Source organism: Dipodomys merriami, unplaced genomic scaffold (genome assembly GCF_024711535.1).
Source record: "Dipodomys merriami isolate MVZ:Mamm:240054 unplaced genomic scaffold, mDipMer1.0.p SCAF_13, whole genome shotgun sequence".
In the NCBI taxonomy this organism is placed as follows: Eukaryota; Metazoa; Chordata; class Mammalia; order Rodentia; family Heteromyidae; genus Dipodomys; species Dipodomys merriami.
In genome coordinates, this window is record NW_027202604.1 from 39,557,913 (window position 1) to 39,698,309 (window position 140,397).

Sequence of the window (140,397 nt, forward strand, 5' to 3'; positions counted from 1 at the left end):
AGTGGAGACCTCTTCCGCTGACACTGCTAGGCCTTCTCCTCTGGCACCCCGTCTGTCTCTGTACTTGGCGCATGGTTATGTCTGGATGAAATGGGTTAAGTTAAACTCGTAGAAAAGCGCTCGGTAGGGGCAAGTCACTGTTATTTGTGCCGACACTGGGGCTTGGATCAACTCCCGCTCGGCTTTTCCTACTCAAGGCTAGTGCTGTGGTGGTGATTTGAGCAAGACCCCCCTGCTCCCGGTTCTGGTGATGAACTGGAGATCAGAGTCTCACAGACTTTTCTGTCCGGGCTGGCTTCGAACCATGATCCTCAGATCTCAGCCTCCTGAGAAGCTAGGACGACAGGCCGGAGCTTCTTAGCTGATTCTTGAGTTGGGTTACAACTGCGGTGGGGTGGGAGGCGTCACAACATTTGCTCATCCTGTTGGCTAGTCTCGGGGAGCCGTGGGTCTCAGTTTCTCCGGCGCCGTCACAGGCTCAGCTAGGCCTTCCGTCCTGACAGCGCCTGCGCAAAAGTCGCCCCCAGCCCCGCGCGGATCCAGTGAGTCCCCGCCTCTTCCGGTCCCTCGAGGACTCGGCGCTCGGCCGGCGTCTGTCAGCCAAACGCCCTATTTCCGGGCCGCCGCAGGGCGCCCTGCCGAGCGCCGAGCAGCAGATAGGGGCTGGCTGCCGTGGCTCTGTGAGGAAAGGCGGAGGCCCGGAGCTGGGGCCGAGGACGAGCCAGGCCCGCGGGCCTGGGAGAGCGCGGCCCGGTACTGAGGGGTGCGCCGTCGGGAGGGCAGGGGTCGCGCCGGAGTGCGCGGGGCGGCGTGACGTCTGCGGGGGACGGGGCGTGGGGCGCGGGGTTCTGTGGTAGCGAGAGGTCGAGGCCGCGTTTTGTGTGGCAGAATCTCCGGTCGGTCGTCTCCCGTGCGTGGGGATGCGGCGTGTGCGGGGCGGCGGGGTCCCGGGCCGAGGGGGGCGCGGGCGCGGGGTCCGGGGCGGCGGGGGTCCCGGGCCGAGGGGGGCGCGGGGGTCCCAGGCCGAGGGGGGCGCGGGCGCGGGGGGCGCGGGCGCGGGGTCCGGGGCGGCGGGGGTCCCGGGCCGAGGGGGGCGCGGGCGCGGGGTCCGGGGCGGCGGGGGGCGCGGGCGCGGGGGTCCCGGGCCGAGGGGGGCGCGGGGTCCGGGGCGGCGGGGGTCCCCGCCCTGATCCCCCCCGCGCAGGGCGCGCACTGACTGAGGCAGGACGTGAAAGTTTCGTGCAGTGCGCGGCGGCCGTGGGTGGCCGTCAGTGTCCTCCGCGGTGGAAGCTTCGCTGGAGCGCGTCCGCGGCCCCTCGGTTCCCTCACCTCCGGAGCTTCGTGGGTGCCGCGAGGGAGGAGCCGCCGCGCGCGCTGGCGGGGCTCGGGGTCCCTCCCCGCTGCAGACGCTTGCGAGGGCAGGGCGAGCTGCCCCGGGGCGCGGGAGAAGCGCGGGTCCCGGGAGGAGGCTCCGGTGGGACCCGTGGCTGTTGGAGGCGAGTGCCTGGGAAGGATCTGAGCTGATCTCTCAGTAATGGCCGGGACGAGGGCTGCAGGGCCTGGTGTCTCCTGTGCTTCTAAGCTGCTAGGTTCTGCCCCCCCGGCCCCCCTCCCCCGTCAGTCAGCTTGGAGGACCAGAGGTCCCCTCCTCAGTGGCCCCCCATCGTCCATCCAACGCTGAGTCCACTCCCTCCCTCCCTCCGTAGTGTGGTTTGTGGTCCAGGTTCTTGGTGAGAAATTTCTCTGCTTTTGTGAAATAGTTTTATCAGAATTGTTTGTGTGGCTGGCAGTCTTTCTGAGGTGGCATTGAAAATGACTTTGCCATAGTTCAATAAGACAGAAAATGTAACTTACTAAAGAAAAGCCTGAAAGACAAACTCCAAGTCCTTTTATGTTTGAAGCAGTGAGTACATTAGGCTTGCTGCCCAACTCTCGCTGGCTTATTATACAATCTAGTCAGTTCATTGTAGGCAAAAGTGCTTCACAAATAGAAACATAAATAGCTGTGTGTTGAGTGTGTGAGAGAGACCACTTGAGACACATCTTCAGCCCAGCATTTTGCTAGTTAATTGAAGATGGACTTTCACAAGACTTTTCTATCCCTAGCTAGCTTTGAACTTCGAGTCTCAAATCTCAGCCTCCTGAATAACTATAGGATTACAATCGTGAGCCACCAGTGATTAGTTGCTCTTTTTCTTTTGGACTTACTAACTTACTTTTCTTTCTTTCTTTTTTATAATTTACTTTTCTTATGAAAGGGTCTTACTATGTTGCCCAGGCTGGCCTCAAACTCTTGGGCTCAAGGGATCCTCTTGCTTCAGCTCTGGGGTGATTTTGCTTTCTACCACTAAGCTTCTAATGTTTCTCTTTAACCTGAAGTTAAGATTAAAAAAAACAAACAAACAAGCACACAAAACAGACACTGTCCTATTTTATACAGTATATGTGGCTTATAAAAGCTACTGCTTGCTAAGAAACACCATTTCCTCAATGGCTAAAGTGCATCGAAATGGTAAAGCTGGGCCAGTTGGAATGAACTGTATTGGCATCGCATTTTCTTATCTGAGGAATCTGCTTCCCACCTTAATAAGTTGCTAGTGTTTCGTGATATTCTCATATCTTGGGTTATGTGTCTAAGGATTTGAGAAACAATTTGTTTTTGAAGATTCCTACTGAACAAAAAAGTGCCTTTTTTTCAACTATGAAAAGAACAAAGAAAGTTTTGGTTGCTGGTAATTTGCCTGAATTAGCTTTTTTTTCCTTCTTCTTTTCTTACAGCTCCTCCTTTGCCAGAGAAGAAACCTCCTCCAGGGCCACGATGCCACTTCCCCATCACCCGAGGGCTGCTTGCTTCAGTTAGTGCTGTGGGAGGCCTGCTCCCTTGGGAGGAATCCAGCCGACTCTTGAGGTTGAGAGGGGCCCAGCCATGGCAACTTTGGATGACCCAGGGGAAGTGAGGGAGGGCTTCCTCTGCCCTCTGTGCCTGAAGGACTTGCAGTCTTTCTACCAGCTTCAGTCTCATTATGAGGAAGAACACTCTGGGGAAGACCGTGATGTCAAAGGACAAATTAAAAGTAAGAGGCGGGTTCTTTCTACTCCATTCAGTTGAATTTGTGGGATAGTTTCATAGATTTCCATGTCACTGTCTAGATCTGATGATGATAATAGTGAACAGATAGATACCTAGTGCTTGCTGTGTGCCTGACTTGTTCAGTTCACAGCAGCTGTCCATGAGCCCATTTTGCTGGTGAGACTACCAGGCACAGGGAGATTAGGTAACTTGCCTAAAGCCACATAGTGAAGATTTATTTGAAGCTACTAAAAGTCATCACTGTGGTCTGCTGTCTCGCTAGATTATTTGAAGGATTCAAGCCCTAGCCTGAGATAGTTTGGACAGGAATGCCTTTCCCCTGCTGTGAAAGTTAGACATACTGGGCCTGTGAGTCAGCCAGGACTACAGTGAGAGCACAGGTTGAGTTGATTATTTTTAATTTTTGGTGGTACTGAGGTCTAAACAGGGTTTCAAGCTTACTCAGCTTACACTGTGCCACACCTTCAGCTCGAGTTCATTATTTTGATACACATTTCTTTGGCATAAAATGGTAGTTATGGTAACTAGAAGATCACTAATTATATCTATCACAATTTTCAGGAGAGATAGGTTTTAGTATTTGGGCAAGAAGCTAAAATAAATAACACAGCGTGACATTTGCATTTAGGTTCTAAAGTAAGTAACTGTAGAGAAATCTATGCAATATATAATTTTTCCTGGTTAGTTTTCATTTGGGGACAGGAATTCTTAAATTCCCCAAAGCAGTTTATTCATCAATTGAAAGTCCAACAAACAGAATGGGAAACTAGCTGTGGTGGTAGAAAAGAAAAGCTTTCTCAATTTTAGAGAGAATAATTAAAAATATTGGAATGGCTAAGTTTACTTGATGCAGTTAACAAACATTAATTTTAACATTTATTCACTCACCCTCCCCCTGTCCTGGGGCTTGAATTCAGAGCATGGATGCTGTCCCTGAACTTCTTTGTGGTCAAGGCTAGTGCTCTACCATTTGAATTACACAGTGCAATTCCCGCTTTTTCTGAGTAGTTTATTGGAGATAAGAGTCTAACAAACTTTTCTGCTTGGGCTGGTTTTGAACAGTTATCCTCAGATCTCAGCCTCCTGAGTAGCTAGGATTATAGGCATGAGCCACTGGCACCCAGCTTAATATTGCTATCGCATCTGAAATAAGTTTACATGATGTTCTGGCTAAAAATCCTGTTGGATTTAAGACTTCCTCCCATCCCTTCTTCCCGTACTAGGCATTACCTCTTGCAGCCTGGTGAAAGAAAGGTCATAGCTGAAAAACAAAGAGAAATAACCCAGAATGTTAAACTGTGATTTTGAGCTTCCAGGATTTCAGGTCCTGAAGAACTGAAGAAAGAACATTTCTGACCACACATCATGTTTATTGTATTTCTGGAATTTCTGGTTCTAACCCCCAAGTAAATTGTTGCCCCTCTGGACTCAGTTTCCTAGTTATTCGGCCACCTTGCTTCTCACCCCCCGGCAGCATTTCTGGAGGCCGAGAGTTAAGCAGTCCAGCTGTTGTTTTTATAACCAGCTCAGTGGTGCTCCTCAGTGGATTTTTCCCTCCCCATGTGTGAATCATGCACCTTGAGGTCGTGTTGCTTACTCAAGTTCCACTCCACATTTCACATTCAGGAGAAGAAAGGAGTTACAGAAAACATGGTTAGTGATGTCCTCCATCCAGAAACACGATGAGACCAAGCGTTTTTAAAATCCTGAGGACTATGATTGTCAGAGTAACGTCTGGCCATGAAAGCTGGAGCACAGAACCATAGCTGATAGAAAGATGGGGAAGAGGACTGCTTTATGGCTTTCTGTTATTTCCTTTGACTCTCCTAACAATCCTACAGGAAGGCCGATTGGTCACATTTTACAGATAATAACTATGGTTCAGAGATGTCCAGTAACTTATCCAAGGTCATGCAGGAATGGCCAGCCCCAGTTCTGGAACACAGACCTGCCACCTTCTAAGTCCACTGCTCTTTCTGCATTACTGATGGTGACGTGCCCTACATTCTGTTCACAACATGCGTGGCGGCTTCCTGAGGGCAGTGGGGACAGGAACAAAGCATTTTGAAACCTGACTATGGGTTTGCCCTGGACAGTTGAAGGGCACCTAGCTTTTTAATAGCTCCGTCTTAGCATCTGCTTGCCATGCTATTTCTAAGACTGGTGAGGACAAGGACAACTTGTGGAGAGGTTAGAGAAGGTGACCTCTGTTTAAGATGAATACAGATGAGTTCCTAGAAGTACGGGGCTGGGCAGCCCAGTGGCAGAGTGCTTGCCTACCATGGGCGAGACTCTTGGTTCCACCCCCAGCAGCAAACAAAATATAATTACACAATCCTTTTTGTTTTTGTTTTTCTCCCATTTCTACCTCAAAAGCACTAAGAGATTTAGTTAAGCATTCCTTTACATGAATGTGATAGAATTTTTACGAAGTTCTCAAGCAGTTTTCTTTTATAGAATCAGGAAGGCAAAGTGTTAAAGATTGACATCACAGTTGCTTGAAATGTCCTTCCAAAAGCAGATCACCTCTCTGTTTGGTCTTTGCCAGTTCTGAGGCTTGAACTCAGGGCCTGGATACTGTCCCTGAGCTTTTTTCTTCAAGGCTAGTGCTCTACCACTGAGCTAGAGCTCTGCTTTGGGCTTTTTTTATTGGATAGGGTAGTAGATAATTGGAGGTTAAAGTCTCATGGATTTTCTTGCCGGGTTTGGCTTCAAACCATGATCCTCAGACCTCAGTCTCCTGAGTAACTAGGATTGCAGGTATGAGGTACCACCACCCAGTTCTGTCTGGTTTTTCTATCCTCCAAAATTTTAAGGTATTTGTATTCTTAAGCCAGTAAAAAGTAAATGGTACTGGGCGCCTGCTAGCTCTCCTGTCTCTGGACTTACCTATATTTTGCAGAGCCTTACGGATTGTTTTTAGTGTTACTCAAGTGAGAACTCCATGAACTATCGATCTATTGACTATCAAAGAAGTGATATAGTTTTGTTTTAGATAGAGTCTAGACAGGGATAATAGTCACCCAAGAGTTGGAATTATGAATGTGAGACCACCAGTTAACTTCTCTCCAGTTCTAACTGGTGGTGCTCGTACCTCAGCAGGGGCATAGTTCATGAACTGCCATTGGTCATTGGCAGACGAAGCATTTACTTGAGCTCACTGCCTGTGCTCTATGATACTGAGTGAAGCAAGTTTTACCCTCCAGTGTGACATCATTCTGTCAGTAGGCCTGCCGCCCTCCTGACAGTGTGAGGTAAGCGTGAACTGGCATCATGTGCTCTCAAGCACTTTGTGTCATGCCTGGGGCATGCGAGGACCCAATTCAGAAAAGGTGCCTTTGCTCTTCTCTTTTTCTTTTCTTTCGTTCTTTTTTTTTTTTTTGGCCAGTCCTGGGGCTTAAACTCTGGGTCTGGGTGCTGTCCTGGGCTCCTTTTGCTCGTGGCTAGCACTCTACCACATGAGCCATAGCACCGCTTCTGGATTTTTCTGAGATTAATTGTAGATAAGAGTCTCACAGTCTTTCCTGCCTAAGCTGGCTTCAAACTATGATCCTCAGATGTCAGCCTCCTGAGTAGTTAGGATTACAGGTGTGAACCATTAACACCCAGACACCCATTATTTCCATTTCTATTTAGTTGAGCTCTTACATTTAACAGTAAACAGTGACTTAGGTTATATATTGGCTATATAAAGCAGTGTACTCCTAATGTTGACTTGGGCTCTGTGGTATTTATAATGACAGTGTTTTTGTGCTTATTGCTCATTTTGTAGATCTTTTATACATTTTTAAACAAGAGTGATAATTTCATCAAGTTTGGTTTTTGAGATTCCCTGGACTCCTTTTTTTTTGTTGTTGTTGTTGTTGGTCATGGGGCTTGAACTCTGGGCGCTGTCCCTCAGCTCTTCAGCTCAATGCTAGCAGTCTACCACTTGAGCCACAGTGACACTTCCAGTTTTCTAGTGGTTTATTGGAGATAAGAGTCTCACGGACTTTCCTACCTGGCTTTGAACGTGATCCTCAGATCTCAGCATGAGCCACCGGCGCCTGGCTTCCTGGACTGTTTACTGGTGGTCTTCATAGGTTCATTTGTGGTGTTCCCTTTTTCTAGGTCTTGTGCAGAAGGCAAAGAAAGCAAAGAACAAGTTGTTGAAACGAGAGGGGGATGATCGAACAGAAGCGGGGGCTCACGGATATGAGTCTTTCAGCTACGGAGGGGTTGATCCTTACATGTGGGAGCCCCAGGAGCTTGGTAAGGAAATGCTGGCATGCATGTATACATTCACTCATTCAGCAGATGGTTGTTAGGCATCTAGGATAGTCGAGGCAATATTATGAATATTGGTTGAGGTGGAGTCAATTCTGTTTCTCAGGGACCTCATGCCCTCGTATGAGTCAGTGAGTGGAAATTCACCTGTGTGTCAGGCACCACAGTGCTTTGCATGTGTGGTCTGGTTAATCCTCACTGCACCCTGTGGGAACCTGCCCATGGTCGAGTAGCTGGTGAACTGCAGAAGTGGTCTGTGATGTCAGCCCTGGCACAGATCGCATTGGCAGGTCTGTCTTCACTCAAATAGGGCGTTGCCTGCCAAGTGAGAGGCACCTGATTGTTAAGAACATAATTATAGCACTGTCTGCTATGTCAGACCTAAGGGTCTTTTTATGTGTTTGTTGGTCCTGGGGCTTGAACTCAGGGCCTGGGCATTGTACCTGAGCTTTAGTGCTCAATGCTAGTGTTCTATCACTTTGAGCCATAGCTCTACTTCAAGGATTTTTTGGTGGTTATTTGGAGATAAGAGACTTAGGGCCATTCCTGTCTTGATTGGCTTTGAACTGCGATCCTCATATCTCAGCCTCCAAAGTGGTTAGGATTATAGGTATGAGCCACCAGTACCTGCTATAATTGTCTTTTTGGGGTGATGAAAAATTTCAGAATTTCATGTGATGGTTATTCAATCTTGTGTATATATCAAGCAGTTGAATTTGTGTGAGTTTTATGTATGTGAATTATATCTCAGTGCAGCTCTTACCATAAAAATGTCCTGCCCTCCTTACTGTGTTGAGCTATCTAATCTTACATGTACTTTAACTGTGGGATAGTAATCATTAGTAATATTTTTAGGGAGTGCTTAGGACCTCATGTATGCTAATTAAGTATTTTGTGTCTATGACAGGGATAAATGAGGTAAAAAGTATTATGGATGAGCACAAATGAATAAAAAGCACTATGATTCCTTCATAGTGCTTTACTTTCCCAAAAGCCTTCAGAAATAGGGTGACCCTGATGCTCATTTCCATTCGTACATGAGGAAATGGAGGCTATAAGCAGGAAGGGATATTCACCCACAGTGTTCTGTATCCCAGTATCCTGTAGTGCCATTGTAGAAGGTGGTTTTGTATTTTTTGTTTTTTCGGAGGGGAGGACAGTACCAGGGTTTGAACTCAGGTCACTCATTTGTTTGGTCCGCCTGCTTTCAGCTGGCCCTCGGACACCTGAGCCCCTCTGGCCTGGCTTTTTGCTGGTTATTTTGGAGACAGTCTCATGTACTTTTCTGCCTGGGCTGGCTTGAACTCTGTAGATCTCAACCTCCTGAGTAGCTAGAATTACAAGTGTGAGCCCCTGGCACCTGACAGAGGTGACCTGATGAAGGAAATTTCAGAAATGAGCTCTTCATATGTACACTGTTGAAATAAACTGAAATAAGTCATTTTCTTAACCATATACTAGCTATATTTCAACTGTCCAGTTTCCACCCTACTGGAGAGTGGGAACATTCTATTCTCCTCATTGTAGGAGAAAATTGTTCTAACAATTATTCTTTATATATGAAAACCAATTAGAAACTGAAGAAGTACAAATTCCAGACATATGAATTCTACCTAGCTCTGTGATAACTTTCCTCATGATTCCTAGAGTCATATCACCAGGCTGGTTTTCTGCTTAACTTGCCTGTTTCAGCAATTGAAGGAAATCATGTTGAACACCAAAAAAGGGCACATTTCAGGGCACATCTTTGTAGTTACCCCTAAGAATTCTAAACTAAAATTTAGTTCGATCGATGTTGGAGTATGGCTAGGGAGGGAAAGGCACAAGTAAGAACATCACGTGGATATAAGTGGATCTAAGACTTTTCAGGGCTGGGATGTAGTTCAGTGGCACACTTGGCTAGCAAGTGCAGTGTCCCGGGTTCATTCCCCAGTACCAAAAAAGAAAAGACAAAAAAAAGAAAGACTACAGATAGGAAGACTGAGTTCAAGGTACCCATGGTATAACACTAAGTTTAACTAATATGTTTGTTTAACTAATATTTTTGTATTCTATTCCTCAAATTTTCTGAGAGAATAGATTTTAAATGTTCTCACTACAAAATGTAAATGAGATAATGCATGTGTTTATTAGCTTGGTGTAGCCCTTCCATGTTGAAATATTGCAGCAGATCTAATGCATGATAAAATATATAAAAGTTTTTGTTAAAAAAAAAATGATGAAAGCCCAGCATGTGACAGTGACCAGTCAGGATACAGCGTGTGAGTGAAGAGGGTGGTGCAGGGTGCTGGGGGGCCATGGGTTTGCTGTAAGAGATGAGATCTGTCAGGAGATAATTCAGAAAAAGAAAGGAAGGGGAGCTGTGACTCAAAGTGGAAGTGTGCTAGCCCTGAACAAAAGAGTTCAGAGACAGTGCCCAGGCCCTGAGTGCAAGCCTGATTCCTGACCCCCTCCCACCCACCCCACCCCCCCAAAAAAAAAAGAAGAAAGAAAGGAAAGAAGGAGATAGCTTGGATATGCTGTGGCAATGTGCTGGTTGGTCCCATCTGTGCTGGGAACCTGTCTCCTGGATCTGGGGTGCTGGACTGAGGATGATACTGATTTAACTAGCTACTAAGGGCATCTACTGTCACTTGAAGCTTTTGGGCCATTTTGATCAAAAGTTATATTGTATCAACTCCAGAAAGTACTACATGTTCAGTATTTACCACTTAACATGCCTGGTAAGTGTTCTAAGGACTTTATAAGTTTTATTTATTTAGTTTTTAGAACACTGAACTAGTAATTTTGTTACCTTCATTTTGTAAGTGTGGCTTCTCAGTTCCAGAGAGGTTAAGTAACTTGTCCAAGGTCACCCAGTGTGTGGTAGAATTGAAACTTCTAGTCTAAGCTCCAATCTGAGGCCTCTCAGGGCCATGTGAGCATTTTCACAAATTCCACTTGCGTTCTAGTTTTGAAATTTTTAGTAAGACTAAAACCCTAGGCATTTTACTGGCTTTGAAAATCCGTTGAGAATAAGCAAGGGTAGGAAGGAGTGTTCAGAAAGATTACAAGCCATTTATCTTGCCATGTTCCCTCCTAGGTGCCGTGAGAAGCCATCTCTCTGACTTCAAAAAACATCGGGCTGCAAGAATTGACCATTATGTTGTTGAAGTCAATAAATTAATAATCAGGTTAGAGAAGGTAAATTTTTAGTTTTAAAACACTTTTTCCTGAAAGTACGAACCTCCCCCCATTTCTGCAGGATGTACTAAGTGCGCCCTGTGGATGTGGTGGTGGCAGAGGGTGCAGTGGGCCCCGAGGACGTGTGCTGTGGAGGGAATAGCCCAGACGAACAGACTTGCCCAGCTTCCTTCCACCCATGAGGCCCTCTTAGTTACTGGAAACGCTTTTCTTTTTGGGGTGTCTCAGGCATAACCCTTCAGTGGGTGTGATGCCACCTGGTGGTACACAGAAATGCAGTGACCAGGTCTGCGAGGAGTGCTCAGCTAGGCCAGTATGCAGGGGAGGACCTCTTGACTGGCTTCTTGTCCTGTGGTCCTGGAGAGTGTCTGCAGTGCAGAATCGTGCTGTGCAGTGCCCCTTGCCCTGGGTGCAGGGGACAGCCCTAGGGACCTCTCTACTTCCTGTGTGGGGATGAGAACCCAGGGCTTCATGCATGCTCTACTGCTGAGCTAGTCTGTGTGTGTGTGTGTGTGTGTGTGTGCGCGCGCGTGTGTGCGTGTGTGTGTGTGTGTGTGTGTATAACTAGAGATTGACCCTAGAGTCTGGTACCCTTTGAGCCTCCTGCTTCTCCTTCCCAGGAAGGTAGGATCAGGTGTGTACCACCAGGCCTGGCCAGGCACACTGTGTTTGACAATACTAGGGACTTGTGCTAGTGCTCTTTCCACGTGATAACAAAACCACGACTGCCACCACCACGCTCACTCCTTCCTTTTTTTTTTTTTATTGTGAAAATACTGTACAGAGGGGTTACAATTACATGGGGAAGATAATGAGTACATTTCTTATCAAGCATTGTAGCCTCCTTTGTTTCCCCTTCCCATCCCTTCCCATCCTCCCCCTGTCCCCTCACCCAATCCTCCCCCCCCATACCAAAGTTGTAAAGTTCGTTTTCGACATATCGACTTGTACATCTCATTGTTGCAATGGGTCCACCCCTTCATTCTTTATGTGGTCCTTTTAGGCAGAAGTATGTGACCAGTTTTACTGTGCACGAAAACTGGAAAATCAGTAGCTCCTATTGCTTTCAGTACTGTCCCGCCCCCATCCTCACCTACACCTGGCTACCTGGAAATAGGTGCCAACAGGGAAGAGATTGGAGGCAGATCATAGAAAGAGGTGCCTTCTAGATCTGAAACGACAGCTCTGGTCTGTGTGAAATTGCACTCCTGGCAGCACAGTTAGGGATGACGAGGCACGTGAGAAATGCAAGGTGTGCATTCCTGCTTGAGTGAGTAGCAGGGAATGTCCCCTGATTAACTCCATTTGGTACTGTTTTCTCCTGCTCAGCTCACTGCATTTGACAGAGCAAATACAGAGTCTGCAAAGATTCGAGGTAACTAGAACTTTGCTCATATTCATTCTATTTTTGTTTTCCTGGCCAAAAACTTAAAAAAAATTTTTTTGTTTGTTTTCTGTTTTGTTTTTCCCAAAGCAATAGAAAAATCTGTGGTGCCTTGGGTCAATGACCAGGATGTCCCTTTCTGTCCAGACTGTGGGAATAAGTTCAGCATTCGAAACCGCCGCCACCACTGCCGCCTGTGTGGGTCAATCATGTGCAAGAAGTGCATGGAGCTCATCGGCCTGCCCTGGGCAAGTAGGTGATCTAGCTAACACCACTGGCTCAGGGGCCTCGCTGTCTACTTCGTGGCTCGTGGGGTCTTCATTGATCCACTTACAACTTGGTGGCGCTCACTACAGCCACTACTACCACCACTATAGCCACTGCTACTGCCACCGCTGCGCTGGGGCAGGGATACGGTGGTCTGTGTCGGGCTGGTAAGCCTTTTTTTGTAAGGGGTCAGACGGTGTTAGGCATTGTGGGCCACCTGTGGTCCCTGTGTTGTACTTCTTCCTTTTTTTGGGGGGGGTCTTTTTAACAATCATACATGACTATTAGCCAGGCACTGGTGGTTCATGCCTGTAATCCTAACTACTCAGAAGGCTAAGATTTGAGAATCATAGTTTGGAGCCAGCCCAAGCAGACAAATCTCTTATCTCCAACTAACTAGCAAAAACTGGAAGTGGAGGCATGACTCAAGTGGTAGAGTGCCAGTCGTGGGTAGAAAAAGCCAATCAAGAGCACAAAGCCCCAAGTTCAAGCCCCTATACTGGCCTCGCATGTGCAAGGTCCTGAGTTCCATCTTTAGCACTTAGAGGAAAAAACAGTACAAAGTATACTTAATTTAAGGGCTGTACAAAGCGGCTGCAGTCTGGACTCACAGGTCTTTGTACATGTCTGGTCTGTAAGGCATCATCGCTTGTTCTCACAAGGAGCTCAGCATCTAGCAAATACAGACTCAGGACTAAAGGACTGTGACACAGTTGTATCTCGCACTCTGAGAGGCTCAGCAACAGTTTCATTAGCTCAGCTTTGCGAGACTTTGGGAAGAATTGAAAACAGAGCAGTGGGCTCATCCCTCCCTGTTATATAGAAAGGACTAAGGTCACATAGGAGCTACTGAGTGCTTTCGGGGCCTGGAGGCTTCACCTGCATGGCAGCAGCATTACTTTCTCATCGGATCCCCACCCCAGGAGGCAGAAGGGCAGGTCCTTGCCCATAGGTAGCACCTGATCTTACTTCCCAGGTCAGCCTCCTGTAGACTGGCAGCCCACTGTCATGAGCGGCAGGATAATGCATGCCGTGGAGGTCATGGCTGCCTGTCTGTTGTTTACAGATAAGCTTACCAGTGCCAGCAAGGACTCCCTGAGCACCCACACCAGCCCCAGCCAGTCACCCAATAGTGTCCATGGCTCCCGCCGGGGCAGCATCAGCAGCATGAGCAGTGTCAGCTCGGTTCTAGATGAGAAGGACGATGACCGGATCCGCTGCTGTGCACACTGCAAGGACACGCTGCTCAAGAGAGAGCAGCAGATCAACGAGAAGGAGCACACGCCCGACATCGTGAAGCTCTACGAGGTGATGTGCCATCCGCCCTCGGGTCTGCTTTGCCTCTTAGCTGCGTACATGCTTCCAGAATCCAGAGAATGCTTTGGGAAGTGGTTCCTGCTCAAGGGCTGGGCTATGCTGTTCCAACCTGGGTCTCAGTGAGCCACAGAATCCTCCTGGGGGTCTTCTCACTATACATTTCTCCAACTTCCATTGCCCACTTGAAAGTGGGAAGGTGGGGACTTTGGGCAAGGGAGGAAAAGCAGCTGCTGTGGTATGGATGGGTTCTGGGGGGAAGGCAGAAGCTGGAGGTGTAACAGTAGACTGGAAGAATTGCCTGGGAAGGCTGTTCTTCGTTGGATTGAAAGGTGTTATACATTTCCTGGCTTTCCATTCTGACTGCCTGTGGGCTGAGAGCCCCATTTAAGTCCCAGATGCCTTAGTTCTTAGTACCCCACCGGTGACCCCAGAATGCCATGTACAGGCATGTTCTGAGCATGCCTTATATGAGGCTGGCTTGCCTTCTGATGGCCGGGTGAGGCCCGAAACCTGGGTGGGGAGTCAGGGGTGGAAGAAGCTGCTTGTGCAAAACTCTGAACTGAGTAACAGTTTAGGCTTTTGTTTTGTTTTTCTGGGGAGTTTGTTTTTTGGTTTATTTATGCTGGTTCTAGGACTTGAACTCAGGGCCTGGGTGCATTCCTTAGCTCTTTTGCCAGCACTCTCCCACAGCCACAGACCCACTTCCAGCATTTTCATGGTTCAGTGGCGATAAGAGTCAAACAGCCTCTCCTGCCCAGGCTAGCTTTGAACCTTGACCCTCAGATCTAGCCTCCTGAATAGCTAGGATTATAGGCTCGAGGAGCCACTGTTCCCTGGCTAGGAACAGTGTTTTTGTCCAATGACCACTGAAAGGTCACTGCAGATCATGATGTCAGGTAAATACTGAAGTTTCCAGAAACAGTGTGAGTTAAACTGGCACTGAGCTGCTGATGTTGCCTGGAGTTCATGACCTGCTATCACCTTTGTGAGTGGCCACTGTGCTTTGTGCCTCATTCTGTTGGGAAAGAAGCTCTGGCCGTGCTGGTCTCTCAAAACTCTGGCTCCAAGGCTCTACCCTCATTTTCTTTTCTTCCTGTAAGCTTTTCTGCCTAGAATGTAGGTGTGCATAAGTTAGGGGAAAAAGTCCTCGGCTTGAAATACTAGCATTTTCCATATGTCTTTGTTGTGTGGCCAGGCTTCTGTGTCAGTGTATTTTGAGACCACCACTCACCTCTTCTTTTTTTGTTTCTAGAAGTTGAGACTTTGCATGGAGAAGGTTGACCAGAAGGCCCCTGAGTACATCAGCATGGCAGCGTCACTAAAGTAAACTGCTGTTCTGTTCTCTAATTCACCGGTCACTTTTCTGCCACTTTAGGTCAGATCTGCAGTGGCTGAAAGTGCTAGTCATCTCTTCTCTTTTTTTCCTTTCCTCTGGTGGTGGGTATAGAACCCAAAGCCTTGTATATGCTGAGCACATGCTCTGCCACTAAGCCTTACCCCACTGGGCGTCTTACCTCTTAGCCATGCTTTTTTTCTGTGGCTAGCTGACAAGACTCCATGTCTATATTTCAGTGAGGCATGAACTTAGTAAAAATATGTAGTCTTGTTTAGGTGACGGGGCCGTTCTGACTGCAGGTTTGGGAAGTGCCTGGAAGGAGTAGCCTCTTTCCTGCCCGTGCCTGATGCGCACTGGCAGTAGGGTGTCGGAGCTTATAGCTACCATTTCCTTTTGGACAGTAGTTGGCAGACTTCAGTCTGTTGGTTAAATCTAGTCTGCCATCTGTTTATTTTTGCAAGTAAGATGTGGCTCACACACTTTGTCAGTTGTGGGGCTTGAACTTGGGGCCTGGGTGCTGTCTCTGAGCTCAACTTCTGTTTTTTTGAGTAGTTAATTGGAGATAAGAGTCTCATGGGGATTTTATTGGCTTCAAATCGCTAGGATTAGAGGTATGAGCCAACGGTGCCCAGCTCACACACCTTTTTTACATGTACAGTTAGTTAAATGATTTCTATGATATCACAAAGTTTGCAGCCGTCACCACTGTCTTAATTCCAAAGGTTTTTGTTAACTAATTAAGTAACTTCTTGCCCCTTAGCAGTCATCTCACTTCCTGTCAACTACTGGTTTGCCTCTTTTCTCATCAGTTTGTCTCTTTTTTACATTTCATATAAATGGAACCATAATTATGTGACCCTTTGTGCATGGCCTTTTACACAGGGCAGTGTTTTCAAGATTCATCCATTGGGCATGCATTAGTACTTGATTCCTTTGAATGCATGTGTTAGATTTATCCATCAGTCAAAAATAAGATTTCCATTCTCTTTTTTTTTGGGGGGGGAGTGGTGATGTATTGTACTAGGGTTTGAACTTAGGGCCTTATGAACCATGCCTCCAGCTCTGCTTTTTGCTGGTGATTTCGGAGATGGAATCTTGAGATTTTTTTGCCCAGATCTGTTGGGGATTCCTTGATCAGCTTTTTATTCCCCTTCTCTTGGGCAGAGTGAAAAAAATCTAATGGTTGGATGCTCTAAGGTACTGTGACTAAGTCATTCAGTAAATCACTATGTAGTTCTATAAGATGCAGTGTGATTGTACAGGAAAAGTGAGCCAGAGTGGATTCAGCTGCATTTATTTTGTCTGTGAGCATCTAGTGGTCTTCGGAGCCAGACCACAAGTATGTCCCCGAGGTGTCTGCACCTTGAGAAGTGGCTTCTGGTGGATTAGTGCATCCCAAGAAAGGAATAGTCCATTGTTGAATGTGAAATGCCCCCTTGAGAGCTGCCCTTGCCTCTGTGAGGCCTTAAACCCCAAGAGTCTTCCTGTACCACAAACTGCACTCAGCATGGTGAAACTCAGATCCAGTGTTGTGTGGTTTTCCTTAGTGCCGGGGAGACGACCTACAGTCTGGAACATGCCAATGACCTCCGACTGGAAGTGCAGAAAGTGTATGAGCTAATAGATGCACTAAGGTAAGGTCCGCCCACACAGGTCTGCTGCCGACTGAGGGGAGAAGGTGATGTTTTGATTGAATAGTGGCGGCAGAGTAGTCCTGGTGGCAGCCGGGTTGTGTGAAGAGCTGTCCTGTGCCTAGGTGCTCCGGCACTTAGCTCATCTCACAAGTTTCTGGCTAAGGATTTCATATTAAACACATAGGAGTGAGATGCGGACACCAGCTGTGTGCCTGTCACTGCCCTGTTCTCAGGGAGCAGCTCATTGGCTCCACTCGAGTTCCCTGTGAGGGGACCATCAGCGTCCTGAGGAGGCACGGGAGGGAAAGCACACCACAGCCAGCACGGAGGAAGAGCTGGGGGAGGAGCCAGGTTCTTTGTTCACATCTAAGCTGCCTAGACTGTGGACCGGCTGTTGAGGTTCTCAGCCCTTTGAGGACTAACGGCTCGGGGGGATAATTGAGATGAGGACCCACTGTCTACCTGGACATAGAGGACATCTCCAATTTAAACATGATCAAGCATTTGAAGACAGTGACAGCAGGACATTAAACGAAGTCTGGATCCTTTGAAGTGCCAGACCCGGGGCTGGGAAGGTGGCTCAGTGGTAGAGTGCTTGCCTTGCATGCCTGAGGCCCTGGGTTCGATTCCTCAGCACCACATAAGCAAAAAAGCCGGAAGTGGCGCTGTGGCTCAAGTGGTAGAGCACTAGCCTTGAGCTGAAGAGCTGAGGGACAGCGCCCAGGCCCAGAGTTCAGGCCCCACAACTGGACCCCCCCCCAAAAAAAATAAATAAAAATAAAATAAAACTTGAAGTGCCAGACCCTGCGCAGTTGCAAGGGCCTTTCCTGTGCAGCCAGGTCTTCCTGTGCGGTCAGGGCCTTGGTACCTGCACCCTTGTCATATGTCCCTACTGTGTTAGGAGCCTGGGGTACAGCCAAAGGGTAAGAAATATTTCACCTTAAAGGACACACTAGAGTCCTTACTCATCTTCATGGCAGGAACGTAGCTCCAGGGACTTCTCATACTTGTTTCTTTTTTTTGGGGGGGGGTCCGGTCATGGGGCCTGAACTCTGGGCCTGGGTGCTGTCCCTCAGCTCTTCAGCTCAAGACTAGCACTCTACCACTTGAGCCACAGTTCCACTTCCGGCTTTTTTCTTTTTGCTTATGTGGTGCTGGGGAATCGAACCCAGGGCCTCAAGCATGCAAGGCAAGCACTCTACCACTGAGCCACCTTCCCAGCCCCTCATCCTTGTTTCAGAGACTGGCAGTACCCATCACATCTATGTGTTTGTTCCAATTTAGTAAGAAGATCCTAACCTTAGGGTTGAACCAGGACCCGCCACCACATCCTAACACTTTGCGGCTGCAGAGGATGATCAGATACTCGGCTACACTTTTTGTGCAGGTAAAGCTGTCCTGCGTGGCGTAAGTGTTGCCCTTAGCCTGTGCTGCTCTTCAGCCTCTTGGTAGGCAGATTGGGGTCAATGGCTCATTTCATTATTTATAAAGGTTATAATATAAATCTATTGTAAATGACATCTATAGAAAAAGCTAGTTTTCAGATAAAAGTAAAACTACTTTTAATCTTGTTTTCCTAACATAATCATCACTTTCTATTTGCATAGATATATACATATATATGTATATATATGGTAGTTGTAGTTAGGACATATGCTTGAATTTTATATCAGGCACTTTTTTTTTTTTTTTGGTCGGTCGTGGGGCTTGAACTCTGGGCCTGGGCGCTGTCCCTCAGTTCTTCAGCTCAAGGCGAGCGCTCTACCACTTGAGCTACAGCGCCACTTCCGGTTTTCTGGTGGTTTATTGGAGATAGGAGTCTCACGGTTTCTCCTGCCCGGGCTGGCTTTGAACCGCGATCCTCAGATCTCAGCCTCCTGAGTAGCTAGGATTACAGGCGTGAGCCACCAGCGCCCGGCCATTATCAGGCACTTTTTTACACAGTGCTCACATAACTTGTTTCAGTGGCAAGAACACTGCTTCCAGTGTGTCCGCCATCCTTTATTGGGTATTTGATGGCATTGTATTTTTGCTGATTGCTACTGTGCTGTGTGGCCTCTCTTCTGTAGGCTGTGCTTCTTGGGGGCTCTTCCGGGGTTTACGCTAATGAGTCAAGGGCAGATTGAGCATGGGTAGATAGGTCTGAGCTGGCTCTCACAGCTCACCACTTGGGGCTCCCTCACAAAGAGAACCAGTGGGCAGGATTGCCCTGGCTGGTCCCTGCAGGGCAGAAACTCAGCCTTTCTCCTTTAATTAGTGACTTTTCAACAACCCAGTGTTCTGAGTGCTGGGTGTCAGTTAATTTAGAAGGACACCCGTTCCCGTTCTCACAGAGGAGGACAGATGACAGGGTAGAATGAGTGCTACTTAAGAGGTGAGAAGCACTACCGACAGGGGGCTGGGCGGAGGCGTAGGTCGGTGGATGGGAGGTCAGGGCAGAGCTCAAGGAGGGCTGGGCGGAGGCATAGGTCGGTGGATGGGAGGTCAGGGCAGAGCCTTGGAGAGACTTAAGCGGGGAGGAAAAGCAGTCCATCTGGAAGTTGGCTGAGGCCCAGTGGAAGGGCAAGTTTCTCCTCCGCTGCTGCCGGTAACTGTCACTCCAGAGTGGAATGCCAGCCTGGGCAGACGGGGCTTGCCAGTCTACTCTTCCCTCAAAAGCTTTCAGTGTAACCTTATCTGTGACTCCCTACAGGAGAAGTTACTGGGTTTGATGTCACTGCCAACCAAAGAACAGTTTGAAGAACTGAAATGGAAGAGAAAGCAGGACCTGGAGCGGAAGAGGACCGTGGAGAGGCAGGTGTGTGGACCCCCTCATCCGGCAGCTGCGGCCTCCACAGCCGCTCAGCCTGGGAGCCACGCGGCCACGGATCCTCGCGGCTCTGGGTTTGCTTTTGTCTGGCCGCACTTTCATCTCTGGGAACTTCCTTGTACAACCCACTGGCGTGCACACTGTTAGATAGAAAATGGCTGAGCATGGCGGTGCTATCCTGGCAGTCAGCTGAGGCAGGAGGATTGGGAGCTCCAGGCCACCTGGCCACATGGAGTCCCTAATAAGAAAATGAGTCAAGATACAGTCTATACATAAATGGACATGGTAAAACCCCTTTGGATGACTTAAATAAAAAAAATGAAAGGGCCAGAGTGTTACCTGTAATCCTAGCTACTTAAGAGGCTGAGCTCTGAGGATCGAGTTTGAAGCCAGCCCAAGCAGAAAAGTCTATGAGACTCTTATCTTCAATTAGCAGCAAAAACCTAGAAGTGGAGCTGTAGCTCATGTGGTAGAATGCTAGTCTTGAGCCCAAAAGCTCAGAGATAGTGCCCAGGCACCCTGAATTCAAGTCCAGTACCAACATGCAAAAAATATGGGTGTCAGGTTGTAGTTTTATGGTGGGTTTGATCACCACCACTCTCCAAAATAAGGCCAAAAAAATGTGTGTTTTACACTGAGATATGGATGCTAGACTGTGGTGATTTATGAAAAGTATAGACTGATACTAAGCAAGAATATCATGTCCCTTACATTCTGTTAGTCATTGTATTTATTTATTTTTTTTTGTCAGTCGTGGGGCTTGAACTCTGGGCCTGTGTGCTTCCTTCAGCTCAAGGCGAGCGCTCTAGCACTTGAGCCACAGTGCCACTTCCAGTTTTCTGGTGGTTCATTGGAGTTAGGATTCTCACGGACTTTTCCTACCCGGGCTGGCTTTGAACCGCAATCCTCAGATCTCAGCCTTCTGAATAGCTAGGATGACAGGCGCGAGCCACTGGCGGCCCGGCTGCATTGTATTTTTGAAGGTCAAGGCCAGCATCTCCTGATTTTAGCAGCTGGATATCTTAATCCAGAGGAGAGAAAATAGAGTGTCACTGGACGGGAGATGGTGGCTGACCTTGTGCGCTGCCTCTGGCTTAGTGTGGTGTTCTGTGGTCTTGGTGTCTTTGCAGGCATCCCTGGAGTCTCAGCGAAGACTTGAGGTGAGGCAGAGTGGCCTGTCCTCTCGTGCAGCCAATGGGGAGGTGACATCTCTCCGCAGGGGCCCTGCCCCCCTGAGAAAGGCTGAGGGCTGGCTCCCCCTGTCAGAAGGTCAAGGGCAGCGCGAGGACCCAGACCCCCTTCTCCAGCAGATCCACAACATCACGTCGTTCATCAGGCAGGCCAAGGCCGCCGGCCGAGTGGACGAGATGTGCACGCTGCAGGAGAACCTGCGGCAGCTGCAGGACGAGTATGACCAGCAGCAGACCGAGAAGGCCATTGAGCTGTCTCGGAGGCAGGCGGAGGAGGAGGACCTGCAGCGGGAACAGCTGCAGATGTTGCGGGAGCGGGAGCAGGAGCGGGAGCGGGAGCGGGAGCAGTTCCGGGTGTCTTCTTTCCATACCCGGACCCGGTCCCTGGACTTCCGAGAACTCACACCCTTCCAGCTGGAGCCCAGCCCAGGGCCTCGCACCCACCTCGCTTATGCCTTGGATCTGGACCCGTCCCCACCTCAGAGTGGCACGGCTCCTGAGACCCCTTCTCCTACTGCGGCTCGAGGCCCCGTGCAAGTGCGGTCCGCGTCCCAGGTCCCCGGCCAAGGCATGTCACAGCACAGTGACACGTCTTCCCTGAACCCGTTTGCCCAAGGCCTTTGCAGCCCCACAGCGGAGGGTGTGGCCAGCCCTGCTGCTGCAGAGGCTGCCCTCCGCCCCGCAGCTGCCACCCTCAAGGAGTACAATCCTTTTGAAGAGGAGGAGGAGGAAGGGGAGCAGGAGAAGGTGTCGGGGAATCCCTTTGGTGACCCAGACAGGCCCGGGCCCAATCCCTTTGATGAGGAAGATGACCGCCCCCTCCCAGGGCCCTCCAGCCCTCCTGCCCCTGGGAACCCCTTCGAGGAGCCCGTCCGCACCAACCCCTTCGAGGTGGACAGCGATGAGGCCGAGGAGCCCATTGAGGAGGAGCTGCTCCTTCAGCAGATCGACAACATCAAGGCCTACATCTTTGATGCTAAGCAGTGCGGCCGCCTGGATGAGGTGGAGGTGCTGACTGAGAACTTGCGGGAGCTGAAGTGCACCCTGGCCAAGCAGAAGGGGGGCCCTGACTGACCGGCAGGGCAGCAGCCCCGGGGACAGGAGAGGAATGGGCTGGAGAGCTGAAGGGAAGGAGGCAGGGAGGGCAGCTGGTTGCACAGGGATTAGCGGTGGGCATCTGCTGTATTGTGCTGTGCACTTTGGGGCATTTCTACGCACATACAACAGGAAGAATCAGCATTCATTTGCTGGCTCTCCTGCTTTTATTTTTTAAATTACAGGGGGAGGAGGCCCCCTGTCAAAGGGACATTCCATTTTGATCACTGAGATCTACTCAACGCAGCTGTTGGGCATGGCAGAAATGGCTGCCAGGCACCTCTTGGCCCATTTGCTGCTACCTCACTTTGGTCTTGGTGCATTATTACAGGGTAGCCTGTGATGGGGCCTTTCCTGTAGCCAAGACGGGCAGGTCCACTTCTCCAGCAGAAGCGAAGTCTGGGGGTCCCTTTCGCCAGGCCTCCTCTGCCCTGCTCAGAGCTGCTGCCCATGCAGTGGAAGGAGGTGATGCAAAGGGAGGAATTGGGTGCTGGAGGGCCTAGCCCCTTGGGAAGGAAGAGGAAGGGGGATGAGCCCGTGTCTGTTCTCCCCTCAGTTTAAGGAAGTTAAGCAGGGGTGTCAGTTTGAGTTTGATCATGGGGCTTTTGGAAATAAGAGTGGTAATGTTGGTGTTGTCGGGGAGAAGTTTGTACCTCAACACTGGTCCGATGGAAGGCTCATGGGGAGCCCTCCCTCAGGGCTCTGTTGGGGGGCTCTGTTGTGGTCTTGTGAAAGGATCCAGCATGCAAGTCAGTAATGGGTGATCAGGAAGCTTCTGTGAAACGTCATCAGGAGAGAGAATTGAAAATTACTTTCAAGCTCTTGGATTAGCCTTTCCTTGAGGTTCATCCTGACCTGTAGCACTGATGAGCTATTTCTTACACTTTCAGTATTAAGAAACTGCAGTGTTTGGGGAGGTTCAGGCCAGGATCACTCCCGTAGCCCTGTAGTATTTGAACTGTTCAGCGAAGGGCAGAAAGGGAAGTGGTGCATGCAGCTCTGGTGCTCTGGCTGGCGGGAGCCACGCCCACAGCACCAGCCCGCATGTTGCCACCCACGTGTGCTCAGCTCTGGGTAGAGTTTCTGCAGTTACACTCATTCGGTAATGAACAGTTACTGACCACTAGTCACTTTATGTCCTTCACCAACCCTTGGCCATGCTTCCAGCTTGCTGGTATGAGAGTTGAGACTCATTTCCCACATTCTGGGAAGGTTCCTCTTGATAATGGGAATGCCTGAACTCTGGGTATAAAGAGCTTCATTTGTGTTTACTGGTTGTGTTTGTTTAGCACCTTCAGGGGCTTTGGGCTAAAGGAAAGTCCTGCAAGAGTGTGGGTGGGGGTGTGGAGCGCCCTTTACACACAGGTTCTGTTCAAACAGGACTGGGTGTGGGTTGCCAGTGTCAGCCAGGTGCCCGCCTGGTGTCCCGGGCCAGAGACAGGGACATCTATGATGTTGCCTATGTGGGCCTCTGTCTTCCTGAGTCCCAGGTCCTGAAGGCCATTCCTGGGATTCAGGCTCGCAGGCCTGCGCCTCCCTGCTTACACTATCGCTTCCCTCTGCTTCCCAATATCATTGCTGTTCTTAGAGAACGTGTCTCTTAATATTCATTAGCATTGATTCACTGACTGAAGTCAGTACCATCTAACATTCTGTAACTAGAACCTAGAGAAACACACCAGAAACACTTTTTTTTTTTTTTTGGCTGGTCCTGGGATTTGAACTCAGGGCCCGGGCACTGTCCCTGAGATGCTTTCTGCTCAAGACTAGTCGCTCTACTACCTGAGCCACAGCACCATTTCTGGGTTTTGAGTGGTTAAGTGGAGATAAGAGTCTCATGGGGACTTTTCTGCCTGGGCTGGCTTTGAACTGTGATTCTCAGATCTCAGCCTCCTGAGTGGGTAGGATTACAGGCGTGAGCCACCAGTGCCAGGCTACAAGAAACACTTTTGAGAGCTAGTTTCAAAAACCTTAGTTTTTGAAATCCAGCTCACTGGATACACTAAAACTAAAAGCAGATTCCTTGGGTCTTACTCTCCTGTGAACATGACTGGAGAGAACTCGCCCCTCACACACACGCCTGTACCACTTCCCAGAATTCATGGGTTATAGAGGCAGGTTGATAGCTGAGAAAAACTGGCTTATGAATTGTAACCACAATTTTGTGTTTTTACCTCTTGTGAATGTACCCCCTTCCCCTCCCCACCGCCTTTCAGGCCACGCGGCTCTCCATTAGTGAGGCAACGAGTTCTTGATGTGAACACACATCATGATCTCAGATGGAGGAGACTCTGGGGATTTGGGCATGAAGCTGGCTGCTTCTTGTATACCTTGTTTATAGTTCCTGCCAAATAACTAAAGACACTAACTCACTGCACTTGCTGTCTCTGCTGACTAAAATGAGCCATGGGTAGGTTGGACATTCGTATAGTTAGGCGGAGGGACTTCACAAGTCGCTGGCTGGAGAAGTAGTTCAGGTTGTTATCTGGGGGTGGCTGTCAGCTCGGGGGTGGCTGATGTGCATGCACTACTCTGGGCCATGTATCAGAATCCTTTTTCTAAAAAAATAAAATAACAAAAATGAGTGGTTGGGTCTGTATTTGTTGCATGTGTGAGAACCACCACAAAGCAGACTTCTCTCCCTTGACACGGCTTCTGAAGACTGCCCCAACTGCTTGGTGGAGGCCTCTGGATGAAACCGGGGTCCCCTGCCTCTCCACAGAGGCTGCACCCCCGAGTTCCGGCCCTACCGCACCGTTATTCCTGCAGTGATTGAAGGATCCATTTTACACAAGCACGGTGCAATACCCTTTGCTTTCCTCTGCATTTCTCACTGGAAGAAGCTGCGGCTCAAGAAAGTGGAGGAACTTAGGACTTAGTGCAGGTGCTGCACTACATTTCACACTTTGAGCTCTGCCCCAGGCCTGGAGTATATTCATCTGACAAAGGGTCAGGTTTGAGGGATTAGCCTGGCAAGGGAGCCAGACAGTGGGGTGAGAACTGAAGCCCAGGTTTCCAATCCACTTTGCCCTGAGTAGCGAGGAGCATTTGAGCTGGCTGAGACATGGGGACACCTGTGGCCGCAGGCTCTGGTACTGGGTTAAGCACAGAGTGACAGGAGTCATGGTGGGAAGAGGTTGGGTACAATGACTGCCTGTGTCTTGGAAAAGCCCACCTCCCAGAATCTACAGATTACTGAGCGAGGAAGGGCAGCTACTGATGCTGGTCGTGGGCTGGCAGGAAGGCCTAGTGATAACAGATGACTGAATGGTCCCAGCTCCCTCGTTGACAGGTGAAGAGGGGCGGGAGTTCCACTGGGATCCAGCCCAGCTCTCTGCACATGCCAGGACACACACCCTTGCCTGCTTTGTGTGGAGACCCCAGGTTTCTAATGTACAATTCTCATGTGTGGATAACTGAAAAGTGCTTGTGATTTTTATTGAGACAGGTAGAATTTGGAAGTTGCCAAGGAAAAGCTGGATGAAGTGAAAATAACTTGGAATCATCAGACAACTGGAATCCGGAGAGTTTAACCCAGAGACACAGTCAGGATGTGAGTGGCTATGGCCGGGGCGGCTGTGTGGTAATTGTGAGGGACTGCTGCGGGCTGAGTGGGCCAGCAGGGGAGGGAGGGCTCTACGCCAGTCTGCTTTGCTTGATTCTTTGGTGAACAGCAGAGAAAGACCCTTTAAAAGCTCCAGCAGAGAGGCTTATGACAGTGGAAGGGACCACCCAGGGGAAGTGCTTTCTTCCTGTCAAGGCCTGCCTGCCACATCCGAGGAGGTGGCACTGGTGAAGGTCACAGCCAAGGACACAGCCCATCAACACCTTTTGCCTTAACCTTAAAGTCCTAGAAAGTACCGCTCCTTCATCCGTCACCATCCCAGTGGGGCTTCAAGAAAGTAAGCATGGATCATAGCTAAGACAGCTGCCAGACAGACTGAGGAAGAATGTAGAGAAGCTGAAAGCCAAAGGGAGACAGAAGCAGACACCAAAAGAATCTGGAGCCTTTGGTACAACTCCAGCTACAGCAAACATTCAACACATCTAGCCAGATTAATACAAATCATCACATGAGGTTTACTTACCCCAGTTCCTATTATTCAACACAGCAATACTGCATCACCTTCAACAAGCATGCTAAAGGGCAAGAGAACCCCTCCCCCCCAAAAAAACCCCAGCAAGACTGCAGTGATGGCAGGAAATTTAGCATGTGTAAATGGTTATAGATGTACCCCTAGTGGTAAAAAGCAAACAACATATAAGAACAGGTGGATGTTGAAGCTGATGGAAGGGAACTCTTACAAATCAAAAAGAAATACTGGGAATAATAATAAAGACTGCTATAATGAACTGAACAGTAAATGCTATGAGCCAAAGAATGTGCTTGAGGAACTCAATGTAAATCTGCCTTCTGAAATCAAAGAAGAAAATGCAAGAATTGTGATATCAAAACATGTTTTAAAAATACATGCAGTTGGCATTCCAACAAGAGAAGGAATAAAGTGGATAAGAACTTCAAGGAGCAAGCTGGGGCGCTGCTGCAGAGCCGGGCCTCTTCCTCCCCCTGCTGCCACTGCCTAGGACGCCTCAGGAGCCTCAGGTGCATACTTCCTCTGCCGGGAAGTAGAAGAGTGTGAGTAGCAATATGCCCCCCAAGTTCAAGTGCCACCCCAATGACGACCTTACTGGCTCTGTGAAAGGAAGATGATTCTGATGAAGAAGACTTTTTTCTAAGGGAACCATCAGGATTAAGATTTGGACCTAGAAATGATCAAATGAAGTGGATGAGGTTATTGATGTCACGCAAGAAAATATTGCTTAGGTAATTGGGAGGGATAGATGAACTGCAGAACAAATCAGAAGGCAAGTGCTTCTAGCAACACATCGAAAACAACTTCGAAGGCAGGTGTGGTGGCTGCATTGAAAGAAATGACCAGACGCCGGGCGCCGGTGCTCCCGCCCGTCACCCTAGCTACTCAGGGGGCTGAGATCTCAGGATCGGGGTTCAAAGCCAGCCCGGGCAGGAAAGTCTGTGAGAACCTTGTCTCCAATGAACCACCAGAAAACCGGAAGTGGCGCTGTGGCTCAAGCGGTAGAGCGCCGAGGGACCGCGCCCAGGCCCCGAGTTCAAGCCCCAGGACTGGGGAAAAACATACCTAAATGACAGCCACCGAACTCGGCACAAACACCAAAAACGGCCTCTGCATGGGCTACGAAAGAAGCCGGCCACCGAACAGGAGAGCGCGGCGGGAGCCCCGGCGCCGGGGACGGCGGGAGGACGCGGCCGCCGCGGGGCCTGCGCGCGGCGCCGGGGACCACAGGGGGCCGCCGGGATCGCCGGGACCATCGGGCACCGCCGGGGACCGCCGGGGGCCGCCGGGGGCCGCCGGGATCGCCGGGACCATCGGGGATCGCCGGGACCGCCGGGGCCGCCGGGATCGCCGGGACCATCGGGGATCGCCGGGGACCGCCGGGGGCCGCCGGGATCGCCGGGACCATCGGGGATCGCCGGGACCTTCGGGCACCGCCGGGGGCCGCCGGGATCGCCGGGACCATCGGGGATCGCCGGGACCATCGGGGATCGCCGGGCCCATCGGGGACCGCCGGGGGCCGCCGGGATCGCCGGGACCATCGGGGATCGCCGGGACCGCCGGGGACCGCAGGGGATCGCCGGGACCGCCGGGGGCCGCCGGGACCGCCGGGGACCGCAGGGGACCGCCGGGGACCGCCGGGGGCCGCCGGGACCGCCGGGGACCGAGCTTCCGCGGACCGGGGCGGTGGCTGAACGCGAGCCAAAGAGAGAAGACGCGCGGCTCCGTCTTCCTTTCGAAGCTAGGAATCTTGGGAGACAGAAGCTGATCTACTGGAGGTTGAGCCGCAAGGCTGAGCAGGCCGCTCGGCGTCCCGGCTTGCTTCCCACTGGGAAGCCGGGATCCGTGGCGTCTTCCCGCGGAGGACGCGCGCGGAAACCCGAGCCCTGCGCCGCAGCCAGTCCGGAGGGGAGCCTGCCCGCAGCCCCGCCCGCCGCCGCCCGGCCCCGCCCCCTGTCCCGCTCACCCGCGCACCGCCCCCCCCTCTGGCCAGAACTACAAATCCCTAGGTGCCCCGCGGCGCGCCGGGAGGCGTCTCCCGTGATGCCGTGCGGGTGTCGAGGCGCGCGAGGGCCGGGCCGGCGTGAGGTCCGCGGGGCTGTGGCCGCCGCGCTTCCCGCCGGAGGCCGCGGGCCGCCCCCACCGCCACCATGCCCATGAAGGGCCGCTTCCCCATCCGCCGCACCCTGCAGTACTTGGGCCAGGGGAGCGTGGTGTTCAAGGAGGCAGTGAAGGTCATGACGGTGAACTACAACACGCAGGGGGAGCGCAGCGAGGGCGCCAGGTCAGTGGGGGCCCGGGCCCCGTCGTGCGCTGCGCGCAGCGGGCCGGGGCGGACGGGCCTCCACCGGGGCGGCCGGGCCTCCCCCTCCCGCCGCCGCCGCCGCCGCGCCGCCGCCCCGCCTGCCCGGGCTGGCCTCCAACCCCAGGCCTCCGGCCTCAGCCCCCGCGCAGCCAGCATGGCCGGCGCGAGTCCCCGCGACCGGGATCCCCGCGGGGCCGGCCCCCGGCCTGGCCACGCTCACGCCTTGGTTTGGGGCTCATGGCCGCGGGTTCCGGAGCTGATCGCGGGCGTGACGATGGACCGGAGGCGCCCACGGGGACGTCGGTGGGGAAGCTCCTGAGGCCCGGGGAAGCTGAGGGCCCGAGGATCGCGGTTCGAAGCCAGCCCGGGAAGGAAGACTCTTACCTCCAAAAAACCACCAGAAAGCCGGCAGTGGCGCTGTGGCTCAAGTGTTAGCGCGCTCGCCTTGAGCACAGGGACAGCTGTCCCAGGGACAGCGCCCAGGCCCTGAGTTCAAACCCCACAACCGACCAAAAAATAATCTTCCTGGGGCAGCTTCACTTCTTCGCCAGAAGAAAAGTCTGGTTTGGAGTTAGTGCTTTGAGGCTGCTGACCAAGTTCTGGCGAGCACTGCCTTGCCACCGTCGGCTCAAAGCACCTGCCGGACCTGTTCTTCTTCCCTGGATGTCAGAATTTGACCTTTTCTCTTCAGTATGCAAATATTCCCAGTCCCTAGCCCTGTTCTCTACTGCCTTACCTATTCTTTCTTCAGCAATCTTGCCACCAGCCCTTCACTAGCTCTGTCCTGTGCTCTTTGCACGTTCAGTAGATCTGACACATTAAATAGTGGAGCTTTCTGAAGGAAGCACTTTCAGGGTTTCACACTGTTGTAGCCATCTTTTCTTTGCGTGGTTTAAGTTGTTCTTTTTCTTTAATATTGTTGCTTAAAATTCCTGTTCCGCGTTAGTGTGCAGATGCTTTTGGTGCTGTCATAAAGGCTCCATGTTTCCTCCTGTTGGGTGCTGGCTCTGTTTTGTTACTTTGTCACAAGGCCCATGCTTTGGAGGAGTTTGCAAATTCATGCTGTGTTTCTGGCCTTTTTCTCTGATAAGTTCCCTTCCTCATCACTCTTTCTGATTTTTTTAACTGTTAAGCCTTTTTCTTGGAATCAGTTGCTTTAGTAGGCATCTTGTTTACTGAGTGATTCTTAAAGCTCCCTAAGTTATGCTCACAGTAATTTGAACTGGTAGTAGGTGGCAATGGTTGTTTTTTGAGACAGAGTCTCACTCTGGAGCCCAGGTCGACCTTGAAGTTGAGATCCTTCTGTTCCTACCTTTGGAGTCCTGGCACAGCTTGGCAGATTTTTAGCTTTGCTTTTGGCAAGTTTTGCCATGCAAAGATTTTTAATATATTTAAGGTTATCTCTATTTAAAACATTTTAAGCCAGATGCCAATGGCCCACGCCTGTCATCCTAACAACTCAGGAGGCTGAGATCTGAGGATGGCAGTTCAAAGCCTGCCCGGGCAGGAAAGTCCGTGAGACTCTTACTTCCAGTTAACCACCAGAAAGCTGGAAGTGGCGCTGTGGCTCAAGTGGTAGAGCGCTTTCCTTGAGCTGAAGAACTGAGGGACAGTGTCTCCAGGCCGAGTTCAAGCCTCACAACAGACAAAAAACAAAAACCCCCAACATTTTAAGTTTAAAGGTTTTCTTCCACATCTGGGTTATGAAAATATCCCCCTTTACTGTATTGTGGGCTGAACATAGGGCCTTACAGTTGCTAGGCAGGCGCTCTGCCAATTGAACCATACCTTTAACCCTTTTGTCTATATTTTTTGAAACAGGTTCTTGGTTAACTTTGCAAGGGCTGCCCTTGAAGCACCTCCTGCCTTTGCCACTCGGGTAGCGGAAATTAGAGGTGTGCAGTAGACTGCCTCCCCTTAAATAACTGTACTCAGGGTTGAACTCGGGGCCTCATGTTTGCTATATAGGCACTCTACCAATTGAGCTATGCTTTTTTGGAAGATAAGAGTCTTTTTTGCACGGACTGGCTTCAAACCTGGATCCTCAGATCTCAGCTGCCTCAGTTGCTGGGATTACAGGCGTGAGCCACCTGTTCCTGCCTGCTCCCAGATGGCTTATTTTTGCTAAGCAGTGCACACCTGTAGGACACGCTTGTGTTCACAGACAGGTGTGGAGCCTTCTGTGGTTTCAATTTTACCTTTGTGCAGTGAGTTTCGGAGCTGTGCAGGTGGGGCACAGATTCCTTCAGGTCGGGGCCATGGTGGGAGGATTCCTGATCTCTGTTTCTCTTATTTTTCACCTCATTCTTGGGTCTTTCTGTGAATCTGATGCAAACTATGGACTTTCTTTGCAGCACGATACATGTGCACATGAAATGTTAGGGTCAAAATTCTTTCATAGGTGTCATTTCTTCCTTTTTTTGCAGGAAATTTGTGTTTTTCAACATCCCTCAGATCCAGTATAAGAACCCCTGGGTGCAGATCCTGATGTTTAAGAACATGACGCCCACGCCCTTCCTGCGGTTCTATCTAGGTGAGTGCGGTGCCCGTGTGTCAGCTGCGGGTGAGTGCAGTGCCCGTGTGTCAGCTGCGGGTGAGTGCGGTGCCCGTGTGTCAGCTGCGGGTGAGTGCGGTGCCCGTGTGTCAGCTGCGGGTGAGTGCGGTGCCCGTGTGTCAGCTGCGGGTGAGTGCGGTGCCCGTGTGTCAGCTGCGGGTGGAGGGGCTGCATCCGCCCTCCTGCTGCTCTCCACTTCTGGGCTACACGTGGCGGCTGCTGAGTCTTTTCTTCCTGCAGCCTTGTCTCCAGTTGTTCCTAGCATTTGCTCTGGCCCATTTCCCAGATTCCTGTCTGAGCCCTGTGGGGTTGCCTTTGCTCATTCAAGTCTCTGCTTAGTGATTTAAAAGATCTCAAAAGGTGTGGGGGTATAGCTCAGTGGTGATGTAGGCATTGTGCAGGAGGCTTCAGGATCACAAGAACAGAAGCGGAGGATTGGAGGCGTGGCTCAGGAGGTAGAGCACTAGCCAGTGAGCAAAAGCATCAGATACAAGTTTAAGTCTAGGTTTTGGACAAATGAAAGAAAAAAAGATCAAAGGGAAACATCCTTCAGCGTGGGATTAGTGCCATTTCTTCCAGGACGTCTTCCTGCGTCCTGGTTGAGCCTGGGCTGCCCGTGCGCCTCAGCCCCATGTGCTCCCTCCATGCTGCGCATGGCCTCACAGCTGCTGGGGCTTCTTCCAGTTCAGTTCACCCTGGTGCAGGAAATCAGTAACCCAGATGGTGACACCTCTTTTCTCTGTTCACCTGCCTTCTGGGGGTGGAGACCGTCGTTTGGGAAGCGTGCGGAGCCACACAGGCAAACACATCTGCCCTGTGCACACCGGTGCCCACAGGGGACTGCAGGCAAGACAGCCAGCCAGAGGCGGAGAAGATGAGTCCTGCGCATGTGGACCATGGCCCTGGGCGAGAGGGTGCTCATGGACGGTTGTGGGTCTTTGCTTGGACTGTGTGCATGGTGTGTGTGTGTGTGTGTGTGTGTGTGTGTGTGTGTGATGATTGGATGGAACCATGCCTGAGCATGTGACACAAGTGCTCTGCTGCTGAGCCAGGCAGCGGTGGCGAGGCGGATGAGGCGGAGCCCCCAGCCTGTGCCATTTCTTCCAGGGAGGACAAACAGGCTTCTGTGGCTCCCGGAGGTCGTTCGTGTTACCTGGGTTCAGCCCCATCCCCCTTTCCAGAGGCAGTTCACTGTGATTTCTTTCACCATAGACTTCACCATGGAATAGCACTTCACTTAAATGCGTGCTGCGCACCACCACCAGAGCCTCGGGAGAGCTGCTCTTTCAGCGTGTACAGGGCCTAGGCTCCATCCCAGCCAAAAAAAAGTTAAGCTGGGTGCTGGTGGCTCGTGTTTGAAATTCCAGTTACTCAGGAGGCTGAGGTCTGAGGATTACAGTTTGAAGTCTGTCCATGAGACTCATCTCCAATTAACCACCGCCAAAAAGCCAGAGATACTGCCCTAATACACACACACATAGTCACTCACACTAAAAGCTATTCCTTTGCTTTTGCATGTCCTTGGTTTTGTTTTTTGTTTTGTTTTTGGTGCAGGTCCTGCGGCTTCAACTCAGGGCCTGGACACTGTCCGAGTTTCGTTTTGCTCAAGGCTAGTGCTCTGACTTGAGCCACAGCACCACTTCTAGGTTTTTCTTAGTACTTTGGAGATGAGTCACAGACATGGGGTTGGGAAGGTGGCTCAGTGGTAGAGCGCTTGCCTTGCATGCAGGAGGCCCTTGGTTCCATTCCTCAACACCACATAAGCAGAAAAAGCTGGAAGTGGCGCTGTGGCTCAAGTGGTAGAGCGCTTGCCTTGAGCTGAAGAGCTGAGGGATAGTGCCCAGGCCCAGAGTTCAGGCTCATGACCAACTCCCCTCCCTCCCACCAAAAGGGGGGTCACAGACTTTCCTGCCTGGGCTGACTTCAAACTGCAATCCTCAGATGTCAGCCTCCTGAGTAGCTAGGATTACAGCGGTGAGTCACCAGTGTCCAACGTCTTCTTGAGTTCCTTTACCTACAGTATTCTAGATGTAGCTCCTTTGTCAGGGAGTGTACATGTGGTGACTTCTCTCAGTCTGTGTGGCCTTTTGTTTTTGTTTTTGTCAGTCGTGGGACTTGAACTCTGGGCCTGGGCGCTGTCCCTGTGCTATTCAGCTCAAGGCAAGCGCTCTACCGCTTGAGCCACAGTGCCACTTCCGGTTTTCTAGTGCTTTATTGGAGATAAGAGTCTCATGGATGTTCCTGCCTGGGCTGGCTTTGAATCTCGATCCTCAGATCTCAGCCTCCAGAGTAGCTAGGATTACAGGTATGAGCCACTGGCGCCTGGCATGGCTTCTTTTTTGTAGTGGTGCTAGGGACTGAGCTCTGAGCTTCCCTTGGCTTTCTTGCTCACGGCTGGAGCTGTGCCACTTGAGTCACGCATCCAGTACAGCTAATTGGAGATCAGAATTGCATGGACTTTCCTGATTGGGCTGGCTTCCATTGGCCTGGAATTCTCAATCCTGTCTTGGTCTTCTCAGTGCTGGGATTACAGGCAGGCATGCACACACCCACATCTTTCCTCTCCTCCCACCTACCACCCCCCCAACAACAACACAACCACACACCATGCTAGGCAGTCAGCAGTCCCAACCTCGAGGAAAAATGTGCTTTGGGTTCTCAGCTCCTTGGTGCTGCTTGTTTCCAGATTCTGGGGAGCAGGTCCTGGTGGACGTGGAGACCAAGAGTAACAAGGAGATCATGGAGCACATCAGGAAGATCCTGGGGAAGAGCGAGTGAGTTGATGAGGCTGGCCGGAGGGGAGCTGTGCCTGGGAGGTGCAGACAGAGCTCTTCCACCTCCGGGCAGTGATCAGAGCTGTGCCAGCAGGGTCGGTTCCGGCTCACCCGAGCTCCCGTGGTGGGCGAGGCCAGCTCTGCCCTAAGACACTGCTGGGGGAGGCGGGACGAGGACTGCAAGCTCAGCTGCTGCCAGATGCTGGCCTGCTGTCAGCAGGGAAGCCCAGCAGCCGCACTCCATCTTCCTTTCCCTGTAGGGCTGCGGGCCATGTGCAGACTGTGGTCAGAACTGCAGCAAGCTTGTGCTTCCTCTTTCCCCTTTCCCCTCAAGTGCAGAGGCCTCCCCCTGGCTCACTCCCTCGGAAGAGGCGAGAAGGCAAGAAATACAGAACTGGCTTAGGGAGATGGCCCCCAGCCCTATGCCATGTTGTTGTACCTTCCTGAGGCCTGTGTTTTTTGGCAGGGAAACGCTCAGGCAAGAAGAGCTGGAGAAGCAGCAGCGATCTCATCCGGCCAACTTTGGCCCCCCGAAGTACTGCCTGCGGAAGTGCATGTGCCAAGTGGAAGGGCAGGTGCCTTGCCCCAGCCTGGTGCCCTTACCTAAGGAGATGACAGGGAAGTACAAAGCCTCATTGAGAGCCAGTGCCCAGGATTAAAACCCCAAACTGCCAATGGGCTGGGACAGTGCATCTGCTCAGTGCAGAGGTAGAGTTGGTTACTGTGGCCCTGAAGATGCTGGCAGGCCCTTGCAGAGGCCCCTCCAGTAAAGCATACGGGAGACAGAGGTGTGGCCATCAATAAAAGGCTTCTCTTCCCAGCTCGCTGGATCTGGTCCTGTTCAGCGTTCGGCTGGGGAGGGGCCAAGGCACAGCAGCTGCCTGGCCTAGTCCTGCAACCTGCTTGTGTCTCCGCCGGCTTTGGCTTCCTCTGTCCTTTTGGGTGTTTTTAGTAATGCAAGGCAACCTCGTGCGCAGTGCCCACCTTTTCAGATGAAGCCCTGGCCCTTGATTGCTGAGGCTGTGGCCACACGTCTGAGTGGAGACCCCGCCGCAGACGAGCCGGCCCTGCCCAGCAGGTGCAGGGGGCTTGGGGCCCTGCTTGCCGCTGCTGTCTCTGCTCTTGGGCCTGTTGAAAAGTCCCGGGAAGGAGCCCAAAGGGCGAGGGGCCTTTCTCAGCTGTTGCTGCCTGTTCAGTTAGGCAGACCTGAGCCCACCTGGGTAGTGCCTGCCACAGACTGCTGGCAGCCTGGACAGGTGGGACTGAACGGGTCGGCTAGTTCTGCCCAGGCTCTTTCCTGGCCCCTCCGCACAGTACCTGCCCCAGGAAAGGCGGCCGTGGGCAGCTCTGTGCAACACTGCTCTTTAAATTGTGTGAGTGGATCTTATGTGGAATGTGTGCGGTCTGGTTTGGGGTGATGGTTACCAGACTTAGTTTAGGTGATGGCTCCTGGTGTGTTAGAGGAGACAGGCACATGTGCTCGGTGGAACTGGAATTTGGCACCTTACCCCTCTGCCCTTTGGAGGAGGGTAGGTGGACAATTCCTCAGCCCCCAACCTCTTGAGCAGGGGCGTGGCTTGGTCTTGGCTCTAGGGCTCTAGTGTCCCTCCTGGCCTTTCTTCCTTGGCTGAGAGGTTGTAACCAGGCACTAAACCAAAGCATTGAGCCAGAGGCCAGTCGGCTTGGTTTCAGACTGGTGTGAAACAGGCTTGGGGGTGCCCGCAGGACCCCGGTGTCTGTAATGAGGGTAGTGAGGCTGCAGGAGGCTGGCCAGGATTTCCACATGAGTAGACAGAGGTCGACTCGACAATCTTCTAGGTCATTGTCCCTGTTTTGCTCAGCGGTGATGAGAGGAGGAATCTAGAAGAGATTCTGCAACGTGACACACCTAAATTAACTTGTGTTTTGCCAAATGCTTTTGCCCTTGCTTCTCTAAAGGGTCCAATCTTGTTTTCATCTGAGGTGCTACCTGGCAGTGCCATTTAAAGATACTGAACCAGCTCTGTTGTGACTTCAAGAATCCCCCCTGTAAAAGGAGCAGTCACGGGGCAGTGTGCAACCCTGACCACAGATGTCCTCAGAAGAGGTGTTTGCTGTTGTGGAGGCTGAGGCTTGACCTGGGACTTGTCTCTGACTCTCTGCTCTAAGACCAGCACTCTGCCACTTGAGCCACAGGTCCACTTCCAATTTTTTTTGGGGGGGGGGGCGTGGCCATGGGGGCCTGAACTCTGGGCCCGGGTGCTGTCCCTCAGCTCTTCAGCTCTGCTTATGTGGTGCTGAGGAATGGAACCAAGGGCCTTCCCAGCCCCATTTCCAGCTTTTTTTTTGTTTTTGTTTTTGGTAGTTAGAGCTAAGAGTCTCACAGACTTTCTTACCCAGGCAGGCTTCAGTGATCCTCAGCTTTCAGCTTCCTGAGTACTTATCTGGGATTACAGGTAGACAGTGGAGGTTCAGCATCCCACTGCTCTGCTCTAGAAAGGTCTGTGTGGCACCCTTAACCTTCACACTAACTTGCTCCCTGTGGATGGACGTGGACATGGTCACTGACAAGTCCAGTGCACAGAAATCACCTTGGTGGAGAACCCGCTGGAGGGCGCATGGCGGCACGGTGGACTGTCATGAGGAAAGATGCTGGGTCACGCATTAGTCTTTAATACACTTTTAATAGTACAAACCTCATGTAGGTAGTAGTAAGCCACAACAGTAATGCCACAACAAAACAGCATTTAATAAAATGCATAAAGCTAATAATCATGCACTGCAGTACTCTATATACAAACACAACAATGCAAATTTCTCTTCAAGACTGAAGACACTGATTAGATATAAAACTCAGTTTAAAAAGAACATGCTAGTTTTTAAATGCCATCACATAACAAAGCTGATTTCACATGGGCGGAAAGCTGTGTAAAGCTACAGCTTTCGGCAGGTTTTGAACCTGGAATTAAAAGATAGATAATGGCATAAATGATAGTTCTATATTATGAAGGGCAGAAAAATCTCACACCCGGATTTTCCTTTAATAGACATTTTTTTAAAGGGCTGTTAATACAGACAGAAATCCAGACTACAGGTAAAAACTACAGTTGATGCTATGAAAAATGTACAGCTCTTCGGTTATAAAACTAGTTGAACACTGATTTACAAGGTAATTGGGAAAACGGAGAGTGTAGAAAAATATTCCAGCACTTAGTTGTAGGTGGAGCAGCATTTCGGGTCCATGCCTGCTCAGGCGCCACATTGACACTGACGGTGCTTCTCTAAGGAAAAGCTCTTTCTCTGTGAAGTCTATCACCTCCGGATGTTATCCAAACCTTAACACACAGTCAGAGTCGACTGGTAAATATCGCTGAGTATTTTTTGTATGTTGCATGTATAAAAGACACCAAGTTCACTGGCTTCCTGACTGATAGCATAGAGGGATATTTTAAAATGCCTGTCTTCCTTTGGTGCTGGGTGGGGAACATGGGCCTCAGCCTTGCTGGGCAGCTGCTGTGCTACAGGAACTACTTCCAGCTTGGTCTTTGCTTGGTTTTTAAGACTGGGTCTCAGCATTCTGCCCAGGACCATGATCTGCTATTTGAGGCTTCCCATAATTGCTGGGATGTCAGGTGTTACGCAGGGCCCAGCTTCCCTCTGTGGAGATGGAGTATCTCTGACTGGCCCAGATCCACGATCCTCCCAATCTCGGTCTCCAAAATAGCCAGGATGACAGGTGTGAGCTACCAGTGCCTAACTGCTCTGGTAACTTTTTTTATAGGCTCTTGTTTCTTTGTCTGGGTTGGACTGTGATGCTGATTTATGTTTCCTGCTATAGCTAAGGTGACAGATACACATCTAGCCAGAAATACCTGACATTTGTATCCCCCCAATTATTTTTTAAGCTTATGTCTGAATTATTCTTATGTCATTATTCAAAGACATATCTCAAAAGAAATTTAGATGCGTGAGACTGTTGATCTTGCACGTGTGTTTTAACTGGAAAGCCACTGTCAGTAGTGATTGTCACAGGCAGGGTCTGACAATCACAAGAAGGTAAGGCCAGGGGTACAGCAGAAACAAAGCTGGAGGCTGAGTGGCCCGTGCTTATTGTAGCAAGAAAAAGCAGCCTGCACATGATGTTAAGTTTTGCCGTTATGCAGGGCTCTTTTCAGCCCTGTTCCCAAGTCTCAGCCCTGTCTGAGCCTAAATCCCTGGCATGGGGATTTAGATCTGGTAGATAAGGAAATTTTGGCACCTGTAGTTTTAAGGGCATATCCACATTAAAATGCAGTTTTCATGTAAAAAATTTGCATCATAATTTACATTAGACAGTTTATCTAGTGGATTTCATTTACATACTTTCAGAAAGGAGTAACATAAGAGTTGTAGCTTTTATGCCACCAAGGTTAGCCACGGGCACTTTTCAAACTTGACTACTGGAAGGATACCTCTTTTTACTGCTGTTAGATGGGAAGTCTATGTGGTCACAAGACAGTGCAGAGTCTTGCTGACTAAGCAGAGCAAGCATGGAGACTGCTGGGAACCGACCGACCCCACTGACCTGGGCCTGTCCAGCTCCAGAGCATACAAAGAGTTCACAGAATTGGAGAAGGCAGGCAGTGCTAGCCACTAGCTTCCTTTAGTTACCCCTTAAACTGATGCATGAAAAAGATTGAGTTAGCTTTGAGTGAGGATTAACTATCTTCCAGCTTTCTGGCCCTGTGATCCAAGAGAACAGAGAAGAACTGCCCTCCTCTGAGAGTTTGCTTGTCCAGGAGTCTGACTGCCCACTGCTGGACGTGCTTGTCTCCCCTTGTCGGACCTCAGCACCCACTTCTATTAGCAATGCTACCCATAAACATCCTTAACAACGTACATGAAGTTTGGATACGTGGCTACACGGCTGTATATATAATATACACCTATGTACATACTATATACACTGTACAGAAGATATAAACACATGTACATTCATTCAGTCATCCAGCCTGGAACTCTGGACATGCGCAATGCTGCTGTAGGGACCCGGTCTGTGCACACGAAGTGCACACTGGTGGGAGGCACATAATGAGAAGGCCCAAACCTGTGTACAAGAGACCTGACCCCCCATCTCTCGCAAGCCTGTGTACAAGAGACCTGACCCCCCATCTCTCGCAAGCCTGTGTACAAGAGACCTGACCCCCCACATCTCTCTCACAAAGAGGTTGTCTTAAAAAAAAACAAAAACCGAAACATCAAATTGAAGACATTTTTGAAGCCCGTATAATCGAGACTGGAGGTGGGCAAAGGGAGGACTGCAGTGGAGCGTCCTCAGCCAAGGACAGGCGCTGCTTCCTTCCTTTCTCGAGGGAACACTGGGCTGCAGCACATGGTCTGGACTTAGGGCGTTTCAGTGCCACTCCTCCATTGCACACAAGCGTCTGCAGTGGGAAGTCAGCAAGAGCTCCACGTGCAGATACTGAGCTGCTGAAGGACCAGCGTGCAACATGGCCTACAGGAAGTGCAACACAGAAAAAGCACACTCGAGTGCACCCTGCGTCTCAGGCTACTGTGGTTCCCCAACAGCCTAAGTGAGTGAACTCTGGAAACTGCAGCTCCGCTTGAGAGCCAAAGCATCCACTCTTGCCACCCTGGCTGGTGCCCTGACAAGCTAGAAACCACTCCTAAAGCAAACAGCACCCGAGCACAACACCCAGACTTAATATTAAAACCAAAACAATAAAAGAACTGCCAGCTATGAGCAGATGGCAGAGGTTAAACAATCAATAATGCAACTCCTCCAATACACAACAAACTTTGAATCGGGGAGATGGTGGCGTCTTCAGAAACCTCCCAGGAATAGTACGACTCCTAGTGTTGTGTAAGTCATTTGGTCTTTAATACATCTCTTGCCCTCTTTACAGCCTCCACCATTTCCACACATAGCTGTCCTAACCCAACACGACTTGGGATACATCCAGAAAAGAGCACACTTGCCTAGAAAGTGAGCGTGTCTCAGCCATGTCCACACTACGAAGAGCAGCTGGGCCCCTAGGCAAAGCCGCTCGGAGTTGGGCAGGAGGGACAAGTCTCAGTTCAGGTGGAAGTTTCACAAGCTATGAGCAAGGGGAAAGGCCTATGAAGACTGAGCCCAAATAGGGTGAGCTAAGTTATTCTTGGCTTTGGCTTAAACTGCTCTGACAAGAGATGGAAAGGACCTTTGCTCAAAGCCTGGATGTGACTTACAGCAGCAAGAAGTGGGGTAATATTCACGTGATCCTTCAAGGAAAGGCCCCTGTGACGTAAGGCCAAGAAGAGCTAGGGAGCAGATCTCTCAGAGGACCCCAGAGCAGGCCGTGGCCAGCCAGGGGACTGGAGCCGGGCCAGGATGGAAATCAACTGAGCAAATGGAGCTTTCTTCCTCACCACGTCTTCAATCCAGCCTGAGTCTACACAGCCTGGTGGCACAGGATGCCAGGCCCGGCCGCAAGAATGAGGGTTGATGCGTTCATACCCCAAAATCAAACTGAAAAGCAGGCCACACCTTCTATCTACTCAAGTCCTTCATGAGCAGAGATGAAACAGGTCTGTGCTAACTGCCTGGATATGCTGCTCATCTTAATTGTGAAATTCACACCATGTTAGGGTTAGAGAAGTAAAAAATAAACTGGGAATTAAATCCTTTCCATCACGTTACGATAGTTCCTGTGCTCCAGTGTGAGCTTGGGAGGCACGGCCTGCGAGCGGAGTGGGTTAAACACAGGATCTACAGGAGGAGCTGGGCGCAGGGCGCAGCGCAGGGCGCAAGTGTCCTGACAGCTTGGGATCACCCCGCTGGATTCAGCACACACCAACAACCTCGCACCAGGTTTTCTTGATCTTGCCTAAACAGGAAGCAATATGAAGCGCCTTGCCCAGCCATGGGCACCTGTCCCACTTTTCTCACAGACAGCCTTGCTGCTGACTCCCATCTCAGTTACACGTAACTTCCTTGTAACCAAAAGTTACTATTTCGCAAAGTCTGGCAGCTGTAATCTGTGAGGGAAATACCCTGGGGATGGGTACTCCCCCTCCCCCCCACTAGTGGGGGTGGAGCCTAAGGCCTCACGTGCTAGACGAATGCTCTGCCGCTGCCTGCGCAGCACCCAGGGCTGCCCCACTCCTACTTAAGGTCTCACCAAGTTGCTCAGGCTGTCCTTGGATTTTTCAATCCTGTCTGGCTCCGGAATGTAGGGGTTATAGGCTTGTACTGCACGCCTGGCCTCAAAGTTGCTTTTGGAAGAGTGGTCATCCTGCTTCTACACCCGTTATTTAAAACACTCTGGGGTGCTTTGTTGGTGTGGCACACACCTGGAGAAGCAAAGTGCTCAGCACGCCAGGACACTCAACAGCTAGCCAGTAGAGGTGGCAAGTCTGCGGACACTGAAAACCCTAATATTTACAACCAAGAGAGAACCTGTCCTGCCGACATCTTCCATTCAGCTGCACTAGACCTGAACAGAGAGGCCCGTCCAGATGCCAGTCTGGCCAGATAGAACGCTGTCCAGGGACCGTGCGGACAGGCTGACTGCTGGGCAGCATGCAGCCACCCAGGTCGCATGGAGGAAGTGCTGGCGAGGGTTCAGAATGCTCACTTTGTACTCGGGGTCAGAAGGCTCCAGCTGCCACGAGAGGCGGAGGGGACCTGGGAGGTGCTTTCAGTCCCTGTGTCTGGCAGCTACAATCTAATTCTGTAAAACAGTCATCACAAGAGAACCCAGAGTCCACAGGAGTCCGCCGACCCCGCCACGGACCAGAGCTGGCGGGCCCGGGCTCCCTGTCAGGCAGCTCCTGACTAGGGTCACACACTAGGGCCACCGCTCCCACTCGGGGACAATGTCTGTCAGCCTCGTTCTGTTCATGGGAATTGAATGCAACACCACCAGGGGGCCTCCTCTTCCCGACACGGTGATTGTCTCCTGACCCCTAGTAATTTTCACAGAAATTATCAGCATTTCAGCAAAAGACATACAATTTTCCATTTGCCCTGCCCACAGGCAAGATGTTGCTAACAGTACAAAATCTGGTAAGAAGTGCTTAGAAAGTGCTAATATTATTATTACCCTGGTAATTAGTAGCTATTAATTCCAAGGAAAAAATTTAAATATATTTACACACATACTGTTCTCTTAGGTTCTTTTAGTTTGCTTTAATACTAGTCTCTAATATTATAAAACCTCACTTTTGTTTTTGCCCTTTGAGAATTTCTAAATACAAATTGGGTTAAAAGATTGTTCCAAAATCTGCTTCATCAAAAGGCATTAAAACATTGCTTGTGGCCGGAAAGGACCCTACTAGTCTCTTAGTCGCTATTGTCTCCGACGGACAGGTGAGGGGCAGCAAGGCAGGAAGGCGAACACCCTGGAAGTATTTGCACATACCAAGATAGGCCTACTGTACTCCCCTGTGTCTGCACAGTCCTGGCAGGGCTCTTGCCTGGGCAGCAGATGCGATGGGCACTATAGGCTGGCTCCGGTGATCTGGCCGTTATACTCTGCCGTCTCCATCTTGAGGATGTATGGGATTATGCTGTCTATTGAAACATTGCCAATGAGACCGGTAAAGAAAAGCTCTTCTGTTATGTTGGAGCTCATGAGCCTGAGTGCTGGTAGGCGGACGAGAATCCGGGCCAAGCTGGAAGAAGGAAGAGCATTAGAAAACTGGAGTGGCTGCTTCCAGCCGGGGCACACTTGGGTTCTGGGAACCCGGTCTGAACTGCACAGAATGGACACAAACAGCATCTACCCTTGTTCTTGGTTTTCTGATTTCAACAGTTCTTCCCCAACCTCGCACAAAGATGGATGTACAAATGTATTCTCCTCAGTTTGTGTACTTTCTCCATCCCATCCACACAAAAAAAAAAAATGAATAAATAAAAGGAAAAAGGGCTGGAAAGGTGGCTCAGTGGTAGAGCGCTTGCCTTGCATGCATGAAGCCCTGGTTTTGATTTCTCAGTACCACATAAGCAGAAAAAGCCAGAAGTGGTGCTGTGGCTAAAGTGATAGAGTGCTAGCTAGCCTTGAGCTGAAGAGCTGAGGGACAGCGCCCAGGCCTAGAGTTCAGGCCCATGACCAACAAAAGAAAAAAAAAAAAAAGAAAAAACTTGGAAACTCATCAACAGATGATAGGCTAAAGTATGGTGTCCTCATAGAATGGACAACTACATGCTCATTAAAAGGATAATGTCAGGTGTGGTGGTACATGCCTGTAATGCCAGCAGCTGGGAAGTTGAGGTAGGAAGATTGGGAGTTCAAACCCAGCCTGGGCTACCCTGTTGTAAAATAAATAAAAGGAAAAAGGTAAAAATCTGCACGAACTGATAAACAACAAAAATGGAAAAGAAGGCAGTGATGCTTCTGCAGGAGCAGCGGAGCATGTGGAAGGTGGGAAGCAATAAGAAAGTTTCTGCTTTATAGATGCCCTGGGGGGGGGGCGTACCTCACTCCTGCCTTGGAGAGCTGTGGATGTGACCCACAGTATCCCACACAACCTGGCTGTCCCTCACCTAGGAGCCCACCTGGGGAGAACAAAGTGCCGTGGGCCAGAGCGCTGCTGCTGTGGTGCTGGAAGCTGCAGCCCAGCTACGTCCACCCCACCTCCATGTGAGGGGTGGTGGTGTGAGAGCACGCACGCTCCTTTCAGATGAAGTGAAGGCTACAAAACCTAGCTCTTCAGATCCCGGTTACAAGTAGGTCAGCAATTTCTGGAAGTAAAATGTTGTTTCCTACAGTGCCTAGAACAGTCTTTACAAGGAGTATTTAGTCTTTTGACACTAGTACCGTCCCATTCACTCAGCCACCACGTGACCTTGGTCCAATCCTGCAGGGCATGCAAGGTGGAAAGGGTACCACCACCAACTGTGGGAGCAGAACAGGCTAAAGGGGCACAGGCGGTATGAGGGCAGACTGGGAGGACTTCCTGGAGGCTCTTGCACGGCCTCAGAGGATGTGGCAAGCTTCCCATTGGCACAGGTGCCAAGAATGGGGAGGTACAGACTGCGTTACAGGCAAAAGGACAGAGAAGGCTGGAAATGAATGTGCAAAGAGTGTGTGCTCCATTCGAGGGCCGCGGGGGGTGGGGGGTGGCACTGAGTGAGTTTGAGGCCTGTAACAAAGCTTCCTTGTTTCTTGACTCTTAATCACACATTGCTTCCATTGGAAACACGAAACATCTTCCCAAGGCGAGAGTTGCCGAGGTTAAGGAAGGGCTCTGCCCACGCGCTCGGCTGGCTGTGGCACAGGGAGAGCCCCACTCGGCAAGTCATTCTCACTTGGCGCAGTGAGGGATGGCGCTGCAAAGGGCAGGGAGAGTCAGGACTCAGCTCCCTCACTGCCCCCGACACACACCAGACAGATGGCTGGAACTGTCCTTGTCCTGCCCGAGGGACAAAAGAAGCCAGCTTGGGGCATCTGTGGGCTTTGGGCATGCAACAGAACGAGTTCTACGCATGAGATGCAGTCTGCAGAAGGCAGGGACCTGACTCTCGGGACTCTTAATTTTGCTAATTTGGGGGAGGGAGCTAGGGACACACACGGCATAGATCGCATGACAGGGCAGCAGAAACTCCTGCAGCTGCCCGTTGGATCCAGATCAGGACACACTGCTTCTGGGCAGACACGCACAACCTTCCTCTTCAAACACATACACGAATGCGGACTTACTGTTACATAAGCATCCACTGTTCTAATACTGCCAATTAATGTTCATCCAAATAAAGGGACTTAAAGAAAATCAGTGCATCTGAGGGTAAAAGCATTATCTCCCACAACTCACCCCTCCCTTCTAGGGGTCAGACTGGTTTCTGCCAGTGGGAAGGTGGCTGTGGAGAACTTTCCCGTTGCTGCTCTTCAGCGATGGGGGAGAGGACACACCTTTCTCCCTTCTGGAAGAGAGATTCTCCAGGAGCCTCATGGGCAGTGCTAGCCCCAGAGAGACCACCTGGCACACTCACCCCTAATCTAGTCAGAGGTCCCTGAGGCCTGGCCACACTCACACAGAACAGGAGCGGCCAGCAGAGTGTCCACTGGCCCAGCATTTCCACACACTAGCCCGTCCTTGCCTTACCATGTGCAAAGCCTACTGTGTAAGAGAGTAGTTTCTGCCAGGCTGAAACAGGAAGGGTGGCACAACTCCTATTTCAGCCTCCAAACCCTCGCCCCACTTTCCCCGTCCTGTCCAGGGGAGCCCCGGGCCTCACCGGTAGGTGTCTTCTGAGTAGGTCTTCTGCACGTAGTCCTGCAGCTCCATCTGTGCCTTCTCTTGGAACTTTTCAATCTGGCTTGTGCCTGTCAAACCTGGATGGTCTATAAACAGAAAAGTCCCCTAAATTCCCCTCTGCATTTAAGTCTCAACTTCAGACTTCTTAGTTATTTCTTTTTAGTTAAGCTCCTGACAAACTTCTTCAGTACAACAGAGTGGGAGGCGAGAATTCCGTCAGCACTGGCTCTGCTCTATCTCCCCCAAGGCCGAACGTTTCCAGGACAGGGCGGGCTCCCGAGCGGCCCCCTGGGTTGGTGCTACAGTTTGCTTCCTATTACACTAGCAAACAGATTTTAAAATTACCTACGATTAGAAATGATTGTTTTAATTACAGTTTCTCCCAGTTTTATTAGTTACTTTTGTTGTCTGTGGGTGGAAGGCAGGAGGAAGAGGAAGGTTGTGCTGTGCCTGACCCTTCTGCTGAGGACAGTGGACAGGTCAGTCTGAGCGAGAATCACTGCAGGGAAGGCGCTGAGCCAGGCCGGCCAGGTGCCGTTAGCGTCTCACCTACAAACCACGCTGCCGCCGCCTCTTTAACTGCCATGACTGCAGACTGCGCCTGTCAGGGTAGCCTGCTGTACTGTTGGACCCAGAGGCTGAGTAAGCCCATGATTATGCTACCAGAACCTAGCACCTGGCTAGGGATCGAGAGGGATCGAGGACCAGAGAAGGACAGAAAAGGAGTGTGGGCTTCCCATGTGGAGCATTCAGTGTGGACATCACGGGGCACCGCAGTGCTTTCTCCTTCAGGCTGCAAGGCAAAGATTTAACAGAAAGTTTGTGCTGCTTAGTTAGCAAAGCAGTCAGCCAGGCTCGCCGCACCCTGACGACGTCATGATTGTGGTTCAGTACTAGCAGCAGACACAGTGAAAAAGTGTCACAAGTACCCACCGCATATCTTACCGGGGCTAAAGAGAACTATAGCTTTAAGGTATGCGTACTCGTAGCCGTCTATATCCAGCTTTGCCATGCTGTTGCAGAATTCCTGCAGCTTCCAGATGTGCTCCATGACTTGCTTGATCCGATCCCCAGAAAGTTTATCTACAATTAAGAGCACAGAGCGCTGAGAACTGACAAGCATAGTAAATCCAACTTCACTGAGGGGGCCGCGCAGGCAAGATAGGAGACGCTTTCACTTTCTTTTTCCCTTCAGTGGTGGGTCTTGAACTCTGGGCAGGCCCAGAGGTGTCCCTCAGCTCTTCAGCTCAAGGTGAGCGCTCTACCACTTGAGCCACAGTGCCACTTCCAGTTTTCTGGTGGTTTATTGGAGATAAGAGTCTCACGGACTTTCCTGCCTGTGCTGGCTTTGAACCCTGACCCTGAGATCTCAAGCCTCAAGTTTAGCAATGTTACTCAGTTTGCATTACTATACAATTGTACCTGCAGAGCTCTGCAGTGGTTGCAAGCACTCAGAAGTGTCAGCCATTTGTGATTGTCCCCCAAGGATGCTGCCAGCTGACTGGGAATATCTACTTCCCGTTCTTCTCACCTGAGTGCTACTGATTACAGCTTTTACGGCTACACTCTACTGAACCTGAGGAGTAAGCTGAACCTCTACTTATGGCACTCTGTTAAAGTTTTGAGAACCAGACCTCAGTTGTTTGGGACTCAACCACAGTTCATCCATTACTATGGATGGCAGAGCTCAAGCCCCACACAAAATAAGAGCAGCCTGGCAGAAACTCAAATGCTCTGACTAGAAACAGTTCCCATGACTTCATCCAGCTTCTACTGGCCTGTGGGTATGGTAGGACACTGAAGTTGCCATCTGCTATGTTGGCAGCCTTGATCAACACAGGTAAAGCTTTGGTAGAGGGTTCCAGCCAGGGCTGTGCCCTGCCTGGTGGGCACAAGGCTGAACCCAGACACTCCATCCCTCGATCCCAAGCCTACCTTCCTGGATGCTGTTCTGCAGGTGGTTGACGATGGCGGCCAGGATGGTGGAGAGACTCATGACCTGGGCGCACTGGGCCAGGCCGAGGGTGAAGAGCTCGTTCCAGCAGGCTCGCACCAGGCTGGTGTTGCAGTCCTGCCTGAGGACACAAGGGTGAGGCTCAGTGTGGCGTGCGGCACTCGTGGAGGTGGCGATACCGGCACTGCTCACACAGCAGCTGGCAAGGGATGTGGGGAAGACTCTTCTCCCAAAAATGGCCAGCCTAAGTGTTTCCACTGAGGCTCCTCTGACCATAAACTATTCTTCCTCTTAAAAAAAGAAGAAGACTTGTGTGATGAGAAAACTGCAAAGGAAGGAATGGCCACATCCTGGTTTCTTACAGCATCCTAAGCCCTGAGCAGTGTGGCTTGGCTGTCCCATGAGCTAGGCGTCTGGGAAGGAGGGCCTACAGCCAAGTCACGAGAGGCTGCACGGATCAAAGGACGGGCTTGGCGTGGACTCAGGAACACCTGCCAACTCTGGTGGGCAGGGAGCAAACAGCTGGAAGTGGACTGCGGGAACTGGACGCTACTCTACCTGCAGCCGTCTCTGGGTCAACCTACTCAGGAAGCGTTAGCCTGGGGGACACAGCCATATTCTGCAAGCTGCCAGACGCAGCAGCTCTGGCTGCATCAGGCTGCCTGCCTGCTTGCCTGCCTGCAGGGAGAACTGGACGCAAGTGCTCTGCATTTTGTTAGGACCATAACCCTGACCACAACCTATAAAAGATGTATGTGCAATAGAATAAAGAGAGCTGGTTATGGAATCGTAACCCATTTGTACAATTCCTTAATAACAGCAGCCAGGCTCTAGTGGCTCATACCTATAATCTAGCTACTGAGGAGGCTCCAAGGATCATGATTCAAAGCCAGCCCAGGCAGGAAAGTTTATGAGACTCTTATCTCCAACTAAGCACCAAAAACCACCAGAAGTGGAGCTGTGGCTCAAGTGATAAGAGTGCTAGCCTTGAACAAATAAAGCTCAGGGACAGCACCTAGGCCCTGCGTTCAAGCCCCAGGACTGATACAGAAATAATAACAACAACAAAAAAAAAGCTGAAATATGCTAGCACATTTAATCCAGACTGAGCTATGAAAACCTATCCAAGATTCCAAATTGCTCTAATAGAACAAATCCACTTTCAGAGCAATGGTGCCTCGATGCTTAACCCCCCAGCCAACAGTCTCATTTCCCCAGTGATGCTGACCACTGCGGGCTGTTAACAGGAGGCCCACGTCACAGCACTGATCAGGCGGGAGAAAGTGTGGCCGCTGCTCTTAAGGGTTCATAGCAGATTTGAATTTGCAATATTTCTTTAGCAGCCACTGTCTAGTTTTCCCAGAATGCAAGCCAACTCTGTCACCTACCCTCCCTGCCCAGTCCTGGGGACTGAGGCCAGGGTCCTGGGCATGCTTGGAAACTTCCTACCATTTCAGCTGTGCCCCTAGCCCTTTTGTTTCTATTTTTCTTTGGGCTAGCCTCAGACTCACAATCCTACCTACCTTTGTCTCCCTAGTAGGTGAGCATGTCCCCCTGTAGCTGGCTTCCATTTCCCCTTTATCCGTGCTTGGAGTGTGGCGACTGCTCTACCACACAGAACATGAACCAACCATAGCATCCAGCCCGCCAGCGCCACCTACCTCTCCCGAGCACTCTCAATGCAGTACTGGTAAGAACTTTATGGACTTAACCCACTGCAAGGATTCTATGGGGAGGAAGTTGAAGGCTGTGAGAAATGAAGTGCTTGCAAACTATTCTCATGGACACACACCCAGCTCTGCCTGCCCCAAGGCGGGGCCTGGTGTCCCTCTGGTGTTTTCTGTACGCTACTGAGGGCCAACTCCCCAGTATGTCCTCTGAGTTCCAGGTGGCTGCCGTCTTCCAACCAGGCTGAGAGCCAGCATGGCAGCTTCACTGACTAGTGCTGGGACTGCGGGAGAAACATGACTGAAACATATAGTCACGTTCAACAAGCAAACGCAAAAGGATTTCCAGCCCAGAAGATGCTGGTCAACGTGCCACTGTGGTAAGGTGCTGACACAGGAATGTCAGCTGGGCTTCCATAAAGGCTTAGGTACACCACAGTTCCCAGCTTCTGGTCTACTGAGTACATTTAACAAGACACTCGGGGTTTTGAATGAGTCATAGGAACAGTCAACTACACGGACCCTCAGAGACCTCTGCACCACTCCTCTAGGCAAGGACATATGGGAGACAAAAGCCGCGTACCCGAGGGCCTGAAAGGCTGGGATGGACCGCGCCCAGTGCATGGAGAGGAAGAGCAGGCGGGATGCAGACTCACAGATGTAGTGCACGTTGAGGTACTCCGGCATCGGGCTGGGCATCGTCAGCTGGAAAAGAGACAGGACACAGGAGGTGAAGGAGGGCCAGGGGTGGCTCTGTCAACATTCATCCCAGGGACAGCCAGGGTCACTCCTGACTTTCAAGCCCACATGGGTCTATCCTCAGTGTAGGGCATGGCCAGACAGGAGGACTGGCAGCGCCGCATCATTTCTTGCTCAGTGACTCAGGGTTGGGAAGCCTGAGGGTAAGGCCAGCTTCCCCATTCCAAAAACATCTTTGCAGCTCTGTCAATATGACCCTGCCATGGCTTCTATTCCACTTCGATCCCTAGGTCTAAGTGGGAGCAGGGCACAGGATTCAACCTCACAGCTGGCAGGTGTTACTTGATCACCTGAGAGGACCATGGGAGGGTGTTGAACAGGCCTATTTGCTGGAGGACGTCCTATCGTTAGGATGCCAAGGACTCCAGTGCCTTTGAAGCTGGAATCCTACTGGTGAGCAAGCGGAGACAGGAAGACCCACTCCGGACAGGAAACCAAGAGGGTCCAGTCTCTAGGGAGACAGAGTTGACTGGAAGACCTGCTAGCCCTCTCTGGTCTGCCTTCTGCAGCTCTAGGGGGCAACGTGGTCAGCACCAGTGGCTGGCTGCCTGCTTGCCAAAGAGTTCCTGCAAGGGCTTCCACCCTGTAGGAGACCAAGATGCCATGAGCCCATGCTGAAGCCAGGCTGCACAGGAAAGGCAGAGGCGGGGCAGCCGTCCTCGGCCCTGCTGGTGAGCACTATGGCAGCCATGTTCGCAATGACAGGCCACACTGCTGGCTTGGAAGATTTCAGAATCAAATGCAGCTGTGAGCAAGAGAAGAGTGGACATACTTCACAATGAGAAGACTTTTAGCTGCCAAGAGTTTGAGAATGAGCTCACCTGTGTGCTCTAATTGCCCAGCCCCTGCCTCATGAGACTTCTTCCAGACTTCATTCAAGTACTACCACCAAGGGACAGCCGCTGCCTGCTGCCTTCACGGAAGGGCCCATATCAATGCCTTTTATCCTTAATGTCGATGCCCTTGCCAGCAGGAAGTAGCCAGAGAGACTGTGTCCTTTTTCATAATTGTGAAAAGGCTGGAATGGAAGGTCTGCCCTGGAAAGGGGGGGCAGACTCCTGCCTCCTTGGCTAAGTCTCCTTCCAGTATCTGTGTCACCTAGGTAACTGCACACCTGGAGGCAGTCACCGCCCCTGATCATGCCTCCCATTGGACCATGGGAGGGTCCCAGGCTCAGATCACATCCACATCAACCTTCCCCTACCTAGCCACACCTTCTCTCCACCTCTTCTCTCGTTCAGGCTGGGCAAAACAGCCCTCTGGCGTGTTGGACCATGTAGTCTCCGCCACGCAAGGCAGGGCAGCAGTTCGGTAATAATAAAACTTCTTCTATTCCTGCCTGAATACTGTGTGGTGTTCTTCATCAGCTACCTAATTAAACCTACTTACCTTACAACCACAAGGTCTGAATTCAGAGAGCAGAGCAGCTGTGGCAGCACATGGCCCCCAGCAGCTGGGGCAGGCAGGGTGCACTCACTCACCTTAAATGTGACATGCGTATCTGAGAGGAGGGGGCCCTCCACTTCAATGATGGGGGTGGACTGGTCTCTGCTGATGACGTGGATGCTCCCTCCTCCACTGGCATCAATGCCGTCTGCCAGGCTTGGTGGGGAGGAGCTGTCTGTGGTATTAAGTGCTTTAGCTAAAGTATCAAATGCCCTGTTGGCGAAAACAAAGCACATGAATCGCAAGTGAGAGAGGACAGCAGCTGCTGAGCTATCGTTTAGAAAAGCCACGTGCTGAGGAGAGGAGAATTCAATTCTCCCTGTGGAGGGAAGGCCGACCAGGGCAGCGTCAGTCATTATCATCTGAGGAACTGAGCATGCACATTTATCTTCACCTATGAGTTCTGGCTCCTTGCAGCCGCCCTCTAAAGATAGAGATTTTCTCCATTTATTAGTGTGAACGCTGAGGCTTTACAATTATGTCAAATAACTTTTCCAGGGCCATCTGAATAGTAAGCAGAACAAAAATTCTGCCCTATTTGAATCCTATCCTCTTTTCTCTGGACTAAGAGCTGGGTTTTGCAGGCAGACTGCAAGTGAACAGTGAAAGTGGGCACAGGAGCCCTCGGATGGTTCTCAGGTGACTGCGTTAACTGTCTTCACAGCAAGGCCCGGGGTAGCAGAAAACCACCTGATGGCCAGGCTGCACCAAAGGCAGTTCTCCGTCAACACATGTGAAGCTAGCTCTCAACTCGCCACTCAAAAAAATAGAGCAGGACACTGGTGGCTCATGTCTATCATCCTAGCTATGCAGGAAGCTGAGATCTGAGAATCGTGTTTCGAAGCCAGCCCAGACAGGAAAGTCTATGAGACTCTTATTTCCAATTAACTTACCAGAAAACCAGAAGTGGAGCTGTGGCTCCAAGTGGTAGAATGCTAGCTTCAAGCAATAAAAGCTCAGGGACAGTGCCCATATCCTGAGTTCAAGACCCATAAAAAGTAGACCTGAGAAATCAGGCTAAAACAGAAGCAAGGTCTGAATCCAAAAGGTGATGAGCTATTACTATGGAGGTGCATTAAATACTGGTCAATAAAACAGAATAAACCATCTGTCCACCAAAAGTGCGTTACTTTCCTGCAGAATGAAAAGCAAGTTTTCTGCACATTTTATATCACATAATGTGTGTGTGCGTGCATGCATGTATATACATAGAAATGTATACATATACACATTTATAGCGTGTGCGCACACATGTATTCACACACACATGTATACACATGTGTATGAATATACACACGTGCACAAACTATATACGTGTATACACACACACACACAAGTGCACACACACACAGTGTGAAGACATCCAGGTGCACAGCTAGCTGAGGACTGCCTGAGGCTGCTGTTCTCACGCTCACTGGTATCTCTCTATTGCTGGTTAAAACGGAAGGAAGACAGATGTGCAGGGTCACTGTGACAACTTTACAGTCCTTGCTTAAACACGAGATGTAGGGCTGGGGTCAGAGCTCACTTGTTTAGCACGTTAAGACCTGCGTTTAAGTTCCAGAACCAAATGAAACAAAACATATAAACCAGATCGGTGCCAAAATGTAGTGCCTGCCACTCCTCCCCCCACTTTGTAACTGTGACTGCGTATAAGGAGTCTGAGGACCTTTATATACACCCAGGCTCTTACCGAGTAATCTCACTTGCAGACTGGTCTTCTGGCTGGATTTCTGAAGTGTCACCATTATTCAAAGATTCACTTAGGTTGGCAAGGGAGGTTACCACATTTGCCAGTGTACCCAAAGCCCCTTGGCTCGTTTCAGCCTATTAATATGAAAAATAATAACATTAATGATGAATACATATACCACATGACTCACAGGTCTAAGGTATGAACACACAGAGGGCCCAGGGCAATAGGATCAGTTTTCTGTATCCTGGTTATGGCTGATGTCACATAAATCCACAGGTACTTAGACACAGAAAATGGATAAACTGGTCTTTGCTAATCAAAACTTCTATGCAGGAAGTGGCACTGTGGCTCAAATGGTAGAATGCTAGCTTTGAGCTGAAGAGCACAGGAACAGTGCCCAGGCCCAGAGTTCAAGCCCCATGACTGACCAGAAAAAAAGAAAAACAAAAACTTCTATGTACCAAAAGGTATTAAGAAAGTAGTAGCTGAGGTGCTGGTGGCTCAGCCGGTAATCCTAGCTACTCAGGAGGCTGAGAACTGAGGATCACGGTTCAAGACCAACCAAGGCAGGAAAATCTGTGAGGCTCTTATCTCCAAGTAACCACCAGAAAACTGAAAGTGGCACTGTAGGCTCAAGGTGGTAGAGCACTAGCCTTGAGCAAAAAGCTCAGGGCCGTGCCCAGACCTTGAGTTCAAGCCCCATGACCAACAAAAAAAGAAAGGAGTAATAAAAGACAACTCACAAAATGGGAGACAATGTACGGAAGTCACATATGCAATGATGACATAGTAGCCAGAATATCTAAAAAATAGCTCTTACAATTCAACAATAAAAAGAACTCCTCTGGGGGAAAAAAAAAAGAACAAAGGATATGAAAAGACATACAGGTGGCCAATAAGCACAAGAAAGAAGTTTGGTATCACTGGCAATGCAAGTCTAAACCTGTGACTAGATCTACTTCACACCCACTGGGCGGCTATAAATCCTAAAGACAGTACCAAGCACTGGCACTGAAGCGTGAAGTAAGAGCTAAGGCATTGCTGGTGAGACTAGAAACTGAAGAAGAAAAAAGAAAAGAAAAAGAACCTGGCAGGTCCTCAAAGTTTAAATGTGCAAGGTGTCATATGACCAGCAATTCCACTCCAAGTAGAAACAAGCCAAGTGCCCACAAGATGTCGAGCTGAGAGGAGAGCCATGCAATGGCATGGTGTTTGGCAAGGAAAACTAATAAACAACTAGTATGAGTGCCATCATGGGTGGACCTTAAAGATACTGAGCTCAGCGGGGCGCCGGTGGCTCACGCCTGTCATCCTAGCAATTCAGGCGGCTGAGATCTGAGAATCGTGGTTCAAAGCCAGCCCGGGCAGAAAAGTACGTGAGACTCTTATCTCCAATAAACCACTCAGAAAACCTGAGTGGCTCTGTGGCTCAAATGGTAGAGTGCTTGCCTTGAGCTGAAGAGCTGAGGAACAGCACCCAGGCCCAGAGTTCAGGCCCCACGACTGACAAAATAATAAAAATAAAAAAAATAAAAAAGATACTGAGCTCAGTGGGCCATGCACTCTATGACACGTTCAGCACTTGTGAAGCCATGGAGAAAGCTGACTGATGCTTGGCAGGGAAACCATGCTCAGTGGTGCCAGAGCTCCTTTTGAAATGAAGACATCTGGGACTTGGTGAGAGTTACAAAGTTATAGAAATATACTAAAAAACACATTCTATATTTCAGGAGTGATACTATATGTGAATTGCATTTCAATTAATAAAAAGCTGAAAGCCAGAGTAAATAAACCAAGATTAGCAAACACAAATGTCAGCAAAGTGAAAACCTAAGTCCACCAGAAAGGTCATAACCAGAGCACGGATGAACAAAGCATAGTAGAGTCAGAATACTGTGTCGCCGCTGTGCTGTGTAGTGCATGCGGAAGGAACTAGAGTCCAAGTCCGAGAATGGGGGAAAGACACACAGAGCAAACAGCACATGCTTTGTGCCCTGACTGCGACACCGCAGCCCTGGACCTCTGGTAGCCCCGTGCTTATTCCTCAGCAAATTATTTTGAATGTAACCTTTTCAAAGGAAAAAGTTTAACTGCTTCTGAAAATAGCAACCTTTAGGGGCTACGCGTGTACTTTAGTATTGGCAGCAAACTTCTGGGTGGGGATGGAGCTCCATTTCATAGAGGAGGGAAAAGCTAGGATGGGAGTCTGGTTCTGCAGCTCTTCCTTTTAAGTACTTACACACAAAATGGCTTTTCTATTCTTTCTCCTGTACCAGTGACAATAACTAGTTAACTTACAGAGTATTCAGTATGTACCAAGTACTTTAAAAACCTAACTGTTTCCTCCCAGCCCTGAAGGAATCAGAGGAGTGGAAGGAGGCTGGTGGCTGTGGGGAGCAGGGCTGGAGAGGTGCCCAGGCCCAGGGGCACGGGAGTCTTCACCTCAGTCTCAGCTTCTGCACGGATGGCTTCTGTGAATCCTTGGGACCCAGGATTGTCCTCAAGGTGATCTACCTATCTTCTCTACCCCTATCACACAGAGCCACACACCAGCAGGTCTGCTGGGGGGTAGCAGCACTCCAGATGTGACCCAGAAGCTCACACCACTCATTATCATTGCTTAAAGCCCCACCTGAGGACCAACGTGTGCAGGGTAACATTCCATGCCAGCTACAGGGCTCTCAACTTTGCCTTCCTTTTCCCTAAAGAGGATGTCATCTAATACACTTAGTTGGTGCGCGTGTGCGTGCGTGCGTGCGTGCGTGCGTGTGTGTGTGTAGGAGTGGTGTCCACACTGGGTTATGGAATTGCCCTCAAGCACCACTAGGCAGCCATGGCTGGTTGCTTCTTTCCCATTACTGATTGGTAGGAACAGAACAAGATGCAGCTTCGGCTGCAATAGGCCTAGCGAGGTGGGGCCAGCAAAAAAGAGAGGCTGCACTGTCACACAGAAGAGGAGGAGAAGCAGGAGGAAAGAACATCACCTTGGAGTCCGCGGCCAGCAGAACAGTACCATCCTCACGTATCAAAGGCTGCTGGATGTTCACAAGCATTCCTGGATCAAGAAGACCTGTTTGTCTATTTAAGACATAAAGAAACCCAGAGTAGCTTCTAACATGTACGTATAAACAGTCATGCTGTGTTTGCCTGTCCTTCCACATGTGCGCAGCTGCCTGCTAGGAGAGCAGCTCTAAGTGGACTCAGCCACACGGTAAGTGAGCAACCCTCCTTTCTGGGCAATGAGATATGCACAGGGTTGGTCTAGAGCTAAGGCAGGATGGACACACGGACGCTCCAGGGCTCCTACACTGTCTGTAACCATTCTGCCAAAAAAGTTACCTTGGTCTTCAGAAATTACCCTCAACTAGTTCTGTGACACGCTTTGGATTTCTGATTTCCCCTCTTTTTGTTCCTTTTAAAACAAGCTTAATAGATGACACTAAGAAGATACAAGTTAAATTAACCCATGGCACTGTCTGGGACCTGACTCACATCCTAGTTCCTGTCTAGACTGCAGAAAAGCCCAAATCTTGAGTCCCAGACCAGCGTTTTCCTCCTTGGTGAGTGAAGCCTAACCTGGAACAGGCTCAGCAGTGAGACTGGGCAGCTCCAGATGTGCAACGCATGCCAGAGCTGCGGTAGTGAGGGCCGAGACACACACCCATCCTCTAAGGATCCCTGCGGTCCCCCTGGGCAGCTCTGAAGATGGATCCCAGTGCAACCTGAGACAGCGGACTGACCTTGCTCCATCTTTCTCTGCCACAAACGTGGGAGTGGCTATTAGAGGACTTCTTAGATCCTTCCGGATATAGATCTTCTCAGTTGAAGCAGCACAATTGCTTGGTTTCTCTCGTTGCACATCAAAGGGTTTCCGTTCACTCTGTACAGCTGAAAAATAACAATGTACACATTCACATTGATCGAGAAGATTGAGATCAGAGCCCTTATGGTCAAGTATGGGCTCTCTGGTGCTAGAGCTGCCTGTCTGCCCTGTTACCACAGAAGAGCAGGCTTCAAAGCTAGACAAGGCACTGGCAGGTTTGAAGGTACACACAGGCACTGGGAACAGCAGGTGCTGCTTGCAAAGGGATGCCCATAAAGCGCTGGCATGAGGGACCTGTGGAAGCCTACCCACAGGGAGCCCACTGGTTGTCATTTCTTCCCCCAGCAAAACAGCCTTTGTCCAGAACAAGAAATGTCCATATTCAAGGAGGTTCATCACAGAGATACAGCATGCCACAAATGGTAGAGTACCATTCCAATTTCTAATTCCAGCTAAAGTAGCTTCAGCACACTGATAGTTGTCAATCTTTATCACATCACTGATTTCTTCCTTAAAAAAAGTGTTGTTGGGGCTGGGAAGGTGGCTCAGTGGTAGAGCGCTTGCCTCGCATGCATGAGGCCCTGGGTTCGATTCCTCAGCACCACATAAGCAAAAAGAAAAAAGCTGGAAGTGGCGCTGTGGCTCAAGTGGTAAAGCGCTAGCCTTGAGCTGAAGAGCTGAGGGATAGCGCTCATGTCCAGAGTTCAGGCCCCATGACCAGACCCCCCCCCCCAAAGAAAAAAAAAAGTTAAAAAAAAAGCGTTTTTTTTTAAAAAAGAAGAGATGAAGCTTAGAGACTAAGATTCAGATAAACTGGTAATCAAATGGAAATCTAACTGGATCTTGAGTATGAAATGCCTATGACTGCAGAAACTCCAGTCACTGCTCTGAGTAAGTATTCCCTACTAAGACAAGACAGCTTGGCACCATGGGTCTGTTCCACAGCAAGCCTGTGATGTATTTATTCATTGGAGGAAGTCCAATACGACTAGACAAAACATACAACGGCTGGGCTCTGGTGACTCACACCTGTATATACTAACTAATTAGGAGGCTGAGATCTGAGGATCACAGTTCAAAGCCAACCCAGGTAGGAAAGTCTATGAGAATCTTATCTCCAATAAACTACTCAGGAAAAGCTGGAAGAGAGGCTCAGGCCCTGAGTGCAAGCCCCAGGGCTGCAAAAAGAAAGAAAGAAAGAAAAAAACCCAGACAGAAATTAGGGTATAATCTAAATTTCTCAAAGGACACACTTCTTCTATTTGTTCTCTAAGAACTCTGCAGCTTTCCATTTTCAGAAGCGGCCCCACCAGGCTGGAGTTCATCCATTTGTCTAGGGAACCTGAACTCCTGGGCTGTCAGCCTCACCGCATGCAGGCGCCCCTGCCACGGCTTGACAGAACCACTCTCCTGCACGTCCCTTTGTTGCTAGTCTTGAGGCCAGGGCTCCATGTTTTCAGCACTAGGAAGAGGACTGACCCCGACACTATCTGGTTCCTGTGAAACAGACCTAGTTTTGATCAACTCAGCCTCAGAAATCTGGCTCTGGGAGCTGAGAGGATGGACTTCAGACCTTGCCTGCTGCCCCGTGCCCTGCTCCCCTCAGAGCCCTCGCTGCACTGAGGTTTGGCAGAGGACATGGACACCTAAGGACACCAGGTCAGAGAAACAAGGGTGGAAGTCTCTCATCTAACTCTGTGGAGCCCTATGTCAGCAAGGCACGGGGGATTTAGGGGTCACAGATGAAGAAGCCGCAGAGTTGAGATAGCCCATGTTTCCCAGAACTGCCAGCTCTTCAGGATCAGGCTGGAGTATGATACACTCCCGGCAGTGTTCACCCTGTTCCCCTACGCTGCTCCTCCCCCATCCATCGGGGGAAGCATGAGGCTTGACCAAGCCCCAAGTGTAAGCTCAGAATCTCTGGGTGACCTGGAAGGAAAACCCACATGCAGCTGCATGGGTAGTTTTCATAGTTTAAGGCTAAATACAAAATCCTTACTAGAACAAGCTCTTGCTCCCTCTTCTCTCCCTTCCTACTACCTTGTATGGTGTTAACACTGCTACTCACATTCCATTTTCATGCCCATCTCTAAGCACTTTTTCAGCCGGCAAAATTGACAGCGGTTTCGGTGGTGTTTGTTGATGATACAGTCTTGGTTGCTCCGGCAGCTGTAGGTCAAATTTTTCCTCACGCTCCTTTTAAAGAAACCTTTGCAGCCTTCACAACTGACAGCCCCATAGTGACGGCCTGCAGGGAGCAGAGTGTATGGAACAGTTCACACAAGCAGAGGAGATCTACCCCATGCCCTCTGACGACTTGTGCTCACACTGCCACAGATGGCAATCCCTTGGGGATAACAGCAGCTGAGCATTAAGCATAATGGCTGTGCTCACCACCTCATTTCTCCATCATCTCTGGAACAGTCTCCTGAAGTCATGATGGAGAAACAAGTCAACGGCATGACCTCCTGTCTCGTTGGGGGACCTGGCTGGATTTACAAGAGCCAAAAGTGGGCCACACGCCAGGTGCTGGGGGCTCATGTGATCCGAGGATCATGATTCGAAGCCAGCCTGGGCAGAAAAGTCAGTGAGACTCTTAGTTTCAACTTTAACCACAAAAGGCCAGAAGGGAAGCTGTGGCTGAGTATCAGGGCCAGCCTTGGCACTCGGAGGACCACGGGAGGCTCTGGGTTTCTAAGGCTGCTTTGCAATATGCTTGGTCCAACTGTTGTTCTCCTGAGCTGGTGTATACCTGGGCTTGAACTCAGGGCCACCTGCTCTCATCTGGCTTTTTCACTCAAGGCTTGTACTCTACCTCTTGAGCCATGCCTCTACTTCCAGCCATTTGCTGATTAACTGGAGCTAAGAATTAATGGGCTTTTCTGCCCAGGATGGCTTTGAGCCATGATCCTCAAATCTCAGCCTCCTGGGTAGCTAAGATTGTTTAAAAAAAACAAAAACCCCATATTCAGGACAACAAAATCTCCACAATTTCTGTGAATTTCTTGGCCACAGAATAAAGAAAGTCCAAGCAGCTGTGAACTCAGGCCTGTGCCAAACATCACTGGAGCTGTGCTGTTCCCTCATTGCTTTCAATAGTTCATGCATCTTCTCCCTTCTCCCTACACCAAACCCTTTTCCATGGAGGTCCATGAGCTCTATCCTAAGGCCCTGGCTCCATTGGCCAGAATGCCCTTCTCCTTCACCAGAAATCACATGCCAACCATAAGGCTCCCGCGGGGCCTGCCTCTGGAGGGCAGTCGTGTTGTAGCAGGGCACCACACCAGGTGTATGGGGAGGAATATGCAAAAGCCCACTTGCGGGATAGCGAAGTGTTGTGTCAGTATAAACTAGATTCTTTCTTAGTAGCACAGTAAACACTACTAGACATTTCACTAAGATTTACAAATCATAGAAATTTTTTTGATTTTTCATGCTAATTCTAATAATCTAACAAACTATTTATATCACTATCCCAACAAGAAAAATGAAGTTGATGTTTGAACCCTATAAACCTCCTATGGAAAATGATCTTTCTCTGTTCACTACTGCCCACCCCCAAGTCCAGTTGCTCTGCTGGTCATGACACACCCAAGCCCAGGCTGAGGCGGCATACCAGAGGCTTTGTCACCGCACACCACACAGTACTCCACCACCTGGGGCCGCTGGACGTCTGTCTTCCCCAACAAACGCTCCACAGAAGCAGAATCTGTGACGATCTAAGGGAAACCAGCAGAGTATCAATCAAAACAGAATATCAATCAAAATCTAGCTCTGCTAAAGTCAAGTTTCATTGTAAGTTTGTAGTCTTGAGTTTCTAAACAGAAAATCAGGGAAATGGAAAACCCCAGCTGACAGTTCCACTGTCAGCCACGGCCTTGCCGCTCTGCCCTTCAGTGGGGTCCTCAGCAATTCCATCTAGCTCCCCTCCCATGACTGGGACCACGTAAAGATCACACACATGCTCCGAAATGAAGACATGTAAGTTCTTCTAGCTGTCTCTCTGGTCCCAACAAACAACTATAGAATGTGCAAAGGGGCTTCTCTGTCAGAGAAATAACCAGGCTTTAGTAAATACGTCTCTAGTTGAGGCCCTTGAGTGGAAGGACCCACAATACATACCCTGCTGTTTGCCATCACCTGTACATGACTTTCTGGGTGACAAGCAGTGCTGCCCATATCAAAACGAGTGAAGAACAACTTATTTAAAAACATACTCGGAAAGTGCACTGGTTGCTCAGGCTTGTAATCCTAGCTATTCAGGAGGCTGAGATCCGAAGATCAAGGTTCAAAGCTAGTCCAGGCAGTAAACTATGCCAAACTAGTCTTTAATTCTTAACTACCCAACAGCACCCAGACCCTGAGTTCAAGCCCCAGGACGAGCAAAAGGGGGGGAAAAAGTATTTAGTTTGAGCACATGATAAGCTTTCAAAATGATTCATGCTTGTTGGACCCACATAAATAAAACACTGTGGAACATTGATATCAGCAGCCTTCATAAGCCAGGAGGGCCCTGAATGGGTAAGGCTCAGCTTATGAAGCGCAGTACGAGATATCTCAAAAATGTAGTTTTGGGTGCAGTGGTTCATGCCTGAAATCCCAGCTCAAGTGGTAGGATTCCAAGCCTAGCAAGCTCAGAGTTTAAATTAAACCCCAGTACTAGAGAGAGAGAAAAAATGTACAGTTTTGAAAGCTGAACAGGTAAAAACAAGGCATAGTCATACATGCCTGTAACCCCACCACTAAGGAGGATTGCAAGCTGGAGCCCTTCCTGGGTCACCAAGACTCTGTCTTAAAAGAAAGAGAACTAAAATGTAGTATATGGATACAATGAAGTATTATTCAACTTTTAAAAGGGAGAAAATCCTGAGACGACAACATGAATGAATCTTGTCGACACTGTTAGGTGAAATAAGCTAGTCACAAAAGACCAAACTATTTGATTCCCATTCCACAGAGACATGCAATGGCCGTTTGCCAGAGGCCAGAGGGAGGGAGATGAGAAGACTCTTTCTTCAGCTGGTAGAGAAAAGTACTTCCGAAGAGCCTTCATTGTGGAGCACTGTGTGTGCATTCTTCATAACTTGTTTAAACAAGTTACAGAGGTGAATACACTTAATGCTACCAACTCCTCTAAAACTAGTTAATATCGCAATTTTATGACACACAGTTAACCAAAAACTATAAAAAATTTAAAGCAAACAGGGACTCAACTTTGACCTGACAAAACGAGCTCCCTGGGACAGTGGTCGTAGGTCTCTGTCCTCTGGCTTTTGGGTTTAGAAATTGACTGCCTCCCCACCTCACACTGAACAGCAGCCTTGCTTTGCTTCCGCATCCTCTCTTCATGCAGATGGACCTGCCTTGCCAAAGGGAGCTGCGGGGAGACAGAAAGGCAGTTCACGGGAGCAAGTAAGACCAGAAGGAAGGGCCAGGACTAAGCCTGCAATCTGGAAAAGAGCTAGATCAACCAGCATGGGCTAAGGGCTGACACCATAGAGCTTTCATTAAGAACAATTATCCTGTGGCCTTTGTTTTTGCCTGTAGGCTGCTGTTCCTTCCTCAACTTGTAACTTTCTGAGCATCCCTGCTGATTATCTTCTGGGTCTAGCCAACTCATTAGCTAGAGTTTTACTTTAGTCAAAACAGCATCCTACCATATTTGCAGGCTCCCAAAGGACCTTCCAGGGATGGACCTGGCTACCCAGGTAGGGAGAAAAACAAGTTAGGAGTAAGTCAGGAACCCAAGTGCTGAGACAGGCACCATTTGATGGCCTTACCTGAATCCTTCCGGGAACAAGGTTGTCAGAGGTGGTGAATATGAGCTGCTTGGCACTGGACGTCTCCGGAGAAGCCAGGATCACCTTCCCAGCTCCAGCTCCATCTGGGCTGGTCAGAATGAACTGTTGTTTGGAAGACCCGGAGGCGTCCACTGCGGTTACTATCTGGATCTTCTGTCCTGTCTGCTGGTCTGTCACAATCTGTAAGACACCACACAGAGGAGTATGAGACCCTTGCACTTGTACACAGTGCTGAAGAGCCATGATTACCAAATGACATCCTTGAGCTGATGTTGGTTTCACCCGCATAAGTTGGTAAAAAAAACACAAGAGTAAACTTTTTAGGAATGAATTTTTATAATACTTGTTTTACTCTAAGTTTCTATCTTTGCTATTTTCAGTAATGCTTTCCTTTCATTCCATTTTTTCTGTTAATAGTCATATGAAATCAACCACACTAATGTATCACTTAATGAAGCAAACGTTCTATGAAATCCGTCACTAGGTGATTTCTGTGCATACACAGTCCTCGCACAAATTAAGAAAGCTACACCACTAGGCAATAATCTCAAGAGACCATTGAAGCATGTGTGGTTCACATCTGACTGAAGTACTTAACATGGTGCATGACCATAAAGCCAAGGAAAGACAAGGCTAGTCATTCCTTTGCCCACAGTCTATGAGGAGCCAAGACTTCTCCTTCATGTGAGCCCCAGTCCTTGTTGTGGTTGAGGCCCTGCAGGTAAGAATTCAAGCAGGAGCGGGAGGGAGGACAGACCAGATCTAGACACAGGCATGCAGTCTTGGCTGTACATAGCATCTCAAGGTCTAGATTATTCTTTATTCTCCAAGGACACAAGCTTATAAAATTCAACCAATCATAATTATTAGTTACTTGTATTCTCCCTTTTCCTTAGATATCCTATTTAAGGAGATTAAGATTACTTCTATAAATACACTAAAATTGAAGGCAGGAAAAGAACATCACTCCCCCTTACTAAAATCACCCTCCAGGAACCAGATGGCAAGCACTCATAGCAGACTTTTTTAATGAGGTGGGGAGGCCATGGCCAATCCCATTAAAAGTTCAGTCCCCTGGAGGTGGAAAAGAGTGACTGTAAGAACTATATCCCCTCAAGAGACTTACAAGTCTGAATGCTCCAGTTCTGTGTCTGTGACTTTATTTGGAAACAGGGCACTGGCAGATGTAACCAAGGTGGGATCACCAGATTACAGTCAGTGAGTACACCTCCCCACCAGCAGCCCCACTCCATTATACCTGATGCCTGTGGGGTTGATGGGGAGAAGTGGCTACAGACAAGTAAGGAATGCTAACAGCTGTCCATACTTATGCAAGCTAGGAACAATGTTTTTGTGAACCTAGACAGGGCCCAGCCCTGAAACACCTTGTTTTTAGACATCATTTCACCTCCACAACTATGAGAGAAAGCTCTTCTATTGTTTTAAGTTGTTAAGTCTGAGGAACTTGCTATGGCAGATGTAGGAAACACATACAAGAGGTAAGTTTGACTTTCTTGGAACAAATGTTTACCTGCTCTGAACAGGGAGAACACTTGTTGCCAAAAGTTGGCTTTGTCCCAATGTGATTGGTGAACAACTGAGCAAAATCTAAACCTTGAGATTTTTTTTTTATGTACTATTTCTTCAGTGAGGAGCTCTAGATAAAGACAGAATGGAGTCCTGAGCTTGGCTGTGAGTCAAGTTGTACCCACCTGTTGGCGTTTTAGGAACAATGTTTTGCTATAGAAATATGAAATGGTATGGCACGATGTGTGTGACTGCAAGGATAAATAAATGTGGTCTGTACACAAAATGGACTACTACACAGCCAAAACGCTGCTAAGCCAAAGAAGAAAGAAACCAAGTCACACATTGTGAGTAGGCCCAGCAAGGATGGAGCCAGGACAGCCTGTCAGAAGTCTGACCAAGGAGAGTGGTACTGTGTGGGGCTCCAGAGCCAGGAGCACTGATCAGGACTTACTGTAGTCTGTGTGGGTCTGTGGACCTGGAAGACACAGCAGAGATGTGTACCTAAGAGTGGCACTCTGACCACTGGGGCAAGGAAAAGGACAGAGTGGGGAGGCTGAAGGGTGGCTACTAGGAAGGTCAGAGCTCTGCACAGGGGAGCCTAGACTGTTGAGTCTACATTCCACCAGGCTATGCCTTTGCACTAAGAAGATGGTGAGAAGATTCCAGCAACCCTCTTACTGCTTTAAATGGCCAACTGCAGCCTAACCTACCCTTTGCTTATATGCAAAGGATGTGTGTTTCCCTGTCTCCATCCAGTAGAATGTCTGCCCTAGGAGGGCAGGGCTAACCTCTGCAGTGTCTATATGATGATATTCAATGTGCACTGGCCAAGCTGAGGGGACAGAGCTAGGCCTAGAGCCAAAACCTTCTAAGCAGGCAGTACCTTCACCAGAAGAAGCTGTCAGTCTCTGAAAAGCTCTGTGTGTGTGTGTACACACTCTAGGCCTTGCACTCTTACTTGGCTTTTTTTGTTCACAGCTAACATTCTCCTTCCATTTTTTTCACCCAAGGCTGGTGCTCTATCATTTGAGCCACACCCCTAGTTCCACTTTTTGCTGATAAATTGGAGATAAGAGTCTCTTGAGATTGTCTACCCAGGCTGGCTTTGACCCTCAATCCTCAGATTGTGGTAACTACGCTCCTACTTCTCCCTAGCTTGTCCAGTCTCCTCCTTACCTTCTGTCTCAGGACCCATCTGTCCCCACTGTCCATCTGCTTCTGCCATTCCATTCAATGGCCACACGACATAAGATATTGTGGCACAGAACACTGGCCTCTTCAGTCCTCCTGCCTACTCCCCCAAAACAAAAGTCAGATTTTTGTGTTGCCATTTATATGGAATTCCGTAAGACAAAATGGTCGTTTCTAGGGGGCCAGGGAAATGGCAATGTTTTGGAGCTAGATATAGGTTGTGGTCGTAAATTGCAAATCTACTAAATACTACATACTGTACTTCAAAATGGCTTAATTCTGTATTTCACTAAAATTAGGTGTCATTTATAGATGGGACTTAACAGTAGTTAAAAATGTATATAATAAACTACAGGGTACAGATGGAAACATTTTAAACGAAGCATATATATATTTTTTTTTGGGGGGGGGATCAGTTGTGGGGCTTATCTCTGGGCCTGAGCACTGTCCCGCAGCTCTTCAGCTCAAGCCTAGTGCTCTACCACGAGCTACAGCGCCACTTCCAGTTTTCTGGTGGTTTATTGGAGATAAGAGTTTCATGGACTTTCCTAAGCCCGTTCTGGCTTTGAATTGCAATCCTCAGATCTCAGCTTCCCGTGTAGCTAGGATTATGGACATGAGCTACCGGCACCCAGCCAAGTCAAAATGTTTCTTTTAAAACAGTTGCTAGTGGCTCACACCTGTGGCTCATGCCTGTAATCCTGGCTACTCAGGAGGCTGAGATCTGAGGATCACAGTTCAAAGCCAAGCCATGGCAGGAAAGTCCATGGGAGTCTTATTTCCTGAGTAGCCAGGATTACAGGCATAAGCCACTGGCAATTGTCTTAAAAGAAACATTTTGACTTGGCCGGGTGCCAGTGGCTCATGCCCATAATCCTAGCTACTCAGGAGGCTGAGATCTGAGGATCGTGGTTCAAAGCCAGAACAGGCAGGAAAGTCTGTAAAACTCATCTCCAATAAACCACCAGAAAACTGGAAGTGGCGCTGTAGCTCAAGTGGTAGAGCGCTAGCCTTGAGCTGAAGAGCTGAGAGACAACGCCCAAGCCCAGAGTTCAAGCCCCAGGACCAACAACAAAAAAGAAACATTTTGACTATACCACAAGACGAGATAAAGAGAATCACAAAAGTAAAAAGCTCAGTCAATACCAGAGAGAGCTGAAAGAAAAGCCTTTGATGGAAAGAGTCACAAATTGGTGATATTAATCCAAATATATCAATCACCATTTTCTTTTTTCTTAATTTTTTAGGTCTAAGACCAGAACTCGAACTCAGTACCTGATGTTTTCACTCATTGGCTAGCTCTCTACCCACCAACTGAGCCACTCCTCCAGCCCCTCAATCATCATGTTAAATGTGAAAAAGTTATGTATAGACATTAAAAGACAGAGGTTACTAGTTAGGTAACAAAAAAAAGACCTAATTTATATTGCCTAGAGAAAGCCCAGAGGTAAAAGAAGATTAAAGGGATGAAGAAAGATGAACCATGTAAACATCAATCAAAAGAAAGGTGAAAGATCAGGTACACTGGCTCCTAATGCCTGTTATCCCAGCTACCTGAGGAGCAGAATGAAGAGGATAGCTAGGCAAAAAAGGTAGCCATACCCTCTCTCAAAGAACAAACTAGGTGTGGGTTCAAGAGAAAGAGAGGTATCTCATTTACACTATATAGAACTAGTGCCAGATAGTTACTAATAGTTAATACTGTGAAGATGCATAGACTATTGATGCCTGTGTAAGAAAGTATATATGTGTATGCTTACAGACTTACAAGCAAAGCCCTTCTCTGAAATAAGCAACATAGTGATAGTGACCCCTTGTGGGATGAGGGGAGACCCGTTTCTCCACTGCCTCACTTGCTGTAAATTTTGTTACAGCATGTATATACTGCCCATTCAGTTCACACACATAAGTATCAATTCCTCTGATTCTTGGGAGACATCACAGGACTATTAAGAGAAAAGAAACATTATCAACTTGGAGACATGGAAAGAGTAAAAAACTTCTGAAACAAGCAATTCAAAGAAATTACTCAGTGACCCTTATTACACTTTTACAACTTAAACTCTGAAATTGGATCAATTTAGTAGCACATAGGCACATCCAATTTTATTCACAGGCCACAATGGAAAGGTTTTCAACTATATTTATTATACATAAAACCTACTCCAAAAGGTTATCTTTCCTTAATGTGAGAGCTTAATCCTAAGGACTTGGGTTATAAGAGCTCTGTTCAAGGGACCTCTGCACTCCAGCAGGACAGCAGTGAGTGCCGTGCATAGAACAGCCTTAGTGGATAGATAAAATGGGATAGCAGAATGGCCCCTAGGGAAACAGAATTCTTATGATACAAAGGAATGTGTATTCTCTCCGGAAATACACAGTAGAAAATCTAGTAACTAGATACCAAGAGTCTCCCATGGCAACCACTGGGTCCTTGTCTGCAATCATAACCTGCCTGTCTGGTGGCTTATGTTGTGATTCCAGCTACTTGAGAAGTAGAGATTGGAAGGATCAGGATCTAAGGTTAGTCCTGGGTAAAAGCAGAAACGGGTCGAGGCACGTCTCAAGTGGTAGAGTACCTTCCTAGCAAGCGCGAAGGCCTGAATTCAGATCCCAGTATGCGAGTAAAAAAAGTGGAGGGGAAAGGAACTAATTTTACTAATGGATAGCAAGCTCCTTTCTAAGGCTGGAAGTGTTATGTAATCAGTATCCTAACACCTACCACACGCAACCACACAGGACCTGCTTTCAACTCTTTAGCAAATAGGAACAAAGTAGGTAAAGACAGCCAAGATGGCCGAGATGGCCTGAAGTGGTGTTCCCCACGGTGTGTGTCTATGGCATATGTGCTCTGTCATCGTCTTTTCTAATCAACTTCTATCAGCTTTACTTAACAAAGAAAAAAAGAAAAAAAATAACAGCTTTATAATGATCCTCATTTGGGAGAATGTTTTCATTAATGTTTTCTCAAATTTTACACATTTAAACACATGTTATTTTTGAACTGGAGTAAAGTTAAAACAATAACAACTACATGACTTCTGCATTATGTGTGTGTGTGTGTGTGTGTGTGTGTGTGTGTGTGTGTATGTGTCTCTGTGTGTGTGTGTGTGATATGCAGGAAACAACTTTAAAAACTCGTTTCATTTTACTTATTAGAAGTCTTCTAGCTTTAGGATAGTCCAAAAAAAAGTATCAGATACTTTATTTTCTAGTAACTACATAACGGTTCACTCATACTTCATTTAGATTAACTAAATAAAGGCAATCTTGTTATTTATTCCCTGGATGCCTCTCTTCTTGGTTATATTTCATACTTGTGCTATGTAACTAATTTTCTTTTCCTGCTGTTCATCTTCGTTCATGTCTTTTGGCTTGGCCGTAGACTGAGCTTGCTCTAGTAAAAGTAAGTCTCTGAGCTTTCATCGTATTTTTCCTTTCCCTCACTGTGTAGCCCACAAGTTTAATGTACATGACATTTCTTTGTTCAAAAGGGTAGAAAAGGGCTGGGAAGATGGCTTAATGGTAGAGCGCTTGCCTTGCATGCCTGAGGCCCTGGGTTCGATTCCTCAGCACCACATAAGCAAAAAGAAAAAAGCTGGAAGTGGCGCTGTGGCTCAAGTGGTAGAGCACTAGCCTTGAGCTGAAGAGCTGAGGGACAGCGCCCAGGCCCAGAGTTCAGGCCCCATGACTGGACCCCCCCCCACCAAAATAAAATAAATAAAATAATATGTGGCCTCTCAGTTTGAAAGCAAAGTAAGGGATAAAATAGAACTTCATCCCAATAGTTTGGAGCAACAGTTACATTGCTGCTTTGAAATTGTTAGTTAAATTTTTAAAATAAGCAAGGTTGTACTAGACTTGATTCTGACAGGCGCAGCTACTTAGTGAAGCCCTTAGCACATTGTTTTTTAACAGATGGAGGGAAGGCAGGGCGTGTGGCCAGAACGCAGCAAGACTGGTGCGGGCACCTGAATGCGCTGAGGTGAGGCTACCGCAGAGTCGGTGGAGATGATCTGGATGCGTGGGGAGGGGCTGGTCATCCCTGGAGATTCCGGCCGAAGGGTCTGCGTATGTGGTACCTGTGGGTGAGATCAAAAGGGTCAGAAAGATGTCCAGTGGAGCCTGAGAACTGTCTCTTTTTGCTATGGCCTTGTACAATTCTGAGGTATTAACCCAGCATGACAAAGGATCAGTGAGATATTAACATAAGGTGGCTCCAGAAAATAGCATCTTAAAATAGCTGTTTCTAATGTAGAAAATACAAGGATAAACCAAAGGAATTTTCACTTCTGCTCTGCACAATTTAATTTTTTTTAAGTTACCAAAATAACTTCTTAGAGAGAAACTTTGAAAATTTTCACTACTTTCAAAGCCAGCTGTAAAACTCTTTTAGATGACTTTCCAGAGAAAGGCTCTCATAGCAGTGCAGGAGGGACAAACAGAACCTGCAAGACACTGAAAACTACTGGGATCACAGCATTTCATAGCATTAGGAAGCCTCAGTCCCAAAGGGATGGAGCTGGGAAAGCTCACCAGGAACATAAAGGTTTGGCTTTAGTCAATGCCTACCAAAGGCAAGGTTCAAAGTGCTGAGTTGGCACCTGGGTACTGAAGTAAGAAGATATCAACTTTCTTGATTAAAAGTATGTCATGAACTAATACCCTACATAGTTCCAAAACACAGGAGACAACATTTCCTAATTCATTCTATGAGGTCAGTATTAGCCAACACCAAAATCAAGATCCAATAAGAAAATGATAGACCAGTATCTCTTAGGAATACAATGTTAAAAATCCTCAATATGTAATCCCAGCTACTTGGAAGGTAGAGATCTGGATGACTGTGCTTAGAGGCCAGAACAGGCAAAGTTATTTAGCAAGATCTGCTTCTCAACAAACAAGCCAGACATGGTGATGCACATCTATAACCCAAGCTACTACATGAGAGATGTAGGTCCAAAGTTGGTTCTAGGCAAAGGCAAGACCTTATCTGCAAAATAAAAGCAAAAAGGCTGGGGATATGGCACATGTGGCAGAGTACCTGCCTAGAAAATGTGAGGGCCTGAGCTCAAACCCCAATACTACAAGAAAAGAAAACTTACAAAAGAGAGCAAACCATATCCAGGAACATTTAAAAGATTATACACTGGGGCTGGGAAGCTGGCTCAGTGGTAGAGTGCTTGCCTTGCATGCCTGAGGCCTTGGGTTCAATTCCTCAGCACCACATAAGCAAAAAGAAAAAAAGCTGGAAGTGGCGCTGTGGCTCAAGTAGTAGAGTGCTAGCCTTGAGCTGAAGAGCTGAGGGACAGCGCCCAGGCCCAGAGTTCAGGCCCCACGACCGGATCCAAAAAAAAAAAAAAAAGATTATACACTGTGACTAAGTGGGGTTTGTCTCAAGGCTAGCAAGATGCTAGTGGCTCACACCTGTTATCCTAGCTACTCAGGAGACTGAGATCTAAAGATCATGGTTTGAAGCCAGCCAGGCAGGAAAGTCTGTGAGATACTTATCTCCAATAAATTATTCAGAAAAGGCCAGAAGTAGTGCTGTGGCTCAAGTGGTAAAGTGCTAGCCTTGAGCAAAAGGGGCTCATAGACAGCACCAGGACCTGAGTTCAAGGGTCACGACCTACAAAAAAATAGATAAAAATGCACAGATGGTTCAACATATGTAAATCAATATAGTACATCATATTAAAAAAAGTAAAGGACAGGGACTGGGAAGGTGGCTCAGTGGTAGAGCGCTTGCCTTGCATGCCTGAGGCCCTGGGTTCGATTCCTCAGCACCACATAAGAAAAAAACCGGAAGTGGCGCTGTGGCTCAAGTGGTAGAGCGCTAGCCTTGAGCTGAAGAGCTTAGGGACAGTGCCCAGGCCCAGAGTTCAGGCCCTACGACCGGACCAAAAAAAAAAAAAAGTAAAGGACAAGAGACCACATGATCATCTCACTTGACAGAGAAAGCCTTTGAGAAAATCTAATACCCTTTCACAATCAAAACTCAACAGAGGGGGCTGGGAAGGTGGCTCAGTGGTAGAGTGCTTGCCTTGCATGCATGAGGCCCTGGGTTTGATTCCTCAGCACCACATAAGCAGAAAAAGCTGGAAGTGGTGCTGTAGCTCAAGTGGTAGAGCACTAGCCTTGAGCTGAAGAGCTGAGGGACAGCGCCCAGGCCCAGGGTTCAGGCACCATGACTGGCAAAAAACAAAAAAAAAAACAAAAAAAACCCAACTCAACAAAGTAGGAACAGAAGGAAAGTTTGCAACCTGGCAAAAGACTAAAAGATTCCCCCTGAGATGAGAAGCAAGATGAGGATGCTGGCTTTCACCACTTGCACAAAACATTGACGTAGAGGCCACAAGCAAGGTATTAGGGGGAAATAAAGAAAAGTTAGGCATGCATCCTGACTGGGAAAGAGGACCTAAAACTATATCTGTAAATTAAATAATCTTTTATATAGAAAATCAGTCCACCCTCCTCACCCCCCCCCAAAAAAAATCTACTGAGAGCTAGTAAATGAATTCCAAGGTTACAGGGTACAAGACGAATGTAGAACAGTCAACTGTAGCTGTAACATTAGCAATGAATGACTTGAAAATAAAACTAAGGAAACAATCTCAAAAAGAGCAAAATATTTAGAAAAATATAAGATAATAAATATAAGATTTGTAATGAAAACTATAAAAGATTGTTAGAATTATAAAACAGCTTAAATAAACTGTCTTGGGCTGGGCACCAGTGGCTCACGCCTGTAATACTAGCCACTCAGGAGGCTGAGATCTGAGGATCGTGGTTCAAAGCCAGCCTGGGCAGGACAGTCTGTGAGACTATCTCCAAATAACCACCAGAAAACAGGAAGTGGCGCTGTGGCTCAAAGTGGCACGGCTCAAGACACTAGTCTTGAGTGATAAAGCTCAGGGACAGTGCCCAGTCCCTGAGGCTCAAGCCCCATGACCGATCCAAAAAAATAAAAAATAAAAAAATCTGTGTGCATAGACCAGAAGATTTAAGACTGGTAAGATGGCAATCCTCCGCAAACTGACTTACAGATTCACTACAATTCCTAGAAAATTCCAGACGCTTTTCTTGTATAAACTGACCAGAAGATGCTAAAATTCACATGGAACTGCAAGCGACCCAAAGAGCCAGACCGTGAAAAGAAAAAGTTGCCTCTAGCTAATCTAGCTAATCTCTCTTCTGGGGATTCACCCAAAAGATCTGAAATCTGAAGAGATGTTCAGTATAGCATTAGCCAAGGTAGCCAAACCAACCTAAGGGTCCATCAATGGATGGAGGAAATGTAGTACATATATACAATGGCGTGCATCAATAACAAAGGTCTGCCCTTTATGACAACATGGATGGAATTGGAGAACATTTGCTAAGTGAAATATGCCATGTACAGAAACATAAATACTACATGTCCTCATTCACATGTGGAATCTAAAGCAGAGGCAGAGAAGAATGGGCCTCAGGTTCACTAGGCAAGCACTACCCACACCATAGTCCTTCTTGTTCTTTTTTTTGTTTGCCTTCCTTTTCCATCCTTTTCTATTCCCTTTCCTCCTCTTCCTTTTAGATTTTTCAAATAGGGTACTGCTCTTGCTTGGAGCTACACTTGGCTCCAATTCTCCTATCTCCAATTCCCACGTGATGGGAATTAAAGGTATGAACTACCGTGCACAGGTTTGTTGTTGGGTTTTTTTTTTTTTAGATCAATTACATAGCATGGTAAATATGGTTAATAATTGCATATTGTCATTTTCAAAGTTGCCAAGAAAGTAAGTTTCAAATTATATCACAAAAATAATATTTGAAACAATGGACACATTAAGTAACTTGACGTGTTTATTCCATTTTGTATTTGTAAATCCTAACATCACCTTGTACCTCATAAATGCAAAATGTTATAAACTGTCAGCCAGGTGCCAGTGATTCACACCTTTAATTCTACTCAGGAAGCTGAGGATCTGAGGATCATGGTTCAAAACCAGCTTGTGCAGGAAAGTTCGTAAGACTCTTATCTCCAATTAACTACCCAAAAAAAGCCAGAAGTGGAACTCTGAGTCAAGTGGTAGAGTATTAGCCTTGAGCACAAAGAGGCTCAGGGATAGCACCTAGGCCCTGAGTTCAAGCCCTTGGACTGGCACCAAAAAAAGTTTAAAAATAAACTGTCAATTTACAACAACAACCCCAGTATGGTATTGGTATAAACACAGATAAACAGACCAATGGAATTGAGAACCCAGAAATAACTCTCATATATATGTTCAAATGATTTTGCCAAGACAATCTGATTTGTTAGCCACTAAGACACTACCTGTGGTTGTGGAATTGTGAAGGAAGTGCAGGGGAGGAGCTGGACTTTAGGTGACTGTTATATACCTCAGCATGGTCTTGTTTCAAAAAAAACAAAAAAACAAAAAAAAGAAAAAAAGTCTTCAGAGAAACATACAAGAAACCAGCCCAAATCTCGAAGGCATACTGACTTGCCCTTTTCAGGGTAAACTTTGCCCATTATAATACTACAGTCTCCACTCAGGGTCATTCCTATCTAACATTGTTTTAAACAGAGTATGTATGAAGAAACATGGTGGCATGTGCTTGAAATCCCAGTGAGGTGGGAGGAATAGCATTTAGGCAAAAATTGGAAAAGTTAAGCAGGCTGAGGGCAGGGCTCGAGTAGTAGAGTGTCCTGACTATCAAATCCAAGCCCCAGAGTTCAAATGCTAGTATTGCCAAGACAACAACTGCCCAGTGAATATATTACACCTTAGGGAAGGCACAAAGTCTTTACTATATATAAGCTTTGAACCCAGGACTCTGCAGAGATCTGCTCTGAGATCTCTACTCCTGTCTGTCTGCTAACTACCCATTCTCTAGGTATAGATTAGCACTTAACACTAGCTCCCTGTGAAGTTCCCTGCAATGGAAAATTGAGCATTCTCACGCTGGGCCGGGAACACAGGAAACTTCTCCATCCCATCACAGCACTCCACTGCCTACATACAGGTGTTTACTGAAAGATGAACCTCTGGTGAGAGGATGATGCTCATATTAACAGTTAAGGTGCAAATTCTACAGTTTATTCTACTATTTATTCTTAAGTTTTGGTTTTAACAGTCCCATAGGTTATTAATTGAGCAACAGAGTTCAAACAGTGTTTAGAAAACAGCATGCGGACCTAATAAGTTACAAACCTCAACCAGGAACTTCCTACTTCTCCCTAACACTCCCTCAAGGAAAACAATGAACAATGAAAATGTCTAAGTGGGATAAGGGTTTCTGTCCGGGGATGCCTTCAGCCTGCACTGAAATGTATTACATCCTTCTTTTAAATCTATTTCAAAGAATCATTAAATCAGAAGCCTGGTGAAGAGTCACTGGGCAAAGAGTTACAAGCCCTCTTGTGCTGTCCTTTCATCAAAAGGAAGACTGTAGGTGGCTGCTGGTCTTCAGGGAGTCTACTCTTCACTTCATATAAACCACTGAGCCCTCCGAGCTGGCCCATGGGCTACAAATTCAGCGTTTTTCTGTAGTAAAGTCAATGAAGGGTGAAACCTGAACAATATAAATAAGTGCCATTTATATAAAATGGATTAGCCCATCTTTATAATTTTCCAGTGCTAGCTAATGGTAGCCCAACATCACCTACTCAGGAGCCTGGGACCTGGAGAACCAGGAATCAAAGCCAGCCCAAGCGGTAAAGTCTGAGATACTCCATTTCTATTTAACCAGCAAAAAGCCAGACTAGAGGCATGCTTCAAATGGTAAAGCACCAGTGGAGCAAATGTCAGGGTCCCAGTACTTCCAAAACAACTAAACCCCTAAATGTGATAAATGTCCCCCCACCCCCAGGTCTGCTGGGAATGGTGGGACATAAGGCTGTAAGCCCAACACTCAGGAGGCTGAAGTAGGAGGATTATGAGTTCAAGGCTAGCCAGGATTACACAGAGAGACCGAGTCTCAAAACAAAAGTGAAAATAAACAACTCTTCTAACGGACCCCTAAATTTCTTGGCACAGAAACAGAGATCCAGAATCAACAATCAGTAGCATTCAGAAGGCCAAACCCAGAGAAATGGGAGTTCCGGGCCAGCTGGGCTAACAGTGAGACCTTCAAACAAACACACTTACAGTCAAAATTTAGAGCAACCACCACCTCTCACAATTACGTAAAACAACCAGAGCAATATGATCATAAACCTGTGTTCATATGCACATTAACCTGCCAAGAAAAGAACAAGCAAGCAAGTAATCAGCTTTTGCCACATCTGAATTTATTCAGTATGGACCCTACTTCAAGGTCTTTTGAAGAAACAATTTGCTAGGAGGTTAGCCTAGCAATAGACACCAAGTTGATGTCTAAATCCTGTATAGTCGTACCAGCTGCTTTAAACAAGTGCTACTGAAACATGCCGCACTGCAGGGATTCCCCAGAAACAGAGAGCGAGCCCTGGACACTCACTTACCATGCCAACAGCTCCCTGAGGCTTCATCTACATTTTTCCCTCAGCAACCTCCAGGCCACACAGAGGCCAACCAAACTGCCCAGGATGGTGGAGGGCATGGATCTACAGGGCTGTGCTTTCAAGCCCTGCCAGCCAGTGTAGATTCCATTCACCACACAAGACAGGGCTGTTTAAAGATGCCCTCTCTGTGACCCTGCTTTGCCGAAGGTCAAGTACACTATCACTCCCTGTAACCAAGGAAGCAAAATCGACATGCTCCTGCTGGTATGCCAGCTGCTGGAACAGTTAGTCTCATAACACAATGAAGTGCTTCTAGGGAAGATGTGCATTGATTTAGGAAGGTCTCCCTTCACCTAGACTGTTGCCTTTATTAAATCTTCTTCCCCACTGCCGTTTCCCTTAAAGATTACCTTGCCTTTCCCAGAGCTCACAAGAACGTTACCATGGAGGCCAACCAACTGCAAACAGTTCTCGGGTTTTTACTCCCCAGCAAGGGGTGTGTGTGTGAGCTCAGGGTCTCACCCGAGCTGGTCAGCAGCTCCACTGGAGCCACCCCTCTGGCCCCTCAAAACAATTTTGAACCTATAAGGAATGGGGGGGATAACAGCTTCCTCCTTTTCTCCCGCAGGGCAATTCCTCTAGGCGGTTTGTCTTTTCTCACATTATGTCTAGATTTACTGTACGAACACTAATTTTATCCCAGATCCACTTATATATATATTTCCTCTACCAAATTCTTCTAATTTGATTCTAACCTTATTATCACAGCTTATTTAAATATAAACATTATTTCTGTATATATCATTATATTTTATAGGACTATCAACTTGTTATAGCCTGGCGCTGAAGGAAATGAAAACTCCCCAAAGGAACAAAATACTTTAATATAATACTATGCAACAAAATTATTGCGTAGTATTATCAGAGTAATATTATATTACTCAACAAATTGATTAACATCTGAGCTAACTAATGGTTCAGCCACTTCTTTCACATGAGGGTGTGTGACTCTCAAAAACTTTTACTACGCTGGGTGCTGGCGGCTCACACTCATAATACTAGCTACTCAAAAGGCTGTTCAGGCAGGAAAGGCTGGGAGACTCTTATCTCCAAGTGAAGGCATAAAGATTTTACAGAAATAAAAAAGGTTTGTCAGTACAGCAAACAAACTGGAAAAGTTCCTAGAAAAACCACAATCTACCAAGACTGAACCTTGAAGAAATAAGAGAATCTGAGTGTACCTGCAGATAGTAACGAGGTTTAATAAGGAATCAGAACTTTCTAAAAAGGAAAAGTGCTAGACAAAATGATTTTGCTTTGAGAGAAACAACTGAGAGGAAAATGTAAACATTTAAAGAATAATTATCATCAGTCTCTACCAAACTTGTCAAAAAAAAAAAAAAAAACTGAAGAGGAGAGAATATTCCTAACCTCATTTTGAGGCCAGCATCAGAGTAGACATCAAGACTATAGACTAGCACCGCATATGAACACGGATGCAAAGATCCTTAATACTGGCACATATCAAAAGGAATATATGCCATGATCCACAGAGGTGTGTTCTAGGATTTCTATCTAGATGGGTTAACATATGAAACTCGATGAAGAAACACAATGAAGAAAGAAACTCACTTTATCTTTTCAATTGGTGGAGAAAACAGATTTGAAAAAATTCAGTATCCCATCGGAATCTCTCTCTCTCTCTCTCTCTCTCTCTCTCACACACACACATACACACACACACACACACACACACACACACACACACACACACACACACTCAACAAAGCATGGGTAGAAGAAAATAACCTCACCATAATAAAGGCCATATATGAAAAATAACAGCTAGTAGTACCAAACCAATGATGAAAGACTGAAAATTTTTACTCTAAGATCAAGAACAAGGCAAGGATGCCTACTTGTAACACTTTTGTTCAACATTGTACTCAAAGTCCTAGCCCAGAGCAATGAGGTGAAAGAAGATGAGAAAAGAAGAAAATGTCTATGTACAGCTGACATAGGAAACCCCACAAATTACTATAAATAAACCCTCAAAAACTCATTAAACCTAATGAATTCAGCAAACTTGTAGAATATAGTATCAACACACAAAAATGATTTTCACTTCTCTATATTAACACTTCAACAAAAAAAATTAAGAAAATAATTCCACTTAAAAAGTATCAAGTATAGGGCTGGGAATGTGGCTCAGTGGTAGAGTGTTTGCCTTGCATGCATGAGGCCCTGGGTTTGATTCCTCAGTACTCCATAAGCAGAAAAAGCCAGAAGTGGCGCTGTGGCTCAAGTGGTAGAGTGCTAGCCTTGAGCTGAAGAGCTGAGGGACAGCGCCCAGACCCAGAGTTCAAGCCCAGGACCAAAAAAAAAAATATCAAGTATCAAATTTTGTGGAAAATGAACTATGTAACATGTGGGCAGGAGCAAGAGGGGAAAACTGGGGAAAGCAAGAAGAGGTAACACTGTTCAAAAAAGAAATATACTCATTACCTTATGAAACAATAACCCCTCTGTAAAAGACCTTAATAACAATAAAATTGTATTTTTAAAAATGTATCAAATTATATCAAGAAGTATTAATCAAAAGTATGAATAGCAGGGGCTGGGAAGGTGGCTCAGTAGTAGAGCGCTTGCCTTGCATGCCTGAGGCCCTGGGTTCGATTCCTCAGCACCACATAAACAAAAAGAAAAAAGCTGGAAGTGGCACTGTGGCTCAAGTGGTAGAGCGCTAGCCTTGAGCTGAAGAGCTGAGGGACAGTGCCCAGGCCCACAATTCAGACCCCACGACCGGACTCCCCCCCCAAAAAAAGTATGAATAGTATCAAAAAGAATAAAATACTGAGATATAATACTGATATATAAATTTAACCAAGAAAAAAAGACTGTACACTAAAAACCTACAGAACACTGCTAACAGAAATTAAAGAAATTCATGGAAAGATATCCACACTCATGGACTTGCATGACATTAGTTTCAAGATAGCAACACACCCAAAGCGATGTAACCATTCCATTATTACCCCTATCAAAGGTGCAATGATACTTTGTGCAGAACTAGAAATTTTCTTTCAGACGGACTCTCTAGGAATCCAAACAGCCAGTCTCTTGAAAAAGAAAAGCAAAGCTGGATTTTTCAGTTTCTGATTTAAAATTTTACTATAGGGCTCAAGTTCAATGGTAAAATCTGTGTATCATGCTTTTAGGCCTTGGGTGCTATCTCCCAGCACCTGATAAAGGAAAAAAAGATTCTTGTTGGGCACCAGTAGCTCATGCCTGTAATCCTAGATACTCAGGAGGCTTAGATCTGATGATCACAGTTCAAAGCCAGCCTGGGCAGGAAAGTCCCTGAAGTTTTTATCTACAATTAGCCATAAGAAAACTGGAAGTAGTACTGTACCTTAAGTAGTAGAGTGCTAGCCTTGAACAACAAAGCTCAGGGACAGCACCCAGGCCCCATGTTCAAGCCCCAGGACCACCACCAAAAACGAAAAAGGTGAAGCTTCAATATAACAGTGAGGTGAGCCAGTTGTAGTGTTACATGCCTACAACTGTAGCACTTCAAAGGCTTAGGTAGAAAGATTGCAAATTCAAAGCCAGTCTGGGCTACAAAGTGGGGTCATCTCAAAAATTCATGAAATACAAGCAAACAAAAAGAAAAAAAAAGTGCAGTACTATGTATGAATAGACACATATATAAACCAATAAAACAGAACACAGCCTGAACCTTAACAACATGTTAAGTAAATTAAACCAGTCACAAAATGACAAGTTCTGTATGATTCTACTTATAAGATGCATCAAAAGTAGTCAAGTTCATAGAAACTGGAATGATGATTGTCAAGGGCTATAGCAGATGAGGGTACTACCAGTTAATAAATAGTATTTCATGTTTACAAGATGAAGCTGTGAAGATCTGTTCATTACACAAAAATATAGATACAGTTAATGTTACTGAACTGTGAACCTACAAATGGTTAAGACAGTTTCATGTTATGTCATTTTTACCAACATTAGAGGAAAAAAAACAGACACAAGAAATAAATTCTTCCAGTTATGTCCATTCCAGAATGACAAGAAATTCAAAATAGGGGGGAAAGACATCTTTTTAACAAATGGCGCTGGGAAAACTCCAAGCAAAAGGAATGAAGTTGGACTGTACTTTCCACCATAAGAGGGAAAAATTAATCAAATTTAAATCCAGACACAGAAACTTGACACCTGAGCAATGACTGTGTTCTCTCCCCCTTGACGATGAGTCCTTGCCAATACTAAGGTTTATTTTGGAATGGGAAGATCTGTTTTTAAACATTCCCTTACATGGAAGCACGTAAGTGTTCTGCAGTGAAGACACAAGCCCTGATGAGAAAATGAGTAATGAGCGCCTAAGATTTTACCTTTCTCCACTCTGTAGGACCTTCCTATTCAGAGAATCCCATGGTGACACCTTTAGATAACAAGTAAGCTCTTCAAATTGCCCTCACTCAAAACATCTTACACACCTGACAAACTGTCTTTATTTAGGCAACATTACACACTATACATTTATTTGTATTGTATCTACTTTAAATTTTCAGCTACACAGCGAAATCTTCAACACTTATGAAATACTAAAGCCCGGTTAGAAAATTTCTATTTATTTACTTATTTATTATTTGTCAGTCCTGTGGCCTAAACTCTGGGTCTGGGTGCTGTCCCTCAGCTCTTCAGCTCAAGGCTAGCACTCTACCACTTGAGCCACAGCACCACTACTGGCATTTTATGCTTATGTGGTGCTGAGGGATAGAACCCAGGGCCTCATGAATGCAAGGCAAGCACTCACCACTGAGTCACCTTCCCAGCCTGAAAAATTCAATTTTTAAAGTGTGAAAGATAAAATTAATAAATTATTAGATATCTCACTGCTCTACAACCAACAAAAAAGAAAAAGAATAAAAGGTATCTCACTGCCTCAGTTACTGGCACTTGTCAAATCATTTCTTTTTTAAAAAACTAATTCTAGCTACTCAGGGGGCTGAGATCTGAGGATCACAGTTCAAAACCAACCTGGGCAGGAAAGTCCGTGAGAATTTTCTCCAATAAACCACTCAGAAAACTGGAAGTGGCGCTGTGGCTGAAGTGGTAGAGCTAAAGAGCTGAGGGACAACACCCAGGCACAGAGTTCAAGCCTCACAACCAACAAAAAAAATCAACAACAAAAACCAACCAATAGTTCTGTGGCAGAATTCTCATCTGCCATGAAGGATGCTTGGTTTTGATTCCTACATCATACAGTGCCTGGTCCCCTCTGAGGAGTGGCTATGGGAATGGGAAGGTTCTTTATAGGGCTGGGAATGTGGCTTAGTGGTAGAGTGCTTGCCCAGCATGCATGAAGCCCTGGGTTCAATTCCTCAATACCAGATACACAGAAAAAGCTAAAAATGGTGCTGTGGCTCAAGTGCTAGCCTTGAGCAAAAGCAGCTCAGGGACAATGCCATGGCCCTTAAATTGAAAAATATAAATATGAGCAATTTTTTAAAATATAAATATGAGCAATTTTAAAAAAAAATCAACATGTGTGCCACGTACGAGTGCACTGTGCCAGTAATCTTAATTACTCAAAAAGCTGAGATCTGGAGGATCTAGGTCCAAAGTCAGCCTAGGCAGAAAATTCCAAACTAACCAGCAGCAAGTAAATAGATTGGAGACATGGCTCAAGTAGTAAAGTGCCAGCTATGAACAAGCAAGCCCAGCAAGGTTGGAGGTCTGAGTTCAAGCCCTGGTATCAGCAAAAAAAAATTTTTAGGAAGTGATGCTGTGGCTCAAGTGGTAAGAGCGCTTGCCTTGAGCTGAAGAGCTGAGGGACAGCACCTAACCTCCTCAAGCTAACTAAACATGTCAACTTTGCAGTTTCTGCTTTTAAGCCCTCCCTTTCCCTTTCCCTCAGAGTTCCTTTGTTGTTGGTGATAGACAGCTCTCCTACCCATGGCTTTAGTGAGGGACCTTCACATCTCTCAGTGCTCGGTGGTGCTCCTCTGTTTCCACTCAGTACAACAGTCTACACTATATTCAGTGGTCTCTATGAATAACTAAATAAATCTGACAAATTATGCTGAACCACTCAGTTTCCATGTTTTACATTGGTTCTTGTGACTTTGCTGATCCATATAGAAAAGGGGTGACCAGGAGGTCTGAGAAATTCATTTACAGACTTGACAGTGTTGTTTTTCTCACTCATGAGGCAAAGGCATAATGGCCCTCAGCATGGTGACACCCTAGAGTTTCTGCTACTAGGAAGGCTAATGCAGAAAGATTACTGAGCCCAGGAGTTCAACTCTGGCTCAGCAATTCAGCCTGAGATAGGACATTCCATGTCAAATCACAACAAAAGTACATAATTTACAACAAACACAACCCAGAAAAAATGAAGTGCTCAATTAAAAAAGCATGACACCGTTGCATTAGTGAGGTAGTGAGTAAATTTCCTATTGAGCAGTTCCCCTCTCCTCTGTTATTCCCCTACCATCCCTCCTTTCCCACGTCCCTAACTCCTGCCTCCCCCCATCAAGTTGTAAAGTTCTTTTTCAACATAGTGCCTTGTACATCTCATTGTTACAATGGGTCAACCTGTGTCCTTGTTTCAGCATTTTGTTATTTCCCTTCCTCTCCACAAATTAGAAAAATGTATAAACAAGATGCAGGGCACCAGAATCAAATACAGTGAAAACAGGGGTTATACCATAGGGTAAAAACATACAAGAGAAACAAACAAACAAAAAAAAATCACATAGTACATTAAGAATACATTAAAAACAACAGTGACAAAGATAAAAAAAAAAAGCATGACACCAACTAAAGATCTTTAATGTTAGTTTTTCATTAAATTCTTATATATGTAGGGAGCACTTGGTACACCTGTATTCTGCAAGAGGAGGGGACAAGATCACTGACACAGCAAAGTACAGAGCACTGACTGAGCCTAAGTCTTTTCTGGTCCAGTCCTTTCCCACGCAGGCCTTTGGTGTGGCCCAGCTTAATCTCTTTGACAGAGACATCTTAAAAGGGAAGAAGCCCTTTCTTAATGCCCATCAAGAAGCCAACCCTGGCAGGAAAGTCCATGAGACTCTTATCTCCAATTAGCCATCAGAAAACTGAAAGTGGCACTGTGGCCCAAAGTTGTAAAGCACTAACCTTGAACAGAAAAGCTCAGGGACAGCACCCAGGCCCTCAGTTCAAGCCCCATGGCTGACAAAAAAAAAAAAAAGGCAGTGGTACTCAGTAGACATTATGCTAAAAATGAACTATACAACTTATGGGCAGGGATGAGAGGAAAAAACTGGGAGAGAATAAAGCAAAGGGGTAAAATTGATCAAAACAAATGTACTCATCACCTGACTTATGAAACGGTAACACCTCTGCACATCATCTTTATAATAACAATTTTAAAACTTTTAAAGTCCTTTCTTTGTTCATTTCTTGGTGAATTTGCCTCTGCTCTAGAAATATGATTCAAAAGTACAAATCTAGCCACAAGCTAGATTTGTAATCCTAGCTACTCAGGAGGCTGAGATCTGAGGATCACTGTTTAAAGACAGCCTGGGCAGGAAAGTCCATGAGACTCCTATCTTCAATGAACTACCAGAAAACCGGAAGTGGTGCTGTGACTCAAGTGGTAGAGTGCTCACCTTGAGCTGAAGAGCTGAGGGACAGCGCCCAGGCCCATAGTTCAAGCCCCACAATCAACCAATGGCCTTAGTTTCAGTATGAGCCATGGTTAGCTGAAGATACTCCAGACAATAAAAAGATGTGGGTTAGAATCTCAGGTTTGTTATAGTGTACCCTTGGTATTTGAGTATTGCTTTCAACATCTCTAAAATGAAAATATTAGCACTAACTTCAAAAGTTTATAGTGAGGATTAAGACCCTGGCATAGGGAGAGTCTGGTACAGAATGAGTATTCAAAGTTTTTCATTAGTGATGATAGATTATGCTTTTCAAGAGCTAGACCTGACTGCGTCCTTTAAACTTCAAGTTGCCTGTACATACCAGTCCATGTAATGCTTCAGCCCACTACAGAATTTCTGACTTAAACGGCTCCTTCTTCCCTCTAGAATCGGATAGAAAATTTTCCACCCTACTTGCCTGGGTCTGTGACAAATGCATACTTTTCATTCAAGACCCACCTCTGGGATCCCCTATGTCATGTAGGTGTACTTCCTAAGTTGCTTGTAATTATTCTTTAACTAGGTCTTGTGGTCACTGACACACCCGCCTTCATATTTCTCATAAGGATAATGGTAAGTATGCTGAATGCACAGAACAATCGGCCTCTGATTCTACAGTATTAGTAAAATATCAAGTGTATGAGAAACTATGATAATAAGGTTAGAATTCAAAGTAATTCCCACATAAAGAATCATTCTATTAGTTTGGCTCAAGTCATCTTGTATGCAAGATGAGCCACCTGCTCATGCAAAGAAATGTTATGAACAACTGTTCTTGTCATTTTTGCCTTTTTCTTCTCTTTGGATTTGGATCATGTGCTAACTTCCTTGGGACTATTTTGAAACAACAGAGCACACTGATTTTTCTTTCCTCTCAGAAGCAAGGGTGCCAGCCCCTGGAACTCACCTCAGCCACCTGCTGGGTCCCCACTCTGTGCTGAACCAGCCCCTCCATATTTGTGGCCATGATGAAGCAAGACCATTAGAGAACCTGTTTGGAAAGATGCAGCAACTTCTATCAGGTGGGGAAAAAACCAGGCTACTTGAAAACTATTACTAACCAAAATTTACGTTTGGTATTGTCTTACATGGACTGTGCCATCGACGGAGATGGAGCTACAAGTCCAGCATGCCAGAACATACTGAAGACCAGCGTCTTTAATCACAAGTGCCGAAAGTAACTGTGGAAACACTTTAATTTGGGAACAAAACTTCTCTTGGCAGATGATGTTGAAACTTTAATGACTAGGTCATCTGGGTTTTAACAACTTGGTTCACTGCTCTGGGAGGTGGAAGCTCCCAGTCATAGTACACTGAGTAAGAAGGTAGCTATCTGAGAATAGTATGAGATCAGCTTTGGACAGAGCACAAGACTGCTATCGGAAACTCTACTTTTAGTGGTGAAATGAGGAGCTAAGCCCTGCCCAGGTGCTAATGCACCTTGGTCATAGATTGAAAAATGAACATTATCAACAAGAAAAACATACAGATAATGTGCTTACAAGAATATGTTACTTAGAAAACCGGATAACTCAGCATTTCACTAACAGGAAAAAATAAATTTTCTGTTATCATTTGTAAAAACTGAGGAATTGAAGTAGAACACCTAAAGACCAAAGAGTGTGCTTGTCTCCTAGATGAGGGCCATTTGAGTACAAGTTTACCGTCAGACCCCTGGTCTCTTCTGGCCATAAGACAGTGCCCCTGAGTATTTCTTAAACTTTTCCTAGTTAATTCTAACACAAAATCCAGGATAGACGGGGTACAGTTTGAACTTAACTCCTACACGATTTGCTCAATAGAAAAACAAAGCTCTAGTAGAAGTTACTTTGGGATTTGCATCATAACTACACAGTTGTAATGAATGTGCAATATTTATAAACCCATGGGCTGGGAAGGTGGCTCAGTGGTAGAGCGCTTGCCTTACATGCCTGAGGCCCTGGGTTCGATTCCTCAGCACCACATAAGCAAAAAGAAAAAAGCCGGAAGTGGTGACGTAGCTCAAGTGGTAGAGTGCTAGCCTTGAGCTGAAGGACAGTGCCCAGGCCCAGAGTTCAGGCCCCACGACTGGACCAAAAAAAAAAAAAAAAAAAAAAAATTTATAAACCCATGTACAATTCATTTGTGTACTCAGAAAATTATGTATTGCAATTTTTTAATGCAATTAGGTAGAGTTCCCATGTAAAGTATTATAGGCTTTTTAATTTTCTTGTGACTTTCTTTACCATTCTATACACTAGTAGAGAGCCAATTCTAATATCATAATTCTTGTTTAGGTAATTTTATTGCCAAAATAGAAAGGGAAAGAAATGGGAACATGTCATGAAAAAGAACTAGCTCCTCCTGTCCCAAATAAATGATACAGTGACACCAGGCAACCCACAGTAAGGATCAGGTCTAAAACGGTGAAGCAGTCCTTGTGGTTATATATTCATTTTCTCTTCTTCCATCCTGGGGGAGACTGGCTTTTTGGAGACCGATTCCAGAGCCTTTCGCATGCTTTGCATGTGTTCTACTAATGGGCATTACAGTAAGTCTCGTCTCTGGTAGGACAAATGCCCCCACCAATTTCATGAATTATCTCAAGCGCCTTTCTGTTTTGGTGGTACTGGGGGCTGAGTTGTGGCCTTGGGCTTGCTAGGCAGATGCCTTGCCCCACAACATCATTTACTCTTAGTTTTTGGATAGTCTTGCTAATTTGCCTGTGCTGGCTGAGACTGCAATCCTCCTTATGTATGTGTTCCAGTAGTAAGTATAAAAATGTGCACTACCGCCGGGCGCCGGTGGCTCACGCCTGTAATCCTAGCTACTCAGGAGGCTGAGATCTGAGAATCGCGGTTCAAAGCCAGCCCGGGCAGGAAAGACCGTGAGACTCCGATCTCCAATAAACCACTAGAAAGCTGGAAGTGGCACTGTAGCTCAAGTGGTAGAGCACTCGCCTTGAGCTGAAGAGCTGAGGGACAGCACCCAGGCCCAGAGTTCAAGCCCCATGACCGACAAAAAAAAAAAAATGTGCACTACCATGCCCAGCCTTTTATTGGTTGGGATTTATGGGATCTCTCAAATCATAATCCTTTAGATCTCAGCCTCTCAAGTAGCTACGATTATAGGTGTGAACCACTACACTCTGCTTTCCAATTCCTTTTTTACTTGAAGATAGAGAACCTTTCTTTATACAAAAATTCTTGATCTCAGTGTTGATTCCCTGCCTCTAAAGCAGCTCTAAGCATCACAACAACTACTTAAAACTGAACCAGGAGAAATGTGCACCTTCTAGAAAAACAAGTAGAGTCAGAGTAAGTCTGAAAGGGAGAGAAATTGATTAAGAAACTATAAAACAAATGCTTTCAACATCAAGATTTAAACTGTCAGAGCAGAAAAGTGAGAAGCAGTTTTAAAAGTATTTTCTAGCCGTGTACCAGTGGCTCACGCCTGTAATCCTAGCTACTCAGGAGGCTAAGATCTCAGGATCACGGTTCAAATCCAGCCTGGGCAGAAAAGTCCGTGAAACTCTCATCTTCAATAAACCACTAGAAAACCTAGTGACGCTAGAAAAACTAGTGGCGCTATAGCTCAAGTGGTAGAATGCTCACCTTGAGCTGAAGAGCCCAGGGATAACGCCCAAGCCCAGAGTTCAAGCCCCACAACTGACCAAAAAAAAAAAGTATTTTCCATTTCATTACTTTCAAAATTAAGTTGGCATAAAACATACCCCATTCTTAGATACTATATAATAGATAAAGGTTTCTTCTTTTAGGACATAACAATGGAAGAAACAAGACCCTCCAGGAAGTGTTAGGAAGGGAAAGGGATTTAACTCAGGCGCACCCAGAAAAGAAAGACAACAATCATGGTCAAGACTCACCTAAGAGTTTCTTTCACTGTTATCACGGCTATAAGTTGTCCTACAAGTGGAAAGATCACTCAGGAGATGACAGATCTTGAGGAAGAGTATTGAGCATGATTATCAAGCACAGGGTGTTTCACTAGATTGAAAAGCCCTGTGGGGCTTTGTGGTGGTACATACTAGTCATCAACAAGAAGTATCAGGCAGGAGGATCACAAGTTTGAGACCAGCCTGGGCACACCTTTGGGGCTGGAGGTGTGGCAGGACTGGTAAAGTGCTAGCCAATAAGCAAAAAAGGCAGATACCCAGTTCCAATCCCAATTTTAGACCAAAACAAAAGCTCCAAGAATAGGGGCTGTGTTTATATGTAGTTTGAAAGTCCATATTCACTAGCACAATATAGTTTTGCAACTACATTCTGGAGGAAAAAAAAATGCTATTGCTTTGCTGTTATCAACTATAGAAATAAAATTGGAGGGCTAGAGGATTTGGAAGTGTGGCTCTGTGACAAGAGTCTTACTAAGTCAAGGGCCCTGGGTATGACTCTCAGCACTGAAAAGGAAAAAAAATGCTTTTAAAGACAATCTTCTTAGCCAGGCGCCCGTGGCTCACGCCTACAATCCTAGCTACTTGGGAGGATGAGATCTGAGGATCACAGTTCAAAGCCAGCCTGGGCAGGAAAGTCCATGAGACTCTTATCTCCAATTAACTATCAGAAAACTGGAAGTGGTGCTGTGGCTCGAGTGGTAGAGCACTAGCCTTGGGCTGAAAAGCTGAGGGACAGCGTCCAGGCCCAGAGTTCAAGCCCCATAGCTAACAACAACATAACAAAAGACAATCTTCTTGGCTGGCAGAGCTAATAATTATTAAATGGTTATTATTAAATGTGAACAGAACACTGAACTAGCTAGCTTCCTGATTCAGAAAACTGAGTCTCAAGGGCTGCTGAGTCACTCATCTTAAACACCTGCCTCCACCCACAATAATGTTTATGGAAAAGAGCCAGACTGTTGCCAAGAGCTGTAAAACCAGGTATCTTCAGTAAGAAAATACTACCACTCTATCTTTCCCTGATGGCATTAAACTAATTAAGCCCAAATACCTGCACCAATATTTATTAACTGTCATGAACTAGGCAAGGGTTGACTGCTAAGAATTAATAACAAGAAAAAGGGGTGGAAGAGAATAGCCCTGATTTTGATGAACTGCCTGTAGGAGCCTGTGAAAATCTTACAAGACAAGCAGTATTTAAGCTATGTTTTAGCACTGCCAGAAAGGGAATATAGAAAGTTCTACACAGAGCTGGGCGCTGGTGGCTCACCCCTGTAATTCTAGCTACTTAGGGGCCTGAGATCTGAGGATCATGGTTCAAAGCCAGCCTGGACAAGAATGGCCATGAGTTTCAAACAAACAAACAAAAAAAAAGGCTAAAGGTAGATCTGTGACTCAAGTGGTAGAGTATTAAAGCTCCAGGGGCAGAGCCCAGTGCCTGAATTCAAGTCACAAACACACACAAAGCTCTACACAGAGTAGACAATTCAGGTGTAAGAGTCTGAGATGGAAGGCATATTCTAAAACTTAACATGAATGGCTCACAAATGACACAATGTAGAACTGGGATACAGAACACAGGATGCTGGGAGCACAGAATACAACCATGTCTTGAATGAGTTCTTCCAAGCTCTCAAGTGACAGCTGCCTAACCCTTCCTACCGGGGTCCTTCAGCCATACCAGGCTACAGATCATAATGCCATGAAAGTGGGACTCTCAACTAGGAAGAGTTCCATCTCATTCGGAGACCATGACAGCCCATCTGTGCTCCTCAACCAGGCCTACAGCTGGTGTCTCAAATAGTCAGTTCTGGGCCAAGGAAACTGTCTTCTGTGGCAGGAATGTGTAACCCTGATTTTCCCATCACAATCAACTGATTCAAATCATCCATGGCCATAATTACACAGCATTAAAGGTATCTACTCTTTTGGTATTTTCTCATCTAAAAAAGTACAGTAGGTTTTTGAGGCTCCAACACTGACATCATCTGTTTAATACTGATCATATGAGGTTATGTGAAGATTAGATCTTAAATATGTATGCACTGCACCCAGAACTGAGTAGGCATGAAAATGTAGCTGCGACTTGAAGGTGACAGTGCTTTTACTTTCTCAGAAGATCTGAAGGTGGTAACTATTATATGAATTATATGTATTATATGAATACACCAACAGCATTTGTAATTCACACTGCTGAATTGCAAAAACTAGGCAAAATAATGGGCAGAATTAGGATAAAATCGTGTCAACATTTAAAAGATCAATACTTATTTGCAAAATACTACTAGATAAAATTTCTTGAATTTGAAGGCAGGGCTGGGGAATGTCTGGCCCACATGCAGTATTAGGCCCTTGAAATCACTTGACATATGACAGGACAGACTCATATGCTTCTCATATGTTTCCAGTTGTAAAACCCACAAATGATGTTATTATAAAAATCCAAATGAGGGCTGGGAAGGTGGCTCAGTGGTACAATGCTTGCCTTGCATGCATGAGGCCTGGGGTTCAATTCCTTAGCACCACATAAGCAGAAAAGGCCAGAAGTGGCACTATGGCTTGAGTGGGAGCACTAGCCTTGAGCTGAAGAGCTGAGGGACAGTGCCCAGGCCCAGAGTTCAGGCCCCATGACTGGCAAAAAAAAAAAATCCAAATGAAAGCTGGGTGCTGGTGGCCTGTACTCCTAGCTACTCAGGAGGCTGAGATCTGAGGATCACAGTTCAAAGCCAGGCCAGGCAGGAAAGTCCGTGAGACTCTTATCTCCAATAAACCACTAGAAAACCAGAAGTGGTGCTGTAGGTCAGAGTTCAAGCTCCATGACCGACAAAGCAAAAACAAAAACAAAAATCCAAGTGACCCTTTGCAAAAAAACAGGTATCCCACTATTGGGTATGAAGTATTCCATAAAAATTCAGTTCTACTGTAACTGGCAGAAGCCTTTTTGTACTAATGGGAAAATAAAGACAGAAAAATCTGAAGAGCCAGAAAAAGAACAAAACATGACAATTACATAGCCCTAAACTTGGGAATCATATATTCAAACTTGAAACCAGGAAATGAAAACAAGGGTTTAATAAATAAAATTCTAGAAGAAGAAAAAGTTCCCTGGGGTACCTTCAAGGTCAAGTTCAGTCTATACCTCATCATCAAAATGCCGCCACTTTTTTATTTATTTATTTTTTTGCCAGTAGTTGGGCCTGAACTCTGGGCCTGGGCGCTGTCCCTCAGCTCTTCAGCTCAAGGGTAGTACTCTACCACCTGAGCCACATCAACACTTCCGGCTTTTTCTGCTTATGTGGTGCTGAGGAATCAAACCCAGGGCCTCATGCATGCAAGGCAAGCACTCTACCACTGAGCCACCTTCTACGGGAAGACCAGGGCTTTTTTTCCCCCTGGTCCTGGGATTTGAACTCAGGACCTAGATACCATCCCCGAGCCTCTCTGTGCTCAAGGCTACTGCTCTACCATTGAACCACAAGGCCACTTCTGGCTTTTTATGAGTAGTTTATTGGAGATAAGAGTTTGCCTGGATTGGCTTTGAACTGTGATCCTCAGATCTCGGGCTTCCTGAGTAGCTAGGATTATAGGTATGAGCCACAGGCGCCCAGCTTAAGCTTTTGTCTTTGCCAGTCCTGGGGCTTGAACTCAGGGCCTGAGCACTGTCCCTGAGCTTCTGTTGCTCAATGCTAACACTCTACCACTTGAGCCACTTCCAGCTTTTTCTGTTTATGTGGTACAGAGGAGTCGAACCCAGGGCCTCATGCATGCTAGGCAAGCACTCTACCATGAAGCCACAATAGGTTCATGTAACTTTTTTTGTGCATTATTCCCCTCTCAGAAAACTTGTATTTTCTTTATTTTTTATTGTGAAAATACTGTACAGAGGGGTTACAATTACATGGGCAAGATGAGTACATTTCTTATCAAGCATTGTAGCTTCCTCCTTTGTTTCCCCTTCCCATCCCTTCCCATCCCCCCCCCCCAAAAAAAACTTGTATTTTCCATATTAAAAGACTAAACACTGTTGGGTTCTGGCAGCTCACACCTATCATCTTACTCAGGAGACTGAGATCTGAGGTTTGTGGTTCAAAGCCAGTCCAAGCAGAACAGTCTGAGATTTTTATTCCCACTAAACTACCAAAAAAGCCAGAAGTGGTGCTGTGGCTCAAAGTGGTAGAGCACTATACTTGAGTTGAAGAGCTGAGGGACTGCACCCAGGCCGAGTTCAGGCCCCATGACTGACAAAAAAGAAAAAGAAAAAAAATTTCTTAGGCTGGGAAGGTGGCTCAGTGGTAGAGTGCTTGCCTCGCATGCATGCATTCTTATTTTTAACTTTTATTTTTGGTAGTGGGAATGAGACAAAACCTGTTTACATGCTAAACACAAGCTATACCACTAGACTTCATGCTCAACCTCTCCTGTCAGGTGCAAAGTTCAAGCCCCAGGACTGGCAAAAAAAAAAAAAAAAAAAAAAAAAAGACTGGGCCTATGTAGGTCAAGTTGGCCCTAAACTGGTGACCCTCCTGCCTCAATTTCCCAAGTATTAGGACTGGATATGTGTCACTATACCCTGCCCTGTCCCTCTTCAAACAGGCAAACAAAACCCCACAAAAAGGACGTTTAAATTTTATTTCTTAAAAACTGTGATTGTATTAAGTCAATAAACACATTCTAATTACCAGCCTTTCAGCCAGGGGCTGATACACTTTGTGACATTTGTTTTTAGCTTTGGCAAAGCAATTAAAAGGTAATGTTTCTTCAATAACTGCAAGACATTTACCTAATCAACTTAGTGAAAAGAAAGATATGTTATTGCAGAAGCAGTGTGGGAGTGGCAATGGGAGATACAAATGACATTTCTAAAATGTTCTACAAATAATCCATAACCAGATCCACTCTGCCATAAAAGCCACTTGGCTGTGCATCATTGTGAAACTTCTACAGCCATCCAATTTCAGTTGTGTATTTTTCTCAGAGACCTGTCTGCTCCAATGGCAGGCCATCAGGGTTGTTGGGGTGTTTTTGTTTTCTTGTGGTTGTGAGGCTTGAACTCAAGGCCTGAGCACTGTTCCTGAGCTCTTCTGCTCAAAGCTAGTGCTCTACCACTTTGAGCCATAGCTCCACTTCCATCATCAGAGTTTTTAAAAGGTGTGTGGGTAACCAGGTAGAACTTTTTTATTTCCTGTTTAGTTTTGTTTTTACTCACTACAGAAACAATAAAGGTAAACACGCGGGGTCCCCACGCAACCACAACGCCTTAGCCCACCAGGCACAGTTGACCTCCATATGTGGCAACAGCACTCTACTCTCCAGTCACCAGCACTTTCTCCTACAGCCCAAAGAGGAGAAAATGGTATCTTCCTTCAACCTTGGAATAAGGTTCTTAGCCATGTTAACATTACTAAAAAGAATCTTTGGAACTGTCAACAATTATGAAATAAAAGGTGTTACTTCCTGTCAAGGGATTTTTAGGTGTCTGCTTATTATAGTGAAGAAGGTAATTTTTATTGCCCTGAAAAGTCACCCTTTGCCCTGAGATGGACTTTCATCAATACAGGCTACTGGAGTCCAGGAGTGTATCACAAAGGAGAGTTCAAAGGCTGTCCTGTCCTCAACAGTCCTCTTCCCATCCCTCCCTCTGATCCAAGGCTCCCAGACACCAGCTCTGAACCTGCTTTAACCTGTCTCCTATGCCAATGCCCTGGGCAAAAAAGGTGAGACCCTACCTGGAGAATAAAGCAAAGAGGGCTGGGGGTGAGAATCAAATTGTAGAGTGCTTGTCTAACATACAAGGCCCTGGATTTACACTTTACTAACGCGCGCGCGCGCGCGCGCGCACACACACACACACACACACACACACACACACACACACACACAATCTTTCTAGTAGAAGCTTGACATATGTTGTAAACATGATTTTAACTTTGATAAAGCCATAAGAAGATGGAAAGATAAATTCCAACTCTCTGCAAATCTATTTCAGTCCACATCCTTGCTCTGAGAGCCCCTGTGACAGAGAAATAAAGACCAGAATTTTTTATTTAAAGAAAATCATAGTATGGTACTATAATTCTTCAAGGTAAATGGCATGATTATATTTGGAGCTATTAGCTTCTTTACACATGAGCCTGTTAATTTTTATGTAATTACTCTAGCAATTCAATTAATAAAATGTTTCTTGTCGGGGCTGGGAAGGTGGCTCAGCGGTAGAGCGCTTGCCTTGCATGCCTGAGGCCCTGGGTTCGATTCCTTAGCACCACATAAGCAAAAATAAATTTAAAAAAATGTTTCTTGTCTTAAAGAAACAAAACATACGAGAGAAGTGTAGAAGATTCAAATAGGTCATCTCACCTATATTTACATTTGCAGGCAGTGATGTCTCAGTTAAAATGTCCAAAATTCATGCAAATACTGTAGCAAACATCTTGTTGCAAGTAGTGTTCCTTCAACTTCCAAACAAGTACACATAAAAAAGCCCCCATTTATGTGCAACAACTTAGCGATATCATCAATTATCAACACTTCACTCATTCCACAAACAGTACCAGGCATTCTGCTAAGAGCTAGACACAAAATGGTGAGCAAAATGATTCCCACTGGAACAACGCTTATTGTGTACTAAAAAGGACAACACTAATCAAACAATCAGGAGTATTAATTACAAAGTGAGATGAAGGTTATAAAGGCAAGGACAAAATAGAAAATAAAAGAATCTGATCTAGACTGGCAGTGGGACTCAGAATTTCCTGGAGAAAGGGAAAGACTGAGGGGGAGGAGGAGTGGCGAGCAGACAAGCATTTGAGTATTTCAAGGTACCTGGCTGATGGTAAACCACTGTGAAGGAAGATGAAGGCAAGTCAGTGTGTCCAGAGCTGGGATAAGAAAAGAACTGACAAGCACTGGAATGCTTTAACAGACAGCAGAAAAGTAGCTTCTACATTGGAGCCTAAACACTGTAATACCTGTAAAAGATCTGCAATTGGCAAAGTGCTCTATACTCTGGTTAGTAGTACCTGGTCCCACACCTGATTTTCTTAGTAAGCTTTTGGAGTGGATGCCAGGCATGCACTGGAAATAGAAGAGTCGAATGTAATGTAATGTTTTGGCTCCTACAGCCACACTGCCAGAAAATTCATTGTTTCTACCATTTAACTGTCTCTGACAGACAACTACTGCTTCATAATTACAATAACCTCCAATTTTTATTAAGTATTTACTATGTACCAGACACCTTTTTTTAGGCTTTTAAATTTTTATGTTAAGTCAATTCTAAAGGGAAGGTTCTCTTAGCATTTGGAGGCTTTCTGGCTCAAAATGGCTAAGTACCTTACTCAAAATTACACTGCTGGTAAACAATGAGCAGTTAACCACAACGCTTTAACTTCTGCCTAAAACATTTTGTATGTGTGTATGCCTGTGTGTCCGAAGAATCATGTTCATATGTGTTTGAAGATTACAATCTTTGCCATCTTGTATTCCTATGTGCCTGGGGTATTAGTTGGGCATAAGTTCGATGAACATAGATTAGAGTCGTTGCCCCCAGTCACCATTCTCACACCCCCAGCCTTCTCTCCTGTGAGGAGGCTGCATGCTGGTGTCTGGAACCCTATTTTTTTCTTCCTGGGCCCTTCCATCCAAACACCATCCTGAGTGGCCAGCCTTCCCTACCATCCAATCTAAATGCATACCCCTGGGCAGTCCTTAGCATACCACCCAGTCTCCTCTTCATGGAACTGATGAGCTCGCTCTCTCTCTCTCTGAAACTACTTCTTCGTCTTTTCATCACTCACCCAACTCTAGGTGGCCTGGGGCCTTCTCCAGTTGGTCCTCTAGATGTAACCCTAGTGCCTAAAACAAAGTACATTTGTGTTTTTAATAAAGCCCTTCAGCTTTCCACTGCTGGCGACTCCGCAACCTCGCGCTCACACAGCTTGCGTGAGTCCGTGCGCCAGTCCTGGGCTTGAACTCTGGGCCTGGGCGCTGTCCCTGAGCCTCTTCTGCTCAAGGCTGGCGCTCTACCCCTTGAGCCACAGCGCCACTTCCGGCTTTTCCGGTTATTTGGAGATCAGAGTCTCACGGCCTTTCCTGCCCGGGCTGGCTTTGAACCGTGGTCCTCCGATCTCAGCCTCCTGGGCGGCTGGGATGACCGGCGGGAGCCACCGCACCGCCTGGGCCCGGTTCGGCGCTGGCGCGGGCGGCGGCCCTGCCCCGGCGAGGGCGCCCGGTTTCCCGTCACTCTGGGCGGCGGGGTAGCCCGGGCTCCACTCTCCGAGCGCTGACAACTCCAAGAGGGAAGGCCGGGCCCGGGCCCCACACGGCCCGGCGCCGCGGGCCCCACACTGACAGACTCCAAGGACTCGGCTCACGAGACCGCGCCGGGCTTCGAGCGCTCCTTCGCCTCAGCGCCACAGCCCCACCGCACGGCCGAGCTGGAGCGGATGCGCCTCCGCGGGCCCCCGCCCGGCTCCGTCCCGGCCTCCCGCGGCCCCGGCCCCGCACCGCGCGGCGGCCTCGGCTCCCGGCCCTCAGGGCCACCCTCCGACGCGCGAGCCAATCAGCACAGCCTCGGGGGCGGCGCCACAGGCCCGGCCCTCCTATCCGAGGGCCCATTGGCCAGCGCGGCCGTCGCTCAGAAGGTCGCGCCCTGCGCCCGCCTTCCTCCTTTCCCTCTCAGAAAAAAACGGCGGTTGGGCCAGGGCCGCCCTCAACGGCAGGCGGGAGGCGCCCGGGCGCGGAGCCGGGGAGTCGGGGAAGGAGGGACGCGGGGAGGCGGAGGAGGGCCCGCAGGAGGGGCGCCCGGCCCGGCCGGGGCCGTCTCTGGCGGGAACAAGATGGCGGCGCTGGCGGGGGGCCAGCCGTGAGGCGGGGCCGCGGCCGTTCCCCTCCGCCCCCCCCCCGCCCGCGCGGCCGGACCGGTCAGGGGAGCCCGGCTGCTCGCCCGGCGGGGCCGCGGGCGGGCGGGCGGGCGGGGAGGGAGGGCGGGAGGGCGCGGCCCGGCCCACTATGCAAAGCGCCGGGCGCCGCCGCCCCGTGGCAAAGGTAAAAGGCCGGGCTCCGCCGCCGGCGCCCCGAGCCCGCGCAGGCCCGCCCCCCGCCGCCGGCGCCCGCCGCCGCCCCGTCCCGCTTACCTCAGGGCTGGGCGCCGCGGCGGCCTCGCAGCGGGTCCCGTGTCTGCGGCGGGCGGCCCCCGGCGCGGAGGGCGAGCGCGCGGAGGCCGGCGTCGGCGGAGGGCGGGAGCCCGGGGCCGCGGGCTCGCGGGCGGCGGGCGGCGGCGGCCCAGACGCCGCGGCGGGGAGAGGGGCGGCGGGGCGGGCCCCGGGGCGCCGCCGGGGTCGCGGGGGAGGGGGTTTGTTATTGTTTTTGTCAGTGAAAGGTCAGAGTTCGTGACCCCGGTGCCGCCGCCGCCGCCGCCCGCGCGCTGGGAGGAGGAGGGCGAATGTTCCTCTTCCTCTTCCCGGCGCCAGCCTCGCCGCGGCGGCGGGGGGCGGGCGGCACGCGATTGGCTGAGCGCGCGCGCGCACCGGAACGCCGCGGCCGCCGCTCGCTCGTCCTCCGGGCCGCGGGCTGCCGGCCCGGAGCGCAGCGGCGCGGCCGCGGGGGTCGTGGGGACAGCGCCGTCCTGCCCGGGGACCCCGCGCCCTCCGCCCTCCCGCCCGGGTGACGGCCTGCGCCCCGGGATCCCCGCGCCCTCCGCCCTCCCGCCCGGGTGGCGGCCTGCGCCCCGGGATCCCCGCGCCCTCCGCCCTCCCGCCCGGGTGACGGCCTGCGCCCCGGGATCCCCGCGCCCTCCGCCCTCCCGCCCCGGTGACAGCCTGCGTCCTGGGTACCCCGCGCCCTCCCGCCCCGGGGACGGCCTGCGCCCCGGGAACCCCACTCCCTCCGCCCTACCGCCCCGGGTGACGGCTTGCGTCCTGGGGACCCCGCGCCCTCCGCCCGCCCGCCCCGGGGACGGCCTGCGCCCCGGGGACCCCGCGCCCTCCGCTCTCCCGCCCCGGGGATGCCCTGCGCCCCGGGGACCCCGCGCCCTCCGCTCTCCCGCCCCGGGGATGCCCTGCGCCCCGGGGACCCCGCGCCCTCCGCTCGCCCGCCTGGGTGACGGCCTGCGCCCCGGGATCCCCGCGCCCTCTCGCCCGCCTGGGTGACGGCCTGCGCCCCGGGGACCCCGCGCCCTCCGCCCTCCTGCCTGTCCGGGTGAGGGCCTGCGCCCCGGGGACCCCGCGCCCTCCGCCCGCCCGCCTGGGTGACGGCCTGCGCCCCGGGGCCCGCGCCTGCCCAGCGGGAGGTGTCCAGCGGACTCGCCCGGCCGCGGGGCCGGGCGGGAGCGAGCGCGTGGTCCTTTGGAGTGGGTGTCGGCCCCACGGTTATGTTTATTGTTGTTCGTACTGTTACGGGGGGGGGGGGGGGCTCTCGGGATCTGAGGCTGCACCCGCTTCTGACCACGCCGCGGGGTGGAGACGCCCAGGCTCATTTAAAAAAAGATGAGTTAATGGACACTCATCCGAGCCGCGAGCAGTTCCACGCCCCTCCACTGGGCGATTTCTAGTCAAGAACGAGGTGGAGTGTGCCACGGCTTTACACACACCATGTATTGAAATGGCTTGTTTGACAATCCCTAGATCGCTTCCCATTACCCGTGCTTGGGAAGGTGCAGTCCCTGAAGTGTTCACTAGGCCCCAACGGTCTGTATAATTGACGTTTTCCTGCACCTTCCTTACTAGGAATGAGTGCTCCAAGATAGGTGTGTTTTGTTAAACAGTATCCGTGGGGGCCTTAATGAGGGTGACTCCAAATTTTAGTATTCTGGTCACAGTAGTTCTGATAGGAAGCATTTTAAACCCACGTTTCCCTTCTTCCCGCCTTTCCGCGTAGGAAAAAGCACCATTTGTAATTCCCTGGTGCGTAACAGATCCAGGACCTGGAGAGGCCCTGGAGAAACCCTGGAAGGGAGTTTTTGCTTATTTTGAAGGTGAAGTGGATGAGAACTAGAAATTTAAAGCAATAACTATTTTGGCAAATCCTTGTCAACGTGGAAAGCTTTGTGGTGTGCTTTAATGTCACATGTAAAAAAAATAGAGGAACATTAGAATAGTACTATATTAAATAAACAGGACTGTTTATAGCCTATAGTTTGTAATTTTTTTATTTATTACACTGTTACTCCATATATGCAGCACTCTTGCTGGTACAACTCCATCTTCAGCTTGCTAAAAGGCTAGAGTACTCTACTACTTGAGCTATTCCTCCAACAGCTTTTTACCCATTTTTGCTTTTGAGATGGAGTATGGTGCACACAAGTGTGAGCACATGACAATGCAACATACACGTGTGTGCATGTGTACGGGTGCCAGTACTAAGGCTGGAGCTCTGGACCTCATGCTCTGAGCTGGTTTTTTTTTTTTTTTTTGCTCATAACTAGTGCTGTACCTTTGAGCTATGACCCCACTTGGAACTTTTTTTGCTGGCTAATTGGAGATGAGTCTCAGATGTATCTGCCCAGCCTGGCTTACAACTATAATCCTCAGATCTCATCCTCCCGAGTAGGATTATAGGCATGAGCCACTAGCACTCAACTGAGACTCCTCTCCAATTAACCACCAAAAAGCTGGACTGGAGGTGTGGCTCAAATAATGGAGTGCCGGCTTTGAGTGAAAAAGCCAAGCAAGTACACAAGGCCCTGAGTTCAAGCCCTAGTACCTGAAAATGCAAAAGTAAATGTGTGGCTGACTGTGTCAAAGCTGCCACATGCATCCCTTCCTGGACATTCTTCCATACTTTGGCCTTCCCTACAGGGGTGGCAGCACTCAGCTTATTATTCAAGAAAAAATGACAGTTGGCTTTCTAAAACCTATTATCTGCACTTGTAACTAATTTAAAAGCATCTAAAGGCCCTAACACCTGGCCCCAGATGGACTTTATAATGTCACAGCATTTGTGGCTCTCTGGGCTACTTCCTTCCCATTTGATGCCTTCATTATTACTTTGGTCACTTCTTTCTGTACAGACCTCTCTAGCCCCATGTCCCGCTGAGGCAGCTCCCTCTTGGGTCACCTCAGGTGACCTGCCCCAGACAGGTCACTGTTCCACTCACCCGGGGTATGTTCTCTGTGCTTCTAGTCATTATTCTGTCGGTCCCGACCTCAGATTGTGACCTGTGGAGTAATGGGTCACATCCAGTGATTATTGTATGCCAAGGACCTGGGTGTTGGAAGCATTTCCTCCAGCTCCTAGCTGCAGTAACTAAATCCTGCAGCAAGCCCCTATTTGTTCTGTGTGTCTAATGGCAGACTTTCCCACTGTGGGACAGTGTCTGCCAAGGTTAGCAAGACCCCTGATTAGAACAAGGATGGGGTGTGCAGAAGCATGGAACTTTCCCAGGGACAGCATCTTCACGGTACCCAAGTTTTTTCTGCTGTAAACTACAGCTATATATAAAGTAGATGCTTTGCAGGCGAGGGGTGGTGGTTTTGGGGGTCCAGGGAGTCCCAATGACAGCCCTTCAGGAGTTATAGACCAGGTCCAATAAACACAGTGATCTGATCTGCAGGAGGCTTACTGCTCTGTAACTCCTATTAGAATTCATTTTGCTCATTCAGGCTGGATGTGAGTCATTCATTGAGCTCTTGGTGTCATCATAGTTCGGAAGCAAATGACTTAACAGGCCCCAGAATTTCACACAAAACTTATTGAGAGTCCCTTAGAATTCTCATAGCCTTACCTTCACACCGCTCCACCACCTGTTCACCTCTGCTCTTACAGAATTGAACATTTCTAGCCTCAGAAACAAGACAAATGAACCTTGCTTTCCAACTAACTAATCCTAGAGATAAATAACATGTTTTTAAAGCTTCAGACTTCAACATTAAATAGCACATAAATGTTTCATTACCATTTAATCACTATTTTCCTGTATTAGGGAAGTCAGTCCTTTCAGTTCACAATGTATCAGATTAAGCTTCCAGAATAACAGAATGGAAGGCTGTGTGGCTGAGGAGGGCTGGCATCAGCTGCAGGGGGAGCAAAGCTCCTGCTTGTCTCCTTCAAATTCACCAGTGCCCACTGTGGCACTTCCTACAGCAGAGCTAACCCAGTAGTAGCTATACCAACAACTCTTGAGTGGAAGCACTTTTGTAAATGGTAAACTGAGGCAAGCAGTAACAACTAATGCATCTTTTTTTCTTTCTTTTTTTGGTTGGTTGTGGGGCTTGAACTCTGGACCTGGGGGCTGTCCCTAATCTTTTCAACTCAAGGCAAGTGCTCTACCACTTGTGCCACAGTGCCACTTCTGGTTTTCTGGTGGTTAATTGGAGATAAAGAGTCTTACCGACTTTCCTTTCCTAGCTGGCTTTGAACTGCGATCCTCAGATCTCAGCCTCCTGAGTAGCTAGGATTACAGGCATGAGCCACAGGCACAGGTGCATCTTAAAAACCAGAGCTGACTCAAGTTATGAATGAACCACCTTCACTAAGATAACTTCCACTGCTTCCTGCTATGCTAATTTAGAGAACGTGTGTGTGTGTGTGTGTGTGTGTGTGTGTGTGTGTGTGTGTGTGTGTGTGTGTGTGTGTGTGTGTGTGTGTGTGTGTGTGTGTGTGTGTGTGTGTGTGTGTGTGTGTGTGTGTGTGTGTGTGTGTGTGTGTATGCAACCCAGGACCTCATGGCTGCTGAGCAAGTGCTCTACCACTGTGATAAACCAACCCCTGAATTTAAATTTTGAAATAGGCACTTTATCAAATGTTTTACCTATTGTGATGTTTTCCCCTCTGAAGCCATAACAAGAATTGCTATGTTGAATCCTTTACTAGGACCTTTGTCTCTCATAACTTCCCTAAACAAAAGACACAGTTATGTCCTCATTACCTTGCTCATGTAACTAACCCCTCTGTACAGTATTTTTACAATAAAAAATGTATTAAAATAGTAAAAAAGTTTACTCTTCAAATTTTTCAGAAAATTTAAGTCAAGGGATTCATTGGGGCAGTGGGGTTGTTTAATTTTTTTTTTTTTAATCTCATAGGTCAGGAGCTTGAACCTAGAGCCTCACATACGTTTGGCGTGTATTCAGCTTCCAGGCCAGACTCTCCCTTTCCCCCAAATGTCACTTTTTTTCAAAAGGCCACTCTCCCCTCCTCCTTAGGGGAGGCCCTATTGGGGATAATTCATCCCCGGGGGAGACGGTAATGTCTTCATAATTACAAGATGGAAGGTCTTTGTGGAACACATGAAGTTTGAATTTAAACAAAATTGCTACCATGAAAAGCAATGATCATTTTTCACCTGACCCCACAAACTAAGACTCGAGGCCTTGCTGAGAAGCTGTAATTTTAAAGGAGCTATCTAACTTTATGCCTTTAATAACTTTCATAATTATACATGTCAGAGTAATCAAGTCTCATGCTTTAGGATGCAGCCCGTTACTACGGCGATCTAAGTCATTTATTTCCCCATGTACACTGCTGCACACCCCAGGATAGCCCCATTACACACTTGTATATGCTAGTGCAGGCTAGGGCTGTTGGAGCAGACACTGGATTCAAGGACCATAGAGTTCCCGGAGACTGGCATCCTTCACAGGTTATTGTCTGCTTTATTGAGCATGAGACATTTTTGTATATTGCCATTGATAAACATGCTTGAAAAGTGCAGCCAGATCTTTACACTCTTCACCCGTAAGTCTGCCACCTCATGTTATTTTGAAGGCGAAAACATGTTATTTTGAATTTCTTTTTTTTTTTTTTTTTGTCAGTCGTGGGGCTTGAACTCTGGGCCTGGGCGCTGTCCCTCAGCTCTTCAGCTCAAGGTGAGCGCTCTACCACTTGAGCTACAGCACCACTTCCGGTTTTCTGGTGGTTTTATTGGAGATAGGAGTCTCATGGTCTTTCTTGCCCGGGCTGGCTTTGAACCGCGATCCTCAGATCTCAGCCTCCTGAGTAGCTAGGATTACAGGCGTGAGCCACCAGCGCCCGGCTGTTATTTTGAATTTCTGTAGTGTTTATAGCTCTTAACTTTTGTTGTTGCCGGTTGTGGAGCCTGAACGCTGGGCCTGGGCGCTGTCCCTCAGCTCTTCAGCTCAAGGCGAGTGCTCTACTGCTTGAGCCGCAGCGCCACTTCCAGTTTTCTAGTGGTTTATTGGAGATAAGAGTCTCACAGACTTTCCTTGCCGTGGCTGGCTTGAACTGCGATCCTCAGATCTCAGCCTCCTGAGTTGTAGCTCTTAATTCTTGGAGGACTTTTATTACTTATAAAAACAATACTGTACACACATCAACTAAGGTGTCACTGTAGTGTGGGTGAGTGCCACCTCATCCCACCCCTCTCCTGCACAATCTCAACTCCCTTGGAGCACTGGGGGAACCAAATGTCTGGGCTCCACCCCAGGCCTCCTTGCCAGGAGGGCCCCCAGAGGAACCCCAGGCCAAGCAAGCTTCAGAGAACTTGAACTTCAGGTGGAGAGGACTCGGGCATGGCCTGAGGTCTGAGCAGCCCAGAGAGGCCGTCACCCCTGCAAGTGACTGGCTGGCCCTCTCTGGGCAGCCTTGGTGTGTCACAAAATTGTGACCTCCTCTGCATACCACTGTGCCTCAGTGTGAGCATGGGTTCTGATGGGTGCATTGCTGGCACCGGTTGGCTTCATCACTGGAACAGTCTCCCTTGGGTGTATCTGCAGGCCACGTGCTCTGAACAGAGCGATCGCTTCCTCTTTGGACTGGACCAGCCAGCGTGTGACAGCTTCCTTCCCACATCAAGACTTCGCAATAAATCCCAGAACACCTGTCCTAACTTCTACTCAATGCAAATTCCTAAGGACTTGAGAACACCAAGTCATTGTTCAATTTTATTAGGTTTATTTCCTATGCCAGTAAGAAAAGTGTGCTGGCGTCCTAACATACTTATCCCTGAGTAATACCTGGGGTTTGTATTAAAAAAAAAAAAAAAGACCCAGCTGTTTATGATAGTATACACTATAGTCTCAGCTTCTCAATGAGGCTAAGGCAGAATTACTTGAGCTAAGGAGTTCAAAATCAACCTGAGCAACGCAACATGATCCCACCTCAAAAAGAAACGTTTGAAAACATACACATTTTGCATTTCCATGTGTGGCTGAGGTAAACCTTACATGTGTGATTATAGAAAAAAAGAACTTTGATTACTAGGGTGATTTTTTTTTTTTTTTTTTTTTGTCCCAAGATGTGAACTCTGGGCCTGGGCGCCATCCCTGAGCTCCTTTTGCTCAAAGCTAGCACCCTAACATTTGAGCCACAGTGCACACTTCTAGCTTTTTCTTTAATTGGAGATAAGAATCTCAGACTTTCCTGCCTGGGCTGGCTTCAAACCTCAATGCTCAGATCTCAGCCTCCTGAGTAGTTAGATTATAGGCATGAGCCACCGGGGCTGGCTTAACTGTGACTATTAGTATAACACATTGGAATAATATTAAATTGTGGGCAAGGACTGCATATTATTATGTGATAAAGTTTAACTTTTCTTAGATAATGGCATACAACATTAATCTATTTAGCTTGGTCAAAATGGAGCGTGGCTACTGTGACTTCAAAGGGAAAGCCCCTATGGACTGACTGCAGCTGGAGATTTCTGATGATTTCAGGCAGGATTTCACACTGCAGGTGTCAGAGAATCACAGCACCAGCACCGCTGTAGAGGAACAGTTAGGGTATATAGGTGCCGCCTTGGCTAGGCCTGGCTTTGTCAACTGAGTTGTTGACCCCAGGCAAGTGACCTGCTATTTTGAGTCTCCAGTGTGTTCATGTGCAAAGCGAGAATAGCCACAGCATGCCTCCTCAGGTCTCTGGGGAGGATGAAGTGACAAGGTGAAGGTGCTTAGCACTTAATTGATGCTTATAATTATACACAGGTCCTCAGAGGCCGTGAGAGGTCAGTACTGTTTTTCTACTGATTTGACAGCTGTTTGGGAACTGAAAAGATTGATAGTATCAAGCCAGCTCCCCAATCCTACTTACTATACTATTGAGGAAATGAATATAGGATGGATGGTCCAGATGGATTGCCCTCTAAGTTATCCAGATCATAAGCCAGCCCAAGCCCGCTGCAAGACACAGCCCTGGTAGCTCTGCCCACTGAAACCAAATTCTCCCAGGAGAATCAGTCCCGAAGGCGGCCACTGAGGTCCCCGCAGCCGTTTTCCTCCAGCCCCCGACTGACTAGTATTAGCAGGCTTCTGTCACCATAGTGAAATACCTGAGTTAATGATAAAGAGAAAAGAGTATCAACTCAGTTACGGAGGTTCTTGACAGCTGACCTCATGAGCCGGGAAGCAAGGAGGTGAGCGGAGTGAGCAAGGAAGGGGTGAGGGTCCCACAATCCCCTTCCAGGGCACACTCCTAATGACACTGGGCCTTCTTCCTAGGCTTTCAACTACCTCCCAAGGACCAAGCCCCTGGGGGTCCTTATTCCAACCACTGCACTGGTCTGACCCTTTTTATTTTTGTTTTTGGTCTGGGCCTGGGCGCTGTCCCTCAGCTCTTCAGCTCAAGGTGAGTGCTTGACCCCTTGAGCCACAGCGCCACTTCGTTTTCTGGTGGTTCACTGGAGATAAGAGTCTCACAGATTTTTCCTGCCAGGGCTGGCTTTGAACCAGGATCCTCAGATCTCAGCCTCCTGAGTAGCTAGGAATGCAGGCGTGAGCCCCCAGCGCTCAGCTCTATACTGGTCTTGGTGGCCCCTTCTCAGTGGCTGGTTGGGGGGCAAGTAGATGTAACTGAGCATGGGCTGCAGAGGCGCAGGGCCCACTGGGCACCGGGAAGACCAAGCAGGCCAGCCGCCTTGGTGGCCGCGGACAGCGACACCTGTAGCTGCAACTCTCGGTGGCAGTGGGCAGGCCAGTCTCTGGGGAGCTACCTGCGTGTGTGGGGTGGGTAGCGGGAAAGAAAAGCCTACAGAACATGGTTCCAGCCTTTCCGACTTTACCCCCTGCTGAGTTAAGCCAATTCCAAGGGGTTTTCTTTTCCTGAGAAGACATCTTGGTGTGGGGCCAGCTGCCCTGTCCTCCAGGGTGTGTGCAAGCACCTTCTTTTCTGAGGCTGGAGGCCGAATCAATTCACAGAATATTCTGGCTTGTTGCCGGCTCTGTTCTGTAGGAAAACTTGAGTTCCAAACCTGGTGTCCCACAAGCCCCAGGAGGGGCTTGTGTTCAGTGACATTTGCGCTGTTGGGGAAATAGAGGCTGTACAACGTGAGGGAGGGGATGCCACCCTTCAGCCTCTGCACGGCTCCTTCCAAGTCTGCATGCTGATGCTAAAATCAGCCCCAGTGTCCCCTCACTCCCACGACCTTTCCTCAGCACCGGGCCACCAGTGGGGCGCAGCAAGCCCACCCGTGAGTGCATCCCCAGCCAGAGAAACATTGCTGATGTGGAGAATTATTAGGGCCAATGAGCGCGATGTCCACCGGGCGATGATGTGTCTGGTATGCTTTAGTGATAAGGAACATTTAGACTACCCAGCTGGTTATTTCGTTGTTTGTTTTAGGTCCAAGCCCTACACTTGAACTGGGTATCTGATGCTTTTGCTCACTGGCTAACCCTCTCCTAACCGAGCCACGTCTCCAACCCCTAGACCAACCCAGTTGGGAGAAACAAATTAGGTCTGCGGGAAGTTGTGAAGCCAGTTGGGGGAAAGTGCATTACCACCTGCCTTCAGGGCAGCGCCGCGTCTGCAGATTTCCAGAAGCAGCAGAGGCTGAGGCTGCACAGGTTCCCGTGAGAAGCAATGAGGAGGAGCCAGGCGGAGGAGGTGGAGGGACGCAGGGGCTGGAAGGCTTGTGCAGGCTGCCGGGGCTTCTCTCCTGGTCTGGTCTGTTTCCTGGGAGAGGAGGTGCTTGCTGTGCAAGTGCTTCTCACCGTGTGATGCAGGACCCAGCTCACTTTCTCGCTGCATGACCATGCTGGCCCTTCTATCTGTTTCTGGACTTCCTAACGCAAGCGTTCACTCTGGGATTTGCTCCCTAATTCTGGAAAGTGCAGGAATAATCTTCCTGTGGCAGAAGACACTGAGGCTCCCAGCTACTCCACCAAGGCCCTTGTTTTCTGAGCTCTGTCTTGTTCACAGCACAGCACAGTAGTTTCTTCCAGGTAAACGCAGCCTTTGTGCGGTGGAGACGCGGCTCTGCCGGGGAGCGGGGGTACGTCTCTCTGGTGTCACAGCTGGTCATTTCTGTAGCTCCTGAGTCCACTAGGAAGGCGTGCCCTCCTGCCAGGCCCCATGGACACACAGGTGGTCAGAATCTGAAATGGGCCAAAGAGGGGGGCAGGGCAGAAGCTGGCCTGAACAGAGAAGCATGGGAGGAAGACATCACTCAAGGTTAGAGCAGGAAGGGCCTTGCTCAGAGTCACAGATCCTCGGGACCTCTGCTAGTTTCCTTTTATAAAACCTATCTAGCATGTTCTGTTTTTTGGTACTAGGGATTGAAGGCAGGGGCTCAAGAATGTAAGGTGAACCATCATTTGAGCCATGCTGCTCCCCGCACCCCCTTCCCCAGGACTTTCATTTTGTTTTTGTTTTTTTGGGAAGACAGGGTCTCACTAACTTTTCCTGGGCTGGCCTTGAATCACAATCTTCCAGCTTCCACCTCCCAAATAGCTAGGATTACAGGCATGCGCCACTACACTAAATATTTAGCGTATCAATAGTCCACACATTTAAAAATATACAGAAATAAAAGCCCTAATAACTCTCCTTTGAAGAGCATCAGAAATGGGTGAAAGAGGTAAAAAAAATATAGGATAAAAAGAGACAAGAGCTGGCTTGGTGGTAGAGGACTTGCCTAGCATACATGGGTTCTATCCTTAGCACCTAAAAAAATTGGGGTGGGAGGGGATCTAAAGTAAAAGAAGTGTTCAGAGACTATTAATAGTAGAATACTGCCTGAAACTTCCCATCACCCGGGAGATGCATTTCAAGACCCCAGAGGATGCCTGACCACTGAATCCTACAGAGTGTTTTCCTATGTATAACACTTGTGATGGTTTCACTTAAAAGGTAGCTCGGTGAGAGATTACTTAGAGTAACTAATAAGAAAATGGGACAACTACAATATATACTATAATAGAAATGATTTAAAACATGAGTTATTTATTTTCTGGAACTCTCCATTTAAGATTTCCAGATCACAGTTGACCTCAGGTAATTGTAAGCACAGAAAGGAACCTCACATAAGAAGAATGACTGCATTTTGTTTTTGTGCCAGTCCTGGGGTTTGAACTCCGGGCCTGGGTGCTGTCCTTGAGCTTTTTTGCTAGAGGCTGGCACTCTACCACTTGAACCACAGCTCCATTTCTGGCTTTTTTTTTCCTTTTGATGGTTAATTGGAGATAAGAGTCTCATGGACTTCCCTGCCTAGGCTGGCTTCAAACAGTCATCCTCAGACCTCAGCCTCCTGAGTAGCTAGGATTACAGGTGTGAGCCACAGGTAAGTGGATATGACCACGTGGGACTAGGAGGCCCAAAACACACATCTGACGAAAACAGTTCTGCCAGAATGAAGATTTCAAGAGCCAACAGAAAGATCTGTCTGAGTCACATGGTCTGAGTTCATTAATTATGTTTAATGCAAACCTTTAAAAAGAAGAACTGGGAACTAGAAAAAAAAAAAAACCTTTCCCTGAAAATATTTAATTCTAGTCAGTCCTTGAGGTGGGGCTTTTTACACAGCGTGGGCGCGGCCCGTGTGAGGCGGCAGGACGGCAGGACACAGCGGCTGGCATCTGAAGATGATGTGAGTCTTTGGTTCTCACTGCAAGGACCGAAGCACGAGTCCCGGCGCACTCCCTCTCTACGTAAAACCACCCAGCCTAACAAGCAGCATCGCCAGCAGGAAACAGCTCAGCATCCGGTGTGCCACCCCCTGGGCTCTTCTCACTGTGTCCAGAACCATCTGCCGAGACAGAATCATCTTCTGATGACAGCTCCTTTTCTCTCTCCTTTCCCTCTTCCAGGAAACCACAAGGCTCTGGAGTTCCAGCCTGAGGGTTCCTGTGCGTGGACAGTAAGGACAGGCTTTCTGGAACACGCATGGGCAGTCACAGAAAAGGCACAGAATAAATTAAAGCCACCACTGAGTCTTCAAAGGGTGTGGGCTGACCTCTGGAGGCAGCTGCTGTGTGGTATACTGAGGACTTCCTGGGGGGAGCGGGGAGCCGTCCTTCAATAAGTTATGGCAGGAAATGGGTCTTAGAACCAGCAGGCAGGAAACACACTCCCTCCCTTAGGCAGCAGAGCGCAGCCCTGGCAGAGATGCCAAGAGTTCAGGCCAGGGCTAAGCCCTTGCACGCACAGCCGGCCAGGGACTGGCGATGGGTCGTGCACAGACGCCCTCTGCTGTTGACTTCAGCGTGTCATTTGGAAAGCGGCACCGGAAGTGGCAGTCGGGCGCCAGTAAAGTGCTTTGGGTGAGTGTGGCTGCTCCTCAGCGGCGGGTCTCATCACCAGAGGCAGCATGGGAAGTGTGGGAGGCGACACTGTTTACCGTGAGGGAACATGGGAAAGCTCGTTTCCACTAACAAGCAAATCTGCATTCCTAGACGTCCTTGTTGTACTGGCTTCCCCAGCTTGAGACGCGCCTCGAACTCGCTGCTGAATCAGGGAGTCATGGAGGGCTGGGGACGTGGGCAGAGGAGATGTCCAGAAACATTCCGTGCGGGCTTCACTGGAGAAGGCGAAACGGGGTCACAGCCAACAGGCCGAGCTCCGTGCCGGGCCCGGCTGTGCCTGCGTCGGGTGGGGGGAGTCAGGACATGGAATAACTTCTGGAAGGGTTCACATATCAACCTAAGAGTTTGTGCTGAGGGCGCGTGGCTGGTGACTGCTATAACACGCTGGCATCTTCCATGGCCGCCATCCACCTACCAAACAGAAGACAACGTTTAGCGTCACCGCTCCACCAGAACTCAGCACGGAAACCCAAGTGCCTGGGCCTGATGTGCCAGTCTGGAATCCAGGTCTGTGTCCTGGTCCTGTCCGCTTCCCAGACAGCTTTCCCGTAGTGAGCAAAAGGCCCGGGATGCAGCGTGGCAGTTTACTGCATCTGTGCACATCTGAACAAATGAGTCAGCACCATCTAAAAACCCTCCTGGCCTGGAACAGGGGTCTGGGCCCCCGTGCTAGTCTGGGGGTGACTGGCTTGGGCAGGCGGGGGGGGGGTGTTGGCTGGAGCTGTGGGAATGACCCATGTCCCAGTGGCAGCGGGACAAGGACAGAGAACTGGCTGTTTGCCGCACCTCTGAGCGGAGCCGCCGTCCTCCGCCCTGAAGCTGTAAAACAGGCTCTTCTTGTGGTACAGGTGGAAGGCCGCCCCCGCCGCACTGCCGCCTTCTTTGTCCGGAGCAATGGTGAAGCCCAGCAGAGGCATACTCTCCAGGGCCACTCTGTCCTGCAGCGGGCAGAAGGAGAGCCACACTGAACACAGCACCAGAGAGGGCGGAGCAGTGGCACGCACTGGGGCCGCGATGGGAGACTCCCAAGGAGCACCTCCGGAGGGGCACGTCCACGGGGGGGGGGGCAGGTCGCGAGGGGCATGTCATAGGGAGCACCTCCATGAGGGGCAGCGGCCCCCCACTCTCCATCCTGGCCGCCAAGCGCCAGCCTGAGCAAGGGCAGCCTGTTAAAGGCAACGTATTTTCACCTCTGTTGTTTTCTATTGACAGCAGCAGGCACAGGAGCTGCCCCCTTCAAAGATGGAAACAAGGCTCAGAGAAGATCGTGTCCTAAGACCACACAGCCAGGGAGGGGAGGAGCCAGAACTTGGAATGACAGCCTTGGAGCTTCTGACATTGTTCCCACTGGCTTGATTAGCTGGCGATCCAGCTGTTCAGAGACTGGACTCATCCCTGGGCCATTCCTCCAACCCTTATTTATGATGTGTCAATATGAAACCCTGAGGACAGCTTGCTATGAAGCAGCCAGCAAGCCAGGCGCCAGTGGCTCACACCTGTAATCCTCCTTGCTACTCAGGAGGCTGAGATCTGAGGATTATGGTTCAAAGCCAGCTCCTGTAGAAATGTCCGTGAGAATTTCATGTCCAGTTAATCACAAAAAAGCCAGAAGTGGAGCTGTGGCTCAAGTAGCAGAGTGTTAACCATGAACAATAAAGCTCAGGGACAGTGTTCAGCCCTTGAGTTCAAAGCCCTAAGACTCACACACTCACACACACACACACACACATAAAAAAGTGCAAGCAAGGGCTGGGAAGGTGGCTCAGTGGTAAAGCGCTTGCCTTGCATGCTTGAGGCCCTGGGTTCGATTCCTCAGCACTCATAAGCAAAAAAAAAAAAAAGCAGGAAGTGGTGCTGTGGCTCAAGTGGTAGAGCGCTAGCCTTGAGCTGAAGAGCTGAGGGGCAGCGCCCAGGCTCAGAGTTCAGGCCCACAACCGGACCCAAAATAAAAAAAACAAAACAAAAAGGTGCAGGAAATTTAGGGTGTGTGTGCCAGAGAACATAGATGGATCTTAAACACATAATGGGAAACCAAATATTTGTGTGTGAAAGGATTTCTATGCTCATACATTTATGTAAGTAAAAAAATGCATAAAACAGATTTGGAAAAATCAGATATAACTAAGCAGCCTAGAATGGTGGTGCGCTAAGGAAGGAGGGTTGCAGCGTCTGTGGATACAAATCTGAATCAAAGATCACAAACAAGAGATTAGAAAAGCAGCAGCAGTTGGGTGCCAATGGCTCACACCTGTAATCCTCGCTTCTCAGGAAGCTGAGATCTTGAGGACCTCAGTTTGTGGCCAGCCTGGCCAGACGGGGCCTGAGGACAGAAACCTTTCAGAAGGTGAAACAAGTTAAGGCTGAGGTCGAGGCAAAATTAGACAGCCCCTGACCAGAGACAGGCACCAGCTGATTGGTAGGACTCCCTCATCAGTATTTCTAGATTGAGAAGACATGAAAGAAATATCCAGGCACAAGCCTGTAATCGTAGCCACGGGAGGCAGGTGGAGGCCAGCCTGGGAATAAGTTTGAGAGACTTATCTCAACCAGTGGCCAGGCAGAGTGGCAAGAGCCTGTTCTGCCAGAGACAGAAAGCACAAAGTCTGGGTGCTGGAGTGTATGCTTATAATCCCCAGCAACCTCGGGAAGCACATGTAGGAGGATCTTGAGACAGGCATAAAGCAAGACTCTACCTCAAAAATAACCAAGGCAAAAAGGGGCTGGAAGCATGGCTTGAGTGGTAGAGCACCTGCTCAGCCAGCAGAGGCACTGAGTTCAGATGCCAGCACTGGCCCCCAGGAAAGCATCACAAATGATCTCATTCATTTAGAAGCACTGCTTGAGCTGATGGCGAAAGCCTATTACTTCCCACTATTCCAGAGGCTGAGATCCGAGAACGGCAATTCAAAGCCAGCACCAGCAGAAGAGTCCAGGAGACTCTTAACTCGTTAACCACTAAAACTCTGCACGTGGAGGTACAGCTCAAGTAGTAGAGTACCAGCCTGGAGCAAAAAAGGTAAGGGAAAGTGTCCAGGTCTTGAGTTCAAGCCCTAGTGCTGGCACAAAACAACAACCACGTAAAGAGTAACTTCCTGTAAGCTGCTGAATTTTGTCCCAAGCATCCAAAATGGAGAAGAAGGTTTTTCTTTTGTGGCGTGTCTGGCTCGATCTGGGTGCTGGGCCTTTCCGGTGATATGACCACCCTCTGGTGCCAGGTGTGCACACCACACCTCCTAACTCCCACAGACTGCATGCGTCCCCGCCCCATGTGCCCCGTGCATCCACACACAGTCTCTGCAGGTAGCATGGGTCCCAGCACCCCGGATCGCAGGGCCCTGCAGGTGGCAGGGGCCTCCCAGGGGAGAGGAAAGCAAGCATGCGCCCTACCTCGCTGGCCGCATAGGTGTAGAGCACTTTGCCCTTGATGACGAACCAGAGCTTCTTCCAGGGCCGCTTGCCCCTCTTGCAGCGGCTCAGATAGCCGCTGATGGCCGCGCCCTCACCAGAGGCGGACACCTGGCGGAAGGGAAGAAGAGCGGTTAGGTGTCAGGTGGCAAGGCACCGGTGAAACAGAGCCAACAGGACAGAGCAAGCCGCCAGCAGACCGGCGGTCATGTCAGTCATGGGGCTTGAACTCAGGACTTGGGTGCCGTCCCTGAACTTTTCTGATCAAGGCTAGCACTCTGCCACTTAAGCAGTTTTCCTGTGATTAGTTGGAGATAAGAATCTCACAGACTTTCCCTGCCCCAGCTGGCTCTGAACTGCAATCCTCAGATCTCAGCCTCCCGTGTACTAGGATTACAGGTGTGTGCCACCAGCACCCATCCTCTAGTATCAATTTGATGGAGGTGGCCTCCTGGGGAGGAGGAAGACGCACTTCTCACCATGTATCCTTTTGCATGTGATTTTGATATTTGTTTACTTTTTAACATATTTATTTATTTTTGCTGGGTGCCAATGGTTCATGCCTATGATCCTAGCTAATCAGGAGGCTAAGATCTGAGGATCGTGGTTTGAAGCCATCCCAGGAAGGAACGTCCATGAGACTCTTATCTCCAATTAACTATCAAAAAGCTAGAAGTAGCAGGGTGCTGGTGGCTCACACCTGTAATTCTAGCTATTGAGGAGGCTGAGATCTGAGGATTGTGGTTCAAAGCCAGCCTGGGCAGGAAAGTCCATGAGATTCTTATCTCCAATAAACCAGGCAGAAAACTGGAAGTGGCGCTGTGGCTCGAGAGGTAGAGTGCTTGCTGAAGAGTGCTTGAGCTGAAGAGCTGAGGGACATCGCCTAGGCCCCAAGTTCAAGTCCCAGTATAAACAAACAAACAAACTTTCATCACACATATATTATTACAAAGTTTTTTTTCTCTTTTTCTATGGTGCGTCTGGGGGAGGTGGGGAGTGACCCAGGGCCTGGTGTATTCTAGGCAAGCGCTCTACTGCTGAGCTGAGCACTCCTTCAGCCCTACGTGTAAGACTTTTCATTTCTGGAAGGAGTGAGTTGATGCACAGAAGCGTCCCCACCTAAGTTGTTACTCCCTACCACTGTTCAAGTCACGCATTGCCACCTGCTACTTGATAATGAATCTTAACGGGGCGGCTTGGGAACAGCGGATCACACGCGTCCCGATGGCTCGTTTGTTCACAGGCACACATTGGTCTGCGGTCGTGATTAGAATGCAGACACGGATCTGTTTCTACTTGTGGGCTGACTAGGTTTCCCCCCCTCACCCTTCTGGGTGGGCGCCCAGCGTGGGGTCAGGGCTCAGCTCAGAGGCCCTAAGATGGAGGATGAGAAGCACAGGTGAGGAGCTGGTGCAGCGGCCCCGCGGGCCCCATGGCAGAGGGGTGGGGCAGGAAGGAAGGGAAGGGAAGGGGAAGATGCGGAGGGGACAGGCAGGGAGGACGCTTTGCCCCTCCCCCGCGGGCATCTTCTGGGCGCACAGCAGGCAGGCTCGTTCTCCAGCAGGCATCACAGACCAGAGTGCCCTTCGCAGGGGCGGGAAGCTCTTGAAGGAATTGTTTGTCCAGTCTGCTGTAACGGGGGAGCCGGACCCCATTCTCTGGTGAGTCTCCCCTCTCAGGGGGCACAGGGACCCCACCTGCCTTACCTCAGTCAGGGCCGAAGGAACCTTTTTCTGCTTCTTGAAGGTAGAGGGGCTGATGCTCTGGAGGACGGAGGAGAAGCGGGGCGAGGACAGGGGGAAGCTCATGCTCACGGGCCGCTCTGCGTGGGGAGGGTGGGAAGCGGTGGAGGTGGTTATGCGGGCAGTGGGAGGGGGCGGGGCTTGGAAACCTCAGCGTGGCCCCGGGAGGGGGCAGCGCCGGGCTGCACCTGCTCTCCCTCCCGCCCCAGCTGCTGGACACCACGCAGCCTGTCCCTTCGTCACCGGCCCTCTGCCCTTCCCCGTGTTCCCATCCACCCCTGGAGGTCCCACAGGGAGCAGGCCTATGGGGCACCCCAGTGGGCTCTGGGGTAACATGGGCCCAACGCCCTGTCTACCGTGTTCCCTCACAGAAACACCACCCCCTGAACGCAGCTGTCTGCAGAAGCCGTCTGTGGGAACACAGTCGATTGCCCATGGAACACAGGTGTGGGGAGGCTTGAACTCCCATCTGTGTCCTGAGCTGTCTCTGCCCCTCCTCCTCCTAAGGGGAGCGCGGGCTGGGGCAGGAGAGTGCGGGCTGGGGCAGGAGAGCGCAGGCTGGGGCAGGGGAGCCAGGCTGGGGCAGGGGAGCGTGGGCTGGGGCAGGGGAGCGTGCGCTGGGGCAGGGGAGCTTGGGCTGGGGCAGGGGAGCGTGTGCTGGGGCAGGGGAGCTTGGGCTGGGGCAGGGGAGTGGGGGCTGGGGCAGGGGAGCTCGGGCTGGGGCAGGGGAGCTTGGGCTGGGGCAGGGGAGCGTGTGCTGGGGCAGGGGAGCTCGGGCTGGGGCAGGCAGGGAAGCGGGGGCTGGGGCAGAGGAGCATGCGCTGGGGCAGGGGAGCGTGCGCTGGGGCAGGGGAGCGTGCGCTGGGGCAGGGGAGCGTGTGCTGGGGCAGGGAAGCTCGGGCTGGGGCAGGGGAGCGGGGGCTGGGGCAGGGGAGCTTGGGCTGGGGCAGGGAAGCTTGGGCTGGGGCAGGGAAGCTTGGGCTGGGGCAGGGGAGTGTGCGCTGGGGCAGGGGAGCGTGCGCTGGGGCAGGGGAGCGCTGGCTGGGGCAGGGGAGCTCGTGCTGGGGCAGGGGAGCGGGGGCTGGGGCAGGGGAGTGTGCGCTGGGGCAGGGGAGCGTGCGCTGGGGCAGGGGAGCGCTGGCTGGGGCAGGGGAGCGCGGGCTGGGGCAGGGGAGCTCGTGCTGGGGCAGGGGAGCGGGGGCTAGGGCAGGGGAGTGTGCGCTGTGGCAGGCGGGCGGGAGGGGGGAAGGTGAGGAGCACGCAGCTCACCTCTCATGGGGCCCAGGACGGCCCCGCCCCGCTTCTTCAGCTCCCCGAAGCAGCCGTCGCACACCTTGGCCATCCGGTCCTTGAGGTACTTCAGTGGGTACTTGTTCCGGGAGCAGTTCCGGCACACGATCTGCACGCCGTGTGGAGCACGTGTCTGAGCCGTCATCACCGTCTCAGTGTGTGAAGGAGACTGTCCGGCCTCCCTTAGCTCCACTCACCCCCACCTCCTCCAAGGAGCCCAAGGTCTGGCCCTTGCCCAGGGCCATGGCTGAGCCCTGGGCTCCCAGGCCTCGGGCCCAATGCAAGAACCACAACCCGTATGATCCGATACTCTTAGGGTCCAGCCCGAAGCTGTCTTTTCTTTGGCAATACTGGGTTTGAACCCGAGTTCTTGCCCTTGCTAGGTAGGCATTCTGACACTTGAGCCACGCTCTAGCCCTTTCTGTGTTTTTCAAATAGGGTCTTTCTCCTGGGTTGGCTTGGACAGCAATCCTCTTATGTTTTCCACACCGCTCAGGTGACAGGTGTGAACCATCACAACACACGTAGCTTTTTATTAGCCAAGATGAGGTTTTACACTTTTTCCCCTCCTGGCTAGCCTTAAACCACAATCCTCCTGATTTCGGCCTCCCAAGTAGCTGGGATAGGATCATGTTCTTTTGAAAATATCCCAGGCCTGGGGCTGGGAGCCGCAGATTCATGATACCGTGAAGTGTCAAGAACACTCCACCTGTCCGGGGGTCCGGGACTAGAAGGGGATCACACGAGCCCCCCACGGCCGCACTCACCAGGCCGGCTACTTACCTTACCACAGGCGTGGCAGTGATGGCGCCTGAGGGTGAGCGAGAAGTCGCAGCCGCAGTTCATGCACATCAGGACGTGTGTGACGGGCACCAGTGTCGGGGGTCTCTCTCCCAGGCTGACCCCCAGCCTCTCCCGAACCTGCAGTGTCAGAGTCAGAAGGCCGTCAGACAGCAGCTCGATGGGGCAAGCCTGGTCGCCCCCGCCCGGCAGAACAGACACGGGCCAGGGCCCTGCAGGAGGAGCCTCTCCTGACCCCTGCTCCGCAGCCCTTGGGTGGGGAGCACAGTGGAGCACAGTGGGGAGCACAGCGCGTTGGGGCACCGTGCTGACTGAGGCCGGGGCTGGGGTGCACCCGCCCGGCGTCCCCGCCCTCTCACCTCCACGCTGTGCTGGAAGGCCGCCAGCGCCTGGGCCTTGTAGTCCTCGGGGAGCGCTCTGCTCAGGCATCCGTGCCACTCGTCCCTCTCTGCGCAGGAGCTGTGGGCGCAGCTGGTGAGCCTGGTGGCTCTCGGCGGACGCATCCTCCTCTAAGCCCCTGCCCGGACACCTAGCCCCGCAGCCAGAGCGCGGGCCACCCGCCGGCCCCACGGGCCACCCGCCGGCCCCTCGCTCGCTAGCCGGACAGCCACGTGCCCCTCCCCTCCGGGGAAGTGCTGCCCTCTAACTGGCGGTGGGGTGTGGTGGGGCTGGGATGCGATGTGGAGGGTGGAGCCCCACGCTTTAGAAGGGCCCGGCTGGCAGGAGACATCCTGCCATCCCATCCGGTCTCCACCTTCCACCTTGTTTCCCACACCCATACACCTCCCACGGCCGACTTTCCAGCTCCCTCCCTCTCTGCCTGGTACAGCTCCCTGCCCGGGTACAGGGCCATGCTGTACTGCATGGGGTGGCAGTTCCCACAGCGTCCGCTAGGTGTCACAATGTCCCCGCACGGAGTGGGTAGTGGCCCAGAAGACCAGAAGAGTCTGGGCAGGGAGGGGACACGGTGGCCAGGGAGGGAGAGGGTGGGACATGGAGGTGGCGTGGACCTGGTCAGGCGCCATCTTGGTAAAAGGGACCCAGTCCTCTGCCCGGGCTCCGGTGCGGGGGTCTGGGCGGAAGGCGACAGGCCCGTGCCTGCCAGTGACTTGGAGCCTGCCTGTCTGAAGGCCTGGGCACCGCTGCCACCACCTCAGTAATAATGGCTGGGCGGACAGAATCTCCACCCTGGGCCTCGGCGTGCCCATTTTACATCAAGAAGAAGAGTCCTTCCTCTCAGGAGGCTAGAAGGCTGGCTCCCGGCCTCTACGTGAGGAGCTAGTCCGTGGGCTTCTGTTGAGGCAGCTTGAACAAAGAAGCCCCCGAAGCAGACCCCCGGCTCGCGCTCTTCGCCCTGCCTCCTGCATCCCCCCCGCCCCCCCGAAAGCGGCATCAGACTGCGCCACGCACGGCCCTGAGCACTCAGCTCACTCGCCTGCACGCTTCCCGCTGCCCCTGACCCACCACAAAGAAGCACCAACTACCTCGACCTCCAGCCACACCCGGAACCTTAGGCGGAGGCAGTCTTTCTGGGGTGAGAAGGTGGAGCTGTTGCTATAAGGATCAGATGCTACAAGGGTGTGACCACACAATGCTTAAGAGAGGTTGAAAACAAAGAAAGGTCTTCGGTCCCCCAGGTGCGAGGTCCCCCAGGTGCGAGGATGAAGGCGGTACCTGGCGGAGAGCGTGAGGCACGACTCAGGAGTCTCGATCTTCAGCGCGTAGGGCACTCGCTCCATCACAGGGCGGCTGACCTGCCAGGAAACCAGCAGCAGCTGTCCAGGGCGGCAGGGAGGGGCGAGCACTGATCTCCATTGGGACATGGATGCCCCCTTCGCCTCAGTTTCCCCACCCGCCCAGGCAAGCCTCGACAGGATGGCAGGTGTTGGAGGCCCAGCTGCCCAGGTGAGGTCTGGCTCCTGGTGGAGACGTGGGTTCTAAAGGGAACACCTGTCCCCTGGGGCTTCCTCTGTCCCCTTTGTATGTCCCCTGGAGCGCCTGCAGGGCCCGGAGGGCCCAGGCCTCCTACCTTCATGCTGGCAACGGGCAGCGAGCTCTTCAGACGGTACTTCCCGTCCTTCTGCGGGGACGTGTAGAGAAGGACGTCGCTCATCTGGGGAGAAGGCAACTCTGTCAGAGGTGACACCTCAGCTTTGGGGCGCACGGGCTCCTGGCACACCTCAAGGGACCCCCTTCAGCTGAGCAAACCATTCTGTACCCCACTCCCTGTCAGGAGCTCAACAGAAAGCAAAGCCTGTTTCCTGAACATGTCACGCTCGGGGATGTTACAACAGCTTTACTGGTTAACAGTCAGAAAGTAGGAACAACCCAGCACCTATCACAGGCGAACAGAAAGAGAAACAGGCAGGGCTGTGCTATGGAATTCTGTGCAGCTCTCCAAGAAAGAACTTCCCAGCCGGGCGCTGGTGGCTCACGCCTGTAATCCTAGCTACTCAGGAGGCTGAGATCTGAGGATCGCGGTTCAAAGCCAGCCCGGGCAGGAGAGACCGTGAGACTCCTATCTCCAATAAACCACCAGAAAACCGGAAGTGGCGCTGTAGCTCAAGTGGTAGAGCGCTCGCCTTGAGCTGAAGAGCTGAGGGACAGCGAGCGCTCAGGCCCAGAGTTCAAGCCCCATGACCGACAAAAAAAAAAAAAAAAAAAAAAGAACTTCCCAGACACACAAACACACAGACAGACATGACAGACAGCCACAGAGACACAGACACGTGGCCACACAGACAAATCTCATACTAATGCAGAATGAAGGAACACACACACACAGACAGACACAGACACACACAAGAATAAGCTGGTTACATTCATGTGAGGGCTCAGGACAGAGGTCTCCTGGTGGGGACATTGCCAAGAGGCCCGGGGAAGCGCCTGGGGGGTGGTGTGTGTCGGCGGTGCTCTCAGTGGATGGACAACACTATCCTTGTTAGCAGAGACAGACAGGTAAGTTAGGGTCAGTGTGTTTCACTCTACAAATGGAACCTGGGTAGAGCGCAGTGAAGGAGGGAAGATGCAGAAAGCCCAAAGAAGCACGCCACATGACCAGCACTTGGAAGGCTGAGGTGGGAAGATCTGGAGTTCAAGGCTAGCCTTAACTATAGAGTGAGATTGTCTAAAAGAGATAGAGGGGGGGAAAAAGAGTCTGAATCTGGGGTCAGCCTGTATCTGGGGTCAGCCTGTTGGTGAAGCAGAGCTGGAGGGCCCGCAACGCTCCAGGACACAGGCCTCGGAGGCCCAGCAGTTCCCACGTTCCCTGGCTACGCTCAGGACTTGTCTGCTCGGGAGCACCAGCCCTCTCTGGAGTCCTGCCTCTGCGCAGGCCCTCAGAGGCTGGGTCTGTGTGGGGCGCAGCAGAGGTGAGCCTTTCTAGTTGCTCAGCGTGGATATCCGTTAGGTGACAGCGCGGACTAGCACCCAGCGCGCTGGGTCAGGTCCTTCTGGCGTCAGCGGCCCCTTGCTAGAGGGCTGCCCGGGGCGACTCCCGGCTCTCTCCTGCTCCCAAGGAGGCAACAGCCAACCCCGGCCGGAAGATGCCTGGTTTCGGCTGGCCACCGTGGGCACTGGGCAGTTCACCCCAGCAGCCCCTCCTCGAAAGCAGCTGAGGGGCAGCTTTGCAGACATCAGCTGGTCCTCACCCCGGCCCCGGTCCCACAACTGGCCTGCAGTCCCGGCCTGGGAGAAAGCCGCATGACTCCACGGGCCCAGGACTAGGTTTGGGGCCAGGTGCTTACCAGAAACAGGTGCCTGGGGTGTCTGTCCTTCCCCCTCACCTTCATCAGCGTCCCTTCCTTCAGGAACTCCTGGGGAGACAGGCAGACCCCGGTGAGCAGGGGCGCTGTCCCAGGGGAGGGCCAGGGAGGCCCCGAGTGGGAAACATGGGCATGAGCTCCTGAGCAGGCAGATCACCTCAACGCTGAGCTCCCCCCATGCCAGCTAGGAGCTAGAGCAGCATAGGGACCGCAGCCAGTCCCCCCCCCGCCCCTCCCTGCCCCGGGGAACCCTCTCCCTGGGCCTGCCCCACACACTCTGTCCAGCGGGGCCCAAACCATGAGCCCCCGTGAGGTGCCCAACTGGAACAGAGTGGCCGCTACATTTAGTGAATGTTGAGTGTGAATTCGCAGAGCCCCACCCCTACCCGTGAGAGCCCCACCCCCCCAAATACAACCACCCTCCACTCCGTTTTCACTGTTTCTGAGCTGGGTTGTATGCTTCTCATCTGGCAACTTAAAAAGTAAGTAAGCTCACCCCTCTCTCTCCAGCCCCCTTCTGTTTTTGTTTCTGCTGCTAAGAACTAAACGCGGGAACCTGGCACTAAAGCGTGCTCTACTATTGAGCAACACCCCCAGCACACCCTGTCTCTTAAAGGACTTTTTTTTTAATGGCCTGTCTGGGATTTGAACTCAGGGTCTAAACACTGTCCCTGAGCTTTTTTTTTTTTTTTTTTTTTTTTTTTTAAATTGTATTTTATTTTATTTGAGAACATACTGTACAAAGGGGCTACAATTACATGGGCAGGATAATGGATACATTTCTTACCAAGCATTGCAGCCTCCCACTGTCCCTGAGCTTTTGTGCTCAAGGCTAGTGCTCTCCCACTTGAGCCACAGCGTCACATCTAGCTTTTTGGTGACAAATTGGAGATAAGAGTCTCATGGACTTTCCTGCCTGGGCAGGAAAACCTCGCTTTAAGCCTCGCTCCTCAGCTCTCAGCCTCCTGAGTAGCTGGGATGACAGGTGTGCGCCACCGGTGTCTGCCAACATTATTTTTAAGATGCCTTCTACAGTTGGATGGTTTTCTGCTTCCTCAGCAACTCTGTATTATAAATACTTGATGCCTCTTCTTCTGGAGGTGAGCAGAGCCACAGGGCATACAGCGTCATGGGCACCGTTTCTCTAAATTGCCCAACACGGGCAAGGCGAGGGGTGGACAAGCCAGGGACAGGCACCCCACCCGTCCTGGAGAAAATGGCACCTGCAGCCAGGTCTGCGGGCCAGCCTACTGAACAATAGAGCTTATCGGCCTTGGCCGGCTGTGCCCCGCCCGGCGGCACTCACCCTTCCTGGCTGGAGGAGATTCCCCTGGCCGTGGACGCTGTGCTCAATATGGGTGAGCTTCTGCAGGTTTTCCTGTGGGTGGGGGCAGAGCGGGAGACGTCAGGCCTCCAGGTGCCTTATCGGCTCCTTTTCACACAAGGAAATGGAGTTTGGGGAGGCCTTGCCTCAAATCCAACCTATAAACGGCAGGCCGGGCTGGCGCCCGGGTCTGGCCTGGGTCTGCAGATGCCGCGGCCGAGGGCCGGCCGCAGTCAGGCCAGTCTTTCTGGGTCCTGGCACGAAGCCGCCCCTGGTGTGCCCCGGGATGGTCCCTGGGCCACTAACACCCGCTTGTCTCCGGGTCACAGCTCCAGCCCTCGGCCTGTGTTCCTTGATCTGCTAAGGGCTTCGATTCAGGAACTTAGAGCCCAGGCTGGCCGGACCCAGCCTCTCCCGCCCGGCTGGCAGCCTCGGGGTCAGGGGGTCCCTGAGGGCCAGCTGGTGAGAAATGCACGGCCTGCTGAAGAAAACATGCTTCTGGAGATGCAGGATTAGACAATAACCCTGAGGACCACTCAGGACTCCCGGGATGCGCGGCGGTGCACCCACGGTGCGGCACAGGACGCTGGAATTAGTGCTAAGCACAGCCCGCCCGTGCTTAAGGCAATGTGCCTTAAGTGCGGTGCAAGGCACGTGGCCGGGATGGGAGTTGTGTGGGTGGAAACCATCCTTTCCACCCCCACGCATCAGGCCTCCGCCCACACGGTCCTCCACCGCCGTGGTGAGAGAGCTGCACGCGGACACTGTGCTCCAGCAGTGAGAAAAGCCAGGCAACCCGCCCACCGTGGCTCTCCTCCTGCCCAGGGCCCAGGGCCTAAGCCAGCCCCGCCAGGCCAAGTGTCTGTGGCGTGGGGAGAAGCCGAGCCCTGGCCCCACGCCACGCCGGAGCATGAGCCCCGAAGCACCTCTGCATTTTGGCTGCACAAATGACACAGCATGGGGCTGGGTGGGCAGTGTGTGTGTGTGTGTGTGTGTGTGTGTGTGTGTGTGTGTGTGTGTGTGTGTGTGTGTGTGTGTGTGTGTGTGTGTGTGTGTGTGCAAGCGTGCGCGTGCCAGGTAACAACGACAGGTCTCACCCACCCCAGAAACTGGCCTGTGTTCTCAAGCTCAGTTGGCTTCTGCTGCTCTTCCCCAGCCAGCTCCAATCTCCCTCCTTCCCTCCGTCTTGTGCTCCAGCCCTGAGCGATGGGACCGTCCATACAGCTGACTCCCTTCTCCACACCGGGTCCCAGACCAGTCCTTTCCTCCCTCTGCCTTCTTGGCACCTGTGCAAACCCAACCTGGGGCCTCCCTCCTGACCTGCTGCATGCATCCAGGGACCAGTGCTCAACTCAGCTGTGATTTCCTCTAGAACTGGGGTTCACCTCCACCACCGCTGCACCTCCAGTGATCCTCCAAGCTCAAGGCCTGACCCTCAGGGTGCCATTCCTGCTAGGTGCTATTTCCTTCTCTTCTTCTGTGGTGACTATCAGTCCCTACACTGTGGGACAACACCACAGCACACACCCCACCCCACCCGCCTCCTGTGCCTGTGGAAGACATAACTAATGGATCACTGAACTCTCCATGCAGCCAGGACTCGGCCTCAGAGCCACGCTCAACACATAGCTCCAGCCTATTAATAGCTGGTGACTACCTGGATGGGGTAACCATGGTAACCATTGGACTGGAGTTAGGATGTGGGCTATTCTTGGCAGAAGCCAGGGGGTCCATGATGAATGTCTTAACAAACACAGAGTCCCGGGTGTCAACCCGGCGGTCCAGTGACTCGGCCATTCCCAATCTTGCATGGGCATTCAGAGCCTGTGGCTGCACCTCTGCCCAGACATGCTGCAGGAAAGGCGTGCGGTGTGCCTAGAGCCCTTCCCGTGTCACCCCTGCGTGACTCAGCAGGGCACTGCTTACCAGGCCTGGACAGCTCTGTGGCCTCCTTGTTGTTCAACTGGTGAACCAGAGGCCCAGAGAGGGACGCCCAGAGCAGCCACTCAGCACAGGGCAGGACATGGCCTGTGGGCAGGTGCCCCAGGCAGGTGGGGCACGGTAGAGAGGTCCCGGAACCCGCCCCGGAAGCTTACCCCCTGCTCCATGCTGTCGTTGGCGTGGTCTGTCACTTTGGAGATGAGGCTCAGCGCATCTGGGGAGGGAGGAGAGTGGACAGCAGGGCGGTGTGGGGAGGGCCGGTCAGGCGGCCCCATCCTCACCCCTTCCTGGGCCCCACCTCCCCCCACCTGCCCCCCCCTCAGGTGCCGCCCCTGCTGTGGCAGGGCCTCGTGGGTGAGGTAGCACCGGGTCAGATCCCTCCTGCAGCGCTACCGTGACTACCCAAGTGATGTTGACGGTGACCTGATCACTCTGCCTCAGTTTCCCTGGCTGTGAAGTGGACACTTGGGGAGTCTCTGGGGTCACATGCAAAGCATGCCTGGCTGGCGGGGAGGCGGGGGGGCAGGAGGGGTGGAGTCCCCCCCCCCCACTGGTGCTGGGTGCGGGGCGGGGGAGGACTGGACAGGTCGGCGGCCCCTTCCCCGGGCCTCCCACTTACCCTGCGTGCTGTCGTACTCGGCGGAGTCTGGGCACAGGTTGTTTAAGTAGTCTGGGAATGGAAGGAGGGGCAGGAGTCAGCTTCCCCAGGCAATGCCCGCCCTGCTCTCCTCAACTCACCTCGCACCCCGTCTTGAGGGACACAACAGTGGGGCCTCCACCCTCTCTCCCATCAGACGCCAAGCCAACCTCAGCATTACAGCTCCTCAACCACCCAGCCCCCCCCCCCCGGGCGCCCGCTGCGCGCCTGGTGCCAGGCCATTCCAGAGGGACAGCGGCCCTGGGGTGGCAGATGGGACAAGTCCATGGCCCAGGGTTAGGGGGACGGGAGGAATGTGCTGAGCCTCTAATGCACTGATTTCCAGCACGCTCCATGCTGCCTGTGTGGGCAGTCTTGCTCACTCTTGAACCTTCGCACTCAACCCGCCATCTTCTGGGAGGGGAAAGCTAGGGCCTGACTGTGGGAAGGCAGGGCCGCGCCGCCTCCCTCCCCCACGCCGGCTAACCAAGCGGAGGCAACACTCACATCGCAGGCCTGGCGCTGCGCACGCGCATGCGCACGCGTCCCCTCCCTGCCCACTGCCCGCCCGGTCCCCGGCCCACCTGTGAGCAGCACTTGGTACTGGAAGAGACGCTGGACCACGCGCAGCAGCTGGTGCTTCACACTCCAGCCACCCCCGAGCCCGCTCTGCTGCTTTGGAGGGAGAAGCTGGTCAGGGAGCTCGGCCTCGGCTCAGCGCCCGCTGTCTCCCGGGCCTCGGCCTGGGGGCACACGGCACCCCAGTCACCGGCACCTCACACCTCTTCCCCACCAACCTCAGCGCCTGCCCTGGCTTCAACACCAAGAAGCCTGCCTAGCGTGGCCGTCGGGCTGTGGCTCCTTCAGACCCAGACCCTGCCCTGCCCCTCGATCCCCAACAGGGAGAAGCCCCCCATCTCCACTCAGGAACGGGATCCCCAGTTTGTAGCCAGTGCCTAGGACCCCTGCTAGCTCATGCTTTGTAACCAGGGGAGCAGAATGGGGCCCAGTGTGGCCTGCTGCCCGGCAGAGGATGACCTGGAGTTTCCCTCCCCATGGTCCCCCCACATCCCAGCCAGGTCTCCTGCCCGGCTCACTGCGCAGCCACGGCGGCCCTTGCCCCTCCAGGTCTCGGAGGACGCGGACCTACCTCGAACTCGCGCACGGCGGCGGCCAGCGGGGGCGATCGCAGGCAGTCCTGGGCCAGCAGCCCCACGTACCGGTCGAACTGCAGGATGTGCGCGGCGTGGTGCTCGAAGTGCTGCTCCCGCGCCAGGAACACGTCAGCCACCTTCTGCTGGCCCTCCCTGCAGCCACGGCGAGGGCACAGACGGTGAGAACAGAACCACCTGGGACCGGCACGGAGCTCACTCGCGGCCGCCACCCGTGTCCCTGCTTCCCCAGGGATCCCTGGGCCTCACCAGTCCAGCAGCCTCTGCTCCAGGTCCTCCAGGATGCCCCGGTGGAGGTCGAGGATGGCTGGGAGCTCGCTCAGGCCCCTCCGCAGCTCCTCCCGGGCCAGCGCGTCCCCGCCGGGGTCTGCCTCTTCTAAGGCCCTCGTGATGGCGGCGTGGAAATCCTGAGCCCGGGGGTGGACAGGCCTGAGCGCGGGCTTCCCTCAGCGGCCCCCAGGCTTCCAGGCCGGCCTCGCAAAGATGGCCGCGGAACCTTGGGCCAGCGTCACCATACCCTACACCCTCAGCTGTACCCCAAGAAGCCAGAGCCCAGCTGCTGCTCACAGGGCTGCCTAAGCTGGCACCCAGAGTACCACTCATAGAGTCCCCCCCCCAGCTTCACGCAGAACACCATGAGGAAAATGCTATCCCCCCAACACGAGGACTCTGTGCACGGCCTGGCGTGTGAGCGTGGACCAGCAGCCCCCTGATCCGTGGCTTCAGTGACCCTTAGACCACTGAGATCTAAAAACATACAGCAGAAAATCTCTAGGTTTCCGAGAGGATCCCGTGGTGAGCAGCGTGAAGCCCCATCTTCCATGGGAGCGATCGCCCCTGCCCAGTGAGTTACCCACCCGGCATCCACCCTGTCCTGCCTGTCCACACATCGCTCAATGGCCCTCGGGTCCCCAACTGTCCCCAGTACGCTTCTCTGACTCCCAGTGACCCCACAGCACAGGGACCGCTCGCTGGCAACTCACATGGGTTGGGGGTGTCCTCAGCGTGTCCACTAAGTGGAAAGGTGAATTTTCTCATTACCAAGGACAGAAAGGACAGGCCCAGCAGCCTGACCCCCCTCATCCCACGCACGGGTGACAGCGTGCAGGAAGGCGCCGGGAGGCAGACCACACACGCCCTCACCACAGCCCACGGTCACAGCCGGGGCTTCGTGATTCGCTACCGTGCTTCGCCTAATTGACAAACCACCGGTGTAGCACGGGAAGAATCAGTGTCCAGAGAGTTCTGACCACAGTCCCAGCATCCTCCGGGGCTGGACCGTGGCCTGGGGTGGTAAGGGACACGCTGCGGCTGCCATGTTGTGCACAGGGCATCTTCTCCCGCTGTCGGGAAAGCCCGCCAGGTGGGTGACATGGAAGGTTTATCACACTTGCTGACTCCACAACCTCCATTTCATGGCCAAGGAGAGCGAGCCACCCCAGGGCCCTGGTGGAGGGGCGGTGACCGGGGGGGGTGGGGGAGGGGGGGGAGAAGGGAGGACGGCAAGGGCAGGATGGGCAGCTGTGTCTACACTGCACTCTGGGGAACTAAACTATTAATTGCTTGGTGAGCTGCTTCTCGATGGTAATTAATGCTCTCTGAATCAGCTCAGTCCCGCTGGGCAGGACGGCCAACTGCAGGCCCGGATCACCACACACATCCAGCCCAGGCCCGGATCACCACACACATCCAGCCCAGGCCCGGATCACCACACACATCCAGCCCAGGCCCGGATCACCACACACATCCAGCCCAGGCCCGGATCACCACACACATCCAGCCCAGGCCCGGATCACCACACACATCCAGCCCAGGCCCGGATCACCACACACATCCACACACATCCAGCCCTTCGTGGTCACGTAGCCACTGCAAGCGCAGCTGCCCTCCCAGGAAGGAGACAGATGCCCACGAAGCAGAACAAAACCATGAACCACCCCGGCCAAGCCCCGACAGCACCAGATACGACTCCCACCCCAGACAAGGCCAGGCCCCCGCCGCAGCTCCTCCCTTCACGCACTGTCCGTGCCTGGCCTGCAAGCCTGGCTCACAGAAGCCCTCCACTACCCACGGCTTCACACACTGGTCTCGGGGAGCGGCGGCCGGAGTCTGGATGAGCTGGCCTAGCCCTGCCCGAGCCAGCGGTGTGTCACAGAGCCAGGCCAGGCCTCCCGACAGGCACTCAGGATCAAACCACTGGCCCAGCATGGCAGGTGCCCCTTCCCTCCCGGCCCTCGCTCTGGTGCTGGCTGCCCACCGCCTCTGGTCCCCCCTCTCCCTCTTGGCTCCAGATGCCACTTCCTTACCCAGCTATTAGCCAGGACTCCCCTGGGGTTCTCTCCTGAACCGTGGAAGCCTGGGCCCGGTGCCTTGGGGGTGTCCTCTCCCCCCGCAGGCTGCCCCGCTCTGGAGGGCAGGGGCCCTGCACGAGCCGCCATACCTGGCTGGCAGAGGTGGTTCTGACAGCAGGAGGACAGGACGTGTCGCACACCGATCTGCCCGGCTGCAGAGCGGGCATCACAGTGGCTGGGCGCAGATGACGGGCTGCTCTCCTGCAGCACAGGCTGGTGAGGGAGGCAGACGGCGGACAAGCACCAAAAATCAGCTCCAAAAGACACGGTGGAGCAGAACAGCATCGGATCGAAGCCAGCGAGAAAACAACACTCACAGCTGAGCCCCGAGCAGCCTCAGATACCAGAGAGCACGGCAGCCAGCAGGGCAGAGGGCTGGAGCATACCCACTGACCGGCCCGGCCGAGGGACAGCCTGGGGACCCAGCCCAGCACAGCAGAGAGGGCAGCCCGTCCACGCACACACGCAACAGTCGCCGCACCACGCGCCACGCTGCGAATCAAAGCCCAACGCAAAGGGCCCCAGACCATGCAAGGTCCCTTTGCTCCCAGAGTGGAGCTGGCGCAGCAGAGCTGGGAAACACACACACACACACACACACACACACACACACACACACACACACACACACACACACACACACACACACACACACACACACACACACACACACACACACACACACACACACACACACACACGTTAAATTGAACAGCTGGGTCAAAGAAAAGGCGTTGAACCAAATGGAAACAAAAGCACGCCTAACAAGTGAGCAAACACATAAGACAGGTAAATGCACACAGAGAAATTGCCACGGAAAAGAAAACCAAGTGCGTGCATGAGAAAGCCCATGGAAGAAAGACACACGGCTGCATCCCCTCCCCCGCCCCCTCCCCCTCCCCCTCCCCCTCCCCCTCCCTCCCCTCCCCGCGGGGCAAGCTCGCATCCCCGGTCCCTTGACCCTGGGCTTGGCTGAGGAGACATCAGGAGAACGGTTGTAAACACGGTTCTTCAAAAGCCCTCGAATGTTTCCATTAGTCGTCCCCAGGAGGAAGGCTTCCCACAGCTGTCTGTTGCTCCTTCTGCCCGAACACACAGCAAGGAAGGCCACAGAGTCAAACTGAGCCGTAACCAGCTCTCAACCAGCTAATCCAGCCCCCCCCCCCTTTGGTGCCAGTCCTGGGGCTTGAACTCAGGGCCTGGGCACTGTCCTTGAGCTTCTTTCTGCTCAAGGCTAGCACTCTATCACTTGAGCCACAGCCCCACTTCTGGCTTTTTCTGCGTAAGTGGTGTAGAGGAATGGAACTCAGGGCCTCATGCATGCGAGGCGAGCACTCCACCACGGAGCCCCCTTCCCAGCCCTCCAGCCTCTCCTGAAGCCACAAGGGCCCAGTGAGATGAAGAAACTGATTTCAGAAAAGTTTTTCAAGCAACTAAGCTGGGTGACAGGCACTTTTTCTGCTGTCTCCTCTTCGTCTTCCTGCCTGGAACACGGACGCGATGGCTACAGCCGAAGCAGCTACTGGTGTGCATGAGGCACAACAGAAAGACAGTTGCCAAATCTGACCCAAGGCTCTGACTTCTGGACTCATTTCACATCACAAAATAAATCCAAACCTCCGAAGGTAGCATGATTAGCTTTCCGTTCAAAGAAGTCAAACACCATTCCCCAATGACATGGAATTATGGAAATGTCTCTGGAGTACGTGGTGTCTTCCAAAAATGCTGCCCGTCTCCTTCCCCAAATGAGGCTGGGCTGCAGGCACCTGCAGCTCCCTCCTTCCGGGTGCTCGACTCGTCTCCACCCCCTGAACTTGGGCAGATCCCCTGGGCTGTCTGGACAGAGGAGGGAAGCCGGGCTCCTGAGCTCCTGACCTCCGGGCCACCTTCATAAGAACCGCCAGGCTCTTCCTCCCATCTCTCTCCTGAGACAACTGCTCTTGGCACCAGCCGCAGTGCTGCGCGGAAGAGGGGGGGCATGCAGAGACCCCAAGGAGAGCCTAGGTGCGTTCATCTGGTGTGAGCCCCACAGAGGTCCCCACAAAGCCAGCCTTGACCACAATGATGACACCCCAGCCCCCCCATCCCAGCCATCTGTGGCCCCGTCTCTGAGTCTCCCTCGCAGGCAGGGCCCCGCGGCCCCGCCATGCCCTGCCCCTGCTCCCCACAGAGGACCTGCGCGCACCATCATGTGGTGCCTCACAGCCCCCCAGCTCTGGGTCACCCCTTGTTCCAGGTGAGAGGGAAGAGCAGGTGCAGAGTCCGGCGGACACGCGGGACAGAGGAAGGCCCGTGGGGTTGAGTGGAAGAGGAAGGGCGTGCTGGGAGGGGCCTTGGGATGCCCCGGGGGGTCCCCCTCCCTGCAGGCTCCTGAGCAGGCCTTCAAGCCTCCGCCCAGAGGTAGGGGAGGGGCCTCCCGCTGGCGCGGGGACAGTGACTGGAGACAGAGGACGCAGGACAATCAAGGGCAGGAGCTGATCAAACTGCCAGTGACTCGCTAAGCACCGGGGACAGGCCGAGCCCCTGAGCTGGCACTGCGGACGCTTCTCTGCCTGCTCTTCATCCGGTCTTAGGACCCTTTGCCTGAGCCTGGCTCAGCCTTCCCCTGCCTTGCCCAAACACCCGGGTTTCACCATGCCCACACCACCTCCTGGCCTGGACGCACCGGCACACAGCAGTCCCCTGCCCTGAGCACCCTTCCCCGCCCCGAGAGATGGTGATGTCTGGTGATGTCTCTCCACCTCTGTCCCAAGGGCGCCTCTTCCGCATGAATCCCTCCTCCCCCAAGCTCCTGGAGATTCGGCACAACACCATCCTATTTACCCAGAGCTGCCTGACGGCATCTGCTTCAGCTCCCACGCGCTCCCCCTGCAGAGAGAGGCCTGCCCCAGGAGGAGGTCTGGGGCTTGCTCATCTTAGGGGCTCTGAGGCCTGGATCAATAAAAACAGCGCTCCGTGGGCAGAGGCCCCGAGGGGAGGGAGGCCGCGGGCAGCCTGGCGGTTTTGTGGGCTCTTCTCTTTCCCCTCCCCGGCGTGTTTGCACGGGCTCCTGTGCAGCCGGCAGCTTCCCAACTGTCAGAACGCGGCTTCCCCTCCTACCCACATCTCAAGGTCTCTGCCGGCCTCCGGCCCTCAGCCTCCGGCCCAAGCCCTTGCCAGACTCTCCCATGAGGCGAGAGGCAGGCTGGGACACTGTCCCTGCGGGGCAGGCCGTGACAGCTGTAGGAGCACTCTGTCCCCATCCCAGGTCCTGGCCGCTCCCTGCCTACTGGGGAGCACGGCACTGGCAATACTTGGCTGCTAGGAAGCGTGGTGGGTGGCCTGCAGGTGTCAGGACACCCGCGCGTCCATCCTGGCTGGGTGACACTGTCCAAGTCACCCTGGGAGCCTCCATGTCACTACCCACCCACGCACAGCCCCGACGGCAGGAAGACAGTGAACAGCCGCACACAGTGTAGGACCCGATGCCAAGCTGGGGCAAGGCTGCAAATGGTTTACCCATGCTCAGAGGAAGGCCAGGGGGCTGAGCGGACATTGTTGCATGTCCCATGTCCTTGCTAGACTCTTTCCATGCCCCTGCTGGTGACCTCGCCCCGGCTCAGGTCACCCCCTCAGGGAGGTCTGCCCAGATTCCACATGGCTGATGGTCATGTCCCCTCCAGGGCCAGATAGCTCCTCACTCTCTCCTTTTCTTCCCGTTTCAGTGGTACTGGGGTCTGGAACTCAGGGCTTTGCATTTGCTAGCCAGGCATTTTGCCTCCAGCTAGAGATTTTTTTTGTCAGTCATGGGGCTTGAACTCAAGGCCTAGGCGCTGTCCCTGAGCTCCTTTACTCAAGGCTAGCTCTCTACCAGTTTCAGCTATAGCTCTACTTCCAGTCTTCTGGTAGTTAACTGGAGATAGAGTCTCACAGACTTTCCTGCCTGGGCTGGCTTTGAACTTTAATCATCAGATCTCAGACTCCTGAGTAGCTAGGATTACAGACAGGAGTCACCAGTGCCCGGCTGCCAGTAGCTCTTTTTGTTTTGCATTATTTTTTCAGATAGGCTCTCATTTTTGCCAAGCTAGCCTGGGACCATTATCCTCTTACTTATGTCCCAAGTAGCTGACAGGTTTATCCCACTAACGCCTGGGTTATGAGCTGAGTTAGAGACTTGCCAGGTTTTTGCACCCATGATCCTGCCAATCGCTGCTTCCCAAGCAGCTGGGATTATAGGTGTGAGCCGCCGTGCCCAGTTCTCATGCAAGAGTTTAAAAAAAAATGGAGGGCTAGGAATGTGACCTAGTGGTAGAGTGCTTGCCTGGCATGCCTGAGGCAGGCCCTGGGTTCTAATCCTCGGTGCCACATAAACAAAAATAAATAAAAAATCTAAAAAATGTAGCTGAACAGAACAGAGCTGAACGCACGAGGAGACGGCAGCCGTTTTTGTTTTTTGTTTTTTTTTAAACTAGGGCTGAGAACCGAACCCAGGGCCTTGGGCACGCCAGGCGGGCGCCCTTCCGCTGGGCTAAACCCCCAGCCCCTACGGCAGCCGTTTTGTGGGCACTGTGCTGGCAGGGCCCTTTATCCAGGGGATTCCCTCAGCTCCCGCTCAGTGCTGGGGACCACGAAGGCCCCGGGTCCCTGACCTGCTGCAGTCTGCTGTCACACCGCAGACAACACAGGGTCTGGGGGAGCTTGGGGGACACAGGGCTTGCCCAGCAGGCCCCAGGCCCTGGGTTCCATCACACAGCTTTGTCTGCAACACTCCATCCATTCTCCTGTCCTCAACAAGAGGGAACCATGAACACACAGACACACAGACACACAGACACACGCATGTGACCCCCCCCCCCCCCCCCCGCCAGAAGGTGTCCATCCTGGGCACATCCATCAGGAGACTGAAAAGCAGGCGGGCGCCGCGGGCCGGAGCCATTAATGGAAACTGCCTGTGCTCACTGACTGCCTCCCGCATCCCAGCCTTATACACGAGCATTGAGTTTGGGACAATTAAAGTGATAAACTCACCAGGCCTAAGTGCTGCAGCATCTGCACGTATCTGCAGAGGGAAAGGGGTGAGCTGCGTTAACTCATCCAGGAAAACCGGGAGGGGGAGCTTTTATTTACGAGCTCAAGGCGGCGGCGGCGGCTCCGGCACTCACGCTTTCTCAGAAGACAGCAGCTCCTGTGCGACGACAAGGGCCCTGGACTGCCCCTCCACCTGCAGAGACAGCGGGGACGTCAGCAGGCCAGGTGGCCACGAGCACCCCAAAAGGGAGGCCCCAGCAGGCCACCACCCAAGGTGTGTGCTGTGCTCCACACCCACCCAGGCACAACCACGTGACGGTGCACGCGGCCCACAGCCCCGCGGGCCCAGGCGGTCTGCGGCTGTGCACACGGTGTCTGTCACCCCTGGTGTCCGGCTTTTGTACCCAGCTCCCACCCATCCTGTGATGGTTGGCATGGTAGCCAGGATTCCAACACCATCTCACGTCTGAAACATACATGAGGGCTGAGGGGCCTGACTAGCAAGGCCAGAGGTCACTTCCAGCACCACAAAACAGGACATATTGAGCCGGTGTCACCCATCCTGAGTCCTAGCTACGTAGGAGGCAGAGGCAGAGGCTCAAGGGTTTGAGGGCGGTCTGGGATATTCAAAAAGACCCTGTGTCAACATATAACGGAAACGAAAATAAGAAGCGCTAAGAACGTGGGACCGTGTGTGATGAACAAAAGGTACCCGGGGTGCTGGGGTCCCGGGGTGCTGGGGTCCCAGGGTGCTGGGGTGGTGCTATCCCCGGGGTGCTGGGGTCCCGGGGTGCTGGGGTGGTGCTATCCCCGGGGTGCTGGGGTCCCGGGGTGCTGGGGTCCCAGGGTGCTGGGGTGGTGCTATCCCCGGGGTGCTGGGGTCCCGGGGTGCTGGGGTGGTGCTATCCCCGGGGTGCTGGGGTCCCGGGGTGCTGGGGTCCCGGGGTGCTGGGGTGGTGCTATCCCCGGGGTGCTGGGGTCCCGGGGTGCTGGGGTCCCCGGGTGCTGGGGTCCCGGGGTGCTGGGGTCCCGGGGTGCTGGGGTGGTGCTATCCCCTGGCACGGCCATCCTCAGGCGTCGGGGCGGGGCTGTTCTCTCTGGGCTCAGAGCAGTGGCAAGCGCTCCCTCGGGATCAGGAGCACTGTGGTCCCTGTCCACCCTGGCCCGGCCGCAGTGTAAGCTGAGTGTCAGCGGCTTCATCCAGGAGCAGAGCGCGCCTCCCACCCTTGAGCAGCGAGTAGGATGACGCACATTTACGTCATTGTTCTAATCAACAAGCACTGGCACCAGCCGCTCCGCACGTCCCTCCCTCTGGCGGGGCAGACTCGGGGAAGGACGCAGGGCAGGCCTGCTCCAGCAAGTCTGGGGATGATGGATGAGTCCTCACCAGACAGCCACGGAGGGTGGCTGGCAGGCTGGGTGCCCAAGGCTGCACAGAAGCCGCTTCTGGGCGGTGCCCAACTGGGCCATTTAATGGAGCTGTTTGTTTAAGCAGGAAATAAACGCCCGCTGAGGTTGACATGGGCTTCTGGGAACAGGGCTCCTCTGAGGAGCATGGGGGTGGGTGGGGGTTCAGTGTCACATTTCTCAGTCCATGCGTGGCCATAGCTGTGGACCTCGCTGTGCCACCCCTGCCCAAAGCTGTCCCGAGGGGCTCAGTCCAGCGCTTCCTCCCCAAGCTGCAGACAAAGCAGCTGGCCCAGCACAGGGAAGGTTGGAGGGGACGGTCCTTCCTCCCGGGGGTCAGAGGTAGATGGCCCGGCCCTGTGCTCTGTCTCTGCACCCTGGTTTCCCACCTGCAAATGGCTCCCACTGTGGTCCAAGGACCTTTGAGATTCAGGAAGGCCCCTCTTCCCCGGCGGTGACCAGCACACGCTGTCCAGCAAGCTCAGCCAAGGGGCAGGGGGGGAGGAGGGGGACACAAACCACAGCCCCAGACATAACCACATTCACCGAAACCATAGACCAGGCCCACTCTTCCGGTCGTGTTTGGCTTGGCTTGGTTTATGGTTTCTCCATAAGAAAAAGTTGCTATTCAGCCTGATGTGGTGACTCTAGCCTGTAATCCTAACTCCTGGGGAGGCAGCGATCAAGGAATCATGGTTCAAGGCCAGCCCAGGAATAAAGTGGGTCTTAAACCCACTCCCTCCATCTCAACCAATAGCTGGGCTGCACTTGTTACCCAGCTATGGGGCTGGCGCAGTGGCTGGGCCTGTGGTCCCCAGCTACCCGAGGAAGATGGCAGCCCAGGCCAGCCTGGGCACAGAGTGAGACCCTACCTTGAAAAGAACCAAACTGGACTGGAAGTGTGGCTCAAATGGTAGAGGCACCTGCCTAGCAGGCATGAGGCCATGAACCCAATCCTCATGACATTCGTGCTAAAATGTAGAGGGTTTTGTTATCTTTAAGGGGGTTAAAATAGACTGTTTTTTTTTCTTGGGTACTAATAGGGCTTGAACTCAGGGCCTCATGCTCGTTAGGCCCTCTACCACTGGGTCGCACCTCAGCCCTGCTTTGCGGGAGTTATTCTGGCCCAGAAATGTGCTTGATCTACCTGCTCTTGGCTCCACTGTGGTGTGGTGACACCCATACCTCACCACGCCTAGCTTCCTGCCCCTGGGATGGAGTCTTGGGCTTTTCTACCCAGGCTGACCTCCAACTGCGATCTCCCCATTCTCAGACTTCTGGATGGCTAGCTAGGATTCCAGGCATGTGCCTGGGACCTAAAGATAGATGTTCGTGTCTACTTTGGGACATAGGAGCCCTAGGAAGGGATGGCTCTGGGTCCCACACTGTTTCTCCGAGGGAAGCAGGGCCCTGTTCCAAGCATCCTGAGCTCCGTGGCGCTGGAAGCTACCACCCAGTTGGCACGGGACATGAATGGACCAGGCAAGGCTGCAGAGTATGGCATGAGGCAGTAGCCAGGGCCCCCCGGCCCCCCGGCCCGTCCTCCGGAGGGGCCCCAGTAGGTTCAGGGATCACGTAGTCTTTCTCTTCTGCCCTGGGGAGGAGGAAGCAGCGACCCCAGTTCTTCTTCCCCTCTTTTGCCACTTCAAGACGCACGTGCACACACACACACACACACACACACATGCACACGGCCCTACCAGAACCTCAAACTACTAAGGTCCCGCACAGAACCCAGCAGCCTCGCAGCTGCCCCGTGGGGTGCCTGGGGAGCTGGGGCGATGCGCCCGGCAATAAAGATGCAGGGCTGAGTGGCTGCCGTGGCGGCGCACGGGCTGAGCGGCTCACAGGAGCAAGGCCCGCATTTCCATTTCATTAAACTGTCAGGCGCTGGTGTCCGTGTTCCTGCCTCGAGAGCCAGGGTGAGTCTAATGCATTCAGTTGTTTATTAGTTTCCTTGGAGCTATGGATGGAATGCTTTTTTATGTGCGGGGCTGCAGGGACACAGCTGTGAAGAAGACCCGCGGCGCCTGCCCTTCTGGGAAAGGCAAGCGGTATGCAAGCGGGCAGAAAAATAAAGACTAAATCTCAGGAGGAGGAAATGAGCAGGAATGCTTCCATAGATCGCAGAGCCGGGAAGGGCTCCCCGAGGAAGCAGCGTTTAACAGCCAGACACATGGGGGCAAAGGAATGCTTCGGTGGAAGAAATGGCAAGTGCAAAAGGCCCTGGGGTTGGCTTGCTTTTACATCCTTCGCAATGCCTGGCCAAGGGCTGAGGCAGCAGCTGAGTTGTATTTGGTCTGTGTTTAAGATATAGCCATAAGAACACAAAACATCAGGGACTCAAATCTGGTGCCAACGTCCAGCAGGGCAAACACAAGAGGGTCTCACAGTTCGTCGTGGGCCGAGTTTCGGTGTCTGTGGGGCTTCAGGGGTGTGGGGTGGGCTGGTACGGCTGCTGCGGGAATGCCATCGGCATGCGGCCCCTGCTGCCCAGCCAAGGGCACAGAACGTGAGGCCGGGCCGGGGGCTCAGGCCTTGGGAAATCGGGAGCGGGGAGGGCAGCGGAACCCTTCTGCCTGTAACAAGGACACACGGCTGCTGGGAAACTGTGTGGCAGGTCTCAAAAACGGAAAACCAGGACTAGTAAAGATCCAGTCCCTGCTCCGCCTGTGTGGACGCACAGATCCGAGCGCAGACCCCTGCGCGCCCAGGGCCACAGCTGCTACCACATCAACCAAAAAAACCCAAAGTGGTCTAAGCTGGTGACCACCGCTGGTGACTCACACCTGTCATCCTCACTACTCAAGAGGCTGAGATCTGAGGATCGAGGTTTGAAGCCAGCCTGGGCAGAAAACGTCTGTGGGACTTTTATCTCCAATTAAAGCTTCCCCTCCCCCCCAAAAAAAATCTCAAAGTGGAGCTATGGCTCAAATGGTAGAGCACCAACCTTGATTTTAAAAGCTCAGGAACAGCACACAGGTCCTGAGTTCAAATTCCAGGACTGGCACAATTGAAAAAGAAAAGGAAACATGGTCCAGCCATGGGACAGACCAGGGATTCCAGAGCAGAGCCCGCCAGCCCACACGGACGCGCCAGGCTGCCCTGCGAAGTCAGCCCGTCCCAAACAGGACACAGCACCGATTCCACTCGTGTGCCGGGGGCTCAGACTAGCCCAACTCATGGAAGCAGACAGAGCCAGGGGCGCGGGGGGCACAGGGCTGGGGCGGTGGCGGGAGCTCCGGAGACAGCTGGTGGTGACGTCACACCGGCAACGCGCCCGCTGCCACTGAGCTGTGCTCTGAAAATGTGGTCAAGGTCACCGGGACGGTGATTAAGGTTAGGTGTAACTTACCATCATGAATAAATACATCAGGAAATGAAAAGGCTCTCTGAACCTCTGTGAGACCCAGGAGCTGAGCTGTCGTGTAAGGTTATAGAGCGGCCACGCGGCCCAGCTCCACCTCTGGAGTTGGCTGCCTGGGGTTCCTGCCCAGCCTCGCCCCTCATCGGGGGGAGGGGCATAGTCCCGCAGCCCCTGGGAGGGCAGACCACAGCGGGGCGAGCAGTCAGCACGCCTCAGATCCACGCCCTTCCAGAAAAAGGGAGGACCAGGAGCCACTAAGTGGCAACACCAAGGAACTGGCGTAGATGGGTCAGGAGACGCGTGGGCTTGGGCAAGGTCCGAGCTGCCTCCACGGTAGCGAATGCCCGAATGTGCGCAGCACGGAGCAGTCAGTGATGCTGAACCCTGGACAGGGCTCGGGAAGATCCTCAACTTGGGGCCAAGCGTGGCTGCAGATTCAAGGACTGCGGCTTGAGTTCAGCCAGAGCCGCAGAGGCCTGCTGGACAGTGCCACCCCTTTCCTCGCTCTCTCCCAGTGTTCCCCTCTCCTCCCCACCCACACGTCGTGTAGTGCATTTCCAACACAGTGTCAGAGAGCACCACTGCCGCACCTGCTCACCCTTCGTCCCTCCATTTCTGTGCTCTACCCTCGCGGTCCCAAAGACGGATAAAGGAAAAAACAAAAGACAAAAAGAAATGAAAAACAACAAAGACAAAAAACACCTCCTGCTTCCATTTCCTGGAGTCCATTTCGATAAATATTATTTTATATGATCAGAGGCACATAGGCTCTGTGCCTGTGTGTTCCTTCCCTAAGAAGCCTTGAGCTTCTGTGGCAGGTGCTGTACCATTTAAGCCAAGCCCCTACCACTGCTTTTTGGCTGGTTATTTTGGGGGTGGAGTCTGTCAAACTTTACTACCCAGGATCCCCTCGAACCTCGGTCAGGATGTCTGAGTCCTGGGTAGCTGGGATTACAGGTGTGAACTACTGGTATGTAGCTAGGCCTTTGCCTTTTGGAGAAATGAAGCTCTTCAACCCAGGGATGATGGGAGGCTGGGAGCGGGCAAGCCTCCTCTGGCTCCCACCCCACCAGCCCCTCGGGGAGGAGGTGTGGGAGGCCCCGCACTGCCTTTTGCTGCCTGGTATGAGGAGCTAGCCAGCAGCGTGCTGCTGCTGGCCTCCTGGGCAGCAGGACACCTGCCCCGAAGGGCTCTGGGCGGGTGGTTGGCTTTGGACAGCCCTCCTGCACACGAATGCGCTTACCGCCATCTGCTGGTGAACAGCACAGCAAACGAATCAGACACACAATAAATGTCCCTCTGTCAGGATGGCCAGATAACCAATAACACTGCTCAAGGAATAACATGCAGCCATAAAAACTGTAGCACGTCAGTAATCCCAGCTACTCCGGATGCAGAGGCAGGGGGGTCTTCAGTTTAAGGGCGAAGTTAGCAAGGCCTCACCTCAAAAGCAAAGGCATGTGAGGAGATATGACAAAGTGAACAGGACTCAAAAAACAAAGGACCTCCTCTTCATTTGTCCTGTCATTTCTAGATGACCCCACAGTCTTGATCGCACATATGGTATATATATGTGTGTGTGTACATCCAAGGGAAGGTAGGCGGAGGGCACAGAATCAGAGGGAAACGGAAACAATACAGCGGAGGGGCCATCAGCTGCACTGGACACTGATGACAGTGAACTAAGCAGCTCAAGGCAGCGAAGGGAGGGGGGGAATGAGAGGGAAAGAGGGAACAGCTCACACTAAGCAAGAGGAAAGAAATGTACATCCCACCCGATGTGGAAGAAATAGTTGTAGGGTCCACGTTTGTAGAGCCCATAAGCTTTCTAGACCATGATAATGACAATTTGCCTTGTGAAGGTTCACCGCGTCTGTGACTAAGTATCACTCTCCCACAGTACTGTGAATTTTGTGCAATTTATGTAATCACTTAATCTCAATAAAAACAAAAAACAAAAACAAGCAAAGGCGAATGAAAGCACCTGGTCAGCGTACACCAGGTCTATCCTGACTCAGACCACACAGCTGTAGCCACTCCCCCCAAAGGCCCTGGAGAGCCCCCCGCTCCCGTGTCTGAGGGCGTCCGTGGAAGCAGCCGCCCGCCTCCCATCCTGGGCAGGGCCGTGGCGCTGGTGCTCCTTAGGGCTGCCCTAAGACCCGGCGTGTGGAGGGGACCAGGGCCCTGGCACCGCCAGCTCCCTCCACACAGAGCGGGGGGGGGGGCTTCTGTGCTCCCTCCACCTCCTCCTCCCTCACCCTCACAGGCCTGGTCTCCCCTGGGGCTGCCTACCTTGGGTGCAAGGCTGGAGTCTCTTGGGGCACTGTCCTCCTCTTCTGAGCTCCCCTGCTCTTCATCCGATGTGACGTCATCTCTGGGGGACACGGAGATGGGACAGACCTTGTAGGGCTCCGTGTAGGCACTGGGCAGAGAGGGGGACAGAGGTTAGAACCGCTGACTTACAGGGATGAAGCGAGGTGACCCGGCCATGCCACGAGCTCTTAGCAAGTGTGAGGACCACCCGGCCACGCCGGCCTCCGGGCGGGGCTCCCACTGTGCCAGGCTCACCGCAGCCCCGATACCTTGCTACACGCTACGAAAGACGCACGTGGAGACGGCGGGGAAAGGCCCAGAGTCACCTCGAGGGTACCAGACATTCAACCCCCCCAGCTCAGGGCCTGACCGGGCCTGGTCTGATAGCAGCGTCGGCCCTCAGAGGCCCAGAGGCCTGGAACACGGACACAAGGTGGTCTGGACAAAGCCAGGGCTGTGCGTCCCAGCCCCAGCCCGGCCAAGTCACACGCCAGGGTGGCCTTTCCACCTGGACCACACGGCATCCACGCCCCCTGGCCTGCCGGGGCACGGGTGGTAGGGGCTCAGCACCTGCTGGCCCTCCCTCCTTCCCTCCCTCCCGCCGTCCCCTCACAGATTCTGAAAGGCCTGACGAGCGCCTACTGCGTGGGGCTGGCACGGGGGAGATGAGGATGACCGAGCTCCGTGCGGAAGGCTGGCAGAGAGGCACGGAGGGGAGGAGGAGAGTGGACGGCAGGGCACTGTGGGGTGAGTTGACCAGGCTAGCCCACAAGGAGGTGCAAGCGCGGGCCACCTCGGTGCGCCGCCGCGGCAGCTCATCTGCTCTCCCGTGGACATCACCGTGGCCCAGGGCCATGTCTAGAGCCCCCGACACTTCCTTTATACCTGCTGCTTTCCAGAACATACCCTGGACATGTGGTCACTACAGGGTCACGTGACCCCAGCCCTGCAGGCGCTCACCCGGGGAGTCACGTGCTGGGGAAGAGGCCTGGGGCCAGGCGGCTCGGCTCTGAGCCTAGTGACCAAGAGGCTTAGAGCTTTGGCCTCAGAGAGAGGGAAGTCACGCACCCTCTCTCTGTTTCTTCTCTACCAAGTGAGGGGGGGCAGCTGGGACAGTGGTGGAGGGGGTCACTGCCTGGACGGAGTGGGGGAGCCCACTCTGGTCAGCCTGGGGGAGCCCACGGGAGGGCCGAGTGCTCACTCTCCAGCCTGCTTTTCCCGTACCCTGTGCTCCAAAGGGGGTAGAAATCAGGGCTGCTGGGAGCCGTGACCTCAAACAACCCACGAAGTCATAAGACGCCGTGTGTCCGCACGTGGGGACGACGCTTTGTAACTGTGCCCAGCTCTGAGCACTAAGTTCCTGCTCTCCAAGCCTGCCTGGAAGCCCAGCCCCGCCAAAGGGGCCAAGCGCTCACTCAGGGACAAGGCAGCTCCTCCCGGGAGACACCTCGGCCCTGGCCCCCGTCCTCCGAGCATGAGCGAGGACCGAGGGCAGACCACAGATGGACCGGCTCCCACTGGACAGCCCAGCGGGGAGATCAGGTGCGGGGGAAGGGAAGCGGGAGGACTCCTCCCCACACCCCCGGACCCTTGTGCCCCGAGCCCCGTGCCCCCTCCAGCGGCCTCCGCAGTCCTGGCACTTCCTCGGTGCTTTAGGCTGCGCCCCGCCCGCCATTTCCCACATGGGCAGATACTGCTCACTGCGGGTCTTCCCTGTGGTACAGCGAGAAGGCCTGGGGGGGTCCGGAACCCACCGCCGACCCACGAGGAAATCGGGGCTTTGGCCTCAGTGTCCACATCTGTAAAGTGGAGGTGGGCATGGACTGAAGGGCTCAAGCACCAAACCCCCAGAGCACGCAGCTGCTCGGGGCCGCAGGCATCGCTCGCCAGGCCGGCCGGCCAGGACCAGGCTCTGAGCTCAGCCTTGCGTCTGGAGAGAGCTGGG

General features: G+C 50.8%; 4 protein-coding genes across 13 annotated transcripts in view; 2 read left to right on the forward strand and 2 right to left on the reverse strand.

The window, feature by feature from the left end:
* Window positions 1–659: 659 nt before the first annotated feature.
* Window positions 660–24,134, forward strand: LOC138824834 (rabenosyn-5-like). The gene is made up of 12 exons (XM_070019191.1): window positions 660–753; window positions 2,779–3,074; window positions 7,202–7,342; window positions 10,440–10,540; window positions 11,870–11,915; window positions 12,015–12,176; window positions 13,258–13,499; window positions 14,761–14,831; window positions 16,392–16,478; window positions 17,763–17,865; window positions 19,171–19,275; window positions 20,418–24,134. The coding sequence occupies exons 2-12, from the start codon at window positions 2,927–2,929 to the stop codon at window positions 21,549–21,551; spliced, it is 2,340 nt and encodes a 779-aa protein (XP_069875292.1). The 5' UTR covers window positions 660–753; window positions 2,779–2,926; the 3' UTR covers window positions 21,552–24,134.
* A 3,588-nt stretch (window positions 24,135–27,722) lies between these two features.
* On the forward strand, window positions 27,723–34,119 carry LOC138824835 (small ribosomal subunit protein mS25). Its single transcript, XM_070019192.1, has 4 exons — window positions 27,723–27,950; window positions 30,398–30,504; window positions 33,212–33,299; window positions 33,766–34,119. The coding sequence occupies exons 1-4, from the start codon at window positions 27,817–27,819 to the stop codon at window positions 33,956–33,958; spliced, it is 522 nt and encodes a 173-aa protein (XP_069875293.1). The 5' UTR covers window positions 27,723–27,816; the 3' UTR covers window positions 33,959–34,119.
* A 1,823-nt stretch (window positions 34,120–35,942) lies between these two features.
* Window positions 35,943–95,916, reverse strand: LOC138824836 (nuclear receptor subfamily 2 group C member 2). Of its 5 annotated transcripts, none has more exons than XM_070019193.1 (15): window positions 95,596–95,916; window positions 83,474–83,557; window positions 68,355–68,465; window positions 61,642–61,842; window positions 59,478–59,580; window positions 57,930–58,109; window positions 55,779–55,926; window positions 55,023–55,116; window positions 52,036–52,169; window positions 50,378–50,555; window positions 48,721–48,842; window positions 46,452–46,591; window positions 45,462–45,599; window positions 44,497–44,602; window positions 35,943–41,933 (listed from the first exon to the last, which is right to left on the reverse strand). In XM_070019193.1, the coding sequence occupies exons 2-15, from the start codon at window positions 83,531–83,533 to the stop codon at window positions 41,759–41,761; spliced, it is 1,890 nt and encodes a 629-aa protein (XP_069875294.1). In that variant the 5' UTR covers window positions 83,534–83,557; window positions 95,596–95,916; the 3' UTR covers window positions 35,943–41,758. The 5 variants fall into 5 exon arrangements, 4 of the variants coding, with proteins under 4 accessions (XP_069875294.1, XP_069875295.1, XP_069875297.1 ...); XM_070019194.1 differs by lacking the exon at window positions 95,596–95,916 and adding an exon at window positions 94,258–94,717; XR_011371196.1 differs by having other exon boundaries at window positions 41,845–41,933; window positions 45,500–45,599.
* An 11,111-nt stretch (window positions 95,917–107,027) lies between these two features.
* Window positions 107,028–140,397, reverse strand: part of LOC138824837 (FYVE, RhoGEF and PH domain-containing protein 5-like) — a 58,309-nt gene continuing 24,939 nt past the window's right edge. For 3 of the 6 annotated variants that reach the window (XM_070019202.1, XM_070019203.1, XM_070019197.1), the window contains exons 3-21: window positions 138,432–138,561; window positions 131,500–131,558; window positions 131,366–131,396; window positions 124,257–124,414; window positions 123,986–124,142; window positions 123,420–123,510; window positions 122,818–122,868; window positions 122,354–122,412; window positions 120,240–120,311; window positions 118,916–118,984; window positions 117,199–117,282; window positions 116,844–116,923; window positions 115,529–115,628; window positions 115,152–115,289; window positions 114,348–114,501; window positions 113,043–113,158; window positions 111,319–111,447; window positions 108,718–108,869; window positions 107,028–108,342 (exon numbers count right to left, since the gene is read on the reverse strand). In XM_070019202.1, coding sequence (XP_069875303.1) covers window positions 108,306–108,342; window positions 108,718–108,869; window positions 111,319–111,447; window positions 113,043–113,158; window positions 114,348–114,501; window positions 115,152–115,289; window positions 115,529–115,628; window positions 116,844–116,923; window positions 117,199–117,282; window positions 118,916–118,984; window positions 120,240–120,311; window positions 122,354–122,412; window positions 122,818–122,868; window positions 123,420–123,510; window positions 123,986–124,142; window positions 124,257–124,414; window positions 131,366–131,396; window positions 131,500–131,558; window positions 138,432–138,561 — 1,867 coding nt within the window. In that variant the 3' untranslated portion in view covers window positions 107,028–108,305. The remainder of the gene's footprint in view (window positions 108,343–108,717; window positions 108,870–111,318; window positions 111,448–113,042; window positions 113,159–114,347; window positions 114,502–115,151; window positions 115,290–115,528; window positions 115,629–116,843; window positions 116,924–117,198; window positions 117,283–118,915; window positions 118,985–120,239; window positions 120,312–122,353; window positions 122,413–122,817; window positions 122,869–123,419; window positions 123,511–123,985; window positions 124,143–124,256; window positions 124,415–131,365; window positions 131,397–131,499; window positions 131,559–138,431; window positions 138,562–140,397) is intronic. The other 3 variants (XM_070019198.1, XM_070019201.1, XM_070019200.1) reach the window with 3 other exon arrangements.

Coding starts and splice junctions, on each gene's coding strand:
- LOC138824836 (XM_070019193.1), bottom strand. CDS start 83,533: ATGGCCACAAATATGGAGGGGCTGGTTCAGCACAGAGTGGGGACCCAG. Junction 58,110..59,477: donor GTGCGGTGACAAAGCCTCTG/GTATGCCGCCTC, acceptor TGCTCCCTGCAG/GCCGTCACTATGGGGCTGTC. Junction 52,170..55,022: donor TGCTGGCCGCGGACTCCAAG/GTGATGTTCTTT, acceptor TCATATTAATAG/GCTGAAACGAGCCAAGGGGC.
- LOC138824834 (XM_070019191.1), top strand. CDS start 2,927: ATGGCAACTTTGGATGACCCAGGGGAAGTGAGGGAGGGCTTCCTCTGC. Junction 11,916..12,014: donor AGAGTCTGCAAAGATTCGAG/GTAACTAGAACT, acceptor TTTTTCCCAAAG/CAATAGAAAAATCTGTGGTG. Junction 13,500..14,760: donor ACATCGTGAAGCTCTACGAG/GTGATGTGCCAT, acceptor TTTTGTTTCTAG/AAGTTGAGACTTTGCATGGA.
- LOC138824835 (XM_070019192.1), top strand. CDS start 27,817: ATGCCCATGAAGGGCCGCTTCCCCATCCGCCGCACCCTGCAGTACTTG. Junction 30,505..33,211: donor CTTCCTGCGGTTCTATCTAG/GTGAGTGCGGTG, acceptor GCTTGTTTCCAG/ATTCTGGGGAGCAGGTCCTG. Junction 33,300..33,765: donor AAGATCCTGGGGAAGAGCGA/GTGAGTTGATGA, acceptor GTTTTTTGGCAG/GGAAACGCTCAGGCAAGAAG.